This window comes from Hippopotamus amphibius, chromosome 7 (genome assembly GCF_030028045.1).
Source record: "Hippopotamus amphibius kiboko isolate mHipAmp2 chromosome 7, mHipAmp2.hap2, whole genome shotgun sequence".
Classification (NCBI taxonomy): domain Eukaryota; kingdom Metazoa; phylum Chordata; class Mammalia; order Artiodactyla; family Hippopotamidae; genus Hippopotamus; species Hippopotamus amphibius.
This window is the reverse complement of record NC_080192.1, coordinates 84770665-84913707: the sequence shown is the minus strand read 5'-3', so window position 1 is coordinate 84913707 and position 143043 is coordinate 84770665. Positions and strand designations below refer to the sequence as shown.

General features: G+C 44.5%; 3 protein-coding genes and 3 long non-coding RNA genes across 13 annotated transcripts in view; 1 reads left to right on the top strand and 5 right to left on the bottom strand.

Moving 5' to 3' along the window:
• LOC130856380 (uncharacterized) overlaps positions 1 to 1903 on the bottom strand; it is a 9731-nt gene extending 7828 nt beyond the window's left edge. The window contains exons 1-2 of the long non-coding RNA XR_009054565.1: positions 1832 to 1903; positions 1249 to 1460 (exon numbers count right to left, since the gene is read on the bottom strand). This is a non-coding gene — a long non-coding RNA (uncharacterized LOC130856380). The remainder of the gene's footprint in view (positions 1 to 1248; positions 1461 to 1831) is intronic.
• Positions 1904 to 28659: 26756 nt separating this feature from the next.
• Positions 28660 to 36075, bottom strand: LOC130856506 (uncharacterized). Its single transcript, XR_009054599.1, has 3 exons — positions 36026 to 36075; positions 33444 to 33591; positions 28660 to 28795 (listed from the first exon to the last, which is right to left on the bottom strand). It is a non-coding gene; the product is annotated as an uncharacterized LOC130856506 (long non-coding RNA).
• An 8892-nt stretch (positions 36076 to 44967) lies between these two features.
• Positions 44968 to 45417, bottom strand: LOC130857650 (heat shock transcription factor, X-linked member 3-like). Its single transcript, XM_057743374.1, has one exon. The coding sequence runs from the start codon at positions 45415 to 45417 to the stop codon at positions 44968 to 44970; it is 450 nt and encodes a 149-aa protein (XP_057599357.1).
• A 21370-nt stretch (positions 45418 to 66787) lies between these two features.
• On the bottom strand, positions 66788 to 71246 carry SOWAHC (sosondowah ankyrin repeat domain family member C). The gene has a single exon (XM_057743693.1). The coding sequence runs from the start codon at positions 70575 to 70577 to the stop codon at positions 69411 to 69413; it is 1167 nt and encodes a 388-aa protein (XP_057599676.1). The 5' UTR covers positions 70578 to 71246; the 3' UTR covers positions 66788 to 69410.
• Positions 71247 to 71407: 161 nt separating this feature from the next.
• On the top strand, positions 71408 to 130797 carry SEPTIN10 (septin 10). Of its 3 annotated transcripts, XM_057743691.1 has the most exons (12): positions 71408 to 71623; positions 73250 to 73328; positions 90860 to 90928; positions 92014 to 92134; positions 92559 to 92754; positions 104953 to 105139; positions 108257 to 108418; positions 110405 to 110501; positions 111621 to 111789; positions 117062 to 117194; positions 127815 to 128002; positions 128460 to 129828. In XM_057743691.1, exons 3-12 carry the CDS (start codon positions 90875 to 90877, stop codon positions 128578 to 128580), a joined length of 1428 nt encoding a protein of 475 aa, XP_057599674.1. In that variant the 5' UTR covers positions 71408 to 71623; positions 73250 to 73328; positions 90860 to 90874; the 3' UTR covers positions 128581 to 129828. The 3 variants fall into 3 exon arrangements, with proteins under 3 accessions (XP_057599674.1, XP_057599673.1, XP_057599675.1); XM_057743690.1 differs by lacking the exon at positions 73250 to 73328 and having other exon boundaries at positions 128460 to 129827; XM_057743692.1 differs by lacking the exons at positions 73250 to 73328; positions 128460 to 129828 and adding an exon at positions 129845 to 130797 and having other exon boundaries at positions 71414 to 71623.
• LOC130857851 (uncharacterized) lies at positions 86170 to 141367 on the bottom strand. Of its 6 annotated transcripts, XR_009054876.1 has the most exons (7): positions 141207 to 141367; positions 131417 to 131572; positions 111893 to 112017; positions 106766 to 106870; positions 106245 to 106678; positions 91029 to 91286; positions 86170 to 86979 (listed from the first exon to the last, which is right to left on the bottom strand). It is a non-coding gene; the product is annotated as an uncharacterized LOC130857851 (long non-coding RNA). The 6 variants fall into 6 exon arrangements; XR_009054874.1 differs by lacking the exon at positions 86170 to 86979 and having other exon boundaries at positions 90775 to 91286; XR_009054878.1 differs by lacking the exon at positions 86170 to 86979 and having other exon boundaries at positions 90775 to 91286; positions 106245 to 106506.
• Between the last annotated feature and the right edge of the window lie 1676 nt (positions 141368 to 143043).

Here is a 143043-nt window from a genome sequence, read left to right as displayed (position 1 = left end):
CAACTTCATTGTCACTGAATTCAGAGGCTCTCCAGAGGCACAAGCAGGACCCGAAGGGTCACCTGTATGCAGCAAAGTGCCTGCTGAGATTACATGAAATAATACTTCTGACTGTGCTTTTCTTTCCACAGGACATTCATCCAAGGGTCATAAAGCCATTCATTGCTGTAACAAACAAATTGTCACACTATTCTTTCAGAAGAAAGGAGGGGGAAGGCCATCTTTATTTGCGGGGGCAGTATTTAGACTAAGAGGAAGGACATTGGCCAGATGGCAGGAGTCTCCTGGGCTGTCCTGTCTGTCACTGACACACACAGAACCCGTGGGTAAGACTCCTAGGCTTGGATTACAATTCTTCATTCACAACGTAATCATCTTCCCAGTCCTTTCCTCATGAGGATGTTCAGGAATGGTAGCAATTTGAATAGGGTGCTATTTCAGTACAGTCCACACAGTGCTTGGCCTCGGAAGTACTTCAGGGCAAGTCCTGGCAATTCTCCTGAAACAATCAGACCTTCTCTCTCATCCTACAGTCATCACTTCCCCATTTCTGTTCCTCAACCCAATCATAATTCCTTCCTGACATCTCAAGACTGGATGAGAGGCTTTCCAAAACATACAGCTGACAATTAGCATCTCTGCATTCTTTTCTGCCTCTTGGAGAGAAGTCCTGTCACTTACAAACTGTGAAAAGATTGAAGCCTGAAAACCACTTTGAACTTCTCGGAGAATAACAATTTTTGGTTTTGAATTATAATCAGAACACCCACTGAGCAAATGCATGTTTCTTGGCGGTGAGCACACTAGATTGTGGATTGAGGCAGAGTGGGAAACGAAGCAGCCAAGAGCAGGCAAAGTGGGAAGGGTTGAGGGGTCAAGGAAGGAACAGACAGAAGTGAAAGGGAAGGAGGGCGACTCTCAGAGCTGATGGCTCCTTCAGGCAAGGACGTCCTGCGCACGTGCTCAAATTTCATGGACCATCCTCCCTGCTCTCTGCGCAGTGCTTTGCCGTCTTTTGCCTCTGGTTTAAAATACCTCAGAAGGGACTTCCCTGGTGGTCCAGTGGCTGAGACTCCAAGCTCCCAATGCAGGAGGCCCAGGTTTGATCCCTGGTTGGGGAACTAGATCCCACATGCCACAACTAAAGATCCCGTGTGCTGCAACTAAGACCCGGCACAGGCAAGTAAATAAATAGATACTTTTTTAAAAGAATAGCATTAAAAATTAATTAATTAAAAAATAAAATACCTTGGAAGAGTCGAAGCCTTGTACCTGCAGAAGGACAATCAGGAGAGTGATTCTACAGGCTGGGGAAAAATTCTCTCCCTCCTTTCCTGGGCCTGTCACTCACCAGCACTGGGCCAGGCACCCCAAGGACAGAGGCTGTCCTTGGTTTCTCCGGGTCTCTATCTGCTTCTGTGTTCTAGGGATTGGCCAAATGTGACCGATTATCCCACTTTCTAAGCAAAACAATCACAGTCAGGAAGGAATTTCCTTGATGAAACTGTTAGAATATTCCCTCCGTGGCCTCAGTCTATTATTCATCAACCCCCTACAACCCAGTCATTTTCCTCTGGACGGCAAAAGTGAGCCTCTGCCTATCCTGAGAGCCACCAGCGGAGTCACGGCCCCACCGAGTCCCAGCAGCTGGTGTGACTGCAGAGTCAAGTGGGTTTTTTTGGCTGGGAGAGGCAGGCAGGGCTCCTCACTCCAGACCATGATCCCTCCTCCCTTAAGCCCCAGCTCCAAGCCTCAGATTCTGTGGACGGCACCTGGCCCCAGCGAAGCTCGCCCATCTACCCTGGGTCACCATGTCTCTCCACAGCCACACCTGCTCTGAGCTTTCAGTGCACGTGAGGGCGAGTCCTCCCACACCTGGTCCTCTCATTTCCTGCAGTTCTCCTCCTCCAGCGACCTACTCGAAACAGGAGCCTGAATGTTTCCAAATTTCATGGTCAGTTCTGAGTGCTCACCTCTCGGCAGCATGTGACCCAGGTGATCACACCCGGTTCCTCGGTGCATCTTCCTCCAGTGGCCTCCCTGACAGAGCACCCGTCTTCCTGGGCTGGCCTGGGGCTTCTCAGGCCCATCCTTCTTTCCTCCTGGGCAGTCTCCTCGGCTCTCACGTCTTGACATACCACCACCCACATGCTGGCCACTCCCAAGTACGTCCAGCTCAGTTTTTCCTCCAAACTTGTGTATCCAGCAGCTTACCTGACACCTCTGCTTGAAGAGCTGAAGGCAGTGTCCCCAGAGTTAAACTCCTAATTGAGCCCTCCTCCCCAAACCTGCTCCATCTCAGTCCAGGCCAGTGCCGTCCTTCCTTCACTTAGGGCATAATTTCTCTTCTTTTCACACTTCACATCAGCTTGGGCAGCCTCTGCGTTCACGATGTATCTGGACTGTGTTTCTCACCAGCTCCACAGCCCCTGCTCTGGTCCCAGCACCACTCTCCTCACCAGCAAAACGCAGCCCTGTGTCTCTTCTCAGCCCAGCAACTAGCGTGTCCGCCACGTCCTCCTCTGCTCTGAACCACCCAGGGGTCACATCGCTCTCAGAGGAGGAGCCAAACACCCTGTCTTTTAAGGGGACCAAGGATTTGTTTACATCAGGCATGGTAAGACACACAGACATGGGAATGACCATCATGAATGAAGGTTTTATGTTGACAGATTCTGAGACAGGCGGCACGCCACGAAGCCCTCGTGGGGAAGCTCCAGGGCCAGTCCGGAGGCTCCCTCTGCGGGAAAATGTGGTCAAAGGCCTGTACTGCGGTTTCCACAGGAAAGTACAGGTCAGGCTGGTAATGGTGTAGGGACTGGCTGGTTTGAATAACTGAATAAGCTGCCCCTAGTTTTCTGGCTCCTGGCTCTGGGGTGAGCAGGGCAGGGAGCAGTGGCCTGGACTGTGAAAGCCTATTGACGAGGGGCTGGAGTGGACTCTGGATGGGGTGGTTTGCATATTTACTGTCTCTGGGAATTAGCTGACCTGGGAGGAGCCGTCCCTCCAGGATCAGCAAGGCCCCACGATGCCAAAGCATGGAAAATGCAGAATAAAGAAGACACGATTAATACCTGTGGTGCCTCCATGAGCTGTGCCCTCCCCGGCTTCCTGGCCTCCTCTCCTACTGGCTGTGCCTCAGCCTCCTGGAGTGGTCCCGCCTCCAGGCCGAGCCTGGCAGGACAGCTCCTCCCCAGCTCCCTGCAGCTCTCTCTCCGGCCTTCTCGTGCTCTTTGCTCAGATGACACCTTCTCAGTGGGGTCTGCTCTGCCCACCAGTGGTTTAAACTTGCACCCCCACCCTGTGCTCCCAGCCCACTACTCTGCTCTGCTTTTTTCTTTTCTAGCACTTAACACCCTCTAATATGCCACATGATTTACTCGTTTTAATGTTTACTGTGTTTCTGTCTCCTTTGACTACCCTGGGAAGACCTGACGTATCCAGGTGCCTGAGCAGTGCACGGCACACAGTTGGCCCTAAACCAACAGGTTCTGGATGAATGACGATAGTTAAAGGGCCTTGAATGACAGACAGAGGCCCTGTGCTGCAGCTCTGGAGGCAAATTCATTCAGGGAGCCACTTCGCAGCTTTGGAGAAACCCAGGTTCTGACTTAGGGAAGAAGAAAGGGCAAAGAGTCAGCACAGGGAGAGGGACCCCACTCCTCCTGAGTTGTAGGTTTTTCTCCCAGGTGGCCAGTAGCCTGCAGCTGAGCCAAAACAAGCGCAAACTCAGGGACTTTCCCACGAGGAGGGTAGCTTCTATCGTGTGTCTCTCAGTTCTGCTGTTGCATTTGCTTTTCATTGAGATGTAATTCACATGCCATAAAGTTCACCCTTCTAACATGTGCAGTTCAGTGGGTTTTGGTCTACGCCCAGAGTTGTGCATCCACCCCCAGGAAGACACTGCACACCCCTTCACTGGAACCCCCAGCTTCCCCTCCTCCCCACACCCCCAGCCTCAGGCAACCAGAATCTCTCTCTGTCCCTGTGGATTTGACTGTTCTGGACACTCGTGGAGGTGGGGCCATTGTGCTGGCTTTGCTCTGTGGCCACATTTTACCAGCACCTGATCCAGAAGAGAAAGGTCACTTTCCCTGGGCAGTAAGCCTGCAGGAGGTGAATTTGGGCTTGAGAGGCAGAAATTGAAAACTGATCACAAACTGTCCAGGATGCTTGGGGTTGGGGGTGGATTTGTAAGTAAGCAAGGGCGCCTGTGCCTGCAGCGCAGAAAGCCAGACCGTGATGGCAGGAGTTTGCAGCAAGGATTTATTAGCAGGGCATAAACAAAGAAGTGGGAGGCATGCCTCAGATCCACTCCGGCTTGGTCTTTGAGTTGGGGGATGTTTTAAAGGGAAGGAACAAAGAGGCTTGGATTAAAAATCATCTTGTGACATTTCTCTGACATTTCCTTTTTTAAAAACAATATTTATTTCTTTATTTGGTTGCACCGGGTCTTAGTGGCTGCAGGCAGGCTCCTTTGTTGCAGCTAAGAAGTTGTGGCATGTGGAATCTAGTCGCCTGACCAGGGATCGAACCCGGGCCCCCTGCATTGGGAGTGAAGAGTCTTAGCCACTGGACCACCAGGGAAGTCCCAGCAGTTTTCATTAGTACCATTGCTGTGGACAATCTTATCAACAACAGCAATCTTAGTCACCTGACCTTGGTTGATTAGTGTTCAGTGAGCACAGGATTGAGGTCAGAGAGGACAAGAAAGGGAATAAAGTTATGGACAGAGAGATTAATCATAAACACAGTAAGGGAACTCAGTTTCAGAAATAAGGGTCTTGCAAATGGTACAAATCAACTGGTTTGCAAGGCAGAAACAGACACAGATGTAGAGAACAAACATATGGACACCAAGTAGGGAAAGCGGCAGGGGGTGTGGGGGATGAATTGGGAGACTGAAACTGACATATATACATTACTAATAAGAAAAAATATATATCAAATTGTACACTTTAAATATATGCAGCTTATTGTATGTCAAAAAATAAATAAATAAAACAAGACTCCCCCCACAAAAAAAAAGAAAGAAAGAAAGAAAGAAGGCTCTTGCCCCCATCTCCACCCTCCTCCCACCAAGGGGAACTTAGATAGCTGAGGAAGCTCTGAGTCCCACTTCTGGGGCTGGCAGAACTTGCAAACTGCTCCACAAGGCTTGCTCCAGACCTGAAATGGCCCCTGCCTGAGGCTCAGTAGCCTGCCAAGTGTTAGGTCAACTGAGCATTTCTGCTTTGGTCCAGCTCAGAGCAGAGCCTGGAAACTGGCCCCACCAGGCCCGGTCCTGCAGGAGCAGCTCAGCTAATTTATGCCATAGGCAGTGATTGATCACAGGACCGTGCCCCCTGGGTGGCTCTGCCCCAGGTTCCTGTGTTTAGGTTGAAACCATCCTTGTTAGGTGTTATGTTAGGGAAATTTCTCTCCCAATCATCAAGAGCTGACTGTAGCTGGTTCTGTTGCTGGCAAGTAGGTCTGTTTTTCTTTAAACACATCTGCTGGGCTTCTGGCAGAACTGTTGTAAACACTTTAGCCCTGAATTCTGCTGAAAAAAGACCCCAGGCCTTTGCTTGGTTGTCTGTGAAGAATCTGCCTCAGAGCAGAACAGAGCTGATTACTCAGAACATTGTAAAACCTGCAGAACCAGATGCTGCCTGCCCTGGGGAGGTACCCCACTCTGGTGTGACGGTCAGGCAGAGGTGGAAGCCAGGGCTGGGCCGGGGAGGCACAGTCACAAAGGCACTGTTCAGAACCCGCTGGTCACTGCGTGTGCAGGAAGGAGGAAGGTGGTGACGGGAGGAGAGCCAGGCGGGGCTGGCACAGCTCCCCCCGCGGTGGCTCAGGGTGCAGTCACCACGTGCCCTGCTGATGGCGAGCAGTACACTGAGGAGGCGGCCGGGCTCCGGGGGGCTCAGTCCCTCACTCGCTGTGGAACCCTGAGCTCCTCACCAGCCGCAAGTGATGCTGAGGTTCTGTCACCTGTGCCAGGAACCCCCTCAGCTCCATTAACAGTTTTATCATCAGCATGTTTCTCCCCCTCATTAGACTAATAACTCCTGGAGACCGGGAACCAGATGGCCTTCATCTTTGCACCCCAATATGCACCTGATGCAGATTAGGAAACCTTGTAAATGCTGATTAAATTGAATGAAATTTTAGGTAAGGGAGAGAGGGTACAGATGCTAATTTGGGGAGTTCAGCTGTCACTTTTTCTTGGGAAAACATTTGTTGTTCAGAGACACTTGGCTGTGGAATAACTCTTACAAAAGAGCAATTTTTATAAGTTAAGTATAGATGATCCAGCCCATATGGATCACATTTCCCTGTAAGGACAGGAACATACTTTTAGAAACAGAGCAGAGATGAGGGGGGTGGGGGAGAGGGCTTTTCAGAAGGAAGGAATTTTAGAGTTTATTGAACCCGAGTGCAGGAGAGGGAAGAGGCAACGTCGCTGAGTCCAGGGTGTGGCTGGATTTTGTCACTGCTAATGAGAAGCAGGTTTGAAAATACGCTACGGCTACCTAAAAATCTCTCCACAGATGATTTCCTGATGATCTTTCCCCTCTCCCATACCTACGGACCCCAGTGCTAGCACTGCAAGATAAAGGTGAACAGCTGACCTTTAAGTTCTAACCTGTAGTTTTGTCCTAAATGGATTTGGAAAGAAATGTTAGAGATAGACAGAGACACCGTTCTCCAAGAAATGGAACCAGGGCTCCATGGAGAAGGCACTGAATCCAAGGATGGAGCAAGGAAGAGACCAGGGGATCCTAAACAGCTTGTGCTGCCAAAAGGTGAGGAAGTGCTGAGACGTCCGATGGGTACGCTGACTGCAAGGAATCCTGCAGGGACAATGTGAGCCGCCAAGTAAATAATGAAAACTCTGGATTGTAACCCCAGTAAAAGAAGCATTCCAGAGTCCACGCCAATATAAACAAACAACCAGACAAGTAACTTAACAGCATGCGTTGAGCCTGGCCTGGCCAGGCACTCAGGCTGCACTCCTGGGCAGGGGAGGAGGCTGCATTTAAAGGATAATTAGCTGCTGTAAAACACTGAGGCGCCTGTGAGCAACACTATTCACACAGGCAGAGTTCAGATACAAGCTCTTTCCTGCTCAAACCAGCAGGTTTAGGATTAGAAATGAAGCTGACCTTACCTGCACCACATGTGCGTGCGTTTACATTTAAGCACTGAAGCCAGTTTGCTTAAAGTAAGATTTGAGCTCGATGCTACTATGGTTTCTCCTAAAAAGCCATCAGCCTCCTCACAACTGTCCAGAGGTCACTGGTTCAGGGCCTTGACTCGCTTCAGCAAAAAGCCAGGGCCCCTGGAATCCTTCTCAAAGGAAGGATTCCAGGGGCCTAACACTGCAAAGGCCCCGAGATGGACACCCAATGACCACGGAACTGAGCAAAACTGATGAAACCATCCAAAAAAAAGTACTGAGATGTGAAGGCCAGAGGCTGGAAGACATAGAAATTCCAAAATTCACAAAATTAACCATGAATCCCTCTAAACAATTACTCTTCTGTGATATTTTTTCAGGAATTTTAAAACCCCAAATTTCCCCTCATGGTTCAGGCTTTTCCCCCAAACTTGATCTGCTCGCCCACGTTCCCTGTCCCACCCCCACTGGCCAGCGCCCGTCACCACTCTCCTGTCCTCCTCCCTCCATCACTGTCCCTTCCTGGCCCTGGAAACCGTTTCCCCTGTTTTGTGACCCTGATGTGACCTTTCCCACAAACAGACAGCTGTTTCAAAGAACCCGGAACCCAACAACCAGGCGCCCAGCCTGACAAGCCTCTGGGACCGATCGACGTGTGGCTGCTGATCTAGGGGGGGCGGGGGGCTTTCCCACCAGCTGGCCAGCCTGTCACAGCCCCCCAGGGGCTTTCAGCTGCCCCACACTCACAGTCCAAGCAGAGCGCTATGCACAAAACAAGGGCTCGGTAAGATTAAAAATCATGCCCGGGGACTCCGCCGGTTGCACAGTGGTTAGGACTCCGAGCTCCCAATGCAGGGGGCCCAGGTTTGATCCCTGGCCGAGAACTATATCCCACAAGCATGCCGTAACTAAGAGTGAGCATGCCACAACTAAGGAGCACGCCTGCCATAACTAAGACCCAGTGCAACCAAATAAATAAATATTTTTTTAAAAACCTAATTATTGTAAAAAAAAAAACCAATCATGCCCGGTTTCTGAGGGTGTGGGGGACATACTACATGTAACTTGGTGTGAGCTCCACAGAGGCAATTCAGCAATAATTGCCAAAATTGGAAATATACACATCCTAAGACCCAGTAGTTCTCTTCAGTGATTACCTTAGAGTTTTACTGCTGCAAGTACAAAAATATGTTTTAAAATCCTGTTCATTGTAATGTCATCTGTCCTACAAGTTCACCAGTGGTTACCCGGTTGAGTAGATCACATGCCCTCTGCACGTGGGATAGTACGAAGCTGTTAAAAAGAAATCGGCAGGACAAGGTGCACTGATACAGAAATGCGACAGGACATCTGGTAAGTGACAAAAGCAACGTGCAGAGCTGAGAGCACAGCGTAGTGCCATCTGTGTGAAAAACACATGTTCACAGAAGCCCATAAACATAGAATGTTTCTTGTAGGATTCCCAAGAAGCTTAGCCGTGGTTGCCTAAGGTAATTAGATGGAAGGAAAGACCAAAGAGAGAAGAAAATTTGCTTTCCTCTTTTTCCCCCAAAAGAGAACTAATTCTCTTTATAATTTTATAATTTTGTTATAATTATAGCAAATTTGTTATATATGTTATAATGTAACTTTATAATTTTGTTCATGTGTATATTTACCTAGTCCAAAAAATCTTAAAAATATGTATAGTAATGTCTCTAATAAACGTTGGGGAAGTGAAAGGTTACTGAATTTAACCCCCTGTGGGCCTGGCACTTACTCCCTAAGAGACACAGAGAAGAACACGAAGTGGTCTCTACTCAGAGCAAAACAGGCAGTGTGGCCCCCAGAGGGTCCCCCAGGGGTCAGGACGTGGACAGGAGTCAGAGGGCCCTGCGGATGGCCCGGCCGCCTCAGCAGTATGCCTGCCAGCTGCGTTCTGCCCTGGAAGCCGTGTATTTATTGCTCAATCCTCCAGCATTTGGGAGGACGGTCACTGACTGGAAGGCTCAAGGCCCACAGCCTAACAAGACACAGAGGTGACCAGGTCCATGTTCTGGAAGCAATGTTGACTCTGCAGGTCAGGCTGCGCCACTCCAAGTCATGACATAGCAGAGGGAGGGGCTGCCTGGCCTCGGGCGCGTGAGTCAGTGTCTGACCTTCCCTGTGGCCCCAGTTCTGGGCCCCCAAGTCCTCTCTTGCCACCCCCTGCCCACAGCACCACCTATGGCCCTGCAGGCTGTCCTCCCCCCCACCCCTCCCTCGTCCAGTCCCTGCACCTGTCACCCACCCCCCATCCTGCCTCCTCAGGAAGGTGCTTCCTCCTCCAGCTCCCCCCAGCTCAGGGGCTTTGTTCTGAGGGTCACACAGCTTGACTTCTAACCGCTCCTGGTACCCTTCTCCATTTCAGGTCTCTTTCCCTAACGAGCTATAAGCTCTCTGGGAGCAGGGATGATGTTATTCCACATTTTAGCAGATCCCACTGAGGACTTTTCAAATAGTCGAATGACTTAATCTCCCCTTCCTAATCATCACCATCCGAAAGTCAGACTGGGCCATCCTCACCCAGGCTATCCCGTGGGCACCACTAAAGGGAATTGTTAAAGAGAAAGCGTTGATTGCTTCTTATTTAACTAGGAAAATAAAGGAAAGGGTGGTCAGTCCTGGTCACGATCCTTAGAGGCAAGTCTGCTGGGAACCAGCCCCTGAGCCCCAGGTCGACATCCTGCTGATGGTAACGGCCGCCATCCCACTCACACCACACAGGGACGGGGTCCCCCGCCCAGAAGTATGTTTCTGGGACGTTGGTTTTTCCTGTCCCCGAGGTCCCTTTGTGTGTCCCCATCCCTGCTGTCTGCAGGCAGCACATACCCATCCCAGCCTTCAGGGGTCTCAGAGTTAGAAGCGGAGCCCACCTCACTCCCAAGTGAGCAGACCTCAGTGCCCACAGCACCCACGCGTACACAATCCCGCACCAGCCATGCCAGGGTCAGGCTTGGTGCTGGCTCACACCACAGTTGGGCCGTCAGTCCCCTCTGTTTTTTCTTCCTGAAAGCCTGTGCCTCCCCAGTTACAAACAAAGCGCAAACCCCATCTCCCCCATCACCAGCACATGCACGCACACACACACGCACAGATGGAGCACACACACTGGCTCTTCTAACTGATGAGGAAGTGAGCTCATTTTTAACCAGATCCTGCCCCAGGTAGCTCTGTGGCAGCACTCTGTGGACTGCCCACGCATGGGCATAAGCTGGTCTTGCTCAGCCCTGACAGCAGCCCAGGAAAAGAGGCACATGTCCGCCTTCTGTTTTACCCCATCTCTGCTCAGCTTTTGGCTTGAAAGGCTCCGAGGCAGCTTCTGGATCCCCATTCATATCAACTCCCTGACATTCGTGCAGTGGTTCTCCACCCCATCCCAGTACTCAAATTCCCAGTGCCTTTACTTTCCTCCAGACCAATTAAATCAGGATCTCTGGATGCGGAACTCAGAAATTAGTGGAGTTTTTTTTTTTGTTCTGTTTTCTTCACAGCTAGCAAGTGGGTGTGATTTTCAGCCGCTGTAACTGAGAATTACTGCCTGGCGGTAATTAGCTGTGTCAGGTTAGGATGCTCTGGGCTGCGAGAAACAGAAAATCCCGGGTCAACAGTTTAATAGAAAGCAATCTTAGTCCTCTAACAACAAGTCCAAAGGTGGTGCAGTTGCAGGGCTGGTTTAGCTCCTGACGTGATGGCATGACCACCTCTGCGCTGGGACGGTGTCACCTCACCCCAGCTTCTGGCACCACATCCTCACATGGACAGGTCCAGGGGGCTCGGCTGCAATGGGATGGGGCAGGGGCACACTGTCTGGGGTAGGGGCACACTGCCTGGGGTGTGGCCTCCTCACCTCCCTCCTGGGAGTCAACTCTCTGGACTTGTCATGTGCCCTGGATCTTTTCAGTGATGTCATTAACTTATCTGAAACTCACTCATATTTTGATCACTCTGACCTCAGGGAATTCGATCTGGTAATTCTGATTAAGAGCAGACTTCACTGAGCTCCAAGGAGGAGATGAAAAAATGGATTGAAAGATGCAGTTAGTGGATTTAAAGACACAGCTATAGGCCCTTGATTCTGACAGCCATACTAAGCAGCACCATGCAGGTTCTGGCTGGGGACACGAGTGCAGGTTACAAAGTGCAGTTGGTTGCCTGCTGGTTCCTCAAGCCCATCTCCTGCGCCTGTCGCCCTGTCACCCCGTGGAACGGCGTGCCTCCGCGTCAGCTGTACAACAGGATCACCTGAGGTTGAAAACATATGTCCACCTCCAGAGATTTTGACTTAATTGGCCTAAAATGGAGCTTGGACAGTGTTATGGGCCAAATTGTGTCCTCTGAAAATTCATATGTCGAAGTCCTGACCCCCAGGACCTGAGGATGTGACTGTATTTGGAGATGGAGCCTTTAAAGAGGTGACTAAGTTAAATGAGGATTTTTTAGGGTGGAATATAACCCAATAAAACTGGGGTCCTTACAAGAGGAGGCGATTAGGACCCAGACACACAGAGGGAGGACCACTTGAAGACACAGAAAGAGGACGAGGAAGAGAAGCCTCAGAAGGAACCAACCCTGCCTATACCGTGATCTTGGACTTCCAGCCTCCAGAATTATGAGAAAATAAATTTCTGTTTTTAAGCCACCCAATCTGTGGTATTGGGTTGGCCAAAAAGTTCATTTGATTTTTTCCATAACATTACAGAAAAACCCAAACAAAATTTTTGGCCAGCCCAATATTTTGTTACAGGCTCCCAAGCAGACTGATACAGACATAACATTTTTCACTCCCTAGGTGATTCTACCATACAGCCGGGTTGAAAGTCAAGTGTTCAAAATAGTGACTCCTGGGCCCCACCCCATGGTCTGGATTTACCTGACCAGGTGTGGTAACAGCTCATCAGTGTTTTTGAAGGTCTCCAGGTAACCTCACCCTGTAGCTAATCCCAGATTATTTCAAGGCTCAGTTGGGCACAGTCACAGTGACATCAGCATCCCGGAAGGGGAGGGATGGCCACATTCCTGACGTTCCCCCCCACCCCCTCCTTTGGGATTCAGTACAGTTTATTGGGGTGACTGGGGGTTGTTTACACTTTACTTCTTAGCTTGGATTCCTTACATTCCTTTCACTAGAATTGCTTCCTCTTCCTACTTAGATGATATCAATCACTCTGAAAATTAGAATTTTGATTGGGGGAGGAAGAAGAGAGTGTAGAAGTACAAAATAAAAAGAAAACTCACACCTCTCTTCCACCCACCAACTCTCCACAAAGATAAAATAGTTAATTAGCAATGTTACCAATAGGACTTCCTTGGTGGCACAGTGGTTAAGAATCTGCCTGCCAATGCAGGGGACACAGGTTCGATCAATGGTCTGGGAAGATTCCACATGCCTCGGAGCCACTAAGCCCGTAAGCCACAACTACTGAACCCATGTGCCGTATCTACTGAAGCCTGTGCGCCTAGAGCTCCTGCTCCACAACAAGAGAAGCCACCGCGCTGAGAAGCCCACCCCCGCTAGCCACAACTAGAGAAAGCCTGAGCGCAGCAACAAAGACCCAACACAGCCAAAAAAAATGAATCAATAAAACATTGGTTACCAATATTAATAATTCCTTATGTGTCCTCCTAGAAAATGTTTATGTATATACCATCATGACTAGCCTCTAAATGTTTACACAAATGGGATCAAACTGTATATACTCTATTATACTCTACAGATATGTGTATATACACACATTTGTGGCTATTATTTTTAACTTAACAGCACACTGCAGCTGAATTTTTCCCTTTGGCTTTTCCATATTTAAGTTTCTCCCGTTTAAAATGGATCTCACGATCCCCTCGCCTAACTCCATCCAGCACCTCACTTCTCTCTGTTTCCACAGTTTTCGAGTTTCTATTAACCTTCTTTGATTTTCCCGCTTTCCCCTGCCTCCCCAGCTATCCCAGCATCTGCATTTGAGGCTCTCAGGCTTAACTGCTTCTTTCCCGACACTGTGACCAAAACATGTAATTATGGTAACTGTGGGATGAATGCAACAATAGATGAAGAAAAGAAGAAAGGTATCTCGGGGAGCTTTCTAGCTCATTCTTTTTAATAGTTACATGGAATATAGACTATTTAATCATTTCCACGTTGATAAACATTAAGGTTTATGGTTTCTAGCTTTTTTTATTGTTACACCTAGTACTTCAGTAAATACCCTTCTACAAATATTTTGGGTTATGCCATATGGTGACTTGCTCCAGGGGACCTGCGCCAAAGGGTGTGTGTATTTTTAATTTTCATAGATATTACCAAAATGTCCTACAAAAATGTGTTCCAAGTTACTCTCTCCCAAAGGGGTATGAGAATACCTGTCTCCCACACCTTCACAACACTGCAGGTCATCACCTTCTGAGATGCTTCTTAATCTGGCATGTGAAAAATAACGTCCCAGTTGTGATTTGCGTTTCCTTCATTACGATCCTGGTAAGAGTAATGTTTTAATGCTGTGCCTTCATTTGCTGCCTGGGTGGGGCCAAGGCAGGGAGGGTAAAGGAAGACCAGCTTCTGCAAAGGCAGGCACACAGCAAGCTGCCCGCAGAGGCTCAAATGCTCCACTATCCTTTGGATGGAACTGGGAAGACCACCGCCACCAGGAGGATGTCTCGAGTTTCCAGAAAAGGTGGAAAATCTCCCTGGGGGTGGGCAGTGGCCTGCCGGGCACCAAGTCCTCCCAGACATGCTCAGCTCCCCCTCCAGCCTCTGTGCTGAACTTATGCCCACTGTGACATCTTCAGTGGGTTCCAGGGACCCTCCTCAGTCCTCAGGCTGCCCCGAGGGTGGGGGGCTGGCTGACGCCGCTTGCTTCCCGGACAAATTGCTACTCTGAGTTCTCAGGTCAGTGGCAGAACACACACGGATGAGATACACTGGGGGCCACAGGGAAGGTGGCTGACCCTGGGCAAGGCAGCCAGAGATCTGAGAAAGAAAGCCACAAACCAGTGGCTCCTCACCTTCCACGGAGGGAGGGGAGTTCAGGGCTCACTCGGATCTCTGACGAAGTTCTAGAAACAGCCCCCTCCTCCCACCACCATGAGCCCCACAACCCCGCAAGCCCTGAGCAAGCCTGTTTCCTAGAACCCTGGCCTCTGCACGGTGGCAGCCAGGCTGGCAGCTGGTCCAAGGACACGCATGACACTGCCTGGGAGCAACCCTGCTCTTCCGGTTCCTCACTGCCTCGATTTGGGGCAAGTTACAGCTATCTGCCCTGTTTCCCATCTGTAAAAGGGCAATAAGGATAAACCCACACGACAGGTTAGGGGGAGGGGTAAATCCGCTACATAACATGAAACACGACAGTGTGGTCCCCAAAACAGTCAATCAATGTTCCCGTCATCATATGAACCTCTGACTGCTCCTCTTACCGACCTGCCCGGTCTCCTCTGCAGTGACCCCAACAAACACCCTCGGGGTTTTCAACCCTGTCCTGGATGGTGGTCAGATCTAGTGATAACTTATTATCTAGCGAATAAGTACAGAGGGTCTAGCTAAGTCTGAATTTCAGATAAAGTCTAAGAACATCTCATGCATACTTTACTAAAATATTATTCATTGTTCATCTGAAATTCAATTTGAACTGGGCAGCCTGGATTTTCATGTAGTAACTTTACTGCAGGACACATTGGCAGGAACCCCCTTCTCCTTTTCCTCTACAGGAAACTGCAGAATTATTACAATATCTTGGACTACTTTCAAAACGTCATCTCACTATTTACAGTAATGTGTTTATTTTTTTCCAATGTCCTTTGTACCAAAGAATTGTTTCCTAAACTTGTCTGATTGGAGGAAGAGCCTGGGGTCCTGAATCCCACCCCAGACCAACCAAATCAGAGTCTCCAGGAAATGGCCTTAGGAGTGAGTTTTTGGCAAGCTCCTCAGTGATCTTGAGACACAGCACAGGCAGGTCTGAGAAACCCCTGGAAAAAGGCCATTTCTGCTCAGAGAACAAAAGAGATCATTCTCCCTGGGGATGTTTTGCCCCCGCTGGGCTTGAGGTGGATGGAAAGTATGGAGGAGTAAGAGCTCTGTGGACTTCTGACAGCCAAATGAACGAAGACGCCTCCCTGGTGAAGCAGACCACAGCCGTGCAAGCCTCCCTGAGCACACGTCGGAGGACGGTGGGGTCCCTGCGGCCGCTCCGGGGCTCCAGGGCCCCGTATCCCGGCTATGACTCTCCAGGTCGGTCTCTATGAATTCCAGAGTTTCTTTCTTTCTTTCTTTAATATTTATTTATTTATTCGGCTGTGCTAGGTCTTAGCTGCAGCATGCAAACTCTTAATTGCAGTATGCATGTGGGATCTAATTCCCTGACCAGGGATAGAACCCAGGGCTCCTGTATTGGGAGCGTGGAGTCTTAGCCACTGGACCCCTAGGGAAGCCCCTGAATTCCAGAGTCTCTGTGCTTGGTCTTTCAGAATCCTCACAGTGAACAGTCCTTGACTCCCCGCCCTCCCCACCCCAGTTTAATGCCACGCGATTGTTCTCCATCTTTGACACTGATCCCTACCTCTGACCACAGACTGCTTCACAATCCTGCCTTTCTTTTTCAAGTAAACTTTTATGAAATGTAATATAACTTGCGTCAAGTGCATAAGTAAGCACACAACTGAAGTAAGTTATCACAAGGTACAGACACATGGACAGGCAGCACAGAATCAAACACACCCAGGAACCCAGAGACCCTCCTGTCTCTCCTCCCTGTCTTCAGTGCCCCTCGAAGGGACTCCACCTCACCTGTAACATCACAGGCTTGCCTGTCTTCCCTCTCCTGTATCGTGCAAATGGAGCCCCACAGGTGCTTCTCTCCCGACCCGAGAGCTGTGTGGTCCCCACTGTGGGGATGTCCCAGGGCACACGCCCGCTCCACTGTTGACGGACGCCCAGGTTGCTCCTAGTTTGGTTATTACTGATGTTGTTCTTGCACTTGTCTTTTGGTGAACGTACCAAAGGGTGAAGTACGTGACACCCCTCTTATGCTCCTTTGACATAATGACTGTTTGGACCTGAAGGCACTTGAGAAACAGCAGGTGCAGGAAAGTCTCTCTGACCCCTCCTTTCTAGCTAAAAACAAGTCACAAAATTTCCCATGAGAAAGATGCCCTCCCTGTATCGGGAAGAGAAACATTTTTATCACCAGAAACCGGAAGTCCACACCAAAATGGGCCGTAAAAACAAGCCTCCTAAGTCATCCTTGACTCTCGTTGGTTCCCCATGTATTTCCTGGTCACTGTCCCACCGTTTGCCACCCTTAGAAGCTTAAACCTTTTCTTCTGTCTTGTCACTGCTCCACAAATTTGTTTTTGTTAAAAGTGGTATAGAGGGCCAAAAGACAGCTCAGGCCTTACCTGCTTTTTTGGGTCTTATTTTTGTTATGAAGGCTTCCGTGAGCACATACAAATATTAAATAAAATTTGTAGGCTTTTCTCCTGTTAACATGCCCATGTCAGTTTAATTCTTGGGCCCAGTTACAGAACATAACAGGACAGAGGGGAAGGTTTTCCTTCCCTACAGTACCTGTGCCTTTAGAAACAGGATGCTAGATCCCTGGGTGTGTGGCACTCACCTCTGACAGATGGTGTCAAAGGAATTGTACAGTTTATACTGTACAATGCAAGATGTGAAAGTCTCACTTTCTCCACATTTTTACCAAAGCTAGGTGTTATCTCTCTTCTTTCATTTCAGATGGGTATGAAGTCCTACTTCTCTTTCAAATACAATTTTTTGAAAAGTAACCATTTAAAGCAGGAACATCCAGACTGGAACAGGGAAGGTTTGGTAAGAGGTGAGATTCATGTGGCTGAAAACATGAGCATGACGGTAGGGGTGGGGCCTGGCTGAAGGGATCCAGCCAAGTCCAGGTGGCCAGTTAATAATAATGATAAGTGGTCAGTGGGTATTTCTACATGTTCTCTGTGTATTAATACATTTAGTTCTATGACAACTGTGAGAGAGAACCGCTACTATTACTGCCCTCGCTTTGCAGATAAGACACAAAGACAGGACTTCCCTGGTGGTCCAGTGGTTAAGACTCCACACTCCCAATGCAGGGGGGCCCGGGTTCAGTCCCTGGTCAGGGAACTAGATCCCACATGCATGTTGCAACTAAGAGTTTACATGCTGCAACGAAGAATCCGCGTGCCATAACTAAGACTCGGTGCAGCCAAATAAACAAATATTTTTTAAAAAGAAAAAGAGACACAGAGACATTGCTAACCTTCCCCAGGTCACCCAGCTTCAAATGGAGCTGTTGCTGTCCCCCCATCCTACGACATTCTTCTCTCCTGGAGCCAAATTCAGACGGTTTCATCCGCTCACAAGTTGGGGGCAGTGAGGAAGGGCTGTGGCTTGCCTCTTGCCCTGGGGTCAGACGAAGTTTCGAGGCTGACGTCTCCAACTGTCTGGGAACCCTCACACTGATTCTCAAACTGTGAGCTTTGAAAACTGTAAAATCCGCCTTCAGTTCCTGGGCTCCAGGACCCTCTCTTGCTCAATTCTATTTCACTAAGTCAGGAGTGGGGTGTGGTCCCTGGTAACTTTCATACAAGCAGGGTTAGTCTGATTGAGATGGTGTGGGATGGTTAGATTTGGAAATTTCTCTTGGAAGAGTTGTAAACCAAGTAACCAGAAGTTTGCTCCAATCAGCTGACAGAGGCCACCTTTGGGGCCACGCCTCCTCATTGTGGGGTGGTGGGTACAATGAGTGTATGTTTTTTTTTTTTTAATAAATTTATTTATCTATTTTATTTACTTATTGGCTGCGTTGGGTCTTCGCTGTTGCACACGGGCTTTCTCTAGTTGCTGCGAGCGGGGGCTGCTCTTCATTGCGGCGCGCAGGCTCCCCATTGTAGTGGCCCCTCTCGTTGCAGAGCACAGGCCCTAGGCGCATGGGCTTCAGTAGTTGCGGCACATGGGCTCAGCAGTTGTGGCTCATGGGCTCTAGAGCACAGGCTCAATAGTTGTGGCACACGGGCCCAGCTGCTCCGCGGCACGTGGAATCTTCCCAGGGCAGGGCTCGAACCGGTGTCCCCTGCATTGGCAGGCAGATTCTTCACCACTGCACCACCTAGGAAGTCCAAAGCTTTACTTTTTAAAGGCAGACAAACATACAGATGTCACATACACGCGCGTGTGTGTAGATGCCCCACTTTGACAGATATAGCACATACGTCTGGGCATACGTACACGGTCAATCCTGTTATGCTCAGATTCTGTGTTTGGGAATTCACCTGCTCTCTGAAACTAATGTGTAACCCAAAATCATCGCTCACCATGCATTCGTGGGCATTTGTGCACATTCTCAGAGTGGAGAGATGTGTCGCCCATCTGCACGTTCCCAGCTGAGGTCAAACGAGCGGGGCTCTGCTTTCTGTTTCACGTCATGCTGTCAGCAAGTGCCCTTTCCGTGGCCTATTTCGTTTCCACATTTTTCACATTTCATGCTGCTGGAAAGGGCCCCAAGCATGCTGCTGGGGTGCTGTCTGGGGCTTCCTAGGGCAGGAAGGCTGGGATGTGCTGCAGGGAGAAGATGCTCGTGTGGGATGAGCCTCATTCAGGCCCGAGTTATAGGGCTGTTGCTGAGAGTTGTGTTAATGAATCAACAATGTATTTTAAATAAGGCACCTGTAAACAGAAGCACACAAAACAAGGTTATGTGTTGATTCATTAATGAAAGTGCTGTGTCACAGGACCTACTCTTATAATTCCCTTGGGGCAACAAGCCAGTTTACAGAACAGACTGTGCAGCCGACCAGACCAAGTGTGGGGGCACCTCTGCCTTTGTGGCTCCCGAGTCAGCACAGGGCAGGCCCTTGGCAGCTGCTGGCTGAGAGCCGAGTGGTGACAGGCTCCAGGTTTGTTCACTGGCTGTGCTCGTACTGTGCGCTGGGTCCATCTGTGGGTCCTGCTCTCAGGGGGTTGCGGCTCTGGAGCTCTGCAGCCTGGGTCCAGGCTCCCTTGGGAGCCAGAAGGAAAGAGGAAAAGGAAAAAACAACTGTGCACTGTGTCTCCAACACCAGGGAAATCTGGTCATTCCTTATGACTGTTTGACTTGTGTGCAGTTTTCAATGCAAATCTTCAAGGAACTTAAGTTTGTAGGAAAGTTCTGGATGTTTTCTTCCCGGGCTGAGTAAGCACATCCAGAAAGCATTTCTGTCCCGGTCCAAGCCAGACCACGTGAGCACTCGGTTCAACTCCAGGCCAGCAGCACACACGCCACAGCTGACGGGATTTGTCCCTCAGGGAGCAGAAGACAGTCTGTGGGCCCCTGGATGGCCTCCGATGACCTCTGACCCAGTTAACCCTCTGATGAAGTAGATTCTTGGGTGTGAATATCTGAGATCCTCAATATTTTTCACCCTCGGTGTCATTTAAAAATTGTGTATTTTGAGCTGAGACAAAAGGAAAGATCTTGCCCATTTTTAAGTGAGATCAAAGACCTAGTCTTGCCATAAGAATCATTTGGTCCATACGTTCTGAATGACAGGAGAGGGAGGCAATGTTGCTAAGCAACACTGCACATCCCCCCAAAGCCCCTCATCCCCAGCAGCACACTCCTGCTCAGCAGGACCCCCGGGGCACATCCCCTTGATGGGTCTCTCCTCTGGTCAGCCATTCTGTCTCTCAACAGCTAAACTTATTGAGTGCTCACGAATCCCCTTGCCAGGTTCTGGGGATGCATGGATCAAAAGAGGAGAGTCCAGCCTGGTTTTAGAGGGAGACACAGAAACGGATGGTTATGTGATAGTGTGGCAGTTGCTCTCATAAGGAAATAAACCACTTTATCTAAACAGTTGACACCAGAGTTCTCCACTGGGAGGAAGCCGACTTTATCTGGGAAAATGACTTGGTAAACTTCTGGGTCAGGATTTGACACACGAGGGCATGGAGGCTGCAGGTGGAAGAGTCCGGGGTGGGAGGGAGTCCCTGGAAATGAGGAGAAGGAACGGGAGGGAGGACAGGGAGCCCAGTTGCAAAAATTCTGGCTGAGGCCCACGTCAAGAGCCATGAGGATTTAAGTGCTTTGCTTTTAAAAGCACTTCCTGTGACCCATATACTTTCAGTAAACTTTCTGCTGATCCTGGCAGAATCTGGTTCACTCTTACTATGAAGGGGTGATCGGAGAGGACGGGACTTGACTCTTATGCGCTGACATCAGGGAGGAGGTAAAAGATGAGCCACGCCACGCCACGCCACGGAGAGAAAGAGCAGACCCTGGGGCCAAGGCTGGAAACCAGCTCAAGCTTGACCTTGAGACCACAAACCCCCTCCGCCAAATTCAGAGAAATCTTGGGCCGGGCATAGGTGCAGTCTGAAAGCTGGGTGACAGGACCTGAGTGTCTCATTCAGGTCTTGGGGGTGGTGAGGCCCTGGGGACACCAGGCCATCTTACAACAGAGGTGAGGGATGAGGCAGGGAGGGTGCCCCAAGGGGCCACCTCCCAGGAGAACTCCTGACAGAGGAGCCCAGGTGCTGATGAGAAGGGAGTGAGCAAAGTCGTCCTCAAATCGGGGTGTTTTCCTTGGAAAATGGAGAATATGTCATAAAGTGATGGGGTCCCATTTAGTGAGGAGCAGAGCAGAAGTGGAAAAACTCAGAGATGACATCCTAGCTTCTGAAAGACAGCTACCTCTTCCTCTCAGATTCAGCTCTCACGGAGAAGATGATAGAGAGACAGATGCCAAAGAAAGGCCCACCGCGTCTCTGTAAGCACGAACCTGCAGATGCCCAGAGGGCAGCCTCTGCTGTGGGCTCGCAGGAGAATCAACCGCCGTGCAAAGACAGAGAGAGCCGCCCAGGATCCCCCCTGCCTTCCTAAGGCAGGGTGTGCACATGCTCGTGTTGGTAAAAGCTTGCCTGCTCCCTTATTTTAGGAGGAAAAATGCTTCCTTCTCTTTCCATAGAACAGCTCACGACCCCTCCTTCAGCTGGAATTTCCTGAGCCTGTCATGTCCTGTCAGCGCTCTGGCTTCTGCTCTGACAAAGGTAATTTCAGGGCTTAGGGCAAACCCGGTGCTTCCTCCCAGCTGTGCTGAATAGGTAGAAAATGTGCCCGATGATGTTTCAGGGCCCGCGCTCCGGGCAGCGGGTGTGCCCAATGCGCCTGCACAGGCCTGCCTGGGGAGCCCCTGCTTCTCTGCGAGAACCACAGTTAACCTGCACTCAGCAGAGTTACTCCTGAGTCAGGGGGGCAGAAGGGCAGGGGAGAGTGTGTCCAAAAGTGCGTCCAGTAGGGAGGTGGTGCTGAGAAAGGCCACCCTTCAAAGGGCCTTGAGATTCTGAGGAAGAGCCTGGCCCCATGTTCAGCCAGGCACCCAGGGTCAGGCAGGCGGGAGGAGGAAGGCGGAGGGTGGGCTGGGGTTGGGGGGTGGGGACCAGGGAAGGAAGGGTGATGGAGTGTGATCTGGCCATGGTCCCTCCAGCCTGTCCGAGGTCCTCCAGGGCCCTCTGCACACAAAGCAGGACTGTGGTGGTTGTTATGATGGAGGAACCTCCTCGTTTGTAAATGTTTGTGGGAGGAGACACAGATGTAATCCTCCTCCTGGACCCCTGTGGTCTCCCTGCCCCACCCAGATGCCTGTGTTCCCTCAGGAACCAAACAGTCCACTCCCAGTGACATGTAAGGGCTGCTGTCTGGAGCCTGAGGGGTGCCTGAGAGCCAGCAATCTGCCCGGGACGGTTTTACCACACCACCTTCAAACAGGGCTGCCGTGGAGCCACTGGGTGGGGCCGCGGGCTCGTGGTGTTACCAGCACACTGGCAGGCAGCTCCCTGTGCTGCTGAGCAGATGCTGCAGGAGGCACGTGGGGCCATGACTTTGCCACCTTGTCCTCCAAGTTGGAAGGCGGCAGACATTCTCCAACATCAGAGGAAATCGGCATCTGAAGGCGCTTAAAAATATCGCTGAAAATGAAGTGTAGCCAACCAAGAGATGAATCAAAATAGAACACTAAGGGAGGGAGAAGCCATGGTAAAAAGGCTGGCAAAGAGGATGACTCCACATAAACAAAGAATGAGGACTGTTCCACCGTAGAAAGTGTGGTTTCGGAATAAAATGTAAACCTCCACAGCATAAAGCTGGCAAACTCAGGGGGCTGGGAGAGAGAAGGAAAGGAAATGTCAGAAGTTAATTTCCTTATTCAAATCAAAGCGTTAGTAGATACTATCCAAAATTAAAATACATTTTAAAATAACTGCTGGGACTTCCCTGGTGGTCCAGTGGTTAAGACTCTGCGCTTCCAGTACAGGGGGCATGGGTTCGATCCCTGATCAGGGAACTAAGATCTCGCATGCTGTGTAGTGTGGCCAAAACAAACAAAAATAATCTCAGCCTATTAATGCCTTTCATAAACGCTTTTCTCAATTTTAGCAGCTTTATTTTAGAAACTAGTATTTTTTATGGTGAGGAAACATTTACCTGAAATTCAGCAATTCCTTCCATTTAACTTGTTTTTTTCTGTTAAATTCAAGTATGGTGACTCAGTATTTATTGTTTAAAATAGGATGTTTGTGCTTACTGTGAAGTAAAGATTGACACAATAAAAAGCTGTCCTGGGGCAGCGTTAAGAGAATGAACAGTATTTCACACAGAGCATGAGGAGATACCTGCAACATAACCTTAAAATGTTAATAAAAAACAGGCAGGGACTTCCCTGGTGGCCCAGTGGGTAAGATTCCAACCTCCCAATGCAGGGGGCCCGGGTTCGATCCCTGGTCAGGGAACTAGATTCCACATGTGTGCCACAACTAAAACCCAGTGCAGCCAAAGTAAATAAATAAATATTTTTTAAAAGGAAAAAGAAAGAAAGAAACAGGCAGATAACCCAGCAGAAAAACTGAGCAAAAGACTCGGACAGGCACTACACCAAACTAATACCCCGAACAGGCAGTAAATGCACGGAAAGGTGCTCAACCTTGTTAGCCTTCAGTGAAACGCAAATTAAAACCACATGAGCTACTACTTTACTCCTAAAATCTATAAACAATAAATGCTAGAGAGGGTGTGGAGAAAAGGGAACCCTCTTGCACTGTTGATGGGAATGTAAATTGATACAGCCACTATGGAGAACAGTATGGAGGTTCTTAAAAAACTAAAAATAGAATTACCATGTGACCCAGCAATCTCACTACCGGGCATATAACCAGATAATACAAAAAGACACATGCACCCCAATGTTCATTGCAGCACTATTTACAATAGCCAGGACATGGAAGTAACCTAATGTCCATCAACAGATGAATAGATAAAGATGTGGTACATATATAAATGGAATATTAGCCATAAAAAGGAATGAAATTGGGACATTTATAGAGACATGGATGGACCTAGAGACTGTCATACAGAGTGAAGTAAGTCAGAAAGAGAAAAACAAATATCGTATAGTAATGCATATATACAGAATCTAGAAAATTGTACAGATTAACCAGTTTGCAAGGCAGAAATAGAGACACAGATGTAGAGAACAAACATATGGACACCAAGTGGGGAAAGTTGGGGGGGGGGTTGGGGTGGGATGAATTGGGATTGCCATATATACGTTACTAATAAGAAAAAAAAATCAAATTGTACACTTTAAATATATGCAGTTTATTGTATGTCAATTATATCACAATAAAAAAAAGAAAAAGAATTTTTCAAAAAATGCATGGAAAGGAGCTCAACCTTGTTAGCCTTCAGCGAAACACAAATTAAAGCCACATGAGCTACTACTTTACACCCAAAATAGCCAAAATGAAGCAAGGACACCAAGCCATGTCGAGTGCAGAACAGGCTGGAAGTCCTGCACTGTCTATAAAGGTAAACTGATGCCACTGCCTTGGAAAACTGGCCTTTTCTGATTAAAGTGGAGCCCACACGCTCCGTGACCCAATAATTTCATTCCTGGGAGCATCTAACAGAAGTGCATACGCACAGGCCAAAACATGGACAGGAATATCTAGAGCAGCATTATTCATAACAGTTCCAAACATAAATACCCAAGTGTCCACTGACAACTGAATGATTTGTGAAATACAAGGGAATACTAGACAGTCATGAAAACCAGTGACAGAGACATACAGTGATGTTGATGAATGCACAAGCATAATTTTGACCCAAAGAAGCCAGACACAAAATAACACCAAATGAATGATTCCTTTTACAAAAAGTTAAAAAGAGGGACTTGCCTGGCTGTCCAGTGGTTAGGACTCTGTGCTTTCACTACAGGAGGCATGGGTTCAAACCCTGGAGAGGGAACTAAGATTCTGCCTGCTATGCGGTGTGGCCAAAAAAAAAAAAGTTAAAAAGAAAAGGCAAAACTAAGCTATGGTGATATAATACTTGGGGAAGGAGGGAACAGTGGTACTTGGGGGAAGGAGGGAACAGTGGTACTTGGGGAAGGAGGGAACAGTGATTAGGAGGACTCTTACAGGGAAGCAGGAGTGCAGCTTTGCGGATGCTGATTCTACATATTTCTTGACCTAAGCAGAGGTTACACAGACATATTCATTTTGTGATAATTCACTTACAGGTTTGACTTTTTTCCCTTTTCTGTATGGATGCCATATTTAAAAACACTTCAAAATAAAATTAAAAATTACAAGTAGAATTGTGGTATCTCATTTTGTATAATTAATTTTATCTATAAGTATTCACTGAGAGATTTGTGTGAGAATATTCACTACATATTCATAAAGGTCTTTCTGGGTGGGGGATTTGGGGCGATTTTAAATTTTGTACTATTGCTTGAATTTCTAAATTCACGCATCATTTCTATAGAAATATCATGATGGCATTTTGCTACAAGCAGAGATCTTGCCCAATAAGAAGGATGTGTGAAACCCAAGGTGTATCAGAAGAGGAATAAATGTAACAAGGCCTGCCCAGCACCAGGACAGGATGGTCTGCTCTCGGGAAGCGTCTGAGCAGAAGAGAGTAAAGGCTCGACTTTGGGGACTTTTTCACCTTGTGCTCCTCCCAGCTCTTAGTCAACGTGTCTGGGTCCATGACTGTCCTTCAGGTCAGCTGCTGCCCAAGGACCCTGGGGAGGTATCTCAGTGTCACAAGAGCCTTCTCCCCAAAGCCAACTGGAAATGGTTCCTGGACGAGCCTGGTCTCTTTGCCACCATGTGGATTCATAAACGTCATCACAGAGGCTGTTCCCTTTACTCTGGACGTTCTATCAAGCATTCCAACTTTTGTCTCAAGTGTTCCTGGCCTACATTTGTGGCTCATTTCACTTTTGTTGGTGTAGTTATGCAATTTCTGCAGACATTTCAAGCCATAATTCCATTTTTTTTTCCTCCCAAGAGAAATGTGAGTTTTAGCACCGCCTTTAGTGATGTATTTGGTCAGTAGCGTATTTTAAATAACGTTCTCCTTTCAGTATTTAACAGCGAGGCAGTTTGTGTATATGCAAGAGTGCCACTCAACACTGGGTCTAAACTAGAACAGGGACTTCCCTAGTGGTACAGTGGATAAGACCCTGTGTTCCCAAGGGAGGGGGCCCAGGTTCAACCCCTGGTCAGGGAACAAGATCCCACATGCATGCTGCAACTAAGAGTTTGCATGCCACAACTAAAGAGCCCACAAGCCGCAGCGAAGGAGCCAGCAAGTCACAACTAAGGAGCCCGCCTGCCGCAACTAAGACCTGGTGCAACCAAAGAAATAAATATTAAATAAATAAACTAGAATGGAACTCCACAGGGAAAGAGATGTTTTTATCTGTCTTGTTGATTTCCCCCATACCCAGGACAAGAACTGGGGCCCACTAGATGCTGAATGAATGGATGAATGAAACACCGCCCTGCCTTCAGGCTTCTCCACTAGTGGAGGAGACCGACATGCACTTAAGTAAAGAGACACAAGGTAAGGGATCCATGCAAAGTGCTGTGAGATCCCAGAAAAGGGGAAAAAATAGGTATTTGAGGGTCAGGAAGGGTTTTGAGCTGGGCTCTCATGAATGAATGGGATTTTGATAGAGGAAGCCACTTCAGGTAAAGGGAGGAGCCCAGACCAAGGGGTACAGTACAGGTTCAAGGGAAGGAGATGTATCTGGTGTGGGACGGTCCCATGGGAGGAGGGCCCGCGGAGTGTGAAGGGTTTTGAACCAAGTTCTAAGACATTTAGGTAGATTCCATAGGTGGCAGGTGGGAACCACAGAAGGCCTGTGACCAGAAGAGTGATGTGTTAATATCTGCATTTGGATACAGGCTCTGGGGCAGTCTGGAGGCTCTGTCTGAAAAGCAGAGACTGGAGGCCGGGAGGCCGTCAGGAACTTTTGCAGTAGTTCATGGAGAAGGATACGCACCTAAACCCGAGCGTCGGCAGTGGGCGTGGAAAGAGGACAACTCTGAAAAGTACAGGCCAATACAGAACACACTGAACTCAAGAGGTTTACTGTGGGAAACACCTGTGAAAGGCAAAGGTGGGAGAGCCTTGGACAAAGCAGAGGTGATCCTGTTTCTGAGAGAAAAGGAAGGACTGGGCAGAGTCACATTCAGCACAGGTCTGAGGAGGTTCCGCCAGGAGGATGGGGGGTCCTCCAGCCGAAGAAGGAACGGCTGGGCCGCTCAGCCACAGGTGGGAAGTGTGGGCTCACTGCAAACACAGAGATGGACCCAGGAGGGGTCCACGGCCGCCGGGGCCTCAGTAAATCACGCTCCCAAAGAGGAGATACAAGCTGTGGTTTTCATGGCCACAACTCCATGTGACTTCATAGTGGGCACCAGAGAGGAAGGAAGGTATCAGAAGGAGCAGGATTTACTGGGGACATTAGCGAGTTTGACCTCGGACAGGTTTAGTCCTCATCCTAGGGGGCATCTGCGGGACGTATCCAGAAGACAGTGGAAAAGCGTGGTGATGGGAGCTGCCCACTAACCTGCGTCCTGCCCCCCAGCCCAGGGGCTCACCACCCGCCTGCAAGCCCAGGCTTCCCTGCGGTCAGGGCAGCCCTGTAACTGAGCAGGAGGCAGAAGTGTGTGCCACCTTCACTGCTCGTGCTCCCTCACTCCCTTCCCCTCCACCAGGATGTGGACAGCACAAGCATGAAGCTACACGTTAAAGGTGGTAGAGCCTCCATCAACCTGGGTCTCCGGATGACTGCATGGAACAGAGCCATCTGCCCGCCCAGCGAGACTGGGGCTGTTTCCCTGCTGTGCTCAGGCCAGTCCCTGTTTTTCATAAATCCATGTATTTCAGCAGATAAGCCAGCCCTAAGTAGCCTCATGAACCCTAACTGGTGCACAGAGGTCCAAGGAAGAGGCCAAAGATGCAGCTGAAGGAGCAGACTGGAGGACTCAGGAAGAGGCTAGAAGGAGAGGATGGACATGGTTTCCCGGGTTCTCTGCATCCAGGGTTGGTGGATGGCGAGGAGGCAGGGAAGGAGGAGGAGGCCTTGGCCCAGATGTCAGGAGGCGGAGCTGCAGTGCTGCCGCTCTCTCAGAAGAGGAAATGGGGCTCTGAGAGCTTGGTGGAATGTCGTTTAGGGCAGAACCAGAACCCGCACTCTGCTTTTCAGGCCCTTGACAGCCTGGCCAGCCGGCCCCCCACCCTTGGCCGCCTGGCTCCGGGGACGGCTTGCTCCTCCCTGGAGGCTCAGCCCTTCCTGCCTTTCATTTCCTGGGACCAGTCCTGACCCAAGACAAGAGCTAAGCCCCTGCTACTCACCCGTGCCCTCACCTTGCACCCCAGTTCAACCATCTGTCTACCTGCTTGTGCCTGAGATTCAGCCCACCTTCAGGCCCCCATTCATAACTGGGCTGTGCTCGGGACCCCAGCCCCAAGTGCCCTGTCCAGCTGGTCCACCCAGAATATCAGTGCCCCCCCCCCCCAACTGATTGGCTGTTGTCCTCCTAGGTACCGAGGACAGGCAGACCCCTCGTTCAGGTGTCCTGACCCCTCTGCCCGCCTTGTGTTAGAGTCCACCCCCCCCAACCCGCCCCGCTCCTTGTCTGGAGCCCTGCTGATTCCTTTTTTAACCCTGAGCCCTGGGTTTGCACATTTTGTCTGCCAGACCAAACACTCAGTACCTGCTGCTGGGGCTGTGCCCCTCCCCCACACCAGGCTGCCTTCGTCCCTCTCCCGGCCCCTCCCTCTGTCCATCCAGCCAGCGGCAAGCCTCTGACCATACTCACAGCTGTCCAAGGATAAATCAGAAGACAAGCCTCCGATACTGGCCAACATTCACTTCTGAAATGGTGCCAAGGCCACTGGTGGCTGTTACCTGAGCTTATTTGATTTTATCAAATTTCCTTCTTGGTGTCATCACTCAGTCTCTGAACAGCTTTACCATGATCCTTTCACTGTGACTCAACAGTGTTCTAAAAGAATCTTAGCACTAGATATCATGGTGTCTGTTTAAATAAGGAGAGAATGTTGTAATTCTGATTTATATTTGTTAGAAGTGAAATCATTTTATTCAGGAAAAAAGTGAGAATCAGCATATTTAACATGAATTCTGATTTGTGCTAATTTCAAAGTTATAAACTGGGGTAAGACTTCCACGTCAACTGACTAATGACAAAGAGCTAATCATGCCTTTGGAGATCTCAGTCAACCTGGACTTCCTTTTGAGAGTAGATTCTTCCTCTCCCTAGATAAGATGACATTCTGTTATTAATAGTCACACACACCAGACATGAAGTTATAACCAATCTAAAAGTTTATTTCAAGTTGGACACCACTCTGCATTCGTGTATGATGATTTTTCTATGGAAATATAGGGAAAGAATATGGGTGTGTCCCTGTTCTGCTTAACAAACAGCTGTTTGGGGACTTCCCTGGTGGGGCAGTGGTTACGACTCCACGCTCCCAGTGCAGGGGGCCTGGGTTCAATCCCTTGTCAGGGAAATAGATTCCACATGCCGCAACTAGGAGTTCTCATGCTGCAACTAAAGATTCCACATGCCACAACTAAAAGATCCCAAACATGGCAACAAAGATCCCGTGTGCCTCAACTAAGACCCAGCGCAGCCAAATAAATAAAATAAATATTTTTTAAAAAACCAAACCTCTGTCTGGCATTTGGGATGCAGGGGTGCCTTCATGGCCCCTAGAGCTGGCCATCAACCATCACCAGGTAGATAAGGTCTAGGTTTGGGCCGTTCACAAAAGCAGAGTATCCAGAGGGTGTTTCTAATTTAGCTGAAATGACTTCATCACTCAAATCATATCATGAATTTTCTGGGCCCCAATTTTGAAATAATTGGACAAAAGATGATCAACCTCAGCCTATAGTTAATTTTACCATCTGCCTTTTTATTTCTCCATTGGGGATCTTGACTCCTATGAATCTTCCTACTTTTCTAAATTCTTTCCATTTTCTTAACAGAATCAGAGACTATGTTTTATCTCTTTCCATCCCCTTCAGGGCTTATTCTTCATTCACTAAAATCTGAGCTGAAGAAAACCCAGAAGACTCACATAAAATTAATTAATGCCAGAGGACAAATTAACTTTACAATTGCTAACTAATTATCATATGAGATATACTTCAGAAATGATTGTAGGGACTTCCCTGGCGGTCCAGCGGTTAAGAATCTGCCCTCCAATGCAGGGGACATGGGTTCAGTCCCTGGTTGGGGAACTAAGTTCCCACATGCCGTGGGGCAACTAAGCCTGAGCCGCAACTACTAAGCACGTGGACCACAACTAGAGAGAAGCCTGTGGGCTGAAACGAAGATCCTGCATGCCTCAACTAAGACCTGACACAGCCAAAAATATAAATAAATAAATTTTTTTTAAAAGAAATGATTGTGAATGTTAAGCACCTGAACAAATGAAGCTGGGCTTCCTTTGGGATTTTAGTTTTAAGAAAAGAAGTTGAAAATTAAAGGAAAGAAAGTGGCCCTAATGGCCAGTGGACGCTTTGCTTGTGCTGCAACTGCTCCCCAAGAGGCTCTCTGCTCCGCCTGCTAGGGAAAAGGGAGGTTGGACGCTGCCCCGACCAGAGGCTAGGCAGGTGTGTAAACACGTGTACAAGGTGAGAAGGATGACCTCTGGAGGCCAGCGACCCCACAGGACTTAGAAGAGCCGTGGGTATCATCTGAGCTACTTTGAAGAGTGGGCTGGCAAGTGGACATGGGTAGGTCAGGAAGGGCATTCCAAACAGAATTATTCACTTTACAGTTGAGGAAACTGAGGTGCACAGAGGTTAAGCCACCCAAGGCCATGAATTTGAACCCTCAGCTATCTGACTCTGAAAACAATTTTTTTTTTACAGTCTAGCCGGGCTTTCACACAGATTCCCTCATTTAATACTCACAATGATGCATTAGGGTATTCTTTTCTCCCCAGACCAAGACCATGCAAACAGTTCAAGTGAGAGGCGGGGTTTTGTTTTGCTGGTTTTGCTTTTGCTTGCTTGTTTCCATTTTAAATTAAGGCTCCAGGGGCCCCTCAGGGAACCCATGCATACAGCGAGAGGGTGCTGGCACCCAGTGAAGCCCTCTCTGTCTCCCCAGCCTCCGCCTCCACTCCTCTCATCCTACGAATGCATCACCTCTGCTTCTTCATCACCCCAAACGTTCCCAATCCTAGGAGCTGCCAGGCCTCACTCATCCTAATTCTCAAATGAGAGTCTTGACCTTATCTGGGCAGATCCCTTCATGGCCAGCCATTCATAAGCTGCTGCTCTGGCATCCAGCCAGCTCCAAAGAACTAAGGCTGGAAGCACTGGGAGTCTGGATGTATGGCTCCCGGCCACTCAGAGGAGTGTGGTGGGACAGAAATGACACAGCTCCACTGTACAATTGAGAGCCTCCTAGAGAGGTCACACAGCTAGACTGTCATCAAGGACAAATGCTGCATGTACCCCATCGCCACGCCACAAACCTGTCTGCTCGGGCTCAGGTGCATTCCCTTCCCTGGTGGGTTCCTGGCTGATCCCAGAAGGGGTCCCAGGAATTCTGAGACTCAGGAATTCTGTGACTGCTTACCAATTTGAGTTTGAAATGACTTAAATTTTCATCTGTGCTGACTCGAGGTAGAAAGCCAGTGGAAAGCAAGACTTTGGAACATGAAGTAGCTACTAGATAGTTATGGTAGTAATGATGGTGAGGGTAGTGAATGTGGTAGTAATGGTGGTGATGGTAGTGAATGTGGCAGTAATGGTGGTGATGGTAGTGAATGTGGCAGTAATGGTGGTGATGGTAGTGAATGTGGTAGTAATGGTGGTTAGGGTAATGAATGTGGTAGTAATGGTGGTTAGGGTAGTGAATGTGGTAGTAATGGTGGTGAGGGTAGTGAATGTGGTAGTAATGGTGGTTAGGGTAATGAATGTGGTAGTAATGGTGGTGATGGTAGTGAATGTGGTAGTAATGGTGGTGAGGGTAGTGAATGTGGTAGTAATGGTGGTTAGGGTAGTGAATGTGGTAGTAATGGTGGTTAGGGTAGTGAATGTGGTAGTAATTGTGGTTAGGGTAGTGATGGTCCATCCTAGGTCTGTTCCCAGAAAGCTTGTGAACCAAAACAATGAAGGGTTTTGCTAAGTTTATACCCACAAGCACCTGAGATGGAAAGAAATATTGAACTGTATAATGGGTACTGTTATTCAAGATCCTAGACTTTGTGTTCTGGCTCTAACAATCTGGTTGGTTGGTTGACTGAAATATGGGCCCAACAGTGGTCTATGTCTAACAAGACAGGCCAGAACTTCTCTGGGATAATGTCAAAGAAGGAATCCAAAGATCTAGAAATATGAGAAAGTTGAAAGGAAATTATTTTGTGCAGCCCACCTCCTCACCACCTGTCTCCCAGGAGGACCTGGAGACTCCCCTTTATTAAGGCTCTGAGAAATACCTTGGTGAGAAGAGGACCAGCAGCCTTGAAAAGCCTCATGGGAGTGACAGGGGGAGGCTCTGTGCTGAAATGGGCTTTCTGATCAGTGGGAATGGTGGGGTCCTGCAGCAATGGGTCCAACAGAAAAATGTGTGCAACTACTGTGATGTGCAAAAGAGGCAAGGACTGAACTACAGAGATCACAGTTACCTATGAAATGGAAGGTCACTCTACTAAGGTTACTTCATCCACACGTGCAGGAAAGTTCTAGGTCAGCAGAAGCATAACTGAGTGACCACAGAAGGAAGTTATTTCTCTTTCCATTCCCAGACCTTTGTCAGCTAACAGGAGCCCCAACCCCTGATGAAGATGAGGCCAGGTCCCCTTAGGAAGTAATCTTCAGTACTGTCAGAAGTATAATAATCTATGATTCTTCCTCCAAGCCCTCCCCAAAGTGACCTAAGGTCAGTTACCAGGTGACTGTGCACCTGGGAAAGGAAGCAACCAGACTTTTGAGGGCTGAGTAAGCACTGAAATAAGTCAACATTAACCTCTGGAAAGCCAAAACACCTCCATGTTCTACCATCCAGAACAAATCAACTTCATTCTACCAATAACTGCAATCCATGCTTTTGAGAAACAGATGCAGGTTTCCTCTTGGACTCATCTAGAGACTGGGAAGTTGACCAGGGGACACCAGAGCAGCCAGCATTCAAGCTGCCATCATGAACTGGGTGCTGTCTGAGCCACCACGCCACACGCTGTGCACACACAGCAGGAACCCATCATCAAGTGGAAATGACTGACTTCTGATGCATGAGAGCCCCTTGGTCAGGGTAAGGTTTTGCAGGATACGTGATGGTAACTAGAACATTCTTTGAGTCCAAGAATAGTGGGTTAGCAGCAGCACTGCAGGCAGGGAAAGCAAGTCCACAGCCAGAATAGCTGTCAATTGTAGTGAGGACAAATGGCCTCCCCGACCATGGCAGAAAGGGGTCTAATGCAATCAACCTACTATGTAGCTGGCCTGTCACCACCCCTTTTGGGAAAGAAACGTAGGCTCTGCCACCAGCAGGCTGGGCACTCAGCAGCGGCAGTAGCCAGACCAGCCTTGGGGAGGGATGTGCATATGCACAGCTGTCATCCCTGCTGCTACGACCACTTTGTACGGGGTGGGGCGGGGGAGGGGGGCAGGAATGAGCAAGCGGGGGGGGGGGGGCGGCGGGGGCCGGGAGCTGACATTCACACATTAATATCATCTTGTGCACTGACTTCTGGAAGCCTCCTCCGCGGTGGATGCTGTTGGACGCTCTCACACAGAACATAGACATCATCGTGCTCCGCCCACTCTGAGAGGTCGGCCCTCATTCCCAGCCTCCTTGTCACAGATCTTTTCTGTTCTGAGTCCCCAACCTACCAGCCAAACCATGAGCCACTGTCTACAAACCTGTGCAGATCCTTACCTCTGGCTCTCTCTCTGGCTGGGCAAGGTGCTCACGGTTCCGTCCACTGGGAAGATCTCTCTCCACAGTCCTCCAGGGCGGGCCTGGACAGGGCCTGAGTGCAGCCACGGTCCCTTCCATGCTGGTCCAGCAGGCTGGGCAGATGCATCTATAAATGAGACCCAAGCTTTTATGTCCTCTCATATGGTCACAAAGAGCTTTCACGAGGGTTTGAGTTTGGGGTGAGGGAGGGAGGGCAGTGCAGCAGGAGGAGTTGTAATGGGACCTAACCTCCTGGACCTGCCTGCGCCCAATCTTACAAATGGTCGGTTACGGAACCAGCTGGGAAGCAAGGCTGGGTGCCGCCCCGAATGCTTTGCACCAAGGAGGGTATATGTGCTGTTTCTTCCACAGCAGGACTTACAGGTCCCAGGATCAGGGCTGGAAATGACAGGAACCCACTCACCATCACCTAGTAACTGATTTCCAACCTTGAAAACTGGGTCTGGAGGCCTAGAGTTCTCGGTTGTCAAGGGAGGGATGTTTCGCCAGAGGCTGCAACAGATGCAACTGACTTGCACGCTGAGACCTGGCTACTTGGGGGTCCTCACACCACTGACCCACCAGGCAGACAGAAAAGGGGATGTGCTGAGCTGGCTTTCCATGAGGACAGGGGGTTGACCCTAGATTGTGAGGACAAGAGAGGACCAGCTGGGGCGCCCAGGGGTGTAGTGGGCCCCTCTTAGTACTTAAATGTCCCAAAGTAAAATCTAAGGGAAAACTACAGGCAGGACCACAGAAGCCTCAGACTACTCAGAAGTAAATGTTTCCGCCATCTCACCAGCTAGAGAATGTCACCATACGATGGCAAAGGGAACTTAGCATGGGGGGTGAAAAACACAAATGTACCCATATCAACCCAATGACAGTTACAGAAATGAGAACTGTAGCACTTTTAAAGCTTAAAATATAATGAATAAAAATTTTAACACCTCAATAAGTTTTTACATTACATATACATGCATACCTATATCTCCACTTTACCTGTTGCCTATTATGTAGATGAGGAAAATGAGTGGTACTTAACCCATGTAGTTCTTAGACCTCCTTTGAAGCCACATCTGGATCTGCCAGAGGGGTCTGTGCATCACTAGAGACCCTGGACTTTGAGATGGACCCAGAGATGGCTGGGACTTTGTGTCTCTCCACTTGGCGGGAGAGGGTACATCAAGGAGAGCCATGTACCCTGGTGGCTGGACCTATGACATCATCGAATGGGAGTTAAATACAGGTGGACGTACAAGAATAGATACTGAGCCACAAAGGAGTGCCAGTTACTTGCCGGCTGCTTCCAGTTAGGATTGCCCAATGGGAGGCACTGGTAGGAAGAGGAGAGAAGCAGGGCCCTCTCCCCCTCCTCCCTGCTCCCAGCATCTCTGGCTGTGTCTTGTCTGTGCTGCAGCTCTGGCTGGGCAGCTCTCCCCCAGGACCCCAGCTCTACCAGGCAGCCCCTGTGGCTCCAGCCCACATGGTGGCCCTTGTTCTTGGACACCTGGATTCACCCCCTCTCACTGTCCTTTCTGCCCTTCCTGCACTTGCTAATGTCTGGGACACCTTGCATTCCACCATATTCTGTGGGCTTTCTCACACATTGCTCTGAATTTCCCAGATTAAACTCTCGTTGATCTGTGCTATTTAGGCTGTTTCCTGAGCCTAGCTGCTGCCACGTATGCTGTCACATCACTAGAATATACTATGAATTTCCATTATCTCCCTGACTTCTGCTTTCCACAAAATCCAAACAAGCACAAATGTTTGTAAAGCAGTGGGAGACCCAAAGCCACACACAACTGCAAGAACATCCAGAACTGAGATTGTTCCAGAAAGCCTCAGGGTCACCGCAGCCTCGCCCTAAGGAAAGAACATAACTGTCTTGCAACAAACGGTTGCATCCTAGAATTGTCATGTCATCATATCAGTGTGACACGTTGTGCGGGCAGGGTCACGGCCCCCGTGGGCTGTCACGGCTCCCCAAGTTCATCTCTGCCCAAGTAGCCACTCCTTTCCTTAAACACACAAGGGGGGAATTTGGGTTCTGGAATTCAGCTCTTAGAAAAATGGAATATAAAAAACTTGGAATTTTAAAAAAGACAAATGAATTATATGCTTAACCAAAAAACTTCTTCATTTTAGATAAGTGTAAAATTCACAATACTTTTAAACACTGAATCCCCGTGATGTATTTCAAGCACTATTTCAGGAACCCTCGATCAACAGGACTCTTCCTCTGAGGCAAGGAGATGGTTAAATTACTCCTTTCTAAGCCATCTCCATGTTTTCTGTTCCTAGCTTAAAAGAAGGTTGCTTTTTCTGCACCCCCCATTTTTTTTCAGCAGTGCCCCATGGCAGCATGAGGGATCTTAGTTCCCCTACCAGGGTTCAAACCCAGGCCCAAGGCAGTGAAAGCACCGAGTCCTAACCACTGGACCGCCAGGGAACTCCCACCCCCACCCCTTTCTTTGAATGCTTAGGTAGCTGTGTTTATTCTCTAGTTCTCAACAAAAACTGTAAGATTTTCATTTTGGGGAAACACTGTATCTTACCTTGTTTGCAGGGTGAAGGTAGCAGTTAAGCATGGTTCTAAGTGAAGCAGTAGAAGCCAATTAGCTCTAAGTAGGGTAGAGGCCAAGGTGACCTGGCCTGGTTACTCCACTCTTAGGTCACGTGTGCGCTGATGAGGAGTTAGGTGTGTCTACCCCACCCCATACCTGCTGAATGCACATGCAACAAGGTTCTCAGGCAATGCACACTCATGTTGAATATAGAGAAGCACTGCACTGTGGTGTAGGGGTTCCCACTAAAGCCATAAAACGGTCAGAATGGTTGTGCTAAGTGCAAAGACTGGAGGTCTGAACCTGCTGGCTGTCCCTGGCAGGTCCCACAGGACCCCCAACATACCTGGGGTCTATTTCGAGCCTAGGGTCTCCTCTCCTCCCCAACCCTGCCAGCACAAGGTGTACCTGTGGCCTCAGAAATGTGAGGTGACACCCACTGTCCTAGTTCACTCACCAAATATGCATCGAGGACGTTTTGAGTCTATGTAATAGAAATCGGAACTTCCCTGGTGGTCCAGTGGTTAAGACTCTGCATTCCCACTGCAGGGGCTGCAGGTTTGATCACTGGTCAGGGAACTAAGATCCCGCATGTCATGTGGCATGGCCAAAAAAAAAACCAAAAAGCAAAACCAAAAAAAACAAAAACGAAAAAGAAATCCACTTACACGAGCTGAAAGGGGGGAAAAGGACTTGATCATAAGGACAGGCATGTAGATCACAAAACCCAAGGCAGCCTCATCTGGAAATTCCCAGGACCTAGGAAGTTGTTCCAAGTCTGCATGTCTTCTGTCTCTGTTTACCTGACTAGCCCCAGCTGTTCCCTCGCCTCCCCACCAGCCTCACCTAGAAGGTCTTCTTTCAGATATAAACTTGGGGGGACCTGGATTTATTTTAATAAGGCACGGTCTGGCTTACTAGGCAGCTTTACATAGAGAAGGAAATCTCAGGCTGAAAGGGTGAATTTCAGGCACTACCCACAGACCTTGGCTGGGTGCCCACTTGGCCAATTCACTGACTACCCGCTGCTCTAGGAGAGGAGCTGAAATTACCGACTAAACTGGTGAGGATTTGCAGCGTGAGCCCCACCTCCTTCCTCCAATCCACCTCTAAAGTTCTTTACCTTGGAAGGTTGACCCTACACTCCTGGCAGCCAAGGCTCAGAGACAGTGGTTCGGGAATTAAATTCACAGCCCGTGCAGGCATGCACTATGGAGGACTTCGCCAACAGACTGAACCCTGCTGCTGGCATTTTCACTGACATTTGCGGTCCTCTGGCTTGTGAATGTGGCATTGTCCTGCAGGGCCACACAGTTGGGAAGCAAACAAAAGCTGCTCAAGTCAGCACTGCATCGCTCTCCCTGGGCGGGGCCCAGCAGGAGCAAAGAACCAGGGAAAAGTTCCCAAGTCGACAGTTGGATCAGAGTGGTTTCTGTTGACTTCTTCTTCTGTTTGTTTTAAGTGACAGGCTTGGGGTTTGGCAACGCATGGCATCCTGTGATCTGGAAATCAAATACTGACAAGCAGCCAGAGAAGCAGGCAGGAAACAAGTCCAGGTTTGGATGACAGCATCACGTATTTGGAAAGCAGAGGGCTGGCCGCAGGCTTACATTCCACCCCGGCCTGCGTCCAGGCAGCACTGCTGTGACTTCCCAGCAACAGAGTTCCCCATGTCGGTGTGGGTAAAGAGACACCAGGCAACACACAGCTCCTGTGGTTTGAATGTAGTTACGGCAGAAGCCTGATTTTCTTTTTTGCCTCAGATGTCTTAGTATTCATTTTAGAGAGTCTGGAAAATTTTAGCTCTAACACAAACTACTTTTCTTTAACCATACTCTCTCTCCGAGTGAGCTTATCCGATCCCCTATTGGCTGATGACTTCTAAATGTGTACCCCCTCTGACTTCCAGGGCTGCATGTCCCACTAGGGACCAAGATTTCTAATCCCATCTCAGACTTAGTGTGGCCACAACTGAACTTCGGAGCTCTGCCTACCTCTTTGATCTCTCAGTTTTCTTTAGCAAGTTCATGGCCATCCTCCAGCCGCCACAGCCACAAACCAAGGAATCATAATTGATTCCCCATGGACTGAAAAAGATGCACAACCTAAATGTTGGGAATTGTTTTATTTGTAGGACTTCTGAGGACTTAAGCCTGGGAATGCTGCCTCTCAGATAGCTCTGAGGGATGGCTCTGTAGAAGCTGGGGTGGGGGGTGAACGTGGGGGTGGGGGGATGGAGCAAGGATATACAGGAGTTTTTGCAACAAAAACCAGGTAGTCAGAACATCAAAAGATTGCTGTTAATGAATTTAGTGCTTCTCTATGTGTGGGAAGATGTAAGAGTCTGGGCTCACTGAAATCATTCCTTTGACGTACACCTTAACTGTCTGGGGCCAGTATCCTGCTGTTCTCCATCCTGAGTCCCCTCCAGGTGCACAGTCAGGACAGCTGCAGTGGCTGGTGGTTTGACGGCCACAACATCCTTTGTTTCCTGATATGGCAGGCGAGCCTCTTCAACCTCACCCCTTTTCTAATACCACTAGAAAACAGCTCTCTGCTTCCCCCCAAACATACCCTGAATTCATCAATTCTCACCGTCTCACTGATAGAACCAGAGTACAAGGCATCTCTTGTGAAAGCTTCCCTCCCCGCCTCTGTTTTATTTTTACTGTTTTTCTTATGCTTTAAAAAACGTTTTTATTACAGGAAATTTTAAACATATAAAAAGCAGAGAGAATAATATAATAAACCTCCTCATACCTACCATCCAGCCTCAAAAAGTTAACATTTTGCACGTTATTTTTATATTTTTCCCCCACAAACACTGGTACTTTGTTTTGTTTCAGAATATTTTAAAGCAAATCTCTTATATCCTGCCTTTTCTTCCTATAAATACTGTAGTATGCATCTGTAACCAATAAGAAATTTTTAAGAAACATACCCGCTATACTATCATACGTCACAAAATTAACAGTTTCTTTTGTATTGTATATTGTCTTAAAAACCTATTTTTACAATTGCTCTGGTGAAATTACGGTTCAAACAAATTCCACATAGTATGTTTGGCTAACCTGTCCCTTAAGTCTCTTTTGTAACCATCCTTCCCCTCCCTTTTTACGCCATTAGTTTTGGGAGGACTTGGTCATTTGTCCTGTGAGGTTTTCCACATTCTGGACTGACTGACGACATCCTCGTGGTGTCATTTAAATGGTTTCACTGTCTCTGCCATTTCCTATAAGGAGCAGTTAGTGCTACAGGCTTGACGAGATTGGGTTCCATTTTTCACAGCAGAATATACATAAGTTGTGCTGAAAGCCTCCCAGTGCCTCACTCCGGGGGGTATAGTGTCTATTGCTCCACTTTTAGTTGAAACTATGGTTGATCTGTGGGTTCGAGTGTCTTAATTTTAAATGGTCTAAAATTCAGAACTCCAAATTAATGAAATGGTGCTCTAATTTTACAGATTCTATGGGAATTCTATTTGGGATTCCAAGCCTAGCGTCAGCCCAGGAGGTGGGATGGTTTGAAGATAGGGATGAGGTTGAGACTTGGAGATGAGGATCTGAAAACCACAGGCCACCTGTCTCCCTGCTGGGATCACATACTGAGAGGATGTTGTCCTAAGGGGGCCAAGTCCAGCCCGCGCCTCCCCCTAAGCAGCCCCTGGCTCTATGCTGCCCTCCTGCAACAGGGCCTCTGATGGGAAGGGGTTGTGCCAGGCGTCACACTGACTTTTACTTTCTACTTTAAAGAGAAAATGCCAGCTGCTTTGCAGCATGCACAAGGACTGAAAAACCTGGGTCTCACAAGAGTAGACCAGTCATCTCTTGAATATTTTAGGAAAATGATGAAACGACCTTTTGAGTTCTGAGAGTTTAAGAAAAAATTACCAAAAGAGTGTTAGTCAGTGAGAAGGTGAGGGTGGGGAGCTGGTAGTCCTACGTTTAGGAGGAGGCAGTACCAGAGCAAGTACTTTCAGCCTTCATGTCTTCTTGACCATCAGCCCTCATCCACCCACTGCAGGCTGCACCCCAAAGAAGATAGGTCAATGGGACTCCCTAAGGACCACCTTATTATGAGGGATATCCTGTGTGTACTAAGAGGGAGGGACAGGGAGGAAAGGAAGCAAATAGACTGGACTTCGAGGCTATCACCTACCGAGAACATGTTAAGATCTTACGCACAACTGGTCTAAAGTCAAACTACAGCCTATGACTTGCATTCTAAGCCCTGCAGTGGGACATGTGAGTTAACCTTTGCATGTGCTACCTTATTAAATTCCCATAACAAGCCTATGAGATGGTAGGTATTATTCATCTTTGTTTTGCTGATAAGAAAACTGAGGCACCCTAGAGGTCCCTATAGCATTTCTCACTAAAAAAAAAAAAACTAGGCTGCCTTAGAGAAATGTCCGATTCCAGGTATGGGAAAGACAGGGTACAAAGGAACTTGAAAGATATTGTCATATTAGGAAAAAAGAGTTGTGTCAAAATTGACTTAGCCAATTTGAGAGGCAACCAAACGTCAGAAAGACATTCTGTGGAGTTGGCTTATAATAAGAAAATTAGAGCATAAAAAATTATTGCAGAGGGCAGAAGCCCAGTACATGTGTTAAAAATCAGAGCTCACCATGATGTCTGTGTACAGATCACTGGTCACCTCTGGAAGATGCTGGGAAAACATTCTGTTGTTTAGACAACCTGCAAATAAAGGGAAAACCCAGGCATGTACTCTCCTTTTCCTATATGAACTGTACCTCAGGGTAACAGATAGTTGATGAGAAGAAGTTTCCCTTTACAGAAGCAGAGCAGCTAACAACTGAAGAAGGAATGATACAATAAGAAGGTCAACATTTTGAACCTCTAATGAAATAACAGATCCGGGCTCCATATGCGCTGCGTACAAACAACGGCTATCATGGGTCTGCTGATCAAAGTGTTCTTGGCGACATGGAGCCTGAGGGTGACCCAGCCTTAGATAGGACACCAATTTTCAGGAAATAAGGAGACAGAAGACCATGCTAAATGACACCATGGGGATGTAGTTCGCAAAATCTAGACTGTAGGAGCTTGAAAGGAAAACTGGCCCAGTTTCCTTAGCATAAAAAAAAAGTGTTGATGGGTAACTGGTAGAATCTATCAATTAAAAGAGACTTAATAACTGAAACTAATTTTTAAAAAAACTATTTAGAAATATGAGAAAATTGGAGAAATGTGAGCACTCTGAGTATTTGATGATATTAAGAAATTATTGCCAGTATTTTAGGTGTAATAACAATATTGTGGGACCTCTCTGGTGGTGCAGTGGTTAACACTTTGCCTTCCAATGCAGTCATTTCAGGTTCAATCCCTGGTCGGGAAGCTAAGATCCCATATGCCTCCTGGCCAAAAAATCAAAACATTAAAAAAAAAAAAAAGAAGCAATATTGTAACAAACTCAATAAAGACTTTGTCATTTAAAAAAACAGTATTGTGATTATGTGTGTGTGCACATGTACACAAACACATTGTTTTAACCTTGAGTTTTATTAAGAATTTAAAAATCTGAACATTTCATAGAGGACCAAGAATTTCCAACTTACACAAGTCCACATGCTTCTCGTTCACACACATGGTGATGTGCAACCTAGCAGCACAGTAAGTTCTATTATTTTCACTATCTGTAGAATACTGGCAAATTTATATTACAAAATTACCAGATGCATTTTTAGACATTTCACAAATGCTTATGAATGCTTTTTTTGATGTCTGGGTTTGCTTCAAAATAACATGATATGGGGAAAGTGGGTAGGAAAATAGATGAGAGAAGAGTTGACCAAAACATTGATAACTGTGGAACTTGGTTTGTGGGGACACTGGGGTTCATATACTTTTCCCTATTTTTGACATTTTCCAAAATGAAAAGTTAACACCAACACAAAAACCACCCAGAGCCAACCATTTCCTACAAGCTGATGTCTTTTTAAAATATATACATTTATTTATTTACTTATTTATTTTGGTTGCGCCAGGTCTTAGTTGCAGCATGCATGTGGGTTCTAGTTCCCCTACCAGGGATCGAACCTGGGCCCCCTGCATTGGGTGCACAGAGTTTTACCCAATGGACCACAAGGGAAGTCCCTGCAAGCCGATGTCTTAGTTCTCAGGATACACAATCTTTTGACAACAGTTTCCATCTCCCACCTTATCTTCTACTTCTGGGTAGTAGACACTTTCTGCTCATTTTGTCTCCCCAGACGAGAAGTGGACTGCAGACTTGGAGTATATGACTCCTATTGTCCTGCTGCTGGACCAGCCCTCCGTCACAACCTCCAGGCATGATTCCTGGCTCTGTCTCCTTTGATGCCTCCCATTTTGTGATTTCCCTTCTCAACACAACACATCCTTAAACATAGTATTTCACCTTCAGCACCGATACTGTTACTTAACTTTCTGTGTGCCTGTGACTGTCTTCCTTACTTGGGTTATAAGTCCCTGAGACCAAAAGCCTTGTCTTGTACTTACTTGTACACACGTAAGACTTAGCACTATGGTCCACAGCACATGATTAATAAATGTGGTTTAGGGCTTCCCTGGTGGTCCAGTGGTTAAGACTCCACGCTCCCAATGCAGGGGCCCTGGGTTCAATCCCTAGTCAGGGAACTAGATCCTGCATGCTCCAACTAAGAGCTGGTGCAGCCTAATAAATAAATAAATAAATAAATAAATATTAAAAAATAGTAATAGATATGGTTTAGTTAAGTGGCTATAATCACTCAATTAGATGCTGGAGGTAGAGCTTTGAAAGAAAAAAAATGATGTCTGAAAGCAAAATTAGGAAAAAGGAAAGCTAGAAGTGAGGCAGTCTTCCCAGAAGAAAGAACAAGTACCTGATGACAGCCTCCGAGACACTTGGGGCTCAGAGTGGGAAGACGGCTTACGACCTTAGCAGGTATATCAGCAGATTCCCCCCGCACTCTAACTGAAGTGTCATTCAGTGCATACACAAGGAGCTCTTATTTCCTGCTTACAGCCAAATGCTCCTGCCTGCCCCAAATGTTTGGCTGCCAAAGAGCAGCTGAAATATAGCTGAAAATTTTGGCTGAAATACCCTGAATCACTCATTAAGTGGCCATTACCCAATTCCTTTTATTAATCCGAATTCCTTTTTTAAAATGTATTTCAAATAGCCAAAGGAAAAGAAAGAAATGTTATTTAAGAAACGGAAAGTCTGACTCTGCCACTTACATGACGGCTCTCCCTTTGTTCCCAAATCTATACTTTTTAGTGTGATAAATACATATAACATAGAATTTACCATTTTAGCCATTTTTTAGGTGAACAATTCAGTGGCATTAAGTACATTCCACTGTTGAGCAACTGTCACCACCACCCATCTCCAGAACTTTTTCATCTTGCAAAACTGAAACTCTTGTCTCCATTAAACACTAGCTCCCCAGTCTCCCCTCCCCCAATCCCTGGCCCCACCATCCTACTTTCTCTCTCTGTGACTGACTTCTCTAGGGACCTCACATCAGTGGAATCACACAGTATTTGTCCTTTTGTATCTGGCTTATTTCACTTAGCATGATGTCTTCAAGATTAATCCATGTTGTGGCCTGTGTCAGAATTTAGGCCGAATAATACTGTAACATGGAAGAGCAAATCTGACTGCATGTTTGATCTGTTTCTTTTACTTTAACCTTTGTTTCCCAGTTGCTTTTGTTAGGATACTGTCTATACATAATGGGCTGCCTCCGGGATCCCTGCCTCTCCGCCTGAATGTTGAACCAAAGTCCTTTGTTCAGGGAAGCATCCTGACCCCGCACACTTGTGGATGGCTGCAGGAAAGAAGAAATTAACACATCTCCTCCCAGAGGCTGCCCGTCCCAGGGGACATTTGCAAAATTTATGGCATTTTTACTTTACTTCCCCACCTCCTCCCCCTCTCTGTGTTATAAAACAAACTTGTATCCAAACCCTGATAACATGGTTCTTTAGAGACACTAATGTGCCATCTTCTCGGTCTGCTGGCTTTCTCAATCAAGTCATATTCCTTGCCTCAGCACCTCATCTCCGATTTATTGGTCAGCCGTGAGGCGAGCAGAGTGAGCTTGGAGTCGGTAACAACATTCCACTGCATATACAGACCACGTCCTGTTTATCCATTCATCCACTGATACCGCTTGGGCTGCTTCCACTTTTTGACTATTGTGACTAATGCTGCTATAAACACTGGTGTGCAAATACCTGTTCAAGTTCCTACTTTCAACTCTCCTGGGTTCGGAAGTCATTATTTCCAGTTATATACTGTACTTCTCAGTCATCCCGAGTGTTTCCTTTCTTCCCCATCTTATTTTTAAGGTAATTCTATACGATTTAGCTTCTGTTTGCCAGCATCGGGGGACGACGGGGGAAGGCCAGGGACGGGCCTCGTGCAGGTGGGAGAGGCCCACGGGCCCAGAATCGGGGCGCGGCCTGTCCTGGCAGGTGACCTTGCCCTGTTGTAAAGTGTCCCTTGGCCCTGGAAGCGTGTGTGTTAGATGCGCTGCCCGGCCACGTCTCGTCCAAAGACGGGCTCCTAAACACAGCTCTGAGGGCAAAGCGGCAAGGCCTGGTGTTCACTTTGTGGAAACCTTTTACTTGTCTGTGGGGTTTGGGGTCATTTGTTAGCATGGTTTCTAGTTGTTGTTACCTCTGAGGGTGCTGGGCTTCCCCCCAGGCGTTGGACGGAATGGCCTGTCTCTGCTGAGCCAGAGGGCAGTGCTCATGCATCCCTGGGGGGGCGGGGAGGGGCGGTAGAGGAAGGGAGGCGGGGCCGGGGAGGGCCTACTTTCCGGCAGGCCTCCATATGACGCCCCTGGATCGTGAGCAGGAGACGCTCAGTTGCTGATCAGAAAGTTCTGGCATCATAGGGGGACCAGGAGGAAGACCCTTCTGCTTCAGGACGCCTGACTAATGGAAGGTGACAGCCCCGAGGTTCAGCTGGCAGATGAAAGTCTTCAAGCTGTCGGTTTCGAAGATCCTGTCTGCTCCCATCCGGTGAAGAATCTCCCTCTGGAAGAGACCTGCTTCGATGATCACCGTGTCTCCCGCGTTGTTCCAGCACACAGAGGTGAAGGCCTCGTCCTCCACTATCATCCACAGCTTTCTTGGGAAGGAGAGCCCAAGGATATCGTTGTTTCCTTCCTGCTTGGCCGCACCTTGGTCTGGGCCCTGTGCTGGTGCGGCGTCCTCAGAGCCGGGCCCCGGGCCCTCGGCCAGGTCCCTGTGCTTCTCCAAAATCTCCCCTGAATCCACATGTGGATCCAGGGATGAATGAGAGGGGTCCCCTGTTGCGGGCTCTGCCTCAGCCGATGGGGCCAGCGTGGCTGCACATGCCTCATCGCTACTCTCACTAGCCATGGAGGCAGTCTAGGTCAGGAGCCTTCGCTACCCGAGACCGGATCGCTGAAAGCTCAGGGCAGAAATGCCTCGGACCAGAGTGGGGAGGCCCAATATGTAGTGTTCGCAGGATTCCGGAATCTCGGTAGCTGGGCAGCCAGCCACTGAGGTCGCCGTCGTCTTTATGTGTCACGTGATGTCAGAAAGGTGGTCTGGAGAGGAGCCTGGCCAAGTGTGGGGGAGGGGCCAGGGTCCCCAGCCTCTCTCCTTCCTGAAAGGATCGGAAAATATGGTTTAGGTTCCCGGAGAAGACTCCCATCTGGTGCCAGGCACCTGATTTCAAGGGGTCAGGCCCTGGACGCGTCCAGAAGCCTGATCCTATCTCCACTCCCCTCCCTAGAGACGGGGGTGGGGGGTGGGGGGGTTGGTCTGTTCCTGGCTTCCGATTTCCTCCAGGGTCAAGGCCCTTGCGAGTCGTACTTTGGCTGCCACCAAGATCGCAGGGCTCAGATGGACCCCTGGCGACTGCCCTCCCAGAAGATGGGGGTTCCTAGTGGGCTGGTTGGCCTTGCCTGAGTTGGGGTCCCCCCCACCCTGGGTTTGGTCTCTTCCGGCTCTTCCTGCCAGTTGGGCCGTCCCGCTCAGATGGGCTCAGACAAAGAGTCCTGTTTTCCTGCTCCCCAGGTCAAGCTGTCCCCAGAGTGGGGCCGTGCCCGACCTCACACACAACTTGAGCGTTCCCCAAGCACCTCTGACACAGCCCTCCACACGACGCTGCGTGGGAGGGCACAGCCGCGTCCTCCACTGAGCTCTGAGCCTCCTTTTGAGCTCTGCCCACCCCCAGACCTCATCCCTCTCCAGATCACGGTGGGATTGACTTCAGTGTCCGTTTCTTCCCATAGAAACTCTTCTCGTGGCCCAAGAGCGCTGCCTTTTAGAACACCTGCGTGTGTCCTTTTCCCGTGGCCTTTCCAGACCCTCGGATTCAGCCTCCCTGGAGGCTGCCTCTAAAGCCCTGTTTCCTCTCCTCAGTGGGGTGGTTTGGCTTCTGCTCCCCGAGATCCTGGCCTCCCACGTCCAACTGAGGTCTCTGTGTGTCCTTGCCCTGGGAGGGGCTTGATGTGGGGCTTCAGCGTATGGCCTGTTCTGGTGAAAGCGAGCGTTTTCCTGGTCGCCTCCCAGGCTGGCCCTGCTCTGCTTCCCCACGCCCGCCCCCTGTGCCCCCGCCCACCACTGGGGCCCTGTCCTGCCCTTACCTTGCCAGCAGGTTCACTGAATGATTGTTTCTGGTCTCAGGTTAGACACTTTCAAGGGGCCTGCTTTACACAGACTCACTCCCACTGAAATGTCCTGCTTGCTGAGCTCGATGGGACCAGAGGAAGCCCCTGTCCACGTGTATTTGAAAACAGATGAGGATCTGGGTGTGGGACAGGCTGAAACCCGAATGCGAGTCATCCGTCCTCACCGCAGGCGGGAGGACAGCAGGTTTGGGGATGCCTGTTCTCTGGCTGTTCTGGGCATCTTTGTTCTGCATAGTCACTGTGTAGGGGACAGAGGGGCACCTTGGAAAGGCCCATCTGCGAGAATCCTAGGTCCCTGTCCTCTGCCACTAAGCAGGCTCACTTGCCCTCTCTGAGGGCCGCTGCCTTGTTGCTGGAAGGGGAGAGCGAAGAGGGTGTGGAAGGGGATCTCCCGAGGTGCCTTGCAGCCTAAGGACTGGCGTCCTGGAAGGAGCTCCCAGGCCTGGATTCGGGCTTGCTCCCTGGTCTTTGTGCCTCTGAACAGGTTTACAAAGCATTCCTTCCGGTCAGTTCCTCTGGTGCGGACTCGACCTTGTTGGAGGCTGCAAATTTCTGTGGAGGCCACTGGTGGCTCCTCAGAAGGGACCCGGAGGCCGAGGCCTCCGTGGGTGGGCCTGGCTGTGTGGCCTCGCCTGCCGCCCCCTCCCTCAGGCCCTCCCTCGCCCCCTGGCTCCCACGGGAGCCGCCTCCTTCCTGGTGCCCCTCCCTCCCGGGTGCCACGTGGGCCCGGCAGTGGGTTTGCGTTTCACCGAGGGCTCTTTCGCAGCCATGGCTCGGGACCCTTCAGTGGCACAGACACAAGCCCTCGTGAGGTCCAAGGTCTGCCTTTCCCAGCCTTGCTCTCTGGCCCCTGCACTTGGCTTCCCCGCCCTGGTGCCCCCAGCCTGGAGGCCCTCCCACCGATCCCCTCCTCCACTCCACCGATCCCCTCCTCCCCTCCTTCGATGCCGCTGGGGAGACCTGGAGTCTCTGGGTGTCCGCCAGTGGTAGCTGCCCTCCAGTATGTGAGGAGGCTCCTAGAGGGGCCTGTTCGCAGTAGGTACTGGGGACTCACACTCAGTCCCATCAGTCTCAGTGCCGCCCCACCCCGCCCAAGGCTCAGCCATGAGAAGCTGAGCAGGCCCGCTTCCAGTTGGACAGGAGGGCCCCAGGGCAGGAGCAGGGATGGGGCGCTGTCCCGCGGGAAGCTGCCGGGACTGGACAGAAAGGCCGGCACCTGGCAGAGGCGCCTCTCGACACCGCAGACACGCCACACGCTGTCTGATTGTCCTTTTGTCGCCTTCCTCTCTTGGGCCTGCTTTTTGTCACCTGAAAGGCATCGCGTAGCACTGAGAAGAGAAACGAATGGCCAGTCAGGAGGTCGCCCAAGGGCTGGGGTGGGCGGAACGGGGCGGACTCTAGTCCCCGCCCCATCACTAAGAGCACGGGACCCTGGGAAGACTCCCCAGCCCGTGGCCTCAGGTTCTGCACCTGTGAAGCGGGTGGCTGTGAGCAGCCCTGTCTCGTAGGGCTGCAGGGACGCGCGTCAGGTCCGTGAAGCACCTCGCAGGGCCTGGCGTCTGTGGGAACGTTGATGATTAGCAGTTATTTCTCCTATGGTTTGGCCCCAGACCCTTGCCCTCTCCCCTCTAGCAGTTGGTTGCGTGGTTTCTTCTCCAGGTCATGTCAGAGAATATGCAGCTCAACAGGATGTGAAATAGCTAATGAGCAAAACAGGATGTTTCATAAATAAAATGAAAATTTCCCAATTAAAAAAAAAAAAGATTTAGCTTCAATTTATAGCCTTGGCAAACCCCATAGAGAAGTAACTACCTCTAAGTGTCAGAAGATTCTCAGGTTGCTCTGGAAGGAGGAGCCCGGAGGGTGTGGATGGGCGCATGGCCGTCTGAGTCAGTCCTTCCTGCCACACCTAGGCCTGATTTAGAAAAACAGATGCTTCAGTCTACAGGCTTGAGGACTTGGAATGACTGTTCAGTAAACAGCAGTCGTACAGGATAGAAACAGAGCCTAGGCATCTGAAGCTCCCATCTAGAAAGGACCGAATGTGATGCAGGCACAGAAGCAGCAGGAAGCCGGCATCGGGAGTTGGGGTGGGGACAGACTGCAGAGACAAGCCCTGCGTGGACCGCAGCAAGTCATCAGCTCTGCCCTGGCTGGAGTTTACCTGCTTTTGGGAAAGGGATCCTGGTAATACATGCTGCTGTTCAGAGCTGTTGTGAGGAAAGGTTAAACATCAGAGGAGACTCGGGGTTTGAAAACACAAGGAATCATGTAATCCCTCAGTATTCCTGTGAACCCTCCATTATGCTTAATACACTCTTTCAAAAAAAAAAAAAAAATTGAAAGCAGGAAAAAAGAAGATTCCCAGTCCTTTAAAAGCAGAAAGTTCCTTGGATTCTCCTTCCCTCTTAACTTCATATTGTTAGAAAACATGCCTTTTGTAAAAGGCAGGTCAGAGCTTCTAGATTACAACCAATTTCCTCACACGGTTTCCAAAGTCACATCACTGTTTCACTGAAGCCTGCAGAAGACTCTGGAGAAATGTCTGGTTATTTTCTTAGGACAGATTTGGCCTAATGCTTAAATCCATCACTGAGTACTAATACTCTTTCAATTCAGAAGGTAGAGAACAAATGCACTTGACAAAATCTGAATGAATCCCTGCAAAGGAAGAGATGCTGCAGATGAAACCACTTTGATGTGAAAGGTCTATGTGACAAGAGAAGCATCCTAAGCGTTAGGTAATAAGCTCCTTTTTCCAAGAATATTGGAGAGAAAACCCAGGGACACTCTGCTAGATTGCTCCGTGTCTACCAGGAAGGGGTTTGGCCAGTAGCATCAGCTGCTAGGTCCAGGCTCTGTCTGAAACATGGCCAGAGCACCACTGGAGGTAGGAAAAAGTCTCCAACCTCTATTTATTTCAAGAAACATCATCTCAGAGGGTTGGCAGAAGAAACAGGGAGTCTTACAAGAAGATCATCTCAGCAGTGCAACTTCCTAGACATTTGAACTGCTTGTTAACAGTTTTAGTAGTTGTTTTTTTTTTTTTAAATAATGTTTCCTTTATTTATTTATTGGCTGCATTGAGTTTTCATTGCTGCGAGCAGGCTTTCTCTAGTTGCAGTGTGTGGGGGCTACTCCTTGTTGTGGTGCATGGGCTTCTCACTGCGGTAGCTTCTCTTGTTGTGGCACACCAGGCCTTAGGTGCTCGCAGCATGTGGGATCTTCCCAGACCACGGCTCAAACCCGTGTCCCCTGCATTGGCAGGTGGATTCTTAACCACTGTGCCACCAGAGAAGCCCAGTTTTAGTAGTTTTTAAAAGTTTTGTGTTTTTTAGGAGAACCAGTCCTAGAAGCTGAGACCATAAACGAGCCATTAAAAGAACCTAAAAGACAGTGATAGTGTATAACCATCAATCTTGCTAAGAACTTAATGATTCTTAAGTTCAACTACTGTTAACAAGCCCTGCTGTGGACCCCAGTGAGTACTCAGCTCTACCCCGGCTCGAGTTTACCTGCTCTGGGGAAAGGCATCCTGAAATACTACTACTAAAAAGAAAAGATAATTATGCAATGTGATAGAGGTGCTAATCATTGCTATGATGTATAAATGTATCAAAGCAGTATGTTGTGCACCTTAAATTTATACAATGCTATATGTCAAATATATTTCAATTAAAAAATAAAAAGTTTTTAAAAAGAATCTAAATGAGAATCAAATAAAGGAAGCCCAGTTGCTGAGATTCCATTAAAACAATTTTTTTTTATTACTGTGCAAACCTTCTACATGGGGACTCAGGAATTGATTTAATTAACACATTTGTGAAAGCTAAGTCTAACTGGACTGCCTTTTAAAGGAGTCAATGGAAGAGGTTGCACAGAAGGCCCAGTCCTGTCACTGTTACCTTTGGCAGGTGGCTCAGCCCCACTCTGAAGGCACCTTCAAAAGCAGGTTCAGTAAACACAGTAACAAAACACACAGTCCAGGGACTTCCCTGGTGGCGCAGTAGTTAAGAATCTGCCTTCCAATGCAGGGGACACGGTTGGATCCCTGGGCTGGGAAGATCCTACATGCCTCGGAGCAACTAAGCTTCTGTGCCACAACTACTGAAGCCCGAGCACCTAGAGCCTGTGCTCCACAACAAGAGAAGCCGCCACACTGAGAAGCCCGAGCACTGCAACAAAGAGAAGCCCCCACTCACCACAACTAGAGAAAGCCCGTGCACAGCAACGAAGATTAACGCAGCCAATAAATAAATGTATATAAAAAAATAGTAACAGTAATTAAAAACAAAACACATAGTCCAAATGCATGACATGCACACCTGATGGGAAATTTGGAACTTGAGTTTCCTTTTATGGGACATAAAAAAGGAAGTTTCAGGGAAAATTAAATCTCACATTTTCAGAGAGCAATGCAGTGTCTTTCCCTTTAAACGGACTTAACCTCCTTCTAGTGAGTACTACCAATACTTGAAATGTTTATCTTAACTCTTGAATAATAGTTTTCTTCTGTTACCTTTTAAAAAAACTGTAAGTTGCAATAAGAGCACAAAGAATTTCCATATATCTTTTATCCTGATTCTTCAAATGTTAACATTTTGCCACATCAGCCCTGTCTCTTGCTTTTTTCCCTGAATCATTTGAGAGTAAGTTGCAGGCATGATGCTCTTGAGTCCAGACAGTTAGTGTGTATTTCTCAGAAGCAAGGATAGTCTCTTACATAACCACAGAACAAAGACCAAAACCAGGAAATTAGTATCACACAACACTATTATAATCTACAGGCCTTATTTGGATTTGGCCAATTAGCTTAATAATGTCCTTTGTAGCAAAAGAAAAGCCTGGCACCTGTGCTGCATTCACTGGCTGTCGTATTTCTTGAGTCTCCTTTAATCTGGAACAGCTCTCAGTTTTTGTCTTTTATAATCTTGACAGTTTTGAAGACTACACGTCCGGTATGTTGTAAAAAGTCCCTCCATTTGGGTTGGTCAGCTGTTTCCTAACTACTCCATTCAGGTCATGCACTTTTGGCAGAGATTTCATAGAAGTCATGTGTTTTTCTGGTGCATCATATCAGGAGGCCTATTATGTCGATGAATAACAATTGTTAACAGAAAAACTATCTTGGTATGCCCTTCTCAGTGAAATAAAAAACTGGAGGAATTGTAAACTACCATCGGATTCATAATAACTGTAGTATGATTCTGTGTTTATGTATCACTTTCCAGTCGTAGGGAAGGCAGAGAGTGGGTCTCATACACGTTTACAACTTTCACCAGTGAAGGGCGTGACCTCTCAGTTGGCACCCACCGAGAGAATGAGAACCATCCATCTCTCCATTTGATTTCCACTCGGTCTTTCCCCATCTCTGTTTCTTCCTCAGCTCAGATAGGGTTGGACAGTCCAGTCTGGACTCAGCTCCCTCTCAGGACATGCCGTGTGGCTCCACTGGTGAGCAGTGGGTAAAACATCCTCACCCACCACTTAACAAGGTCGGACCACTGAAAAATAAATGATTAAAATACAAGGGACCTCCCTGGCGGTCCAGTGGTTGAGACTTCAGCTTCCAGTGCAGGGGGTGCGGGTTTGATCCCTAGTCAGGGAGCTGGGATCCCACATGCCTCGGCGCCAAGGGACCAAGGCATAAAACAGAAGCAGAATTGTAACAAATTCAATACATTCTTTAAAAATGGTCCAAATCAAAAATAAAAAAATCTTTAAAATACAATATGCCAAATAGTTATCTCGCTTCTGCTAAACACTGAAGTTGTGTAAAGTGGATTACAGAACTAGATCACAAATATTCAAAAACTGTTCTTTTTGCAATTTACAGAAAAAGTTAAGACAAAACATCATTAGTTTCAAGATTCTCCACAAACTGGAAATGACATTTAGGCTCTTGCCATAGCCTGTGTGTAAGTGGTCACTGGCAGATGACAAAATAAGTAAACATGTCAGCAATGCAATATTTAATGAGAAAGACATGAGCATGATTGTTTACCAGTGTGAAATAAAATTCATATTTTATGGCAACACAAGAAAAATTTAAACATAAAAAATTCTTCTCTGCCCTTTGGCTTCCTCTCTCCCCCACTGTACACTGTGTATCTGCAGTAGGCATCACCAAACCTCCCCCATCTGCAGAAATACTGGCTTAACCATAAAGGACAACATTCTCCCAGCACCAACAAGACAACTCTTTAAAGATAACATTCTTCCTTGATCTTGTAAGGGGTCACATGACCCACCACGACTACACTTAGATCTGGATTATATCAACGGTTAATGGTACATCATTTGAAGGGAATTCCCTGGCGATCCAGTGGTTAGGACTCTGTGCTTTCACTGCAGGGGCCTGGGTTCAGTCCCTGGTCAGGAAGATCCCAAAAGCCTCGCAGTGCAATCAAATAAAATAAAATAACATAAAATAAAATTAAATAAATAAATAATGTTATTTGACATACAGCCCTCAGTCTCAAAAAACTTGACTGTGCCTTGATTTCTAATGGGTAAAAGAGTTCTCAGAGCTTTCTGAAATGTTCTTCCCGGGTTATAATCCTCAAATTTGGCTTGAATAAAATTTTCTACTTCTTTCCTAGATCGACTGATTAATTTTTCATCAACACCAGTTTTTTACTTCTTCACGGATGCTCATTTGTGGTTGTGACTTCCTATTATTTACAAATAACTAATATTATACTATCATCACCCACCTTCTGGCACTTATTGCTGCTATCAAAAGATTAGCTCTCAACCTAATAGTCCATTTTCTGGAGATAATACTTCTTTTCTCTCTGGTTTGTTTTATTGTCTTCTCTTTGTTTCGTGTTCATCAGTTTAAGTGTGCCTCTAGGCCTGGGTTTTTGTGGTTTGTTGGACTTTCTGGGCAACGACTGGTGTTTTTCATCAGTTGAGAAAAATTCCCAGCCATCACTCCTTTAAATATTCCTTCTTCTTCTTTTTCCCTATTCTCCCTACTGATACCCTAAACGCATGTATCTTTGATGTCATCCTATCCTTTACGTGTCTTAGCTTCTTTTTAACACTAAAATAAAATCTTTCTCCCTGAGCTATATATTCTAGAAAAGTTCTTTAAATGTGTCTTCCAGTTAACTTTTTCCCTCTTCTGAGATGTCTAATCTGGCGTAAGGCTGTCCCTTAAGTTTATTTTTTGTTTTAAATTTCAATTATTATACAGTTTATTCATGAAAGTTTCATTTAATTATTTCCCAAGTGAGCTTATTCCACTTACAGTCTCTTGTTACTTGCTCACGTTTTTGTCCTGAGTATTCAGAAAGGGACATAAGAAAATCCATGCCCTGAAGAAGCTCACCATGGGTCGGGTTGGCCAAAACGTTCGTTCGGTTAGAGAATATGTTCAGTAAAGTTCTTGGTGAAAATGCAAATGGTAGGAAAATAGGCAGGTAGAAAAACTAAGGCACAACATCATGGGGGAAACGCAACAATACACGTAGAGAACACACAATATATAATGTAGACAACTCAGCAAAAGCTTCCTGGAAAAAAATGACAAACTGCAATCAAAACCACCAGTTAATCCATATTTCTCTTGTTCAATGGTGTTCATGTGGTATAGCTGCTGCACAAACTAGATTCTTAAGAGAATTAAATAGAATCAACTCTCAGCTACAAGAAAAGCACATGTCCGCTGACTGAAAATCCACCAGTGGGTGAGAGTCTGGGAAGCGAGCTGTCTCTTAGGCTGAGTCCTACGTCCATTTTCTGTGCTATTAGGTATCATCCGTTTGCCCCCACACTCATTCTCTAGCCAAGTTTCCTTTTTAACTTTGCCTTCAGCTCCGACCGCCACTGAGAACTGCTGCAGGAGGGGAACGAGGGCTGGATGGCGGTGACCGTGTCCTTCCTGGGGGGCAGGCCTGAGGGTGGGGACAGCTTCCCTGGGCGCCTCAACCTTCCCTGCTGCTTCCTTTCCTCCTGTCTATTCTTTTAAAAATTGTACTTCATTCAAAAGTCTTTTCTAAAATTTCGGCTGAAGGTGCCTTCTGTCTCCTGCCAGGACCCTGCCTGACACAGTTCCCCGAACCCGGTTTCCACAGAGCAGGAGCACAATAAAGGGGAACAGCAATAAGTTTGCAGCAACTTGTTAAGATTTTGAAGCCAAAAGGAACTGGAAAAGAAAGAAATCCAAAATGGCAACTGTGTTCTTCACCTTGGACAGCAAGGACTGAAGAGAGAACGTGACACCTGTTTCCCCCCACCTGGCTGCAGCGGGACTCCAGCACCAGCCACAGGGCCCCACGGTCAGGGCGGGGTCCTCCCCAGGCTGCCCCACTACAGACAAGACTCAGGGGGTCCCAAAGCCACACACAGCTGGTGTTCCTGTGACCCCCTCAGCTTTGACAGGTCTCTAGAACAACTCACAGAACTCAGGAAAGCGCCAGGCTGAGGAGGGCAGTTTATTTTAAAGGACACACTGCAATCAAAACCACCAGTTAATCCATTTTAAAGGCAAGATCAGGGAGGGACCCAGAGGCAGAGTCTCTGTGCCCTCTCCTCTTTCCTGCGCACCAAATGGCAAGCCTGGCTGTCTGTCTAGAATTTTTACTGGGCTTTCATTATGTGGGCTTGGTTGAGTAAATCATTGGTCACATGACCGAACCTAATCTCCAGCCCCAGTCCCCCCTGCAAAGGTCAGGGGCTTCAAGGTCCAAAGCTTCTAATCACTGGGTTGGTCTTTCTGGTGATCAGCTCCCACCCAGAACCTCCTTAGGGACCCACCAGGTGTCACTCCATTAGCATAACAAAGACACTCTATCAGGAAATTTCCAGGGATTTTAGAGGTTCATGCTCCTGGCATGAACCCAGGACAAAGACCAGAAACTATCTTCATTATGCAAAAATGGCCAGAGATGCCTTAATGAACTTGTAGCTTCTCTCCTGAGCACTTGATTTTCAGATATCATATTAGCAGTGGTGGGACTTAGGACACAAGTAAACATACATCTAGGGTTCCCCAAATTAAGGATTTGGCAAGTTCTGACAAATGTTGTCATTAAACTTATGAATGGATATCTATATACTTTGCTCACTTTCTAAAAAGATTTGGGACTACAAATGACTTCTTTTCAAACTACTTCATGATAAGAAAGTATAATTCACCCAAACCACAGAAAATAATCTAAGTGGAGGCAACAGTTTTGAGCTGAGCCTCTGAAGGCTTAGGTCCAAGTCTTAGCTCTGCGGCAACGTGACTGTCCCTTGTCCCTGCTGTTTCCTGTGTGGCACCAAGAACTGGACGAGATGGTACCTGCCATCCTATGACCACCAGGAGTCAACAGTTCACACAACCTACTGAGAACTAGCACTCCCTGGGTATTTTCAATATATATATTTCAAGTGTTTAATCTTGGAAACTTTCCATCCCTATCCATCCTTAGCTGTTGCCCCACAAGTCTTCCTGATCCTCCAGATGGAAATGATCTCATCTTCTTGAGAAATAAAATATTGCCTGCCATATCAGTAAACAAAGGATGTCACAGTCATTAGCAATTGCAGCCACTTCTGACAGTGAGCTGGTGAGCCCTGAGGGAACTCAGGCAGGAAAGAACACCTGCCATCTAGCAGCCATCAGACTGCAGCCACTCCCCACAGTGAGCCCTGAGGAAACTCAAGATGTGAAAATGCAGGATACTGGCCCGATAGCTGAGGTGCACATCAAAGGAATGATTTCAGTGAGCCCACACTCTTGCATCTTCCCATTCAAGCACAGAGAAAAGCAGTAAATTCCTTCACTTGAGGTGTCTGGTTTTCTTTAATTAACAATAATCTTTTGATGTTCAGACTACCTGCCATCTGTTGCAAAACTCCTCTATATCCTGGCTTCCCCTCTCACCTCCTCAGAGCAGTTCTCTCAGGGTTACTTGAGATGCTGCCTCCAAAGCTTGAAGTCCTAAGAATATCTGCCACGAATAAAACAGATTGCTCAACTTTTAGGCTGTGTGGTTTTTTCAGTCGACATTCTAAACCTCAGCATCGCCTTGTCTGTATAAGCCACACAGATGTTTTTCTTATTCGTCCCCGCACTGCAGCTATTTGGGGACGTGTTCTGTTTCACTTCTGACTGGGTCTCTTAAGGGCAGAGCCTAGGACATTGGATTACTGTTTCCTTGGCGGGGGAAGCACACTGCTGCTCTCCTTGTGTGAGCTCAGATGTCTTTTAGTGAATAAATAACAGCAAAAATATATGTATACACATATACACTTATACAAATATTTTCATACTTGACCCTCAAATTAGTACCAAATGAGATTGAGATTTTAAAATAGTCTTAATTTAGTAAATATTTATAAACCTAATTTTTATATTAAGGTAGAGATTTATCACTTTTGAAGCTTGTGGAAATAAGGCCCGGGAAAATAAAAAATCAATATATTTTATTTTTTAAAAACTACTTTAGGGCAAGTAATGTTTGTATTTGCTAGGGGCTATTCAGTAGGATTTATATTTGGTCGGACACATAATTCAGTGACTGTCAACTTGCATGCCAAGAACACAAGATTCCTCTACAGGGAAAGGAATAACGATCTCACTTAAAATTTTTTCTTAAGGTTTAAAAATATCTACTGTTTCAAAGTAGATTAAATGTACTACCTGAGCTGTGCTTCTCTGCAAAGGTAGCATGTCGTCATGCTGGTGAAATGCCTGAGACAGAAAAAGGTGTAAAACAAGCAGACAGACTTTGCTGTACAGCAGAGATTGGCACAACACTGTATGTCAACTATACTTCAATTTAAAAAAAAAAGAGAAAAAAGAGAAAAAAATAGAAAATATATTCCATGTAATTTAAAATAATTAGCACATACAAAAAAAAAAGCAGACAGCTTTGGGGAAAAAAGGATGAGTTTAGCAGAGAGTATGAGAATATGAATGAGGACATAAGTGAGGGAGGCTTACACCTGTAAACTGATGTGGCCACATGGGAGAAAATAGGAAACACCCGTTTTTAGTGGTTCGTGATCAGCTGCCTGTGACGCAAACCAGGAGAGGGGACCCACTGTTGTCCCCCGGGCTGCACGAGTGTTAGGGGACAGCTGCAGGCCAGGCTTCGAGGACCCTCCCATTAAACCACCAAACAGAGGACCCTGGGGCCACCCCGTGGAAGGTGGAGGACCAGGAAGTCGGCCCCCTCCACGGCCGCACCAGGGGCAGCGTCGCACATGGCACAGCCACCAGCAAAGTGCTCGCAGCAGCACAACCCCCAAGGCCCCAAACAAAACTGCTCATCAACAAGAGAAGAAACTGTTACAGTCACACAACTGCACAGCAAGGAGAGTAAACAATTACCACCATGAGCGAGAACATGGACAAATCTTACAAACACTGTTGAGCAAAAAAGTCAGACACAAGGAGTATACGGTATATAATTCCACTTATAAAACATACAAAACACTCAAAATGAATCTATGGCATTAGAGTCACGAGTCGTGAGGAAGGCAGTGACTGGAAGGGGTGTGAGTGGGTTTTCTAGGGCTGGTGTCACTGTGTGTCTCATTCTGTGTGCCTGTTACACAGCTGTGAAAAGTCATCATTACATATATAGAACTGTGTGCTTTCTGTGTGTATTTTCTACATTTCCATACAGAAGTTTGGGTTTTTGCCTCAGCTGTGGATCCAGGCCCTCACTGCCCCAGCCCCATCCACACTGGGGAAGGATGCCAGCACACAGCTCTAGCATCCCAAGGCTAAGGACCATGCCAAGGCTCGGCTCCCAGAGGACCCCCAGGGCCAGCCTACCTGCAGATGACAGCAGTGTACCCCGCACCTCACTCTGATCTTCCTAACCTTCGAGCAGCAGTTGGGAAGCCAGTCTAAGTAAAACTTCCAGATTTGCAGGTCTGAAAGTTGTAACTGTGAATTGGAGAGATGTAAGGCTCCGACAGGGCTGGAATAGAGTTGTGTGACCCGCCTGCAGACCAGCTCACTCCCCATCCATCCCCTGGTGCTCCTGCCACGGCCTCTTCCCGTGCAATCTCGCAGAGTCTCAGGTACAGTTACACTTTGTCACTTAGATTTTATTGTGAATGAGTTCAGATAAGTGACACAGTGAGGGAGAACGGAATAGCCATGACACAGAAGACCAGAAAATGTCTGTCTTGTTCTTTTTTCCCTTGTGCAATATTCCAAACATACAGAAAAACACAGTAAATGTCTACCCGTCACCCGGCTTTATCATATTTAAACATCTTGCTACGTTTGATTCAGACTTTTTTAAAGAAACAAAACACAGATACAGTTAAGTTTCTCCACCTTGTTCTCCTTTTCCCTAGAGGTAATGATCAGATTAAATTTGGTATACATCACCCTATGCCTTTTTATGATTTTAGAAGAGGAAAACAGCCTGATTTGGTGAGAAAAGAGGGAAAAGGAACTCCTGCTTTAATTCCACTTGCTATGTGTTTAGTACTTTATTTAGTATTTTAAACCATTCTCACAATATATCATTTGAATCTCAGAACCACTAAGTGTGATGGTCTGTACATATGGATTTATCACCTCCAATTTATAGATGAACTGCTGAAACTCAAAATACATAGCTACCTAAGTCTAAATGGCAAGTAAATGGAAGATCAATTTTCCAGTTGCAAAGAAACAGTGGTCACTTTCAAGGAGAAAATAACCTGTTTTGCATGAGTCAATTATATCTAAGTAAGTATTTTAAAATACTAAAGTCAATACTAATTGGGGGTGAGATCAACATGAACTGATGAAAAATCTGAATTATGAGATGTTACAAGTGCAATTCATTTCTCTTTAGCAAACTCAAACTAGGCTGACAATGTCTGCTTCAGCATTGGTCCCAGGGTTAGTGAACACTGAGAGTGACCTGCAGCTAGGTTTCTGGAGCATGAGAACAAGCATCTATATCACAGAAGTTTCTAATTAAATTGACCTCAAGGTTTAGCCTGCCCAATTTTCCACTGGGGTTAGGAATTCCCTCTCCAATATCCTGCACTAGTGGCAGAATTAGCCTCCAATGAAAGGCACATGGCGGTGGTTTAAAGTCGCCCCCCGCCCCCCCACATTTCCCTTAAATACTCCTCTATTCTGTTCATTTGCATCACAATTAGGTAAGGGCTTAATTTCAACATAGCCGACACCTGAATAAAGAGATTCTGGTGCACAAGCCAGGGACAGCAGGAGGTGCGTGGAAACTGCCACACGCAGAAGGGTCATGCAGTCCAGAGTCTATTATCCCAGCCAGGGAGAAAGGAGGAGCCCACCTCCAGGAACACCCCCAGATGGCTTACAGGTGGTTTCAGTGTGCAGTGGGCAAGTGGGCTGAACACATGCATCCACCATGGTCCAGAATGCTGTCAGAATAATAAAAGCAACTGATTCTGTGAGACACATTTTCTTAAGATATAATATGCATCATGTTGTTGTCCTGCTCAAAACACCCTCCAGGGCGTATGGGTAAACTTCTTGAGGCACATTCAGAACATCCGAAGATGCCCCTACCTGTTCCCACACGCTTCTCTCTCACTAACCCTCCCTGAAGCATGCCCAGGGGAGGTTACCGCAGAACAGTTCTATACCATGGCGTTGTTCTCTTCTTAGCCTCAGACCCCATCCATGCTCCTATGGTCTCTTTTGAACACTTTGACTCAAGCAGCTGCCAGAGCACGGGTGCAGACCCTCCCCCCTGGAGCCTGCAGACTAACGGGACGCCAAGCCCTGTGTGCCAAGCTCTGTGCCACAACGGTGCACAGAGGCAACCGTTGTATTTCTGTAGAACTAAATGAGCACAAAGATGACAAAGGAGGAGACCACCATCCAGCCCTCCCTGGGACCCTGGTGAGCACCTCTATGCTGTCTCGGGCTCTCCTGGGTCCTCTCTCCCTTCTCCTTTCTCCTCTCCACCCCAATCTTACCAATCTTGCTATGGAATATTTTTAGGAGACCGATTTTGTTTCGAAAGTGGTTTTCCAGCTTCTTGACAAAGTAATGCACGGGTTTCTGGTGGTGATTAAGGTTTAACGAGTTACCTCTCCTGGAAGGAACTTTCCCAAGAACAGGAACCGGGTAAGACCTTGCGGAAGATAATCAGGGTGGGGTGGATTTTACATGAACAACATCACGCCACACATACACCAGACTCACCTAGCAGCTCTCCACCAGCGCTACTCAACAAAGGTCTGAGAAAAAGAAGCTCCAGCATCCCCCTCTTGGAGATCCGAAAGCTGTGGGTCAAGTATAGACGGCAGCGACGGGGGTGGGGGTGGAGGTGGCCAGAAGAGCCGTACATTCCTCCGTCTTTAAAGAGCTCCTGAGAGGAAGTACATTCAGGATGGCTGCGCGAGACGAAGACCTCTGCTCTTGAGGACAGACAAGGGGCCAGAAAACCACGGCTCCGGGGAGCCAGGGGCGCACAGGGCCAGGGGAGCGCGGCGGGACCTGTCACCTCGTCAGGGTTGGTGACGGAGGCAGGGAGGGGGCAGCGACGGGAAAGCGACCCCATCACCTGCGCAGCTCGGAGAAGGACGCCGGGCCTGGAAAGAGCCTGGTGCGTGCGGCGAAAGGCTGGAGCTGAGCCCGGAGAGCGGACGCGGGTGGCGGCGGCGGAAGCCCTGGGGGCTGCGTGCGGACGCCTCCCGCTGCACCGGCGCCCCGGGGCGGGAAGCCCAATACCAGCTTTTTCTCATTTCTTCAAAATCTGCATTAAGTATAGCTCAGCAAAAACTGGAAAAATCATTTTAAATCAAGGAGAGAGGCCAGCCTGAATTGAAGTCAAATACCCAAAAGTATAGAAGGAACCGTTAGCTGCAGTTATGCTGGGGAGAAATGAGTAGTTTTTACTTTTCACCCTATCTGCTTCTAACTATCCATGAGCAGTCATGTTTTAAAATATAAAAATAGTAAATAAATTAAAGCAAGGCATTTTTAGTCATTTGAAGTCCATGCGTAGTTGATTGGGCATCAAACTTGTAGCAAGTGACATTTTTTAAGAGTAGTTTGCAAACAATGAACAAATATTCTTAAAGATTCTGTTCTTAAAGACATTCAACCATTGCCCTTCGTAGTAGAGCAAAGGTAAGCTTTTGCTGATTCCAAAATTCAGAATTAGTGGGTTACAAATTTATAAATTTATGGTAAGGAAAGTGGATGCCGTGTTGCTGGTTTTCCTCCAGGTCCACCTGTAATCCCAGGATTATAAAGGAGGGGCCCTCCCACTAAAGCTCAAGTGCTCAGACAAGTGGGTGAAGGTTGGGGGAGAGAAAAGAAAGGCATATAACGACACCCTATAGATTTTAGCAACTCCACCATTCTGAGCTAAGGAGATGGAAAAGACCAAACACCCCCAAAATCCAGTTCTATTCTTATTCCTGTGCGGAAACAATATTAGGTGCACAAGTCAAATCTGTTCCTCCCATTAGCTCTTATTTGTGGTTTGTCTGTCTCTTCTTCCACAGGGACTGTACCTTCTCTGCACCACTGGATGGTAGCACTCCCTCCTGTGCTCCCAGAGAAGTGGCACAGCTAGTGGTTCCCGCGTGGCCTGGGGCCCAGCTGTCTGAGTTCAAGGCCAGGCTCTGCTGCCAATTCACTTTGTGAATTTGGGCAAGGAGCCAGTTTCTGCCATGGACTCATCAATGAAACGGAGATGCTAATGTCCTAATGTCGGGGAGTGGGCGCGGTGGGGAGGTTGAGGAGGTGGGAGAATTAAAGAGCTTACTTCTTATAAAGTGCTTAAAACCTTGCCTGGAGTACGCAGCCTGCCTCCTGAGAGAATTAACGGTAAAGAACACCATCCGCCAGGTTTCAGTCCCCTCAGTGCAGACTCAGCGTGCAGCAGAGCATTGAGCTGCTCACTGCAACCAAGCAACTGCCTCATGAATGCAAGCGCGTCATGGACTGAACGTTTGTGCCCCCCAGAATTCATGTTGAAACCCTGATCCCAAGCTGATGGTGTGAGGAGGTGGGGCCTTTTGGAGGCTGTTGACTAAAAAAATGCACAATGTAAGAGTTGCAAGTTAAGTTTTATTTGGGGCAAAATGAGGACTGCAGCCTGGGAGACAGCATTTAAGATAACTCTGAGAAACTGCTCAGAGGAGGCAAGGTGGGGGATGGGGAGCCAGGTTATACAGAAGTTTTGTAACAAAGGGCTGGTAGTCTAAAGGTCGAAAGATTGTTGTTAATTAAAGAATACCAGATTCCCAAGTTAAGGAATTTAGCGCTCTTCTCTGTATGAGAAGATGGGAGTGTCTGGGCTCACTGAAATCATTCCTTTGATATGCACCTCAGCTATCTGGGGCCGGTATCCAGTGTTTTCACATCCTCAGTTTCCTCAGGGCTCACTGGCTCACTTGGAGGGCTGCAATTGCTGATGACTGTGACATCCTTTGTTTAAATATTCCATTTATCAAGGGCTTCATCTCATGACAGGATCAGTGCCCTTACCAGAGACTCCACAGAGACCCTCTGCCCTGACACCAGGAGGACACAGGGAACAGACGGCCATCTGTTAACCAGGAAGCAGGCCCTCACTGGACAGCTAATTTGCTGGGGTCTTGATCTTGCACTCCCAGCCTCCACAACTGCGAGAAACAGGTTTCTGTTGTTTTCATGCCACCTAGTCTATGGGATTCTGTTTCAGCAGCCCAAACGGACTAAGACAAAACTTAAAGATTGCATCGATATTGGAAACTTCTGGACAAATCTCAAGGATTCTCAATTATATTTCTAGAGTATTTAGCTCAACGTTTCTTAGAGACCCAGAAGAATATTCTAACAGGCACTTCCGGGTTCTTTGATCAAAACAGATTAAAGTTTGGTTTAAAAAAAACAACTTATATGATCCTACTTGACTATTTAACTTCATTCTAAGTCAGCCAAACTTGGGCCGAAACTTTGGTCAGAGTGGATGGTCTAGAGCAATGTTTCTCAATAGAGCATCAATCACAGGGGTGCTTTAAAATGATCTGTTTTACCTCTTCAGGTCTTCATGTAACCCCTGACCAATTCTTTCCAAAGGCTGAGGGTTCTACCTTATGCTACAGTCTATGGCATGTTTAAAATGATTATTAGAAAGTTCTAATAGAACTATCTATTAGATTATCAGATTATCTCTAAGCTGAACCAAACTTCATCTCCCTATTCTCTTGCTTTTTGCGGTTTCGCAGAATAAGTAGTCATTGTTATGCCTGATAATACTTACAATATTTAAAGCCAGCTAAAGCCGATTCTCCTAGGGATTGTGTACTTGAATAAACTTGTAAAGCAAAACTTCTTATAATCAACTCTACTGTTGAAAATCTCTTAAATTGCTTCCAAAGTAAAATCCTAATAAAGACTATTTTACCTCCAGGATTGCAATAGCTTGTTCTTTGGGCTGGGCTGCAAATGAAGTGGTTGGCTGGTAGTGGAGCCACACTGCAGGAAAAATTCTTACCTTTATTCAGTTGGAATGAATGCATATTGTTGAAATTATCCATGTAATGCAACATTATGAAAAATTTCCTTAGCGTTTTTCATGAAAACAAAACTTATTGTGTACCTTCCACATGCCAGGCATTGCGCCAGCGGGCGCACTTGTCACACATTCCCTGATAAATATGGAATAGCAGACACTTTCTTAGCTGAACGGGGAAGTCACTTTCTGAGACAACGGACATTTGAAGAGAAGATTGAGGAGAAAAAAGTTTGGTAACATGAAAGCAGTATTCTTCAGAGGAAAAAAATCCGATAGTGATGCAAACAATTCTGCTACTATATCTTGAAAAACAGGTTTACAAAGGGTCACCTTCCAGCCCTCTAATTGTGACTATTCGACTCATCATTGAAGGAACAATGGCTTGCAGCAAATTCCCAGAGTACTTTTAGGATTAATTTACAAGAAACTCTAAATAATACCATGTATTTAGCAAACCAAAAAATACTCTTTCACTAGAAAAAATTACAAAGATATCTTCATGGGGACTCCTCAGTGAGTCGTTTTAAGATATATAATTCTGGACTTCCTAGGTGGTGCAGAGGGTAAGAATCCGCCTGCCAATGCAGGGGATATGGGTTCGAGCCCTGCCCCAGGAAGATACCACATGCCACGGAGCATCTAAGCCCGTGCTCCACAACTATTGAGCCTGTGCGCTCCAGAGCCTGTGAGCCACAGCTATTGAGCCCATGTGCCGCAACTACTGAAGCCCACACGCCTAGAGCCCGTGCTCTGCAGCAAGAAAGGCCACCGCAATGAGAAGCCCACACACCACAACTAGAGAAAGCCCGTGTGCAGCAACGAGGACCCAACACAGCCAATAAAATAAATAAATAAATTTATTTTAAAAAAAGATATATACTTCTAAGGAAAAAAGTCATTCTAGAAACAGAAACTAGACTTCTCTTGTTTTATGCATTGTCATAAATTAACAGCAACAACAAAAAGCCCCAGCAGCAATCACAGCAGGATCTTCCTAAGAGGGAGCAATGATGGACAGTGACAACCAGGATTCACATGTCTTCTGCCACTGCCGAGCTCCGTTAAACAAAGATCAAAGGCAACGTTGATGAGGAAATTAATTCATTAATGTCCAATGCTTGATGGATATTGAAGAAAATGGAAAAAGGCATTCCCATCTTCCTTAAGCTCCAGGCTGGGTAGGGAGGGTTTATGGTAGCTGGTGTGTGCATGAGCCATAGGCTTTTGGGGTTTTTTAAAATTAATTCTTATTGGAGTGTAGCTGATTTACAATGTTGTGTTAGTTTCTGCTGTACAGCAAAGTGAATCAGATATATATATATATAGGTCATTACAGAGTATTGAGTAGAGTTCTCTGTGCTATACAGCAGATTATTATTAATATATTTTATTTATAATAGTGTGTATATGTCAATCCCAATCTCCCAATTTATCCCCCCACATCCACTTTGGTAACCATAAGTTTATCTCCTACATCTGTGATTCTGTTTTGTAAATAAGTTCACTTGTACCATTTTTTAGATTCCACATACAAGCAATATCATGTTTGTCTCTCTTATTTTCTTCACTCAGTATGACAATCTCTAGGTCCATCCATGTCATTGCAAATGTCATTATTTCATTCTTTTTATGGCTGAGTAATATTCCATTGTATATATGTACCACATCTTCTTTATCCATTCCTCTGTCGATGGACATTTAGGTTGCTTCCATGTCTTGGCTATTGTGAATAGTGCTGCTATGAACATTGTGCTGCATGTATCTTTCCAAATTAGTTTTCTTCAGATATATGCCCAGGAGTGGGATTGCTGGATCATATGGTAGCTCTATTTTTAGTTTTTTAAGGAACCTCCATGCTGTTCTCTATAGTGGTTGTACCAATTTACATTCCCACCAACAGCATAGGAGGGTTCCCTTTTCTCCACAGCCTCTCCAGCAATTATTTGTTTCTAGATTTTTTGATGATGGCCATTCTGACCAGTATGAGGTGATACTTCATTGTAGTTTTGATTTGCATTTCTCTAATAATTAGTGATGCTGGCCATCTTTTCATATGCTCTTTAGCCATCTGCATGTCTTCTTTGGGGAAAAGTCTATTGGGAGCTTCTGCCCATTTTTTTTTTTTTTGTTAGGTTTTTTTTTCTCCATATCTTTATTGGAGTATAATTGCTTTACACTATTGTGCCACTTTCCACCCACTTTTCGATTTTTTTTTTTATATTGAGATACATGAGCCGTTTGTATATTTTGGAGATTAATCCCTTGTCGGTCCCTTCATTTGCAATTTTTTTTAAGGTAGTGGTAGAGGTACTACCCTCTCCCCAAGCTGATTCCTCCACCACTGGTGCCCAACTACAGCACCTATGCCAAAATTTGGCAATTCAAAGTGCAGAAAAGATAATGTTGGGGAGAAGCATTGAGTCTTGAGATCTTATTGTCATTTCTTTGTGACCCTGAATAGCATCAACCTTCATTCCCTTATCTTAAATTAGGGATATGCGGGCAGTGATTTAAGGGATAGAAAAAGGATCAAATAGATGGAAACTTCAAAAAGCATTGTATAAAATATAAAACGGCATACAGGCAAAAAATATATAAGACTATAGGAGATTTAGACAATTCAGAGGAAAAAAATCTAGTGTGAACCTTTTATTCTGACATAACAAACTTTACAAATTTTACATTCTAAACTTCCAAAGTTTCTGTGATTTGAAAAATAAAAGACAAGGCATTGTGGACTCCAAGATTTCAGGCATGAATAAGTGCCATTTTTCAAGTTTTATAAGCTAACTGCACTCTATACACCATAAAAGTGAAGAGACCTGTGAGAAATTCACTAGTTTCCAGTGCACCTGTAAGAAACACATGGACACACCCAGATTTTCTAACCACAGTTTCACCTCAAAGACCTCTGAGAAACTGACATACATGTTTCCATTAATGGTAGGCACAACTCCACAAACAACAAATTACACAAATCACTTCTTTTTACACTCTCAATTTGGAAATTGAAAAATAAGAGGAACAGAGTTAAGTAGATGAAAATGCTGCACTTACTGGTCACAAGTATATCATGACAAGGAATGCTAAAGTAATTCCCCTAGGAATGATTTTTGAAATTTTAAAGTATATTTTATTATAAAAGTTAAAATCTTTAATGTGAAAAGCAAGTTTAGTATTGACTCAATCTCTAAAGACCAAGCAAATTATAGATTTTGTGCAATTAGGCACTAACATTCACAATTAAGAGATTAACACTGACTGTTCAGTAGAACATGGAGGTGGTTCTGTAGTGTTTTTATGGTTCACTTTGGCTTGACCTGTCCTTGAAACCTAAGACTCAGTGAGAAGTTACAATTTATCCTGCACTAGATATAGGCAATGTATGATTCAGAACAAATGACTGCTTTTCACCTTCAAGGAACCTAATTTTAATTTATACAAAATTAGATTGTTTTTCACCCACATGTATGGATAAAAGTGCTTCTAAAACGTATACAGCCCACTTTCATCCTAAAACAAAAGTAAAGGCACACAAACGGACAATGGTTTATATATTTTATGTGAATGTTTTTCATTATTCTTTAAACAAATTTAATTGCCATCTAGAGAGGTGTGACCAACTTGTTACAAATTGCTACAACTTGGGAAATTAAAGATCTAAGAACTCTCTAAACACTGCAATTCTGTGCAATTCATGTATTGGTTCATTCATTCTGCAAGCTGTTAACTCACTCTGTCATCTCTATTAGGTTGCAATACTTATGTTTCAGCAACTATGAGACCAAAAAGACCAAGGGAGAAGGATGTTTTGGAATTAGTCTCCTGCAAGTTGTTTTGAATCTTGTTACAAATGAATTTAATATGCTTGTGAGTTAAATTTAACAATAATTATTAAGATATTCACCCTAACATATTTTAATGAAATGTAAGAAAAGAACCAGTTAAACAAGTCTTTAATTTTAATGACATATATAAAGGGATTCAATACCCAGCAGCATTTAAATATAGAAATAGTCCCATCTATTCTCTTTTCCCTTTTATAAAGTGCTATTTTTAACTGGGTAGATTTACTAACCAGCTTTCCAATAATTTCACTCTGTCTCTAATAGATTCAAGAAAACGTTGAAAAATGGAAAAGATTTAGTACTTTAAAATTTGCAAAACATTGCTACAAACTATTGAGACTACGAATGTATTTCATTAGTAAAATAAAAAGTGTACCTTATGTGAGAATCATTAAGTTGATTTAATAATTACTTCACAGAAGCATCAGCTCACTAACATTTATGTCAATTTTTGCTAATCATCTAACACAGAAACAGTTTCTGTAAGCAATTCAACTCTAAGCACCGTCAAATAGGGTCATGTCAAGTAGAACCAACAGTTATATGATCCCCAGGATAAAAACTCTGACAAATTCAGACGTTTAGAAAAGCAAAACAAGTTAGTGAGAATCAGAACGAGGCAATATTTACTTAAAAGTACCATAGGTTGTTAAAAGCATTTTCTTTAAATAAAAACTTGTGTAGTTATAATGTACCTTAATATTGAGTGTAGTGGTATTAGAGTTAAGAGGAAACCACACAACAGAGAAACTGAAAAGTGAATGTTGCCTGTTTCTTTAGCTCAGTGATTAAAGCTGAAATTGCTTTTGAAAAGTTGAACACTACTTACAAGTAGGGTACCAACAGAATTCCCCATTGTATTCACATTATCCTCTAACTAGTATTTGTGCACTTCAACTCTGACCTGACCTTCATTAGTATCTTAAAAAGCAAATGCAATTAGTAAAAAGATAGGGCAGTATGTAGTTTTGTTCACATGTACAAATACTACCAGTTTCATTGGAATTTGCATTTCCTGTTGCTCTTGGAAGAGTTAACCACTTTTAAAAACAGATACAATAAATTCGCAATACTCCTTACTTTGCATGGCATCCAACAATGTTTACATCAAAGGAACCCTCAATCATCAACTCTGTACCCGATTAGATAAATTTTTAGTACTTAAAAACAGGGACTCCAGGGCAGAAGGATGGCAGGGAGAAAAGAAGCCTAGGTCAAGGTTTGAGGAACTGCTTGGAAAACCTCTGCAGTCATACTGCTAGGGAGAATTCCTCCCCATCCTTTCTAAACCCTCCAAGTAAGAATGCAACATTTAGCTTAAGCCTTTTCTGGTCTCAATTCCTTGTCTGCATCTAGTACCCTAGTCCTGACGACAAACAAGTCTCAGAACTTTCTAAAAGAAATTATTTTTACCCAAATACATTGGACTTGGGTCTCAATTTGAATGAGGATGAGTGGCCTTTAAGAGACCGGTCCTCCTCTTCATCCTCCCCCTCCTCCAGGGGCTGCTCCGGGTCTCTGAAAGAGGGTGTAGTGTGGATGATCTGAGTTCGGAAGCGGATTCTGTTGAGTCTGGGTTTCATCCGCCCACTAGAGCTGCCAGAGGCTTTGCGACTGGGCTCCTTTGCTTTCCCCGCAGCCAATCCCTCGGCCAGGTGATGGTGATGATGGTGGTGGTGGTGGTGGTGATCCCCGCCGTCCTCCAGCGCGTGCGAGAGCCTGCCGGAGATGAGGTTCGAGGGCAGAACCCTCGAGAGCCTCCAGCGCCCTCCCCCACTGCCTGCCGCGCTCTCGACTTCGTCCTCGTCCAGGGCGCCCACCAGGGTCCGGATCTCCTCTGCGGTGCTGGGGCTCAGGTACTGCGAGGCCTTCCTGCCGCTGTAATCGCGCACGTCCACGTCCGCGTCGTAGGCCCCGACCAGCAGCTTCACCACCTCCACGTGCCCGTGCATGGCCGCCAGGTGCAGCGCGGTGTAGCCGCCGCTCGTGCGCGCGTTGATGTTCACCGGCAGCCGGTGCTGGCCGGCGAAGCGCACCAGCAGGGCCAGCAGCTCCTGCCGGCCGTGCTTGGCCGCCCAATGCAGGCAGGTGAAGCCGGTGATGAAGTCGCGCTTCGCCAGCAGGCCGGGCTCGCAGGCCAGCAGCCCCTCCAGGCTGTCCCAGCGGCCGTCGGCGGCCGACAGCATCCACGCGTGCTCCAGCGGGTCCAGCGTCAGCGCGCCCGCGCTCTCCTCCTCGGCCGCCGCGCCGTCGGCGCCTCCGGGGCCGCGCCGCAGCTGCGGGGAGGCGCCTGCCGCCTCCCGAGGCGCGGGGCGGCCGGGCCGCAGCGCGGGGGACACATCCCCCGGCGCCTCGGGCCGCGCGCCTTCCTCCGCGGGGCCGCTGCGGGGCCGCCTCCCCAGGGGCGCGCTCGGGGCGCCGTCCACGGGTTCGCAGGGGACGGCCGCCGCGTCCCCCGGCTCCCTGAGGCGGCCGCGGGCACCGGCGCGCTGCTCGGGCAGCCCGCCCAAGGCGCCCTCGACGGGATGCTGCAGCTTGGGCTGGTCCCGGGCCCCGCACTCCGTCGGACCCTCCATCCGCGGCCGCGCACTTCGCCGATTCCGGACAGACGCGGCCAGCGGCTTCTTAGGTTCCCTGCGCGAGGCTGCGGCCAGACTAGCCGCCACCGCCCCCTTGCCGCGACCGCGGACACGCCCCCACCGGACGGCCCCACCCACTTCCGGCCTTCTAGCAGGCCGCTTTACCACTCCCGCTGGCCCCGCCCCGCCCCGCTCCGCCCCCTTTAAGTCTCCGCGCAAGCCGCAATCTGTGTTCTACCCGGAGAACACGCCCCGGCCCCACCCACTTCCGGCCCGTGCGCCATCCTCAATGGCCGCTCCCGCCTGAGGACACGCCCCTACCCCGCCCATTTCCGGCCCCCGCACCGGCCGCAATCTGCGCGCCAGCTCCCGGCGGTCTGAAAAGCCGTTGCTGCTCTTCCGCGCGTCTTTCACCTCATGTCCCGAGTGTGCTCCATACTCTCCCCGGCACTGACTAGTTGTCCTCTAAAACGTCCGGGCACTCCTGTGACAGGCCCGTTTCACACGCGCGGAGTCTGGGCGCGGTGGCGATACGAGGCCCGCCCCGGCCCCCAGCTCACTGAGGCCTCTGGACCTCTCTTCTTACCTCCCCTCCCCTCCCTCCTAGACCCCTTCCCCCGGCGCCATCCAGCCCGCGCCCCCACGTTACTGAGGCCGCGGGACCCCTCCTCTCAGTTCCCCTCCCCTCCCGACTGGACCCCGCCCCGCTCCACGCCCCCCACGCCACCCCGCCCGGCCTCTTACGTCACTGAGGCCGCAGGACCCCTCCCCTCAGCCCACCTCCCCTCCCGATCGGACCCCGCCCGCGCCACGCCCCCCGCGCCATCCTTCCCGGCCCCTCACGTCACTGAGGCCGCCGAACCCCTGTCTCCGGAACTCCCTCCCTCCCTCCCGGACCCCCGCCCGCCCGCCCCGCCCCGCCCCGTCCCCAGCGCCCCTCAGCCACCGGACGCGGAGCTCCGCAGGCCGCCGCCGCCGCCTCGCTGGCCCTTCGCCCGCCCAGCCCCGCCCGGACCATGGCCTCCGAGGTGGCGCGGCACCTGGTGAGTCCGCCGACCCTACCCCGCCAACCCCCGCCCCGGGACCCCCGCCCTCCTGTCCCATCCCGCTTCCTCGGGCGGCCCCTCTCGGCTCCCGGCTCTCGGCGGCCGGGGCTTCGCGGGGCTTCCCGTCTTCCCCGAAGTTGAGTCTGAAGCTGGGGCAGTTTCTGTAACGGTCCCGAAGGCGCGCGAGCGGGGCCGGTGGCGGGGCGACCCACTGGACTCGGCCTCCCCGACCTTCAGAAGCCCCCCATTTTAACCAGTATTGATCTCCTTCCGATCGGAGCCTCTTTTTCCCCGCCTTGACGCCCTTGTCCGTTAAAAGAACAGATTTGACTGATTTGTTCAGTGTTCTGTACCTTTCAGGTCCCTTTTATACACTGGTCTCATTTCAGAGTAAGCCGTGGGATGGTCACAGTTGTGTTCTCGGCCATACCAAGCTGGTCTTTGCCCTTTTCACTCTCATTCTCTTCTAAGAGTCAGTGGAGTGTTGCAGACGCTACACGGTGTGGAAGGACCACTTGTCTTTTGAAAATTTTGTTTTAACTTCTGATACTGTAAATATCAGTGGTTGTAATTCGTGTGAACAAAAGCTCTTTGGGAGCCCGAGACCACAAAGTTTGAAAAGTGCTGGTCTAGGTAGTCTCCTAGATTAGAAATTTAGCTTGTAGGAACCTAAGAGGTTAGGTGATGTGTCCAAAATCACACAGCCAGTTTCTTTGATGGAGCCTGGAGGAGGATTTTTCTCCTGATTCAGCCCAGGTCTCTGTCCCCTCTGTTCCGTTGTTAGAGAAGTCTCAGCTTTTCAGTCTGGGCTGCCTTGTTACAGTTACTGTGTTTATGTGCACGCGTGGGTGAGGAAAATGTGTTTTAAACTCTTTGGTTCAGAGTGAAGTTTAATATTCAGAATTAAATTTGGGCTGAAGAGAGTTTAATCATTTAATTGATATTGGATTTCTTGTCATTTGCTGTGCTTATTTTGCAATAAGGTTACCTTTAAACTTTTTGAGATAATTGTAAATTCATGTGCAATTGTGAGAAATAACAGAATTCCCCTGTACCCGGTTTTCTTTAATAATATGTTGGAAAACCATAGTAAAGACCACAACCAGGACGTTGACACTGATTCCTTGAAGGCAGAGAACTTTCCACAGAACCCTTCCCTTGTCCTTTTGTAGCCACACCCACTTCATTTCCACTCCACCTCTTCAACCCCTAACAACTATTATAATCTGTTATTTCTACAGTTTTGTCATTTCAAGACTGTTGTATAATGGGATCACCCAGTATGTAACCTTTGGGGATTGGATATTTCTCATTCAGCAACATTCTCTGGAGATTCATTCCGGTTGTTGCAAGTATCATTAGTTTGTTCCCTTTAATTGCTGAGCAGTATTACATGGTGTGGATATACCACACTTTGTTTGAAGGACACCTAGCTTGTCTCCATCTTTGGGCTATTATGAGTAAAGCTGCTTTAAACATTCCTGTATGGTAACATGTATTGTAACATAAGGAAGATGTAAGTCTTCAGTTCTCTGGGATTCACATGGCAGTTGCATGTTTAGTTTCATAAGAAATTGTTAAACTGTTTCCCAGAGTTTATGCATCATTTTCCATTCCCAACAGCAATGTATGTGAGATCCGTTTCTCCACACCCTCACCAGCACTTCGCGTTCCTGTTTTTTTTATTTAGACATTCCGATAGGTATGTAATGATATATTGTGGTTTTAACTTGCATTTTTCTAATGGCTAGTGATGTTAAACATCTTTTCATGTGCTTGTTTGCCATCTGTATATTCTCTTCATTGACATGTCTTCATTTCTTTTGTCCATTTGCTAATTGAATTTTTTTTTACTGCTGATTTTAGAGGTTTTTAAAATATAGTTCTAGATATCAGTCCTTGATATGTGGTTTGCAGATTTTTTTCTCATTCCTTGTGTGTTTTTTTTCATCCTCTTAATCTTCTGCAGAGCAAACATTTTTAGTTTTGATAAAATCCATTTTATCAGTTTTTCCTCCCATGAATTGTACTTTTGTGTCAAGTCTAAGAATCCATTGCCTAACCCAGAATACCAAAGCCCATGACACATTTTGAGTTAATTTTTGTATAAGGTATAAGAGTAGGTCACGGGTCATTTTTGGCTTATGGGTGCTTCAGCATTTGTTGAAAAGGCTGTCTATCCTCTATTGAATTGCTTTTGCAATTTTGTCAAAAATCAGTTGAGCGTGTTTGTGTGGATCTCTGTAGTATGCAGTCTTGATTCCTGTAGCTGTATAAGTAAGTCTGGAAATAGAGTAGACTGATTCCTCTCATTTTATTCTTATATTTCAAAAAATTTTTGGCTATCCTAGTTTCTTTGCCTTTCATTATAAACTTTAGAATAGTCTTGTCTACCTACAAAGAATTTTGCTGGGATTTTGATAGCTATTGCATTCAGTCTATATATTAACTTAGGGAGAGGGAGTTTTAAACTTATAAATTTAAATTCCTTAATAGTTATTTGGCTATTCATGTTATTTCACATTGGGTGAGTTGTGATGGTGTGTGCTTTTGTGATCCATTTCTTCCAAGTTGTCAAATTTATGTGTATAGAGTTGTTCATAATATTCTATTATCCTTTTGATTTCTTCAGTCTGTAGTGATAGTCCTTGTTTCATTCCTCATATTAGTAATTTGCACCTCCCGCCTTTCTTTGTCAGTCTTGCTAGAAGTTTGTCAATTTCATTGATCTTTTCAAAGAACTGTTTCTGTTTCATTGGTTTTTCTCTATTATTTTTCTATTTTCAATAAACTAATTACTGATCTCATCTTTATTTCCTTTGCCTGCTTTTGGTTTATTTTGCTCTTCTTTTTCTAAGTTCTTGAGGGGAGATCTTAGATCACTGATTTGAGACTTTTCCTCCTTTCTCACATATGCATATGGTGTTAATGAATTTCCCTCTCAGGCTTTAGCTGTGTCCCACAGATTTTGGTATGTTATATTTTCATTTTCATTCTACCTTTATTTTTTAAAGAGCTCTGTGTTAAATCTCACTTGAAACTTGTCAGGTTTCAGACCGTTTTTTTTCCCCATAGAAGAGGACATTGAGACTCAAAGATATGTTGTACAACACAGGGAGTATAGCCAGTATTTTGTAATAAGTATAAATGGAAACTAACCTTTAAAAATTGTATTGAAAAGACTCGGGGCTTCCCGGGTGGTGCAGTGGTTAAGAATCTGCCTGCCAATGCAGGGACATGAGTTCGATCCCTGGACCTGGAAGATCCCACATGCCACAGAGCAACTAAGCCTGAGGGCCTAGAGCCCATGCTGTGCAACAAGAGAAGCCACCGCAATGAGAAACCCTTGCACTGCAAGGAAGAGTAGGCCCTGCTCGCCACAACTAGAGAAAGCCCTCACGCAGCAACAAAGACCCAGTGCAGCCAAAAATAAAATTTTAAAAATGAATAAATAATAAATCTTAAAAAAAAAAAAGACTCAGGGAGGTTTAGTGTATGCTTAAGGAATTACAGCTAGTGATGATGATGAGGTCTGCTTTTGGCCATATTGTGTCTGCCACTCTCTCCAGCATGTCCTCCATTAGTAATTGCATAATTTTATGATTCAAGATATCTTGACTGTATAGTTATTTATTACTGACTGTGATAGTGGATCTTGTAATGACATTGACTACGTTCTCCTGTCTCCTGAGAAACACGCTCATAATTTTCCACTTCTTCAGACTATCCTTACCGAAGCTTTTAAATAGTCTCCAGATCTTTTCAACTTCTGCCTTTGTCATTTCCTGTTTCAGATGCAATGATTCTGAACTCTTATGTTTATTTTTTGGTTATCGTTGAGTGAGGATAATTTTTGTATCTTAGAAGCTTCCCTCATTTGTTTTACTGTCTTGATGTTGTGACTTTTGATTCTTCTCTTTTATGTCCTGGAGTTAATTACCACCTCAGTGCCGTGTGTTTCTGAGCTGGAGAGACATCCCTTCCCACTGGTCCAGGACCTGTAAGATCATGAAAGACCAAAGTTCCTGTCCCGTCTTCTCTGAAGCTTTCCCAGAGTGCTTTAACCCATGGCAGTCTGTCAAACTGCTTGTTTGCCTCTAGCCATGTGCTTCCTTGCAATACCTCCTAACATGTTTTATATTGTTACTTAACTTTCCACATCAATTAAATTTTAGTGAACCTTGCATTTCCCCCACCCCCTCAATTAAATGATCAGTATTCAGGAAAAGCAACCTGTAATATTCTTTGTATCCTCCATAGCCGTGATTTATACATCTTTGAGGACAGGTGTTGATTATTTTTTATATGGGAAATATGTTCACCTTGAATCATTTTATTGTTGAATGTTACACACATAGGTTATAAATTCTTACATGCAGCCAGGAGATGTTAGTCTGCATTTTTGTTCTAACAAGGCTCCATCTTCCTCCAAGCCTTTGAGGTTTTCCTAAGCTGATTTTGATCCTAACATAGTACCAGACTATAACTGTTTGTATTGATTATTTATTTATTTATTTATTTAGGTGTGTGGGAAAGGATGAAGAGTGTGTTTTAAAATTTTAAATTTTACTATAGAATAAATTTCCTCCTCTCAAGAATATTTATTTTTAACCATACTAAATCTAATTTTCTCTGCTTAAAATTTTAAGTATTCCTAGTATCAGATACCTGAGTCTCAAAGCTTTTTCAGTGAGAACTTTAATTTTTACACTTTATTTTGATCATATCTGGGAGGAAGTTTGATTTAGATGATGCTTTATTTTAAAATTTTATTGAACACCTTTTACGATTTGTGACTACCACTGATTTGAAGCTCACAGAAATAAGAAGCTCTCAGTCTCAATAACATAACTGCAAGATTAAAAACTACCATTTTAAATACCTTTAAAACCAATCATGATGTAGTATGCTTACAATTTTTTATTAGTACTTTTAGTAAATATGCATATTTTGCTCGAGTATTCTTCCTGTCTTTGAAATTTTGTATTTAGCAGTTACACTTATTTTAAATTAACTACTTTCTTTGTATTTCTCAAAAAGTCTGGAGATTTCTTCATTGAGGATTTAGCTGAAGCGGTTTAGATACAATAGAACTCAAAGTTCATGACATTATGTGATTCGTTCCAGAACTAGTCATTGTAAAGGTGAACTTTTGTGTGCTAATCTAAAAGTTGTCCAGAATTGTGTTTTCGTGGCCTGCTTTTCCTTGTTTGTTTGTGTTGGTTAATTTAAATGGTGTCACACAGATGCACATGCTCCCTTTTGGCTGTATTCAGACTTTCCTGTCAGACAAATGAAGGTGTGTAGTTTTAGTTTCACTAGGTTAGAGAAGCTATGAGTCCTGGGTTTTCTGGAGCAGTGCCAGGTGTCTTTCCAAGTACAGGATACTTTTAGACCATGTGTTTGGAGCATCTGTTTTGAGAAACATGGTGACCATATTCTCTCAGAAGCCATGATTGACTATATTGGGAATTCTAGAATTTTCAGATTTCTTTTAGTCTGCTTTTTCCGACACTAGAAAATTTTAAATTATGAAATAAATAAATTGTTGGGGCAATTTTAAAAAAATGAACCGGGTTTTGAGACTACAAAAGGAAGGTAGAGTCAAACAGAGCATGTGAAAGATTTTTGAAATGCAGCCTTTGGGAGAAATGAAGCAGAGGAAAATGAACCTAGGTGTCAGACTTTCATTCCCATTTCTTTGTGTTGCAAGGGAAGATGCTTGGAGACTCCAGAGGACGTGGCACCTGTGCCATATGAACACAGAGGGCTGAGGCTGTGGATCCTCTGTTAGGGGAGAGGGATAAATATACACCCTCTCAGCTGTGTTCCACTTAAGACCATCCCGAATCTTTTTCTGTTTAAACAATCCTAAATACTCTGACATCTAGGCCTAAGACAACTGACAGATGGAAATGTAAGCATATGGCAGTTTAGTAGAGGTTGCATGGTAATCATTTAGTTCACAAAGGATGTATTTCAGAAATGCTTATTACCAGAAGTAGAAATTATATAGGAGGAATTGGGTTGTTCTCTGGGAGGTCAGACCTGAGTAATATAACTGAGGTAGGAATTAAAATTATGCCATATATTTGAAAAAATAAAATATGCATCATGAGAAGTAAAAGGAGTTAAGGTTGGGGAAAAGGAGAAGAGGTAATTTATGTTTGAGATTTGGGTGTGGGAGGGACCAGGAGGACGGGCTGGCCCTGCAGGTTCTTGCCAGGTATGATGGGTTCCCCAGCCCCTCGAAGCTAGTTTCAGGCAGCCTAGCATCACATAACCATAGGGCTTACCAAAGATAAGGTGGGAAAGCTGTGGGATGTCTTCTCTGGAGAACTGGATCAAGGTTATCCTACCCTCTACTTGGACCATGTTTGTGGAGACAGTGAGGACTCCTTTGCTCTCATTAGACAGTGTGGTAAGTGTAGAGAGAGGTCATAAGTAGTGAAATGCTAGATAGAGAGTATACTGATGGATACTATAAATGTTTTGTGAGTGGTCTCTACTCCAGCTTTTTCATGGACAAATACAAGTTATGTTTAGCCGAGTGTATACTCTTTAAGTGGAATATTACTTTGAGTTATTAATTAAGACAGGATTGCTTGAATGATTTTCAAAAATTACAAGATGTCCTTGTATAAAGGAGCTTTGTTTTAAGATGAGTTAACTGGGGATGTCCTGTATGTGTAGGTGGGAAATTATCCTCATTGGCAAATTGGTAGCTAGTATGCTCAATCTGCAGGGCAGCGACTCAGGGCTTCAGAAACAAAGGCATTGAGTTGTCTTCACCGTCTTCTCTTGTGAAAGTATAACTAGCTTAGGGAAGGTTAGTCAGAGGTCACTTTCCTAACACCTGGTGAGGTCTCGGGAACAGAGAAAGGAGTTTGATTAGAAGTGAACACAAGTTGGCAGTTGATTTAGGACCAACCTGGGTGAAGAGACTGGAGTGCAGGACAGTGTGGAGAGGGCTACAGAGGAAGGTGTGAAAATTCTGCATGCAAATGTCGCTTGTTTCAGGGTTTATCTAGAGCAGTAATTCTCTACTATTTTTCATTATTGACCTTTCTGGAGAAAAATGAAATTTAAGTCAAATTAATTAATAACATTTAATTAGTCATTAAATTAATGGATCCAACTAATTAAGTTTTCCCTAATGAGAGGAATTCAGTACTAAAAAATACATTTTTTTAGATAGGGTTGTTTGAGCTTTGAAGGTCCACAAACCACTGATTTTTTTTTTGTTTTGGTCCCCCAGGAACCAATTTCTACCACCTTTGTGGTGGGGGGGGATACCCCCATTGAGAATGCATGATCTAGAGTTAGTCTTTCTAGGAATAGGGCAACAAATGTGCTTTGTCTGCTGCTGGATGTGAAAACTTAGTCTAAGACTGTAAATAGTCTATACATTATGGGTTAAATAAGGCATTTGTGAATCTACTCAGGACCTTAACTGTAATGCTGTTTCTATGGAAACTGTATTCTAAATCCAAGAAGCTTACTAAAAGGAACTTTTGTAAAATGCAACCTATATGTGAGATTGTGATTTGTACTAGCTTTAAATTACATAAAGAGTGAAGCCTTTTTGTAGAGCTCAATTTTAAGCTGGTGGTGCAGTGGTTAAGAATCCGCCTGCCAATGCAGGGGACACGGGTTTGTGCACTGGTCCAGGAAGATCCCACATGCCTCAGAGCAACTAGGCCCATGCGTCACAACTACTGAGCCTGCACTCTAGAGCCCACGAGCCACAACTACTGAACCCATGTGCCACAACTACTGAAGCACCTGCTCTCCGCAACTAGAGAAAGCCCGTGCATAGCAACAAAAACCCAGCGCAGCCAAAAATAATAAATTAATTAAAAAAAAGGAAGAGATGGCCATTGATCAGCAGAGAAGTAATATTTTAGGCAGGAACAAGATTCATCATCTCAGACTCAACCTCTATACTCAAACTATCACGAGATGCCTTTCAGTGGTATTTGCCAGTCATGAAAAAATAGCTTTAAAATTTAATGTGTATTTTTTGAAAACTAAAGGAAACTTTAACCATTATTTTCACCTTCTTTAGATATATCTTTACTTTTTTAGTGGTCTAGTAATCTCTAAAGATCTTTACAAACATTGAAGTACTCAAGGTATATTTTTGTATGGGACACCACTGGGGTAGCTGAATGCTCCCTGTGCTACTGTGCATTCACGTGGGCAAGTGCTTGACTTGCATATTACATGCCACGCCCCCCTCCCCCTGACCCAGTGAGCCTAGTGCTGTTATCTCTGTTTTGGGGAGTAAGAGTTAACTTTATCAGAATTTCTTGAATAGGCTGTCTCTTGTTTTGCTCCTGTTGTGCTGGTACCTCTTTGCCCCATGCCCTGGCACATGGCTCTGGCAGCTGCTTAGTGCTCTAGACCTTGTATCTCTTGCCACCATAGGCAGTTAATTCCAGAGGCTTCTTAAGCCATACATTTACACTGATGTCATGTTAACCCTTCTCTCTTGTGATCTGGGTCATTGAGACAATTTCTAGGGACTTTCTGTTTTGGGAAAAGATAGGCTGCTTGTCATATAGTAACAGAGATTCTGTTGTGTGAAAAAATTATAATTTACAGTTTCCACATGACTCTGAGAGCCAAAAGAACCTAATACTGAATTATAAGTTGAACAGTTGGAGAAAATATTTTAATCTCATTTTGTATTTGCATACTTTGCTATATATTTTCTTTTTTATTGCTTCTCACAAATAATCACACATGTATCATCTTAATCATTTAGTTTGTCTTCTTGTTAGCTACTGCTTTCCAATGTATTGATTACTTACTTTTAGTTAGAAAATTGTTATATCTTTTCACTTTTTTATTAAGCTATAATTTATGCACAGTAAAGTTTACTTTTTTAGTATAAAGTTTCATGAGTTCTGATGAATGCATACAGTTGTGTAACCACAACCACAATAAAAAATGTAGAACCTTCCATCATCTTCCACCCCACATTCCTTGGCTTCCTGTAGTCCTCCTCCTCGTCTCTGACAGTCACTGGTCACTTTTCTGCCCTTATTGCTTTGCCTTTACCAGAGCATCATACATGCAGGATCCTCATAGCCTTTGAGCTGGCTTCTTTAGCTAAGAGCAGTGCCTGTGAGGTTCATCCATCATGTTGTTCATGTTCCTCTCGCCAAGTAGTATTCCATTGTGTGGATAAGCCACAGTTTACTCTGCTTATCCAGTTTCCAGTTGAAGAACATCTGGACTGTTCCCAGTTTTTAATTAAGTTACTGTATACATACATTTACACACAGGTTTTTATTTGAATATTAGTTTTTATTTTACTTGGGTTAATATCTAGGAGTAGGATTGCTGAATATGGTGTGTTTCAACCTTAGAAACTGCCAGACTGTTTTCTAAAGCGTTTGTGCCAAAATTTGCATTCCCACTAACAATGGCTCTGCATCCTTGCCAGACAGTTTTTTTTAAAGTCATTCTGATAGGTAGGTAGTGATATCTTGTGTTTTAATTTGCATCTATCTAATGACTAATGATGTTAGACCTCTTATCATGTGCTTATTTGCCATCCCTGTATCCTTGGTGAAGCATCTGTTCCAATCTTTTCCCGTTTTTTTTAAATTGAGTTACTGTCTTTTGAGTTGTACAAGGTTTAAAAAATATATAGATATTTCTGACATAAGTCCTTTATGAGATAAACGATTTACAAATCTTTTAAACAAGCATGTGTCTTGTTTTTTCATTCTCTTAACAATGTGTTTTGAAGAGCAGAAGTTTTTTAGTTTATTAGATTCATCATTTTTTTTTTGCTGCGGATCATGCTTTTGGTATTGTAGCTGAGAAATCTTTGCCTAACCTAAGGCCACAAAGATTTTATACTTTTTCTTCTAGAAATTTTAGGCCTGCAATCCATTTTGGGGTAATTTTTGTATGTGGCGCGAGATTTTTTTTTTTTTTTTTTTTTTGATTGTGGTAGCCCAGTTCTTCTGGCTGAAGCCTGTACTCTCCATTGAGCTGACTTGCACATTGTTGAGACTCTGCCCCACTGCTCCCTGATTGCTCTGGGTTACGCCCCCTCTGCCCCTCGTGGCATTTACCACACTTTGCCTTCTTCAGACCCTCACACCTGCCTGGAGAGGAGGAGCCTCTGTGGGGACCAGGGCAAAGGGGGCTGGCAGGGGCTGTGTGTGGAAGCTTCCTGTCGTCCATGGACACCCTCGAAGTGCAGAGCCCCAAGGGGAGGTAGCCGTCTCTCACCCTGGAATGGTGCAGGCTTTGATTCTCCCAGGCTGGCTACTGTGTGGCTCACCCCTCAGCGTCGAGCTGCCTGTGAAACGTCGCCTGCCTCGGGGCTTGATGGGCTTCCAGCGCTTGATCTGTGTGATCACAGGCGATTTCAGTCTCCCACTTCCTCTCCTTCACCCTACTTTAGCCTCGCCTTCTAGCGGGGAAAACCTTGATCTTGTGGTCAACAAGGGCTCCCCTGTGATCTCAGTTTCAGAATTCCACTCTGACCACACACCCCTCTTCCCGTTCACTCCATCAGGTGCTCCCAGTCTCCCAGTCCCACAGTTCTCTGATCCCACTGCCTTTCCCTTCCCCACACCTCCTCTGCGCCCTCTTGTCCCTTCACGCCCGGCTTTGAGTACGTCTTTGTAACGTGCAAGTCTTGGCTGCCTCTCTGCCTTCATTGTTCTCCCCGGCAAACCCAAGGAAGCCGGACTCCACTCCTGCATCCTCACAGCTGAATGCGATGGAGAAGTGTCGTGCTGAGTCTCCCTTCATGTCATGACCACTCGGCTCAGGAGGCCTTGATGCTGTTGACAGACTGTACCACATGTTCCTTGTTCATTCACTGTCTCATCCTTCTAGGTCGAGGGCTGGCAAACATTTTCTTTAAAGTGTCAAATAGTAAATGTTTTCAGCTTGGCAAGTCATGTGGTCTCTGTCACAACTACATAACTCTACATTGTTTCCTGAAAGCAGCCACACACAGTTGGTCAAGGAATGGGAGTGGTACTCGCTCTCTTCCAAATGCTTTCCTCCAGGACTCCACACTTTTCTCTCACCCTCTTTGGCTGTTCCCTCTCAGTCACCTGGACTGGTTGCAACCAGTGCCCCAAACTTTGTGTGAGAGCCCCCCACCCAGGGCTCAGTTCTGGGATCCCTTCTCTCTTCTAAGTACCTTCACTCCCTGGGTGATTGACCTTGTCTTACAGCGTTGAGTACTCGCCGTGTCTGGATGACGTCACAGTTGTTACCTCCAGTCCAGGTATCTCTGCTTTCTCCACTTGTGTACCCAGCTACCTACTCAGGACCTTCACGTGAGTGTCCACTAGGCATCTCCAGTTCCAAAGAGAACCAGTCTTCCCTAACCCCCCTCCTTCTACAGTCTTCCCAGTTCCAGGAAAGGAAGCTCTCTCCTCCCCGTTGCTCAGCCCCAGGACTTTGGAAGCATTCTCCACATCGCTCCACATTCCACACTGAGCCTTCAGCAAGTTCTATTTGCTCTACCTTCGAGGTAGATCCAGAGTGTGTCAACATCTTTCCTCTTCCATCCCTAAAAGATTGTCATGATCGCTTTCCTGGATTAATGCAGCAGCCTTGTACTTTGTCCCCAGGCTCCCGCCTTGCCATTCTTCAGTCTCCTCTCAACATAGTAGCTGTAATGAAATCTTTTACTACAAAGACAGCTCACATCCCTATATGCTGAAAGCCCTTCAAAGCCAAGTTCTTTCAGTAGGCCACAGGAAACCTGCATGGTCTGGCACCACTCTGCCTCTCCCTCCCTCCGCTCCTTAGCCTCCTTGCTGTTTCTCGAACCTAAGAGCACACACACCTGTCTCAGGATCTTTGCAGGTGTCCATTCCCTCTGCCAGGAATGCTCTTCCTCCAGGTACCCCTTCACCTGCTCTGCTGCCTTTGCTCCTTACTGTCTTTACTGAACTGTCACCTTCCCTAACCACCCTGTTCAAAATGGTACCCTCACCCATGCCTCCTCCCCATCTCCTATCCCCATCCCCTTTCCTGCCTTATTTCTCTGTATTGAATTTATTATTCTCTATTATCACATCATAGCATATGCTTTACTTTGATTTTTGCCTTTCTTCCCCTAATTGGAATGGAAGCTCCATGATGACTGTTTTTTTTTTTTTTTCTATTTTATTAAGTTATTCAGCCCCCATGCCTAGGACAGTTCCTGGAATATAGTAGGCACTCAGTTCATATCTGTTGAATAAATGCATTTTTATAGATATTTGAGGAAGACATATTTTTTTCTACATTAGTCTGTTAAATTCACATAAGTGATAATATTAATGGATAGCAAGAAGAAAAGGAGGACTTCCCTGGTGGCGCAGTGGTTAAGAATCTGCCTGCCAGTGCAGGGGATTCAGGTTCGATCCCTAGCCCTAGATGCCAGAAATGCCACATGCCTCGGAGCAACTAAGCCCTTGTACCACAACTACTGAGCCTGTGCTCTAGAGCCCCCAAGCCACAACTACTGAGCCCGTGTGCTGCAGCTACTGAAGCCCATGCGCCTAGAGCCTGTGCTCTGCAACAAGAGAAGCCACCGCACTGAGAAGCCCACGTACCGCTCACTACAGCTAGAGAAAGCCCGCGCACAGCAACAGAGACCCAATGTAGACAAAAATAAAAAAATTAAAATTAAAAAAAAGAAAAGGAAATATTTATTCTCCTCCCTCAAGAATCAGACTCTATATATGCTTGCTCATATGTATAAATAATTTTTACTTGTAACCATGGTGTCAATAAAGTCTTATGTTCTTTTTCTGCCAGTTAATATCACATATAATTTCTCTTAATTTTCATTGCTCTTCTAATTTTTTATAGCCAGTATTTCAGTATAGACTTAGTTTATGCAACTTTATCCTTCCTTTTGAAGATTTATCTTTTTCTGACTTGCAAAAATGGGATAACAACTTCTAAGCTGTTACTAGGAATATAGTATTACTATATTCTGTCTGAAAAGTAAACCTGACTGGCTTAGTGAGTTGGGCTGGGTATTTTAGTGTGGAAGAATACAAGTCTTATGGAATCAATGGACACTTTAAGAGAAATGGGAATTACCAGTGTATTTGTTTTTAATAACCCTGTAAAAATTACCTTAGATTTATTGTACACTTGACTAAAGATTCCCGTGATTAGGAGTGGAAGCACCTTGAGAGATCTGGGGGCCCATAGGAACCTTAGTCTCAAATTTTCTTTCCTGCTCAGCAGCACGGCCCATCAGTTTACCTTAGTCTAAAAGGCATGGAGGTGCTACTGGCTGCACTGGGAAGCAGAGGAAATGTCCCGCCCCACTGCCTTCTCCAGTCTCCCCCCCTGCTGCTGTCCTCCTTTCACTTAAACTGAGGCCTCCTTAGGTTACACTGCACTTACTGCAGCTTCCAGCCATGCCAGGGGTGTGCCCATGCTTTTGCACACATTGACTCCTTTTCTTCCTTTTCTGCTTTGCTAGGAAAATTCCTATTTTTCCTTCAAGGCTCAGCTCAAGCCTTTTTTTGGCAGTGCCTTCTCTGACCATGTAGGGGTCATTACACCATGAGCCACTGCTGTGTCCTGTCCATAGTTATATGCATGTCTCCCACCTATGCTCAAATTCAAATTGCAAAGATATGATATATTTACCTTTGAGCCTCAATGCCTGGGGTCCTGAAAATGTAGGCCTTTTAGTAAATACTGTGTATATTTGTAGCATAAATGAAAAGCAATGTATATTGATAGACTTCACACTTGTTCTTCAGTATTCTTTTCTTCCCCAGATGTTCCTTGTTAATTTTCAGTCCTTTTAACTAGTTCTTCTGTCTTCCCCTTTCCTAAATAATTGACTTCTCAAATTTGATTGGCTTGTTTATCACCTAGCCTGCCTGGGGCACGCTTCCTCTCCCAGCTGTTGGAACCATCTACTTTTCATTTCAGTAAGCCTTCCCACATCGACTAGGAGCAGTTGTGTTATGTCTCTCCTTAATCCATCTTGTCTGTACTTGCAGTTTTCCATAACTCATCCTTCATTCTCCATCACATCACATACTTTTTCCGCATTGTTTTCTCACAGGTATTCAGTCATACAATCGGAGTTGAAAGTGATCTTAGAAGATCAGAGTAGGAATTGGCTCCAGTTTTTCCAGGTCAGCAGCTGAATCCTTCCCGGGCAGCCCATCCCATCTTGTTAGGCAGCTCAAGACCCTCAGGAGTTTCTCCTTGTTGTGTCAGGTTGTCCTCTCTAGTTCATTCCTGGGTCCTGGTTTTTTCCTTAGGATACTCATCTCCATGAGACAGCCTATAGATGTCTGAATATGTTTTGCTGATGGTGCAATAGGCCAACAACATTGAGGAAAAGTCAGATTTCCTTAACTTAAACAGAACTAGAAAGTAATCTTTAGAAGGCTTAAAAACTTATGTGTAAGACATGAAGCCATAAGAGAACTTGTAAAAAATTTAGATTCACTTTTTAAAAAACTTGGAGTGTGGAAAGGTTTTCTAAGTTTTACATTTAAGGAAGAACCCATAGCAGAAAAGACTAATAGATTGAGCTCTATGGAAATTGAGAAGATCAGTGACAAATCAGGAAAGGACATTTGTAATACATAGGACAAGCATAGAGTTATATTCAACAGGTCTCGTTAATAAGAGAGAAAAGAATGCCGTGATAGGCAAATGGGAAAACATGAACTGGTGATGAATGAAAATATACCATGTACTTTTTAGGCCAGTAACCTGAAAAAAAGTGTTCAAAATACCGGAAATCAAATTAAGATTTCAGTTTTTGCCTAACAGATTGATACTTAAAAATTAACACCCTGTATTGATGACTATATAATGAAATGATATTTTATTTTTATAGTGATTGTGGAAATGTGAGGAGTTTGGTAATATGTTTATACCTCTGACCAGTAATTACTTCCTAGGGACTTCTTGTGAGGAAACTTACCAGATAGGTGTGCATGGTGATCGATGGTTGTACAGGTGTGTGTGGGGGTCCTCGAGGAAGAGCCAGGAGTGTTAGAGATTGCTTGGGGTGGGAGGCTAAGTGTCATGCCCCAGAGGAGAAAGGGTAGGAAGCAGAATCCACAGAGAGGGCCTCAGAGGTCATGCAATCCGCCAGAGTCTGAACCAGTGCAGTGCCTGCCAGGGCAGAAGGGCGCAGGTCCTCACACCCCCACTGTGCTCAGGCCTTGACCAGGGCTGCCTGGGAAGGAGTGGTTGGGGGTCCAGTCCTAAAGGCTCTGCAGCTGGAGGCTGTCAGCTCACTGCATTCTGTGTAGCCAGAGGGCAGCTCTTGTTGGCGGGACATCTGAGGGCCACACCTTTTGGCTGCCACAGAGGGATGTTCACTGCAGTGTTATTAAAGTGACACAATTAGAAATGGTATTTTTTTCCCTGTAATAAACATAAAATACTCCTTTTCTAGTTAAATGGGGAAAATTTCAAAATAAGATTGCATTTGTATTTTAAGCAGCTACATACACATTACTGTAAGGGTTTTTTTGAGCTTAAAATCCCTAACTCTTTTTCCTATGAATTACTATCGAGTATTTTTCCATCTTGATACTCTTTTGAGGCTGCATTTTAGACTTTTAGTTATCCTTTAACTTCTGTGTTTATTGGAGATGATGGTAAAACTGAAGTGATATTTTGATGGAAGTTGGCCTACCCTAAGCTGCCCTCGACCAAGACTGTCCTGGGAAGACAGGAGTCCAGCTTGTTGCTTCTCCTGACAGTGCCCAATCTGATTGCTTCAATTTGATTCTTTCTTTTTTCCCTGATTGTAATTGGTATCCACTGCTAGAATCATCTTCTGTATAATTTGAATAAGGTAATTTTACTACTTATTTTTAGGAAAATTTTAGATTAGCATATTAACTTTATTTTAAAGTTTACCTAAGCTGAAGATTTAATAAAATGATTTTAAATAATGCACTTGTGGAATCTTTCAAAATATTGTTTTAAGCCAAAGAACCCTGACTTCTTGAAACCCATAAATTAGGCCTAGATAACTATCTTGACCTCTCTGCTCTTCATTCTTTTTTTTTGTCTAAAGAACTCCAAGAAATACCAGAGGACAGTTTGAAAACTTTGGTTCTATTTCATCGATTAGCTTTACAAAGATAAAAACTGTGGGAAAGTGAAGTTAAAATGAAGCTATTGTAACCCAAGTCATAATTCCATTCCTCCAAAGCTCACTGTTACACTACAGGCTATGAGGCAGTTACAGGACTGTTTCCAGGAGGGTCAGAGAGTTATCAGGAAATCTGGGGTCCTGTTGTGAAAGAATCACGAATGTTTTCCCATAACTGACCTGTAGGTAAAAGGTCACCTACCACCTGTCTCCAAGGGACCCCTGGACAGATCGTGTGCCACCTCTGTTATGTTGCACATACTCCCCAAACTGCTATTTTGAAGAAGGTAGAGAACCTGATCTTCCCCAGAATGTTCTGACATTTTTTTTTTCTGTGATTCATTATATGCTACAACTTGTAAAAAAATGTTAGGCTTTGCCAGGAGTTAAAAGTACTCTATAAATTTTTTCCTTCTAGGATGTAGGTGTATAGATTTAAATACGTGTATTTGTGTATGTATTATGTATGCTTACATTTAAAATAAAAGCTACTGACTGCCATCAAGTGTAGACGGTGATTTTGTTAGGCTCCCTTGTGCCTTGGAATGAGATTTGATTGGCTGTTATGACTTATGTTTCTCCAAGGTAAGTTCATAAGATCAAGGGCCGTGTCTTTTCCTCCTGAGACCCATTTCCCGGCACCGGATTGGTACATAGTAAGGAGGTAGTCAGTGGTGGAGCAGACTGGAATTCCACTTCCAGAGTTTTTTTAAATTTAGGGTTTGCCACTAGAGGGACTAGGTCAACTCTTCTCCCCTTGTTATTTTACCTTCAATAATGTCTTCTTAATTTATTAAGAACTGTTTTCATTCTAAAAAATGTTTTGGAAATTTGACTAGTCAGGTAGTACCAGTGGAAAATATTAAAAACAACTACTTATAATACTTTTATGTGACTCATTTGTACTTCCTGATCAAAACATTTGTCCACTGAGATTTTAAGTAGGCTTTTTTGGCAGGTGTTCAGAAACACAGGAAATGAATAAACAAAAGTGGATATTTGATATGAACTTACTTAAATGACAGAAGTATAACCTTGGTTTCAGTTAAAGTTTAAAGTTTAATAATAAAGGAGTACAAAGCCTATCTCATTTTTTCTAAGCAAATTTTACATATCAATGAAACTGCTTCCTAAACAGCATTTCACAGAAATTTGCATATGCTATCCATCATATTAAAAACCCAAAACTACTTTCCTACTGTAGTTTTTTAAAGATTAATTTTCATTAGAGTTCTATAGTTGATAAAATTCAGTTAGACGTGCGGCACTCACTCCCATCCCGACGGTGGACGGACAGATGGACGCGCGGAGGCTCTGCTCTGCTGGGTTTCCCTCCCCGGCCTGCGTGGGCCCCTGAGCCGGAACTCGTGTCCTGACAGCAGGTCCCACCCTAGGCAGATACTCCAGGCCTCAGCTGCAGCCCATCTGCCCCTGCTCTGCTTCTCGCCTCTTCATAACTTTGCAGCAAGAGATGATGACCCTCTGTTTCCAGCAAACTCTTTTAGTCACCGTTCACTTCATCCAGATAAGAAATTCTGCCTCCCTTCCGGGACTTAGGGATTTTTTCCCCCTTAAATGCCACCTCGCCTGATGCTGGCCGTCCCCTGGCCCAGTGCAGTGCCATTGTCCTTCCTCTTTCTGCACGTTGCCATGACCACTGCTCTTTTCCCAGTGCTCTCACTCTGTGCTGGCTCAGAGGGAGGATGTGCCTACCCACCCATGTGACACTGTGACAGACGCTGGGGAAGTCAGGGAGGTGTGTGTATACTTAAAACCATACTAGGCCAGTTCTGGTGGACTTCGTATCATTATGTGCTTTTCACTTTTTTAATGGTAAAAACACAATCAGTGCCTGTGTGTTCACCCTGAGCCTTGGCTGTTCTCTTATACATATGGGGCCTCTTCCCACTGGCCAGAGCCACCTGCTGGCCCAGTGCGCTCAGTTTGCTGCTCAGGGTTTGGACTCACTTTGTTTTAAGTCCCAGGGCCAATCCGCAAAAGCTTACATTACCCAGAAAGTACGAGAGGAAGGAGGTTGTTAGCGTTCTGTAGGATGCAGTCCCAGTGTGTCTCGTGTGTTTGTGTGAGGGTGTGTTCACAGTCCCAGTAGGGGGGGAGCTTTACCCCAGTGTGGGTAAAGCTGTTCACTGCAGCATAGTTTGTTGTAGTTAAAAGCACTGCATCTGCATATTGTGTAGTTTACAGAACAGAGCACTGTCTTGCAGAGGGAGTGAGGCAGCTCACATTCTGCTGAAACACCCGATGCAGAGCACGGGTTTTGTCCCGTATCTGTGAGCCAGAGACTGCATGTTCACACCACGTGCATCCTCCACCCCCAGGAGGCAGCCTCTGGGGAGAGAACTGCCCAGGTTCCAGGGAATTGGGAGAAAGGGAACTTACTTATTCTGCTCTGTGTTCTCATTGGCACTGTTTGCTTTTTTTCTTACTATATCCACATTACTGTTACTTTTTAAAAAGGCCCATTTTCTCTGTGCCTTGTGCTGCACTCCAGAGTAGGATGGCAGTGCCCTTGAGGCAGCGTTGCTTGGAAATTCCCACAGCTTCTCTGGTACCGTCCTCCCCACTCCCTGCAGACAGGTGACTGAGTACTTGATCTACACTGGTACAGTAGAACAAACACCAGCTTTGCAGTCAGATTAGACCTGTGCCTACAGTTTAGTGGCTTGTATGGTTTAGGGTGAGTTACTTAACCTTTCAGAATCCTAATTTTCTCATGCAGGCTGTGGGAGTGGTAATATGTGTAGTTCAGATCTATCATGAGGATCAAATAAGAGCGCATACTTCATGAGCTGGCCTGGTGATAGGTATGTGATAGGGGTTCTATACATGATAATTTTTACATTTTTATGTGTGTGGGTGTAAGTGCAATAATGTGTTTCATGTGTTGACTATCACATATTACTTACCTGTGCAGATATCCTTCTAGCAAGAAAACCACAGTTTTAAACATAAGTCACTTGTGTAGACTACAAGTCAAATGCTGGTGATAATGACAATATTGGAATTCCTTTTTAATGTAAATATATTACTTAGATACAGGTTTTTGGGGAAGTAATATCTGTTTTCTTTTTCAGCTCTTTCAGTCTCACATGGCAACAAAAACAGCTTACATGGCCCCACAAGTGTCTGACAATGAAGAGAAAGTGAGTATATTTTTTAAGCAGACTCATGGATGCACTCTGGATGCCTCTGTGGTTTCAGAATAACTACTGAGAGACCTGGCAGACTTTTGTTGGTACTCACCTTGAATACGAATTAACTGTTGTGTCGATCCAAGTGAAAAATCAGTGATGAACTGAATCATTGTTGAGTGTCCACAGCGTCTCGACCCTGTCTGACATTAAGCAGATGTAGGTTTCAGTTCTGCCATGGCAGTCATGGGGAGCAGGTGTCCTCGCAGACCTTGGTGATGACAGGGTGGGATGCCACGGGATGGTCCTTTCAGAGCCTTCCTGAATGTGGGGTCAGACCTTAATGCTTCCAAGGGCCTTCTGAGTGTGCCTATACAGGAGGGATGGGTTTTGGTAATTTGTATTAAAAGTAATATTTAAAAAGAGGGAGTAAATTTAATTTGATGAACGAGGTGAGTTGTCAGATTTTTTAAAAAAAATATTTATTTATTGGACTTCCCCTGTGGCACAGTGGTTAAGAATCTGGTCCGGGAAGATCCCACCTGCCATGGAGCAACTAAGCCCATGCACCACAACTACTGAGCCTACGCACCACAACTACTGAAGCCTGCGCACCTAGAGCCCATGCTCCGCAACAGGAGAGGCCACTACAATGAGAAGCCCACACACCACAACGAAGAGTAGTCCCTGCTTGCCACAACTAGAGAAAACCCGTGCACAGCTATGAAGACCCAATGCACCCCAAGAAAAAAAAAATTTTTTTTTTATCATAAACATGTTTCATGACTTTTACACACTCCATTTTATGAATGATTATGCCACAGTTTACTTGGGTATTTTCCTGTTTTGGGAAATCGAATATTTTAATGTTATAAATAGTGCTGGACTCTCATCATAGGAGGATAATAGGAAATATGTGTTTTGAGGGTGTGGACACAGGTTTCTCACAAATTTAACCAGTTGTATCTTGGGGGAGTTATAATGATCAAAAAGTCTTTAGTTTTTTTGATAAATCGTGTTTATCCTTTCTAATGTGCCTATATCCTGCTTTAGTAAAACTTTAAAAAACTGTTGCTGTTGTTTTTGTTTTCTTTCAGCAAAAAAAAGAAAACACTCGTTCTTTAACCATGTCTGGCCATGTTGGTTTTGAGAGTCTGCCTGATCAGCTGGTCAACAGATCTATTCAGCAAGGCTTCTGCTTTAATATTCTCTGTGTGGGTAAGTGCCAAGCCCCCTAGATTGTTCCTTCCTGCTCCTGTGCTCACTTCCTTCTTGTCATGAGCAGCATGGTGCCCATGTTAGCAACTTGAGATCATGGTTGCAGACTTTTTTTTTCAGTTATTTAAATTCTATCAGTTTTGTTTTTCTTAGTTGTACTGCTTTAAACTTTTTGTTTGTTTTTTAAACATTTCAGTGCTTTCTTCAGAGTTCTGAGTAACTTAGCACACGTGACTCATTTTTATGCTCTGCTGGTGACTCAGTGGACCAGCCTTAGCATGTCTTGAATAATTCTTTCAGGGACAGTCCAGCCTTTGAAATATCTGAAATATTTCGGATCCTGGAAACCACTGTAAGAGTTTACTGTTGTGTTTTTCTTCTTCTGTCCTGTGCACCTGTGAAGATGTACCTGCATTTCTTTCAGGGGAGACTGGAATTGGAAAATCAACGCTGATTGACACCTTGTTTAATACTAATTTTGAAGACCATGAATCCTCACATTTTTACCCACATGTTAGACTTAAAGCACAGACATATGAACTCCAGGAAAGTAACGTTCGATTGAAGTTGACCATAGTGAATACAGTGGGATTTGGTGACCAAGTAAACAAAGAAGAGAGGTACATGCTTTCCTCTTGTAATAAAACAGGTTTTTCTTATTTCAGGACATCTGCCTTCTTGCCCTGTGTGCTATAATTTGATTTTCAACTGTGGAAACCCATGACTTTCTTCCCAGACTTACTTTTTTAAATAATTAAGCAATATTTTGTTCTTCTTAACAAATTGACATTTTTCTATCAGTTGTCTAATTTCTTTAGAGTAATTTGAAGCACATTTTTAAAATGTGTATTTCAGCCAAAATAGTTTTAATTATTTCCTGATATGATAATTCAGTATATATTAAATGATTTTTACTAATTTTCAGGCAGGACTTGTCTTGTTGAGGAAAAACAAAAGAAAACAAGACATACATGGCAAATATATAATTGCCAAATCCATGGTGCATTAATTTTTTTGTGAAATTCTAACTAAATTAGCCAGGTACAATTATTTAAGCACTGCAGGAAACGTTTGTTAATGAAATTTTTATTTATATTTTATATAAGGTCACTACTTCTTGTCATTATTTCTCCTTTGGTATTATAAAGATTATAGATCCTATATGAAATTTAAACTATAAAAGGAGGAAATAGACTGGGGCAAAGCAATGACTTTGTCCTTTTTCCTTTTTATATATTTTCATTATTAGAGGTAGTTTCCTAGGTCCTAAAAGTTTGCTTTAGAGGGAAAATATGTTGCATAATTGACTCTATGTGTTAGCCTGTTTAGCACATTTGTGTGTTCTGCTTTAGATTTCAAAAAGTAATTTTTGTGGGTTTTCTGCAGAAGGAGATTAGTGGAAAAGGCAAAGGCCTGTGACACATTGCTTTTTTAAATAATTTTCTGTATAGAAATCATATACAGCTTTACTTGAATTTATTCCTACATATTTGGTATTTTTGATGATCTCATAAATGATATCTTTTACAAATATTTCATTTTCTATTTGGCGTGTGGAAATATTTTATCTTGCATATATAACACCTTCTATGAATTCTCTGATTAATTCCAATAACTCATCTCTAAATTTGTTTAGTTTTTCTATGTATGTAATAGTATAATCTGCAAATAATGGCACATTCTTCCTTTCTAGTTCTTTTGTTCCTTCCTTTTAAATAAGCTTTATTGATGTATAATTTATGTAGAATAAATAAAATGCATTGGTTTTTTTAAGTGTACAATTTAATTTTCACAAACATGTAGTTTTTTATCCACTACCATGATGGTTATAGGAAATGTCCACAGCCTTGGGTCCTTTGCTCATGTGCCCTGCAGGTCAGTTTTTCCCCGGGGGCAAGGGGACGCTCTGCAGCTCCCGTGGGCCAGTGCTTTCTCCTGGAGCATGCCTTCTCCCCACTCCCTCTTCCCTGAGCACCTGTCTGTCCTCCTCACTCAGTGGGTCTGCCAGGCTTCGTGCCTCTTGTGCTGTGCTCCAGACACTTGTCTCCAGGCAGTAGGCTGGGGAGATCACAGACTTCCCAGTGATCATTCACTTCCCTCCCAGTGATCACAGTTTTTCACTGCCTGTTGTCCTGTGTCTGAAACCCCCTTTTCATATATTTTGTCCAGGTTGGGGCAGGGAGGCGGGGAGGGGGATGTGGTTTATTTCCAGTGGCCGTTCCTCCAGCATGGCTGAAGACAGTGGTCTTTATTTCCTTTCTTTTACTTTAATACCTGACTGCACTGCTGAGACTGACAGATTCCTCTGGAGTCGGTGGAGATAGTGGGCATCTCTGCCTTGCCCTGACTCCAGAGGGAAAGCTTTCTTTTTCCCCTGTGTTATGCTTTCTTTTTTTCAGTTAGAATAAGGAAGTTATTTTGTATTACTAGTAGGAGTTTTTTTTAAATCAAGAATAGATATTATCAGATTTTTTTTTTATTTTTTTTGCATTCTGGAGAAGATTGTAATTTCTCTCCTTTAATCTTTAATAAGATGAATTACAGTAACTGCCTTTAGTTGGTAAATTAACCTTGCAATCTTGGGTACCATTTGGTATTCTTTTTATCTTCTGCTGTATCTGATTTTTTTTCCTTTTAGTATTTTTGCATCTTATGTCTATAAGTGAGGTTTTCAACCTGTACTTTCTCTTATACTATCCTTTAAAAAAAATCAAGGTTATATTACCCTTCAAAAATGAGCTTGGGTAGTTTTTCCACTGTTTTCTGGAAAAATTTGTGTAAGATTAGAGTTATTTTTCCCTGGAATGATTGGTGGAACTTGCCAGTAAAACCATCTGGGCCTGAGGTTTTCTGAGAAGATTTTGAGTTACTAATTAATTTTGTTTAATGATCATATAGGACAATCTGGTGTTTTTTGAGACAGTTTTGAAAAGTCACAATTTTCCAGGAATCTATTTCATCCAAATTCCCAAATATATTTACTTAAAGATGTTGATAATATTCTCCTGATATATGTTTACCATCTTCATCATCTGTAATGAAATCTGCATCTCCTTTCCTGGTACTGGTTATTTATGCTTGTTTCGTTTCTCCTGGGTCAGTCTCGACAAGGTGTGGTAAGTTTATTTGGTCTTCTCAAATTTTGGCTTTGTTGATCCTCTCAATTTTATACTTCTTGTTTTTCCTATTTTATTAATTTCTGCTCTTGTATCTATAATTACCTTTCTTTGGATTTTGATCTAATTTGCTCTTAATTTCTCATTGATTTTCAGCCTTATGTAGTTAAGATTATAAATTACTTTCTAAGTATGGCTTTACCCAAACTTACCCTCTAAGTATGGCTGCATCCCATAAGTTTTGGTATGTAGTATTTCCAGTTTCCCTTAATTTTTAGTTTCTACTTTTATTTAACCCTGAAGAATAGACACTTTTATCACTATGTAGTGACCTTTTCTCCTTTTGTGAGGCTTCTGTGTTGTCAGACCGCACTTTCTTGTGGAGGTGTGTTCTTCTGTTCCCTTACTCCAGCCTCTGGGCACTGTTGTGCTTTAGATGTGCTTCTGGTCAAGCATGTGGTTTTCTTTTTTAAAATCTACTGTGACAGTGTTTATCTTTTAATTGTGCACTTAGTCCATTCATCAATAATGTAGTTACTAATGTTTTAGGTTTAAATTTACCATTTTTTGTGTGTTTTCTGTCCGTCCTGCGAGTTCCATGTTTCTTTCTCCTTTCTTGCTTTATTTCTGTTCTTGTAGTTGATACCCTAGAAATTACAAAACGTAATCTCTAACCTCGTCAAGGTTTAAGGTTAATATTTGTGCTTGTCCTCGATGATACAAATAAACAATAAAATGGAATTTTGAACAGTTAAACTCTGTTAACCTCCCCCTACTCCCACTGACTTATCCTGTCATGTTTTCTCTCTTTTTTCCTTAACAACACAAGACATTATTATTATCATTTTATGTGGCCAGTATTTACTACCCTCTTAACCAAGAATTTTTGTTTTACTCTCATACTAGAAATTTTAGTTGGGTATACAATTCTGGGTGGGCAATTATTTTCTTTTCTCCCATTGAAGATACCATTACACTGTCTCCTGGCTTCTGTTTTACTGCTGAGAAGGCAGCTGTCAGCCTGTCTTCCCCTTAAGAGTATCCTCATTTTCCTCCACTGCTTTTAAGATCTTTGTTTTTGTTGTTGTCCAGTTTTATCATGATAGGTCTGCATTTTTATTTCTTTATAATTTATCCTGCTTGTGATTTGTTTGACTTCTTGAGTCTGAATAGTGTCATCAGTTCTTTTAAAAAATCTGAGACATCGTCTCTTCAAATACTACTTCACCCCCTTTCCTTCTGAAACTTTCATAAAATATATGTTAGCCCTTCTCATTATGTCTTCCATGTCTATTAATCTCTATTCCATAGTTTTATCTTTTTTTTTCCTCTCTGCTGTTTCCTGGATAATTAGTTTTGATTGATTTATCCTCCAGTATACTAATTCTCTCTTAAGCTGTGTCTAATATGCTTTTAAACTAATCCATGAGTTTTTCATTCTGGTTATTATAGTTTTCAAATCTGTACATTCTGTGTGGTTCACATTCATATCTGTAGGATCACTTTTTGTTACTTTACTATTCCCAGCACGTATATTCAAGTTCGCCTTTTTTTCTGTTTCTTTTGTCTCTTTTATGTAACTATATCTTATTATCCCAGTTCATTGAAAATTTGCAGTTATTGTACTAATGTTTGTTTTTTTCCTTTAGTTCTCATTCATTGTGCTTTTTTTCCCCCATATGCTTGGTTGGTTTTTATTATAGTTCTCATGGTCTTTGAAAAATTATTTGCAGAGATACTTTGAACAGATTTAGATTTGCTTATATTAGGTCCCTCTAGGTATTTTTTTTTTGTATTTTTTACTTTTTACAATAAACTGTATATATTTAGAGTGTACAATTTGGTATCCCAATCTCCCAATTCATTCCCCGCTGTCCCCACTTGCTGTCCATATGTTTGTTCTCTACATCTGTGTCTCTATTTCTGCCTTGCAAACGGGTTGATTTGTACCATTTTTCTATATTCCTCATATATGTGTTAATATACGATATTTGTTTTTCTCTTTCTGACTCACTTCACTCTGTATGACAGTCTCTAGGTCCATCCATGTCTCCACAAATGTCCCAGTTTCATTGCTTTTTACAGCTGAGTAATATTCCATTGTATATATGTACCACATCTTCTTTATCCATTCATCTGTTGATGGACATTTAGGTTGCTTCCATGTCCTGGCAGTTGTAAATACTGCCGCAGTGAACATTGGAGTGCATGTGTCTTTTTGAATTATGGTGTTCTCTGGGTATATGCCCAGCAGTGGGATTGCTGGGTTATATGGTAGTTCTATTTTTAGTTTTGCAAGGAACCTCCATACTGTTCTCCATAGTGGCTGTATCAATTTACATTCCAACCAGCAGTGCAAGAGCGTTCTCTTTTCCCCACACCCTCTCCAGCATTTACTGTTTGTAGATTTTCTGATAATGCCCATTCTAACCGGTGTGAGGTGATACCTCATTGTAGTTTTGATTTGCATTTCTCTAATAATTAGTGATGTTGAGCAGCTTTTCATGTGCCTCTTGGCCATCCGTATGTCTTCTTTGGAGAAATGCCTATTTAGGTCTTCTGCCCATTTTTTGATTGGGTTGTTTGTTTTTCTGATATTGAGCTGGATAAACTTTATATATTTTGGAGAGTAATCCTTTGTCTGTTGATTCGTTTGCAAATATTTTCTCCCATTCTGAGGGTTGTCTTTTCGTCTTGCTTATCGTTTCCTTTGCTGTGCAGAAGCTTTGAAGTTTCATTAGGTCCCACTTATTTATTTTTGTTTTTATTTCCATTATTCTAGGGGGTGGATCAAAAAAGATCTTGCTGTTATTTACGTTGAAGAGTATTCTTCCTATGTTTTCCTCTAGGAGGTTTATAGTGTCTGGCCTTACATTTAGGTCTTTAATCCATTTTGAGTTGATTTTTGTGTATGGTGTTAGGAAGTGTTCTAATTTCATTCTTTTACATGTACCTGTCCAGTTTTCCCAGCACCACTTATTGAAGAGGCTACCTTTTCTCCACTGTATATCCTTGCCTACTTTGTCATAGATTAGTTAACTGTAGTTTATCTCTGGGCTTTCTATCCTGTTCCATTGATCTGTTATTTCTGTTTTTGTGCCAGCACCATACTGTCTTGATCACTGTAGCCTTGTAGTATAGCCTGAAGTCAGGAAGCCTGATTCCACCAACTCTGTCTTTCCTTCTCTAGATTCCTCTGGCTGTTCGGGGTCTTTTGTGTTTCCATACAAATCGTAAAATTTCTTGTTCTAGTTCTGTGAAAAATGCCATTGGTAATTTGATCGGGATTGCATTGAATCTGTAAATTGCTTTGGGGAGTATAGTCATTTTCACACTGTTGATTCTTCCAATCCAAGAACATGGTATGTCCCTCCATCTGTTTGTGTCGTCTTTGATTTCTTTCATGAGTGTCTTATAGTTTTCTGAGTACAGGTCTTTTACCTCCTTGGTTACGTTTATTCCTAGGCATTTTATTCTTTTTGTTGCAATGGTGAATGGGATTGTTTCCTTAATTTCTCTTTCTTATCTTTCATTATTAGTGTATAGAAATGCAAGAGATTTCTGTGTGTTAATTTTGTATCCTGCAACTTTTCCAAATTCATTGATTAGCTCAAGTAGTTTTCTGGTGGCATCTTTAGGATTTTCTATGTATAGTATCATGTCATCTGCAAACAGTGACAGTTTTACTTCTTCCTTTCCAGTTTGGATTCCTTTTATTTCTTTTTGTTCTCTAATTGCTGTGGCAAGGACTTCCAAAACTATGTTGAATAGTCGTGGTGAGAGTGGACATCCTTCTCTTGTTCCTGATCTTAGAGGGAATGCTTCCAGTTTTTCACCATTGAGAATGATGTTTTCTGTGGGTTTCTCATCTATGGCCTTTATTATGTTGAGGTAGGTTCCCTCTATGCCCACCTTCTGGAGAGTTTTTATCATAAATGGATGTTGAATTTTGTCAAAAGCTTTTTCTGCATCTATTGAGATGATCATGTGCTTTTTATCCTTCAATTGTTAATATGGTGTATCACATTGATTGATTTGCATATATTGAAGAATCCTTGCATTCCAGGGATAAATCCCACTTGATCATGGTGTACGATCCTTTTAATGTGTTGTTGGATTCTGTTGGCTAGTATTTTGTTGAGGATTTTTGCATCTAAATTCATCAGTGATATTGGTCTATAGTTTTCTTTTTTTGTAGTATCTTTGTCTGGTTTTGGTATCAGGGTAATGGTGGCTTCATAAAATGAGTTTGGGAGTGTTCCTTCCTCTGCAGTTTTTTGGAAGAGTTTGAGAAGGATGGATGCTAGCTCTGGTCTAAATGTTTGATAAAATTCACCTGTGAATCCATCTGGTCCTGGACTTTTGTTTGTTGGGAGATTTTTAATCACAGTCTCAATTTCAGTGCTTGTGATTGGTCTGTTCATATTTTCTGTGTCTTCCTGATTCAGTCTTGGAAGTTATACCTTTCTAAGAATCTGTCCATTTCATCCAAGTTGTCCATTTTATTGGCATATAGTTGCTTGTAGTAATCTCTTATGGTGCTTTTTATTTCTGTGGTGTCCATTGTAACTTCTCCTGTTTCATTTCTAATTTTATTAATTTGAGTCCTCTCCCTCTTTTTTTGATGAGTTTTGCTAGAGTTTTATCGATTTCATTTATCTTCTCAAAGAACCAGCTTTTAGTTTTATTGATTTTTGCTATTTTCTTTATTTCTATTTCATTTATTTCTGTTCTGATCTTTATGATTTCTCTCCGTCTACTGAGTTCAAATTTTGTTTGCTCTTCTTTCTCTAGTTTCTTTAGGTGTAAGGTTAGATTGTTTATTTGGGATTTTTCTTGTTTCTTGAGGTAGGATTGTATCACTATAAACTTCGCTCTTAGAACTGCCTTTGCTGCATCCCATAGGTTTTGGATCGTTGTGTTTTCATTGTGATTTGTCTCTAGGTATTTTTTGATTTCCTCTTTGATTTCTTCCGTGATCTCTTGGTTATTTAGTAGCATATTGTTTAGCCTCCATGTGTTTGTGTTTTTTCAAGTTTTTTTCCAGTAATTGATTTCTAATCTCATAGCATTGTGGTCAGAAAAGATGCTTGATATGATTTCAATTTTCTTGAATTTACCAAGGCTTGATTTATGACTCAAAATGTGATCTATCCTGGAGAATGTTCCTTGTGCACTTGAGAAGAATGTGTAATCTGCTGCTTTTGGATGTAATGTCCTATAGATATCTATTAAATCAAGCTGATTTATTGTGTCATTTAAAGCTTGTGTTTCCTTATTAATTTTCTGTGTGGATGCTCTGTCCATTGGTGTAAGTGGGGTGTTAAAGTCCCCCACTATGATTGTGTTACTGTCGATTTCCTCTTTCATAGTTGTTAGCATTTGCCTTATGTACTGAGGTGCTCCTATATTGGGTGCATATATATTTATAATTGTTATCTCTTCTTCTTGGATTGATCCCTCAATCTTTATGTAATGTCCTTTCTTGTCTCTTGTAACATTTTTTATTTTAAAGTCTATTTTATCTGATATGAGTATTGCTACTCCAGCTTTCTTTTGATTTCCATTTGCATGGAATATCTTTTTCCATCCCCTCACTTTCAGTCTGTATGTGTCCCTAGGTCTGAAGTGAGTCTCTTGTAGACAGCATATATATGGGTCTTGTTTTTGTATCCATTCCACCAGTCTGTGTCTTTTGGTTGGTGCATTTAGTCCATTTACATTCAAGGTAATTATCGATATATATGTTCCTATTACCATTTTCTTAATTGTTTTGTTGTTGTTTCTGTAGGTCCTTTTCTTCTCTTATGTTTCCTGCTTAGAGAAGTTCCTTTCGCATTTGTTGTAAGGCTGGTTTGGTGGTGCTGAATTCTCTTAGCTGTTGCTTGTCTATAAAGCTTTTGATTTCTCTGTCGAATCTGAATGAGATCCTTGCTGGGTAGAGTATTCTTGGTTGTAGGTTCTTCCCTTTCATCACTTGAAATATATTGTGCCACACCCTTCTGGCTTGCAGAGTTTCTACTGAGAAATCAGCTATTAACCTTATGGGAGTTCCCTTGTATGTTATTTGTCATTTTCCCCTTGTTGCTTTTAATAACTTTTCTCTGTCTTTAATTTTTGTCAATTTGCCTACTATATGTCTTGGTGTGTTTCTCCTTGGGTTTATCCTGCCTGGGACTCTCTGCGCTTCCTGGACTTGGGTAGCTGTTTCCTTTCCCATGTTAGGGAAGTTTTCGACTATAATCTCTTCCAATATTTTCTTGAGTCCTTTCTCTCTCTCTTCTCCTTCTGGGACCCCTATAATGCGAATGTTGGTGCGTTTAACGTTGTCCCAGAGGTCTCTTAGGCTGTCTTCAGTTATTTTCATTCCTTTTTCTTTATTCTTTTCTGCATTAGTGATTATCACCATTCTGCCTTCCAGGTCACTTATTGGCCCTTCTGCCTCAGTTAATCTGCTGTTGGTTCCTTCTAGTGTATTTTTCATTTCAGTTATTGTGTTGCATATCTCTGTTTGTTTGTTAATTCTTCTAGGTCTTTGGTAAACTTTTCGATCTTTGCATCCAGTCTTTTTTTCAAAGGCCTGGATCATCTTCACCATCATTATTCTGAATTCTTTTTCTGGAAGCGTGCCTATCTCCTCTTCTTTTAGTTGTTTTTCTGGTGTTTTATCTTGTCCCTTCATCTATAAAGTCTTTTGCCTTTTCATTTTCTCTGTCTTTCTGTGGCTGTGTTTTTCAGTTCCACAAGATGAAATACTGGTGATACTGCTTGATTCTGCTCTCTTGTGGAGGAAGCTATCTAGGAGGCTTGTGGGTGCTTCCTGATGGGAGGGACTGATGGTGGGTTAGGCTGGGTGGGCGGAGCTCAGTAAAACTTTAATCTGATTTGGTGGGTGGAGCTCAGTGACACTTTAATCTGCTTATTTGCCAATGGGTGGGGCTGTGTTCCCACCCTGATGGTCGTTTGGCCTGAGGCAACCCAGCACTGGAGCTTACAGGCTCTTTGGTGGGGCTAATGGTGGACTGTGGGAGGGCTCACACCAATGAGCACTTCCCAGAACCCCTGCTGCCAGTGCCCATCTCCTCAGTGAGCCACAGCTGCCCCCCATCCTTGCAGGCAACCCTCCAACACCAGCAGGTAGGTCAGGTTCAGTCTCCTATGGGGTCACTGTTCCTTCTTCCTGGGTCCTGGTGAGCACACTTTTCTTTGTGCCCTCCAAGAGTGGATTCTCTGTTTCCCCCAGTCCTGTGGAGGTCCTGCAATCAAATCCCACTGGCTTTCAAAGTCTGATTCTCTGGGGATTCCTCCTTCCGTTGCTGGACCCCCAGGTTAGGAAGCCTGATGTGGGGCTCAGAACCCTCAGGACTTCTGCAATATAACTGTTCTCCAGCTTGTGAGTCACCCACCCAGCATTTATGGGATTTGATTTTAATGCGATTGCGCCCCTCCTACTGTCTCATTGCGGCTTCTCCTTTGTCTCTGGATGTGGGGTGTTTTTTTTGGTGAGTTCCAGTGTCTTTCTGTCGCTGACGGTTCAGCAGTTATTTGTAGTTCTGGTGCTCTTGCAAGAGGGAGTGAGTGCAGGTCCTCCTACTCCACCATCTTGATTCTTCCCCCTCTGGGTATTAATACTCAGGATCCTAGTTTCATGGTTCTAGGTTCTCAGAATCAGAGGCCACGTGAACCTGGGCCATGGATGTGTGCAAGGGCTTACCCCATGGCCACAAGTTCTCGAGGCAGGTTTTTCCCTCTCCATTTATTTTTCCAAATTCATTTAGTGCCAGGGCAATCTTCCCTCAGATCCTTGGGGAGAGGGGACGAACTGTGGGTTTAGTTCTAGCTCATTCCCACAGTGAAGGTATAGAATATTAAGACCTCAGCTCAGTGTTGGGAGGCCTACCTATGTAGGCCTGGACTTTGCTTTCTTCCTTCTTGTCCTGTGAATCCTTCGGGAGCAAAGCCCAGGAACCACACTGACAAATTGGCCTGAGGATGAAACTAGCACTGATCCTTTTAGTGCAGGGGCTGGTACACCTTTTCTGTAAAGGCCAGAGAGTAAATATCTCAAACTCTGCAGTACATGTAGCTGCTGTCCAAACTACCCTGCTTGTAGCAAAAAAGCAGCCTCAGACTATGAATGACAAAGGAATGTGGCTGCATTTGGCCCATTTACCAAGCCTGCTCTGGTCCTCTGCTCACCTCCCTGTTTCTGTTCTCTTCAGTTTTGACCTGTTTAATTCCTTACCCTTTATGAGTACTTTGAAAAAGGAGGTGATTTGTATATTTTAAGCCAGTGTCCTTCATTTCATTGAGGACTGAATCTGCAATGTACTGGAAATGGAAGCCTCGAGCAAATTACTGTGGAAGAATTTATAATGATATTTATTTAACAAAAAAATGTTTATGGTTTTCATTTATGACACGCATTATGCAAAGCATTCAGATAGAGGAATGTTTACAGCTATTTATAACTGATCTATTTTAAGTCATTAATAGAAGCTTCTTTGGAAATTCTGTGTTAAATGTGTACTTACAGATTAATTTTTACTGTTGTATTATTTTGGGGATGGAATCATGTTGGGTCACATTTGGATCAGTTTCCCAAGGATGATGTCCTGATAGCACATCTGTTATGTTGAAGGTGCGCTGCTATTGTGGAGAGCACAGAATATAAGGCCCTGTTTCTGTCCCCAACTGCATGCAGTCTGCCTGGGGACAACAGGGATTCTGTGAGTTTGAAAGGAGGTGATGATCCTCGCGGACTAGCAGGGCCAAGCATTCCACTGAATGCACGTTTATTAGTATCTCAGTTACTGCACAGTTGGGGGCTACAGAGATAAGTGTAAAGTTGTCCAGGGAATTTGATAGAGGATCTGTTTGCTGCTTTTTTCACTTGGGAACCCAATTTGCCTGATGAGAATAGTTGAGAGTAGAAAGATGAGGTTCACAGGCGATGATTTAGCATACCAAAATGAAGTGGACCATTCACAGACTGTTCTTAAAACAGGGTTAGCACAGTGCTCTGCAGTGCACTGTGCTATGCTCTGCATCTTGAAGGATGAATAGCCTGAAACAGCTGTGGGGGCAGCCATGTCAGGCAGGAGCAGAGATCTGGGCAAGGACCCAGCATGTCGGCCTTGGTGGGCCTCTCCTTGCTTGTATGTAAATGAGAATACAGTCATGCCTGCATCACCAGTTAGATACTTCCATGTAGGCATGCCCTTCCTCCTTACTATGTTAGTGCTTTCCTCTCCTCACGAATCTTATTTCAGAAGCAGGAAGTCATGGAATTTGACTTAAATATCTTCTAAGTTGTTGATACTCATGCCTTTTCTCAGTAGAATAATACGCCATGTCCAGTGTGGTTGCAATTAGATGCTTACCCTCCTTTAGCAGCCTGGCAAATATGGGAAGCTGTGCCAGAAGGGCTCCAGCGTGTTGAATGAGTGTGAGAAGGAATTAGTGTACATTCAGTGTCATTTCTATAAAATGTCTTAAAGCACAGGTTGTTCTGATGGTTTCACAGTATTGTCTTTGTACCTGCATGTCTGCATGCAGGTGCAAAGACAGTACTGAAGTTATCTATTTAGCACAGACATCAGCTTTTCACTGGTGAAAATAGAGATTTCAAACTTTAGATTTATGCAAATACCTTATTAAGATATGGCTATATTGTATTAAATATTTAAATAATTTTACCAGCTACCAACCAATCATTGACTACATTGACGCTCAGTTTGAGGCCTATCTCCAAGAAGAGCTGAAGATCAAGCGCTCTCTCTTTAACTACCATGACTCCCGCATCCACGTGTGCCTCTACTTCATCTCCCCAACAGGCCACTCTCTGAAGACACTGGATCTCTTGACCATGAAAAACCTGGACAGCAAGGTGGGTTTGGAGAAGGACCAACCATTGTGCTTCAGTATTTAGTTTGAACTATTAAAAATATCTTTATGATATGTACATATGTCATTAACTTGTATTCTGTGCATTTTTAAAGCATTCAGTAATTTTCAACTTCAGGGTATTTTCCAGAGAAATTCAGTTGGGGAGATGAGAAGCAAAGAAAAAGCATTAACATAAAATTTTAGTGCTTTTTTAGTGATTAAATTGCATGCTAGAATATGGGTATTCATTTTCATTTAACTATATAATATATTTGACACTAATTTTACTTTATGACACTATTAAGTGAGAAGAAGTTCACTGATGAAGATTAAGGTCTAAAGTCTTATCATATATTATGGTAAATTATATTTTAATTTGAACTGTATCCAGAAAACCCATTTTTGAATTTCTGAGCCAGTGAGCTGTATGTAAATTCAGAGAGCTATAAAAAACAGTATCCACAAATTAACTCACTTCAGATGTTTTTATTTGTTTAAAAGATAGTTAAAGACTACTATCTTAAAGTCTCCAAGGTTCTCCTGTGACCTATGATGGTGTGAGGAATGCAGCTCTGTTACCTGGATGAGCACTTTGTGAGCTCGGACTGGGAAAGCAAGGGCACGTGTAGAAGTTGGGGTGGGGGGGAACATGTGGGCCACAGGTGCAGCCTCGGTGCACAGACCGACTGGCTTCTGACCAACACCACAGTCCCTGACTGTGACAGGCCTGGAGGAAGCTTCACAAGCTGTGAGAGTCTGTTCACCTGATCGGATGTTCTAACCATTTAGCCAGTTGTTTTTGCAGTTGAGTCTGACATGTGGAAATCTGTACTTATTAAAGGGATGTAGACACAAGAATGTACCGCTTTGTCTCAGGGAGACAGAACAACAGGCTGTGTGATTTGTCTGGTGTTGTTTTCAGTGCTGGTTTTGCCACTTAATCACCCTATTCTTGGCAAGTTTCTACCCCTCCAAGCTTCAGTTTCCTTGCCTCTCAAATCACAACCAGGAGAGTATCTACCTCAAAGGGAGGTGTGAGGCTGGATTAAGTCAATAGTGCGTCTTGTTCTTAAAAGATGACTCCACTGTTCCACATGGAGAGTTACCTTCTATGCAGGTAGTGACATGTCCCCATCCGTCTGCATTCAGTCTGTGTCATGTCCTCCAGCCCACTGATGGTGATGTGCATGGCTGGGAACACGAGGTGCTCCATGCCTGTGGTTACTCACAGCAGGTCCCCCACATGCGTGCCCACTGCTAGGGCCACTGTCGCAGCCTGGTCAGCCCTTGTGGTTCTTAGGATCCTGGGGCACACCTCAGCAACAAACATCAGGGGAGTGTGAGGAGCAAGGGTTGTTCCCGCAGGTCCTGAGGGTACACAGCACACCCAAGGCCACACGGAGGGGTGGTGGCAGGGAAGTGGGGAGGGAGGGATCGCAAACCTGGGCTTGGCTTTTATCAGGGTCGGAGGGTGGGGCATTTGGGATTCACAGGTTCCCTCTGTGTTGGTACCTTTAAAGCACTAGGGTGGGAACTGCACCTGGGAAGGAAGAGGAAGGTGGCTCCAGGCTCGGCCATCTAGGCTTTCTTAAAGGGGGTCCTCTGGGTAGGCTGCCCAGTTCCTTACCTGATGGTAGCCAGTAGCTGTGTCTGCAGCTGCAGTGTGTTTATTCGAATGGATGCCTTTGAAATAGATGCCTCAGCAGTCAAAGGTCAGTGTCAGGAGCTTACACTACAATAAAAAGCTTAATGTCAGGTATATACACTGGCCTGCTTCTGCTATTAATAGTGGAATCAATTAGAAGTTATTAACTTGGCATAATTTACTGAACATCTAAGTATCAATATATGATATTGAAATTGAGAACTTGGCATCAAATTTTTACTTACTTTGACTAATTTATCTTGAAAGCTGTTTACCCACAATTGCTGGAAAGTTTACTTCATGGATAGCTGGAAAAATCTTTATCTCCTTTGGAACATATTTAAGACTAATAAATCCAAGTATACACAGTAAATCAGTGTGAAATTGGAGAAGAAAAAGACACTTAGAATAGAAAAAGAATTATAATATTTAGTTTTCACTTTCATTCTGAAAATTACATTGATAGCTCATTCTCTTGACACACAACTACTTAGCCTGAAGTTTTTCACTAAAAACAAACTAATAAATAACTCTAAACCAAAAAACCTACAAACCCCTGAATCTGTGGAGACATCACTCTTTGGTGGGGACAGTAATTGTACAGAACTAGCGCTGCAGGTTAGTCGGTCTTCATGACCCCACATCTCTCCCTCTCTGGCCAATGATAGGACTCTTAAATAATGCTGAGGAAGTTATTCCCTTGAGTCGTGAATGTTTTTACTTGGTATTCGTAAAATTTCCTTCTTTCGACGTCTGGGTAAGAGTCTGACAGTGGGGTGCATATGAGGTGAATTCATTGGGAAAAGGTACCTGCTTAAATGAGAGGCAGAAGGAGGCCCTTGGTCTTTTCCTTGGGTCTGCTGAGATCAGTCACCCTAATTACTTAGTGCTTAGATTATTAAGAAATAAAAAATTTTTAGTGAATTATGCAGCTGATTTCCACTCACGGCTTACATTTTACTTACTTTGTGTATGATGGAATTGTAAGAGACTGAGAGAAGAAAATGTGAGATTTCTAAATGTAAATTCAGATGAAAGATGAACTTTATAAGAGCTCTGTTTTTTAAAAGCAGTTCTTGAAGGGGTCAGCATTTGTACGAGTGGTTGTACAGGGGTATCTGGTAAAAATGAAGCCAGTGATTCTATGTTAGGACTCAGCCAGCTTTTCCTGTGAAGGGCTAGGTAGTAAATATTTCAGGCTTCGCAGGTCATGGGTCTCTGATGTAACTACCCACTTCTGCTATTATAGAATGAAAGTGGCCATAGGAAATATGTAGTGTGTAATGAATGGGCCTAGCTGTGTTCCAGTAACTCTTTATTTATGTAAACAGGCAGTGAGTAGACTGTAGTTTTCCCATTCTTTGTTCTAGGTCAAGGAAATCTGTCAGAGATTGAGTGGTTTTGAATGTAAAAACTTCAGGATTAAAAATAAATCCTCAGTCATGAGATTTTGTTTTTCTTTATTCTTAATAGGTGAACATTATACCAGTGATTGCCAAAGCAGATGCAATTTCTAAAACTGAATTACAGAAGTTTAAGATCAAGCTCATGAGTGAATTGGTCAGCAATGGTGTTCAGATATACCAGTTCCCAACAGATGATGAAACTATTGCTAAAATCAATGCTTCAATGAATGTAAGCTCTTAATTGAATATTAATTCTGTTGTACATATGAAAAAAGTAATTTATAAGTAACATTGCTATTAATGTACTTTCACTTCTGTCTTCCAAAACAAGGTGAATTTTGAAAAAATCCAGTATGAGAAAATGTTTTATTTTCTAGAGTTGGAAAAGTATAATGAGAATACATTTTTGAGCATTTTTCTTTGAGCATTTTGAGCATTTTCCTCCCTACTTTCACCTAAATGAAGTGATACATTTGTGAGACTTGGATTCGCCTTTTATGGAACCATAGTTAATTGCCTTAGAAAGATTCCTTTCTGTTCTGTCTTTAAGAACATGAGAAGACGTTACAGCCTCCTTCAGAATGCTTTACAATCTTAAAATCTTTAAGGAGAGCTTTCAAATCTGGTATTTAAGCTCGTTCTTCCTTACAGGGTCACAGGTACATGTGAAATATTCACATAACTTTTATATTTTAATATAGAATATATTGTAGTATATTTTAGTTATATATAACTTAATATGACTGAGGATGAATAAGTCCTTTGTGTTATATCAGGCTACCAAGATTCTTAAATACTTGGTTATATTATGACAGAGCGTGGGTTTTGGAGTCAGGCAGACTTAACCATATGACCTTGTGGGAGTTATTAACCTCCCTGAGACTGTTAACTTACCTATAAAATTGGGTTAATAATACCGGTCTTAATGGTTATTGTGAGCATACAGCTTTGTTCACTGCCTGACACAGTGACATTCAGTACCTGTTCATTCCATTTCTCACCTTTTACTTTTCTGATTTTTTCATACTTTGTTCATATTTAAGATACTTTATATAAAAAGTTGACTAACGTAAAGGAAGGGGTATTAATTCCTATGTGTTAAATTGTCTTTATATCTAATTTTGTTTTTGGGGGTTTTTAAAAAAATAAATTTTATTTATTTATTTATTTATGGCTGCATTGGATCTTCATTGCTGCATGCGGGCTTTCTCTAGTTGTGGTGAGCAGGGGCTACTCTTCGTTGTGGTGCGTGAGCTTCTTGTTGCAGTGGCTTCTCTTGTTGCGGAGCACAGACTCTAGGCACACAGGCTTAATAGTTGTGGCTCGTGGGCTCTAGAGCACAGGCTCAGTAGTTGTGGCACATGGGCTTAGTTGCTCCTCGGCATGTGGGATCTTCCTGGACCAGGGCTCGATCCCATGTCCCCTGCATTGGCAGGAGGATTCTTAACCACTGCGCCACCAGGGAAGCCCTCTAATTTTATTTTTTGTGCCCACCTGGAATAAGTTTTCAGAGGGGTGTAATTAAGAGACTAAATATTATCAATTATTAACTATTAAGCATAATACGTTTACATTAGACTTTTCCCCTAAATTAATCTTCAGCTTCAGACAGGACAATCTATTCACTGCCACCGAATCCATCTCTTGTATCTTTGCTCAAAATCTTCTCCTTACTATGCTATTTCTTCCTATGCTGTTTGATCCATCTCCAGTTTGGGTTGTGTCTTCCTGCCCACAGAGATCTCTCACCTCTCTAAATTTCTATAATATTTGTATTTAGCATTAGTTTGGGACTTAAATATTTTACATGAGTGTGTGTGTGTGTATGTGTATATATATATATACACACACACTAAATATAGATATATACTTTAGTTATATGGTGTGTGTATGTGTGTGTGTGATTTCCTCAACATTACCTTTGTCTTTTAGGGCCAAGATAATAATAAGGGAAATGACACCTGTGCTAAAATTCTTCCTGTTTTTGTATTCTTATAGCAAAATAAGAATACGTGTGGGGCATGCGCAGTAAATAATTTTCTTTACAGGGCCTGAAGATGACTCTGTAAGAAAAGTTGGCATATATTCACAGGGCATGTTTTAAAAGCTGAGGCACAGCAGATCATTTGACTTTAACACATTTGTTATTTAGTGAATTTTCTCTTCTCTGTTTTCACTGGTACGAGATGTGACTGATGTCCTGGCTCCTTTCCAGGGACACCTGCCGTTTGCTGTGGTAGGAAGTATGGATGAGGTCAAAGTTGGAAATAAGATGGTCAAAGCTCGCCAGTACCCTTGGGGCATCGTACAAGGTAAAGGAGATAAGCAAGGATAAGTGTGCTGCCTGACAGCCTGAAAGTTGCACTTAATGCATCTTGGAAGTGGTGCTTATTTTGGGTCGTGATTGGCTGTCAGAAAGGTTGGCTGTGTTCTGTTTTAGCCACGTCTGTACAGGCCAGGCCAAGCCTCCCTACTTCCTGCATTGGACCATGTTACCTGCCCAGGTACGTCAGTACATTCAGAAGGTGGGAAGCACTGGTTGGGTACTTTAAATGAAATTTGAGTGTAAATAGTTTTGTTTAAACATGGTACATAAACCAATTAGTAGTTAATTCTGGGACACAGTAAACCACCTTGTATATTTATATATTTTTACTCATCAAAGTATTGCCAACTATTTCCCAAACAAACCAGTCAGCCAACTAAAAACTTTTAGCATTTATCTAACTTTATAATGAGTAAGTAATTACTGCTGTCTGGCTCATTCACTCATGACGCCAACTAATGGAGAACGGATTACCCCTGCTGGTATTGGTTTCCCAGTGCTGCTCTTTTAAACTGACAAATTTTGTAATTAGTGGAAAATACTGACAAAACTTAATGTTTTTAATGTATAGAAAATATAAAGGTAATAATTGTAGTTAAAATTATTGGTCACAGTGACATATCTGACTCCGGATCACAAATGTGGCGTTGTGTGACAAGAATTTGATGATTACAGCAGGCACTAATGGTGTTCTCGAGTGTACAGAATTTACCACCTTGAAGTTTTAGTTTACCTACTCTTTTCAGGCAGTACGTGAAATGTCCTGAGGATGGTTTGTAAACTAACAAAATATCAGTGAAATGATTGGAGCATATGGTATGGAATGGAATGTACTTCTTTCCTATTTCCTGTTTATCCTTGGCTACTAAATTTAAGCAAACCTCCTGGTCTGGTAATCAACACTGCCTATAATTCGGTGTATGTAATACAAGAATTGCTTCCTTGGTTACTTGTATGAAACAACCGTAGCTGTTAATCAGACTGATTATGATTAGTTCACTGTTTGTTATTTCAAATGTGTTTTCATTTACTCATCCATTCAACAAATACTAATTGTGTGTCAGGATTAAAAATTGGTGTTGCTGTTTTCTGTTTTCCTGGCTAGTGGAAAATGAAAACCACTGCGACTTTGTCAAGCTCCGGGAGATGCTCATTTGCACAAACATGGAGGATCTGCGAGACCAGACCCACGCAAGGCACTATGAGCTGTACCGGCGCCGCAAACTGGAGGAGATGGGCTTCACAGACATGGGCCCAGAAAACAAGCCACTCAGGTAAGCAGCCAAGGGGAGGTGGGGAGGATGGGCCTCTTTGTCTGTCCAGGATGATGGAGCATCCCCACACCATGAGGTAGAACTACTTGATGTGATTACTTACTGTGCTTTCTGTGCTGCTCGAATCACTGGAGGCCTTCTTGCTCTCAGAGGTCTCTAAGTCCTCATCTGACTCAGAGTTAAGTAGAAGGAAGAACACAGGGCAGGAGCCCAGGATTTTAGTACCTGCTGAAATGAGTAACCAAAGGAAAAAGCTCTCATTATTTGGTTTTATTTTTGTATTTATATGAAAAAGATGAAAGTATATTTATTATTATTTTAAAAAGTTGGAATATGAATTAAATACACTTCCAAGTGGTTGTTTTTTATCTTGATGAAAGTTTTGGAATGACTAAACCTAGGAAAATATCTTGTAAAGGAAACATGAAAGTTCTTATGGGAAGTCAGAGATCAGACTTAAAATATTACCATAAAGTTACAGGAATCGTAACTTGCTCAGTGGTTAGAGCATGAAGCATTGTTATAAACTTGCTTGGTAACTTTTTTTAAAATTAATTAATTAAATTTATTTGTTGACTGCATTGGGTCTTGGTTACTGCACACGGGCTTTCTCTAGTTGCTGCAAGCAGGGGCTACTCTTCATTGTGGTGCGAGGGCTCATTGTAGTGGCTTCTCTTGTTGTGGAGCACGGGCTCTACATGCGTGGGCTTCAATAGTTGTGGCTCACAGGCTCTAGGGCACAGGCTCAATAGTTGTGGTGCACAAGCTTAGTTGCTCCATGGCATGTGGAATCTTCCCAGAGCAGGGCTCAAACCCGTGTCCCCTGCATTGGCAGGAGGATTCTTAACCACTGCACCACCTAGGAAGTCCACTTGGTAACTTTTTATGCTGCTACATTCCCGAGATGGTTTTTTGTTTTTGTTTTTTGATTAAAATATGTAAACGTGGAATTCTAATCCTTAACATACTAAATCAGACTTGTTTTGATGTCACATTCCGAAACGATTTTGCTCAGGACCAACGCTGTTTTAAATCTATAATGGGACCAAGAGTTCCTCTGCATTTCATTACTGACGTTGTAGCCATTCCCTGGTGTCCATGTCTGCACCAGAGCACACACCACAGGAGGTGGGGGAGCAGTGGGTCCAGCTGCCACTGCATGTGACCTTCGGGAAGGTTTAGTAATAGATGAGGTTCAACTTTTAAATTTTTCCATTCTACTAGATTAATGAGTGTTTTAGCTCTGGTTGCGTAATAAAATTAAGAATTCTGTGTACTTCACTTTCCTCACCAATTTCGGGCATGCTCTCCTTCTGGTTATGGGCTCTTTCTGGTAAACCGATGATTTTCTCTGCTGAAGAGAAATCATCTAGCGTTGGCTTCCCTAGTGTTTCCCAGGAGGCTTCACTTTTCATTCTTTCAACTCTGAGGGTGGTGAGGGGTCTTCGTGCACATGAAGGAGACGTGGATCCTGAGAGAGAGCAGGTGGGGCAGCCTTGCGTGCTCAAGAGAGGGATTCAGGTGACCGGGGGATCAGTCAATCAGTCACCTCTGGGTGATTCAGAAATGCAGGTTCAGAACTTTCGGGTATGGAGCCTAAGAATCGCATTTAAATGAAAATCCCCATTCAGCCCTTCTGCAGACACTTCCTGCTGGTCACTGGGTAAACGTGCACTGTGGGATACACAAAGACCTGCCCTGGGAGGGCTTCAGGGTGATGCAGGGAGGAAGATGCTCTTGCCCTTTGTGGTGAGCAGAGGCTGGGGGAGTGAGGAGGCTGCTGTGGGTGTCCCAGCACGAGCAGACAGGGGTTTGGGCTGGGGTGGCAGTGGTGGAGGTGGTCAGAAGCTTGGTTAGAACGTGGGACTGGAAGGTGAAGCTGACAGGATTCTGATGGTCTGGATGTGGATATAAAGGAAGGAGAACCCAGGGTGGCTCTGGTTGCTATTCCTGAGAAATCGGGCAGATGGTGCAACGTTTATTGTTATAAGCAAGGCTGGGAAAGGGGTAGCTTTTGTGGCTGATAACTGAGAAGTTTGGGACATACTCCATTTGATATTAAATATTCAGGTGAAGAGTTTGGGGAGCATCTATCTGCCCACTGGACAGGTGAAGAATGGAAAACTGGGAAAGGAGGCCAGGTTATAGAGGGGACATGAGCAGTGGCTGCAGGTTGCTTGCAGACAGCAAGCCAGAAGGATGTGCACTCCGGTTCAGTGTGAGGGGGGGCCCTGCCCAGTTTGCCAGGACCGGTGGTCCTCTGCCCTTCCTAGGCCTGCAGTGCTGATGAGATGGGATTCTTTGGGTCAGGTGCAGCAAAATCTCTCTTCTCTTGGTGCTTTCTCATTTGTGAATAAATTATTTGATAAAATGTCTATAGTTTTTTATAGCCTGAGGTCTTAGGAAGATTTCACTAGTGTGGTTTCAAGAACTTGTATTCTGTTTTCTTGGGATTCTTCCCATTTAATTTGGGGTGTGTACAACAGTAGTCACTGTAATTTGGTTGGCATGTAAAATCTGTCCCTCAGTATTGTATCTATCAATAAAGAGCAGTTCCATGAGCCTGCCAGGCCGCCCTCTTCTCTTTGTGGTCCAGCCTTCCTCCCTGCATCCCTGCAGAGTCTCCGGCTCCAACTCACTGAATGGTCGTGCCGAACCATGGTTCGTGTCCTGGTCTACCCACACCGATCTTGTGCTTTTCATGAGATCCAGGGGATGGTGTTATGTGTACCTTTGTAGACTTAATTAACTGATGTTTAAACTACATGAAACATGCCTTTATAAACCTCAAATCCCCAAGTTATTTTAGATGAATATTACCAATCTCGTTTACCATCATTGAAGTGCTCTGGGCCCTAGAGTTTGGAAGGGAGATTTGTGTGGTGTTTTAGAGTTTCTTAAGTGTTTGGCATAATTTTGTGTCTCATAAACTTTGTGTCTTTCTGCATTTGGTCTGCAGTGGAAGTGGGGAAGCTCAGCAGGCCTGTGAGAGCTGCACCTGGAGCTCAGGGAGGTCCTGAGTGAGGCATGTGGTGGCTTTCCTGATGGAGATGAGCACCCAAGGATGCATTTTCTTCCTCTTTGGTTTTCAGCTTGCCTTAAACCAGTGATGTTTGCAGCTTAGGCTAGGATGCTGTATTAAATATCACGGCAGCAAGGGAGCTATTTTTCATTCTCAAATCCATGGCAGTTGGCAGTGGTTGTATTAGTTTCACAACACTAACTGTGTAAACCATTCCTTGCAGATCTTCTCAGAGTTTCGTAACCACTTTTTGAAAGACAGTGCAGGTGTCTTAACTTGCAGTTGGCTCTGTGAATTCACCTGTCACAGTAGGTGTGCATGGATGGACAGAGAACCCGCAGGAGCAATGTTTCCTCTTTCCCTTTTGCTGAGGCATCGCTGTAGGATGGGTGTATGGTGGTTAGGAGTGTGGGCTTTGGAGCACATATGATCAGGTTCCAACCCCAGCTTTGTACTCGCTAACTCTGTCGCTCTGTGCAGATTACTTTACCTCTCTAAGCATTAGTTTTCTTACCTGTAGGACAGCATTAGTGCTTGTTTTTCATGGCACTGCAGGAATTAGAGTCCAGACCAGTCCCTGCCAGTACCAGCTATTCTGTAAGTGTCTGGTCTTTTCTCTTTGCCAGGTGGCTTGGTTTTCCTCCTAAACAACTCAAGTGCTTGTGTAAATAAATTAATGATTTGACATGATTTAAATACATTATTTAAAATTAGTTTGTTACTAAAGCCTATCAGTCCAGTGTAGTACCAGTGAAATGTGGGTGAAGGTGGCCTGATCGATTTAGAAGCTTCTTTAAAATAAGACCAAAACAAACACAGGAAAACAAAAAACCACATAAAAAGTAAAATGCCTCCCTGAGATTAGAGGCATGTATGTGGTTATCTAGGGCATTTTGTACATTTATAAACTTTGCTCTTAAAGACAATGTGCAGGATTGTTCCTCCTTGGAATACATGCTCTGAGTACCACACACTCATGCTCAGCTGTAAGAGCTTTTGTATAACATTTCTTACTCTGTTTTTCCTTAAATGTATACAGTTCTAGCCGTAAAAGATTTATTTCTCCAGTTATAATATATAAGAATAGTAAAATTCCTGAATTTCATCACATTTTAAATCTATTTAGCTATATTTTTATAAGCAGTAGAAACTTCTATCTGTGACACAGCTGGAACGTGAATCTGTGTTCCCTGTTAAGCCTTGAGGATATTCTCTGGGAGAGCTGAAATGGAAGGGCCCAGCGTTTCTGGATATAAGAAGGTCTGTGGTTCCTCTAAGATGCCACAAGTAAGAGAGGCACTGCCCGGGAGTGGAGTTCTGGGACAGTCCCTGCTCTGTTTGGTTAAACTGGCTGTACTTCCCTGCAGTTTTTGTCATTAAATGAACATTTATGAAGAAACTAAAATGTCTAGAGAGCTCTGCTGGATAGCTGGGTAACAAAGATGCTGAGCTATTAGAAGAGGGAGGCAGGTGGGGTGTAAATGCTCAGGAAGAAGTATAAACAAAGAGCCATGGAAATGCCTGAAGGAACAGTGGATTCCATCTGGGAGACTGGAGAAGGCTTGCTGGAGGGACAGGACTGGTGGGTAGAGTGAGGGTGGGGAAGTGGGCAGTAGCTGGAACATGAGACATGTGGCATGTTTTAGGAACAGGGAATAGGTTAATGTGGCTGAAACCTTAGGGGGGTTGGGTCTGTTTGGCCAGACTGTGAAGTTTCTGAAGTGCTATTATCCTGTAGATAACTAATGCAGGTGAAAAAGAACAAGTGATCTCTGTTTTTGGTGGAAACCTCTTAGGAGTGACAGGAAGCACAAAATGAAAGAAAGGAACTGAAAGCCTAGAGCCCAATTAGGAGATTATTGCAATAGTGAAGGCAGAAAAGCACAAAGATCAAGTTGGGCTGAACACGGTGTCTGCAGAAATCAAAACAAGACTGGATTGAAATGATGTCGGGGTCCAGGCTAAATTCCAAGACCCTGGTGAGCAGATGTGGTGATGAGCGGAGGGGAGAAGTCAACAGAGGTGAAAGGAGGAATTTTTCTGGGGTGAAACAAGCACTTCTGGGAGTGCTGGCAAAACAGGGACCCACAGACAGACCTGTGCTCCCTGGAGGAAGTGGGCTTGCCCTGTCTGGGACTCCCTGGAGGCATATGTGCTGTGATGGTCATGGGGTCTAACCTGGATGTTTGAGTGCTTGCAAGTTTGTTACGTCATCTTGCTAACATGAGAGTACCACGAATAACTTTTCAGTCTTCAGGAGACCTACGAAGCCAAGAGACATGAATTTTATGGTGAACGTCAGAGGAAGGAGGAAGAAATGAAGCAGTTGTTTGTGCAGCGCGTGAAGGAGAAAGAAGCTGTACTGAAAGAAGCTGAAAGAGAGGCAAGTGTGCTGGTTTGCTGTGATGTGCATTTATTTGGGATGTCTGTTAACATGGGGATTTATCTCAAGAACTTAGAGATGCTTTTGAAGACTAGTTCTTTAAAAAGTAGGTTTTTTTTTTTTTTTTGCAATAGTAGATCTACTTTATTTTTTTCTAAGCTCTTCATTGGAATACAATTGCTTTACACTGTTGTGCCAGTTTTTGCTGTACAACAAAGTGAATCAGCTGTATTTATACATATATCCCCTTTATCCCCTCCCTCCTGTGACGCCCTCCCACCCTCCCTATCCCAGCCAAGTCATTACCCATCATCGAGTTGATCTCCCTGTGTTATGTAGCAGCTTCCCACTAGCTATTCTATATTTGGTAGTGTATATATGTCAATGCTACTCTCTCATGTCATCCCAGCTTCCCCTTTGCCCCCCACCCCCACCCCCCGTGTCCTCAAGTCCTTTCTCTACATCTGCATCTTTATTCTTGCCCTGTCACTGGGTTCATCAGTACCATTTTTTTAGATTCCATATATATGAGTTATCATACGGTATTTGTTTTTCTCTTTCTGGCTTATTTTGCTCTGTATGACAGACTCTAGGTCCATCCACCTCACTACAAATAACTCAGTTTCATTCCTTTTTATGGCTAATATTCCATTGTATATAAGTGCCACATCTTCTTTATCCATTCATCTGTTGATAGGCACTTAGGTTGCTTCTGTGTCCTGGCTATTGTAAATAGTGCTACAGTGAACATTGTGGTACATGTTTCTTTTTGGATTATGGTTTTCTCAGGGTGTATGCCCAGTAGTGGGATTGCTGGGTCATATGGTAGTTCCATTTTTAGTTTTCTAAGGAAACTCTGTACTGTTTTCCATAGCAGCTGTACCAATTTACCTTCCCACTAACAGTGCAGGAGGGTTCCCTTTTCTCCACACCCTCTCCAGCATTTATTGTTTCTAGATGTTTTGATGATGGCCATTCTGACTGGTGTGAGGTGATATCTCATTGTGGCTTTGCCTTGCATTTCTCTAATGATTAGTGATGTTGAGCATCTTTTCATGTGTTTGTTAGCCATCTGCATGTCTTCTTTGGAGAAATGTCTATTTATGTCTTCCACCCATTTATGGATTGGATTATTTGCTTTTTGTTATTAAGCTGCATGAGCTGCTTGTATATTTTGGAGATTAACCCTTTCTCAGTTACTTCGTTGGCAGATATTTTCTCCCATTCTGAGGGCTGTTGTCTTATCTTGCTTATGGTTTCTTTTGCTGTGCAAAACCTTTTAAGTTTCATTAGGTCCCATTTGTTTATTTTTTATTTTATTTCCATTATTCTAGGAGGTGGGTGAAAAAGGATCTTGCTTTGATTTATGTTACAGAATGTTCTGCCTATGTTTTCCTCTAAGAGTTTTATAGTGTCTGGAGTTACATGTAGGTCTTTAATCCATTTTGAGTTTATTTTTATGTATGGTTTTAGGAAGTGTTCTAATTTCATTCTTTTACATGAAGCTGTCTGATTTTCTCAGCACCACTTATTGAAGAGGCTGCCTTTTCTCCATTCTATATCCTTGCCTCCTTTGACATAGATTAGTTGACCATAGTTTATCTCTGGGCTTTCTATCCTGTTCCGTTGACCTATATTTCTGTTTTTGTGCCAGTACCATACTGTCTTGGTCACTGTAGCCTTGTAGTCTAGTTTGAAGTCAAGGAGTCTCATTTCCCCAGCTCTGTCTTTCCTTCTCAAGGTTGCTCTGGCTATTCAGGGTCTTTTGCGTTTCCATACAAATCATAAAATTTCTTGTTCTAGTTCTGTGAAAAATGCCATTGGTAATTTGATAGGGATTGCGCTGAATCTGTAAATTGCTTTGGGTAGTATAGTCATTTTCACAATGTTGAGTCTTCCAATCCAAGAACGTGGTATGCCCCTCCATCTGTTTGTATCGTCTTTAATTTCTTTCATCAGTGTCTTATAGTTTTCTGCATACAGGTCTTTTGCCTGCTTAGGCAGGTTTATTCCTAGGCATTTTATTCTTTTTGTTGCAGTGGTAAATGGGAGTGTTTCCTTAATTTCACTTTCTGCTCTTTCATTGTTAGTGTATAGGAATGCAAGAGATTTCTGTGCATTAATTTTGTATCCTGCTACATTACTAAATTCATTGATTAGTGCTAGCAGTTTTCTGGTAGCATCTTTAGGGTTTTCTATGTATAATATCATGTCATCTGCAAAGAGTGACAATTTTACTTACTCTTTTCCAATTGGGATTCCTTTTATTTCATTTCCTTCTCTGATTGCTGTAGCTAACACTTCCAAAACTTTGTTGAATAATAGTGGTGAGAGTGGGCACCCTTGTCTTGCTCCTGTTCTTAGAGGGAATGCTTTCAGTTTTTCACCATTTAGAATGATGTTGGCTCTTGGTTTGTCTTATATGGCTTTTATTATGTTGAGGTAACTTCCTTCTATGCCCATTTTATGGAGAGTTTTTATCATAAATGGATGTTGAATTTTGTCAAAAGCTTTTTCTGCATCTATTGAGATTATCATATGGTTTTATCCTTCAGTTTGTTAATATGATGTATCACATTGATTGATTTGTTTATACTGCAGAATCCTTGCATTCCATGGATAAACCCCACTTAATCATGGTGTATGATCTTTTTAATGTGCGGTTGGATTCTGTTGGTTAGTATTTTGTTGAGGATTTTTGCATCTATATTCATCAGTGATATTGGCCTGTAATTTTCTTTTTGTGTGACATCTTTGAATGGTTTTGGTATCAGGGTGATGGTGGCCTTGTAGAATGAGTTTGGGAGTGTTCCTCCTTCTGCTATATTTTGGAAGAGTTTGAGGATAGGTGTTTGCTCTTCTCTAAATGTTTGATAGAATTCACCTGTGAAGCCATCTGGCCCTGGGCTTTTGTTTGTTGGGAGATTTTTAATCACAGTCTCAATTTCAGTGTTTGTGATTGGTCTGTTCATATTTTCCATTTCTTCCTGGTTCAGTATTAGAAGATTGTATTTTTCTAAGAATTTATCCATTTCTTCCAGGTTATCCAATTTATTGGCATATAGTTGCTTGTAGTAGTCTCTCATGATCTTTTGTATTTCTGCAGTGTCAGTTGTTACTTCCTTTTCATTTCTAATTCTATTGATTTGCGTCTTCTCCCTTTTTTTGCCTGATGAGTCTCGCTAATGGTTTATCAATTTTGTTTATCTTCGCAAAGAACCAGCTTTTAGTTTCATTGATCTTTGCTATTGTTTCCTTCATTTCTTTTTCATTTATTTCTGATCTGATCTTTATGATTTCCTTCCTTCTGCTCACTTTGGGGATTTTTGGTTTTCTTTCTCTAATTATTTCATGTGTAAGGTTAGGTTGTTTATTCAAGATTTTTCTTGTTTCTTGAGGTAGGATTGTATTGCTATAAACTTCCCTTTTAGAACTGGTTTTGCTGCATCTCATAGGGTTTGGGTTGTTGTGTTTGCATTGTCATTTGTTTCTAGGTATTTTTTGATTTCCTCTTTGATTTCTTCAGTGATTTCTTGGTTGTTTAATAACATATTGTTTAGCCTCCATGTGTTTGTATTTTTTACAGTTTTTTTTCCTGTAATTGATACCTAGTCTCATGGTGTTGTGGTCAGAGAAGATGCTTGATACGATTTTAGTTTTCTTGAATTTCCCGAGGCTTCATTTGTGACCCAAGGTGTGATCTATCCTGGAGAATGTTCCATGTACACTTGAGAAGAAAGTGTATTCTGTAGTTTTTGGATGGAATGTCCTATAAATATCAATTAAGTCGAGATGGTCTAATGTGTCATTTAAAGCTTGTTTCCTTATTTATTTTCTGTTTGGATGATCTGCCCATTGGTGTAAGTGGGGTGTTAAAGTCTCCTACTATTATTGTATTACTGTCAATTTCCCCTTTTATGGCTGTTAGCATTTGCCTTATGTATTGAGGTGCTCCTGTGTTGGGTGCATAGATATTTACAACTGTTATATCTTCTTCTTGGATTGATCCCTTGATCCTTATGTAGTGTCCTCCCTTGTCTCTTGTAACAGTCTTTACTTTAAAATCTAATGTGTCCGATATGAGTATTGCTATCCAGCTTTCTTTTCACTTCCATTTGCATGGAGTATCTTTTTTCCATCCCCTTACTTTCAGTCTGTATGTGTCCCTAGGTCTGAAGTGGGTTTCTTGCAGACAGCATATATAATGGTCTTGTTTTTGTATCCGTTCAGCCAGTCTGTGTCTTTTGGTTGGAGCATTTAATCCATTTACATTTAAGGTAATTATTGACATGTATGTTCCTATTACCATTTTCTTAATTGTTTTGGGTTTGTTTTTGTAGGTCTTTTCCTTCTCTTGTGTTTCCTACTTAGAGAAGTTCCTTTAGCACTTGTTGTAAGGCTGGTTTGGTGGTGCTGAATTCTCTTAAGTTTTGCTTGTCTGGAAAGCTTTTGATTTCTCCGCCCAATCTGAATGAGATTCTGGCTGGGTAGATATTCTTGGCTGTAGGTTTTTCTCTTTCAAGACTTTAAGTGTATCCTCCCACTCCCTTCTGGCCTGCAGAGTTTCTGCAGAGAGATCAGCTGTTATCCTTATGGGTTTTCCCTTATATGTTATTTGTTGCTTTTCTCTTGCTGCTTTTAATATTTTTTGTGTTTAATTTTCATTAGTTTTATTAACATGTACCTCAGTGTGTTTCTCCTTGGGTTTATTCTGTATGGGACTCTCTGCACTTCTTGGACTTGATTAACTATTTCCTTTCCTATGTTGGGGAAGTTTTCCACTATAACCTCTTCAAATATTTTCTCAGACCCTTTCTTTTATTCTTCTTCTAGGATGCCTATGATTTGAATGTTGGTGTGCTTAATGTTGTCCCTGAGGTCTCTGAGATTGTCTTCCTTTCTTTTTATTCTTTTTTCTTTTTCCTGCTCTGTGGCAGTTATTTCCCTCATTCTATCTTCCAAGTCACTCATTTTTCTGCCTCAGCAATTCTGCTGTTTATACCATCTAGAGTATTTTTAATTTCAGTTATTGTGTTGTTCATTACTCTTTGCTCTTTAGTTCTTCTATGTCCTTATTAAATATTTCTTGTATTTTCTCTATTTTGTTATCGAGATTTTGGATCATCTTTACTATCATTACTCTGAATTCTTTTTCAGGCAATTTGCCTATTTCCTTTTCATTTATTTGGTCTTGTGAGTTTTTAGCTTGCTCCTTTGCCTGCAAGGTGTTTGTTTTCTCATTTTGTCTAACTTATAGTATTTGCTGTCTCCTTTCCCTGTGCTGCTTAGTAGTAATTCCTCATTTCCGTTCTCTTCCCCATGTGGTGGGGTTGGTCCAGTGTCTTGAGTGGGCTTCCTAATGGGAGAGTCTGGTACCTGCTTTCTGGTATGTGGATCTGAGTCTTTTCCCTCTGATGAGCAGGGCTGTGTCAGGTGGTGTGTTTTAGGGTATCTGTGAGCTTAATGTGCCTTTAGGTAGTCTGTGTGCTGATGGGTGGGTTTGTGTTCCTGTCTTGTTGTTGTTTGGTGTGAGGTACCCAGCACTGGCAGTTCCAGGCAGCCAGGCGAAGCCGGGTCTTAGACTCTGATAGAGGCCTCTGTGTGAGTTCTCTGAGGTTAACCTTCCCTGTGGCTTCTCTAGTGCTTCTACCGGTTTTTGATTCTTTCATGTAATTAGGTGGCTTAGTTGAGAACAGGATGCCACTAACTGCCAAGTCTGGATCTGGGAGAGCAGACAGAGGCTCCTCTCAGTATATGTTGTTCATCGTTCCACTTAGCAAACTCTTGCTGGACAGGGTGAGAAATCATGCACTGGGTGTTGAACCAAATAGGAGTTGTACAAGGAGCATCAATTGCTATGGTTTCTTGATAGCTTCAGCTGCTGTCCATCTGCTCAGGCTGCCTGCTGCCATTCCAAGCTGTTCCTCCTCCATGCCCCAGTAGATATACTTTAAAAGAAATGCTGAAGGAAGTTCATGCACTGTACTGTTAAGTCTTCACACCAGGGCCTGGATGATGGAGGGGTGACCAAAGTCTCCTCAAACTGAGTCCCCTGATGTCCTCTCGGACCAGGGTCCAGAGGGAGAGAAGAAGCGCACCACTACCAAGTACGAGATCCCATGGGTAGTGCCGCCACCTGACCTGTACAGGACTTTTAAGGAAAGCTACTTTGCTTAACTAACTCCTAGGAGCTACTCTAGAGCCCCAGGACAACAATTGTAGCTATTGTGTTTTAACGCAGTCTTTGGATGCAGGCTTTACAAAAAAATCACAGGCTGAAAAGAAAAACTTTTGCCTTTTTTGAACAAAGTGTCTTCCATTAGAAGTGGTTTATTGAGGGCTTGTAAAGGACTGAGTTACTAAGAAGTGTTTTAAATATCTTAACCAGGAGCAGAAATGTTCTAGCAGTGGCTTGATAAAGCATTTTTTGAGAGTTTTGAGAGTTGTTGGGATTGTTGTTTGTCAGGAACTGGGCAATTTTGAAAGCTGTTAGGTAGCCTTTTGAGTTTGAGGTCAGGCTTCTTGGAGGAAGTGGGTGGTCCAGGTGGCCTTTGGGTGGCTTTGGCACAAAACCATCTGCAGTGAGTTTTGTTTGCTTCTGGTTCTTCAAGGGTCAATTTTAGTTTTACTTGGATTAAGGTACTTGCTGTAGACTTAACTACAGTGGCTGCTTTTAAGTAAATGGCCACATTTAAGATTAGCATCAAAAAGGATGAGCTGTAAAAAGGAATTTCTAAGAGAAGACAGAAATGTTAATACAAATGAACATGCTAATTTGAGTTCCTGAAGAATTATTTGTAAAGTAATTTAATTTTACAAATTTATTATTTTAAGTACCTTTATAGTACTTGTTATTTAAATAAACCCTATAGTAAGTGGTTTTGTAAAAATAATAATCTAATATATGTTGTTTATAATTTGAATTTTGATCTTTATTTTGAAAAAGTTCAAACAATGGAAAAGTCAGAGTACAGGGTACCTGTATCCCTCCCCACACCTAGATTGACATTTTGCCATCTTTACTGTGTGTTTCTCTGGTTATCTGAAAGCTGGTTGTAGACATCATGACATTTTTGTCAAAGGCACATCATGCATCTCTGAAGCTCAGGTGCATTTTCCTCTATAACTATAGTAGCAGTATTACACCTAAGAAAAGTAATAGCAATGCCATAGTCTCTTCTAAATCCCCAGTCCATAATCAAATTTCCCCTATCATCCCAAGATTATCTTTTAGTGTTCCTTTTTGTTTGGTGATTTTTTGTTTTTGAACCAGGATTCAGTCTTAGGTATCATACTGCATTTGGGTGTTCTGTTTTGTTTAGTCTTTTATTCGAGAACAGTCCCTAGTTTGGAGTTATTTTCAAATACAAATATTGAAGGAGTTGTGATGAGTAGGAAATAGGGTGCTGATTTTTCTTTTGATTAATAGATGCTTCTCTTGTAAGAGTTCTCTCCCATACATCACGGTTCTCAGTTTCTCCAGTGAGGAGAGAAGTTGTAGAAGTGATTTATAGTTGAATTTTAATTTTTAAAACCCCAAATAAGAGTATTTTGCTTAAAACGTGTATTGTTTAAAAAGGAAACTGAAAATTCAGGGTGACCAAATGGTTGAAAGAAAAAAGAAGTATTATTTGTCAGTAGGTGCTTTGTAGATTTTTATTTTTATGATTCAGGTGCTGTTTTGTGTTAAAAATATTGTATTAAACTAATGATGAAGGTAGTTTAAACCAAAATTGTCACAAGAGTTCTAAACTTTTCATTATATACGTTTAGAAGCAGATTACTAGCCTGTTTTATTAATATTACAATATTAATAAATTCCCTCATTTAAGTTTCATCCTGCAAAGCTGGTACCATCCACACATTAGAGTTGGGTCTGGTGCAGAAGGGTGTCTGGGGGTCATCATCACTCAAGTTAGCGATGATTCACTCAAGAACCATCAGTTGAAGGGTGAAGGAGGGGCATATAATTTATCATCAGTGTTAGTGTGGTTTTAGAAGGAAAGGAGGCTTCTTAGTAATTACACTGGACAATAGATAGGGGTAAACCAGGTCTCTACTGGGCAAACCGGGACATTTAAAGCTAGTTATATCAATAAGATACTGGCAGGTAACCCAAAATATTATTTAAGTCTGTATTAGATGACCTTGTTATTAAAATATCCTTGCCAATATGGTTGTAAACAAACATGTCAGTTCACATTTTGTATGAATTTGGGTGATTTTCATGTATAGTACAGACTTGGCTGAAAATGCAATGAACATCGGGTAACTAGAGTAGGGAGATGCACAGGGCAGATGTCATGTCAAGATAGCGTTTAAGTGATATCTTTTCTACACCTTTGTTAACATCAGTCTGGATGTACAGCCCTTCCCCCACCACAAGAAAAAGTGCACTTTGTATTTATCCCTCAAGTGAAGTGCATAACCATTGTGAAAATGTTACTGCTTCCCTAATTTATACATGTCTATTTCTTGGTTAATTGTTTACTTAATATTTATGCCTCTCCTGTTTCCAAAAGCATTCTAGATAATTTTCAGTAAACAAGTACAGCTGCACTAGAACCCGGACCTGGAAGTCAAGGGCGGACAAGCAGCACATTTTGCACTCAGAGGGGTTGCCACAGTGTGGGGTGCTTGTCAGCCAGTACAGAGCTCAGGTCAAAGACACTGACTAGTTTGGCAAGAGAGGATTCACTTTTAAAATGGATACTTTAAAAAAGGATCACTGAACAACAGCATGTATAATGTCCTTAGAAACTGGTTTACAAGAGACAGCAGTATACCACATGGCCATAGAGGTTTCAGAGCATCAGTGAGTAGTTTCCACAGCACAGAAGGTCTTTTCGAGGACTTGAAAATGTGTCTGATTTAAAGACCTTATAAGTGAATAGCGGGCCGTGAGCGAGCACTTTCTGTATGTGGGGCAGAATGTTGCCGCCAAAAGCCGTGAACTCCACAGAATGGAGTTCATTCCCCCTTTCTCTTTCTAAGACATTTTTCTCATTATAGTTTTCCCGGAATTTTTAATATGAGTACTCTGTAACCCTTCAGGATATTTAAGAATATAAAGTGTGCACTCTCCATTTAAGTATCAGAGATATAGCTAGCTCTGGTCAGATAATGTAAATCTGCCCTATGGCCTCTCTTTACTCCCCCACCCAAAATCCACGGGGTGCACGCATGCTCAGAGAGCTGCCACTCTGTGTATCTATACCACCGATTTATTTATGTATCTTTGTATACAGGCAGGAACCATTTACATAAGCAAATACTGATCCCTCTGGAAATGACAGACATCCTTAGGAATAAGAATCCTCGGACCTTACTTACTGTTTCAACCCTATTCTGTCTCTGTCTAAACTCTTCTGTCAGGGTTGCTGGCTCACTAGACAGCCTGCTCTGTATCTGGAACATCAAATTTTTATCAGGAGGCAGCATAGCTTTCTGCTGTCTCTGCCCTCAGCCTTTGATTTTTAGCAAAGTATTTCCTCAGTGATCATATGCCATCTTTTCTGGAAACCAAGTCCTACTTTTTGTATAAATGTTACATTGCTGCACAGAACTGAAAATACAAATTGAAAGTTTATCTAACCAGACCAGAGAATCAAAAAAAAAAAGTTACCTTTTTGCTGTAGATTCTAGGTATTGTGCTTTTGTTCTTGGCACACAGCTGATTCGTAAGGAACCTGCTAAAGACCCTAGTTTTTTTTTTCAGATAAACAGTTAAACCAGGGAAATCTCATGTTGTACTGTTATAAATTTTGGCAAAACTCATTTTAATGACTGTACTGAGTATATTTAGCATAAGTGAATTTTAAAATGGGCTCTCTCAGAGACACAGGTGTTTTTTCCCAATTATGGTGTAAACCCTACTACAGCGAGTGCAGCTGACCCTTGAACCACCTGGGTTTGAGCTGCATGGGCCCATTTACACAGGGATGCTTTCCCTCACTAAGTCCACCGGACTGCACCATCCACGCCTGGTGGAATCTGCAGATGTGGAGCTGACCGTGACACACTCACATCTTCAACCAGCGGGGACTGGTGCCATAACCCCTGCATGGTTCAAAGTTCAACTGTATTTTTATGTATAAAACTTGTCTAAATTCACGACTTTTTGATTTAGTTTAGGTTTCAAGAAGGTGAATGGCTATGGAAAAACATAATGGATTTTTAAGGTCCTTGAGTTAAATTGACACTTGCTTTCCAGACAGGTTCACCAGTGTAATCAATAGCTATTTCACTACCACATAGTAAATTTATTTGGAAAATAAAGACTTTTTTCCTTCTTTTTGATAACTTGCTTCTGTAATTTGTCCTTCACTTTTATTAAGAATGGATTTTAGAAACTTTATTTGAAGAGGCTTTGTGGGGAAAATGTAGAGCAAGAAAGGAAAAAGTCTAAGAGGTCAGATGTTTAAAAAACTGAAGTTTGTTCATGAGGCTGTTTTTGTGTTTTGTTCATGCATTTTTTGCATGGGAGCTCATTTAAAATTAACGTTTAGAGCAATTCCACATGTCGCTGTGCAGGCAGCGTGAGCAGGGCTGTGACCGGGAGGTGCCCAGGCGTGTGCTGCCACACAGTGTCCTCAGCAGGAACTGCACTTCTCTTCACAGCTCCAGGCCAAGTTTGAGCACCTTAAGAGAGTCCACCAAGAGGAGAAGCTGAGGCTTGAGGAGAAGAGAAGACTTTTGGAAGAAGAAATCATCGCTTTCTCTAAGAAGAAAGCTACCTCTGAGATATACCAGAACCAGTCCTTTATGACCCCAGGTGGCAACATCAGGAAGGACAAGGACCGAAAGAAGTAAGCACCCTGCCCCCCCATCTGTCTGTCTCACTGCCTCCATCTTCACGGTGCTTCACCCTCTGTTCCCTACTCCTGTCTGCCTCCTGTAGCTAAAATGCCAGCTCCTTGAGAGCAGAGACCTGGTCTCTTCTGTGCTGATTCCCAAGCAGCTAGAAGGGCACCTGGCACGTGCTCCATGCTCTGTGAATATTGGAGTCAATGTTTGAAGTGAATGAACAAACATAACAAAAATTTGCCATAGCGTGTAAGGGCCAGCGACCTGGGGACCTTGGCTGCTTCAGGGCACGTCTAGTAACTGCTGACACGCCATTAGTTATGTCACATTTCATGCCTGACAGAAGCTGTATACTTTGTTGGGGAATCATAGACATAATACTTGATTAAAAAAAAAATAGGTTTACTTTTTTAAAACAAATTCTGATAATGATTTTTTGAGAATTTTTATTTTAATAAGGGAACCAGGCTGTCGATTGGAACTCCTGTGCTTTGATGTCAGAGCTTATGAAACGAGTGGTGGACGTAAAGATGCAGAGGAAGGTAGAGAGGGCCCCCGTGCATCGGGGCGGCCTTGGTAGCAGGTGGAGGATGGTCCCAAAGCTTGTAGGTCTGGGGTATGTGTTAAAGTCAATGTAACCAAGTCTTAGAAAATAAGGTTTTTTCCCTTCTTTGTATTTTTTCACTTTATTTCTCCCACTTGAATGTCCTCATCACTTTGCCTGTTTGCTCACTCTGTTCAGCACCCCCCCCACCCCACCCCCGACCCAGCGTGGGCGGCTCAGGTCCTCCCCAGCCGCATAGGGCAGCCCTCAGGCTTCTTTTATGTCCATATCGTATTTCAAACTGATATTTTCAGAGTATTATATATCACATTCAAAAAGTTAGGAAAACATAACATTGCCCATGATAGCTTTCCATTTTTGAACTATGAAGAAGTAAATCCACAGGGTTTGGGGTGGATTTAATTGGCCTGTGGATCTTATGGTTTTGGAGAAGAAGGAATTCTCATGCATGACCTTTTCACACAAGCTCTTCCAGGGAGTGGATCTCTGTTTTGTCTGTTGATGTCCCCACCCCCAGAGCCTGGAAAGGGCAGTTATTTGTGGAAAAAAATGAATACGCTGTATTTCAAAAGATAAACCACCCTTGTTATCTGTGGGAGGGCCCAGGATGCCCCAAGGACACCAAATCCACAGATGCTCAAGACCCTCATATAAAATGGCACAGTTTTTGCAAAGAGCCTAGGCACATTTCCCTGTACACTTTAAATCATCTACAGATTACTTGTAACACCTAATACAATGTAAATAGAATGTAAATGCTAGGTATATAGTTGCCAGCAAGCGGCAAATTCAAGTTTTGTTTTTTGGAACTTTCTGGAATTTTTTCCAAAATATTATATATTTTCAGTCCTCAGTTGGTTGAATCCTCAGATCTGGAAGCCTCGGACCCAGAGGGCCAACTGTATACGTATAATTTATGACTTCTTTTCAACGTGCCTCGAATTACAAAGCTAAGGGGCCTTTTACCTTCTTATCGTCTCCACTTAGTCCAGTGTTAACTAGATTTGGACTCCCTGACTTTATTCCATATGCAAGAAAACCATTTACAGTCACCTTCTGAAAGTAAGGTATGGGCCCACAGTTTGAGAGCTCAGAAAAATTTACTCTCAAGAAATTTTGGTGTTTGTTTTTTCTTTTCTTTTCCAGAGTCCCATGGCTAAATATCCTATTAAATACTAGATGTATATCTGTTCTTTCTGTAAAAGCTTTGTAAAACAAGTGATTTTGTAAAACATGGTTTTCTATTGTACCAATCAAAAGGTTTTTTTTCTCTTTCCAGCTCCAATTTTATGTAAAACAAAAGTTCCAGATCACAGAAGGTCATCACAAGCAAAGTTATTAAAATGTTAGAAGTATGCATTGATTTTCTTGCTGTTTTTATTTGCTGTATCACTTATGTTGTATCACTTTATTCTGTATCTGGTAAATGGCCACAGTTCAAGTGTGAGGTCAATACATAAGCCAGATGGGATGATGTTATTTTTTCATTGTTAGAAGTTTAAGTTGTTGGTTTGTGATGAACTGAGGTCATTTCTCCTGCTGCCCAGTGTTTGTTGTCACTCTGCTGTGACACGAGTGTCTGTGCCTTTGAAAGTACAGGACTTGTTTATATTCTGGCTCTGATTGCATATATATTCCAAGATGAACCTTTCACGTACATACTAAAGGTAAACTTTTGGGAATATGTTTTAAATTGTATTATGTACCTGAAACTCCAACACTCAATAGTTTTATAGACCCTTTAAGTTTTTGACACAATTATCCAATTGGTAACATGATCCTAAGCTTTTGTATCAAATTATATAATATGTGCTTCAGTGTTGTGGTCCATGTGTTGTGATGAAACAGTCTGTTTAAAGCAGAAACACTCAGGTAAATAAGCCCTTTTCTAGTGATAAGTACCTTTGGAACTGGGTGTCCTCACACTGTTTGCATCAGTCTCTATTACATACTTGTTTAAAACTGTCTTCCAGAGAAAATAAATAATAAAGTTGAATCATCTTACTAAAAATATTTCTTAAGAAAATAACTATGAACATCTGAATATTAAAGATAAAAATTTAGATAATTCCTATCATAAAGGATATTTGAATTCAGTGCCTTAGTATTTGCAGAACAATTTAATGGCTTCTAACTTTTTCTTAACAGCTATAAGTTTTCATTTTTTGTACTTGAATATTCTAAATGAAACTGATATTTACTCTTAACAAATAAAATGTATCTACATATTTACTAAACTGTGTTTAAATTACTTTAACTTTTCTTTTTTGCAAACTGTGATCTTAAACATTTTATCAGGACTAATTATATGTTTGAATTACTTTAAGACACAGGTATATTACCAGTACTTTTCAGACAACAGAAGGTTTTACTTAGCCCACATCAGATTCTGAGCAGTGTATTTTTTCATGAATTTGTGTAAGTTGCAAATAAAACCTTTCATTTTGTAGTACAGCTTATCTGGACCAACACTTTAAATTCCATTTTTGCATTTTAGAACTTTAGTAAAGTAAGTTATAAGTAAGTATCACAGAAAAAGCTCTGCACTTTCTTCTCAGGATCAGTAATGCCCAGCCTCTGGAAGGTGGGAGCAGGAGAGGCGGTGAGTCCCTGAGGGCAGGTAGCCTGGCCCCCCGAGCCTGGCCAGTGCTGCAGCGCTGAGCCTTAGCCCAGGAACGACGCCGCAAGCTCAGTAATGTGATGTGACTGGTGGTTGTTTGCAGCATATTATATCAAACTGTGTACAAACAGCTATCCTGAACTTTAATAAAGTTACTTTTAAATGCCAGAGTGGTTGTTGGCATGTTAAAAGTTATTCAAGTTCCTAGTTGAAAAGATCACAGAAACCTACCTCAGACTCTGAGCTGAAGAGAAGGGTCGTCATCTTGTGCTGCTAGTGACTCTGCTGTGAGGAACACTCACCACACGTGCACGACTGCAGCGTGAATCTTGGATTCACTTCATGTATCTGGGATTCCATGTAAGATTTTATTTTAGAAGAGTTGAACTGCAAAGGGAAAAAATTTTTTTTAAATTACAGTACAGGCAGACCTCAGAGAGAGTGCAGTCTCCGGTCCAGACCACCCAAAAAATCAAGTATCGAAATGAAGTCAGTCATATGAACTTTGTTTTTCCCGTGCACATAAAAGTTATGTTTATAGTGTGCTGTAGTCTGTCAAGTGTACAACAGCTTATGTCTAAAAAAACAATACGCATACCTTAGTTCATACTTCATTGCTAAAAGATGCTAAGCATTGAGCCTCCAGCAGGTCGTGACAGTTACATTAGGATCACTGATCACAGATCACCACATATATGATGGAGGAGTTTGGAACACTGTGAGAATTACCAAATGTGATACAGAGACACAAAGTGAGCAAATGCTGTTGGAAAATGGCACCAACATACCTGCTCGACGCAGGGCTGCCACAGAGCTTCAGTTTGTAAATAGCACAGTGTCTGCACAGTACAGTGAGGTCTGCCTGGGTAAAGCTCAGTGTCTCCTTATAAAGTTTATTAATTCTCCAAGGTTACAGAGTGAGGTATTACCCACTGATGCTTGAGTTAATAAATTTCCTGGGAACAAAGTAAAGCTAAACATATTTTTTTTTTCCATAAAGCACGTGAAACAGAATTGCGTTTCACTGCCAACCATTAGTCTTTGTACTGAGGACTCTGAATTTCTAAGCTCTTTCACACATTCTATGATTCCAGCTTCCAAGCACTACAGGGATCATTGCAATAGCCCCATTTTGAAGATGAATTCGTTTTAGACCCCATTTGGCCAGGAAATGGGGGCACAAACTGGTGAGGCCCCCATGTAGTGGCCTCTCTGAGAAGGGCTCCTGCCCCAGGCCATGGAGCAGTGGTGGGGGGGGGGGGGGGGGATGGCAACTGGGCCTTGAAGGACTGAAACAGCTTCAGATGAAGGAGGGCCACACAGATACAAGAACAGCAGGCTTCCAAGGAAGCCTGTGCACCTAGGGAAGCAGCTGGGATCAGGGAGATGATCAGGTGAGTTATGGGTGGGGTTTTAGATGGAGGCAGGGAACAGACAAGGAGTTTATAAACCTACTACAGCGAGCTGGAGGAGCCATGGAAAAGTCTGACTCACATGGTCAGACAACTCATCCAGAGCAGAGGGAAAGATACATGGGGGTGGAGGAAGGACCAGGCCAGGGGCAGGCGGACTCGGACTCAAGTCCAGGCCAGTAGTTCCTACCACTGCGTGTACAGGAGAATAACTAGGTCATGTTTAAAAAATACTGATGCAGAAAGGAATATATAGTAAAGGAACCTAAATGAATAATAGTCATGTAAAACCATGAAAATGTCCTTTGGAGCTAGAAATACAAAGGGAGCTAAAATTCAGACTCCAGTGGCACATAAGTTGGGAGAGAGGGGTGCATGGAATGAGGAGGTTCTTGCATTAACTGGGAAGGGGATAAAAGTCTCTGTCAGCCGGGTAATGTGAGACTCAGGAAGAGCCATGTAAGTGTGGGGACGCATGTGCCTTTCAAGCCAGTAAAAGAAAACTTGTCTCATAAATGATAATCCAAAAGGAAACAAGGACATAAAGGCAATAAAACAGGTATGACAGCCAAAATGCATTTAGTAATATGGTAGATTTAGACCCAAATAAATCGTGCTCTTTTTTAAATAAAAGTTTCTTTAAGATCAGCTACATAACTTGACAAGAGAAAGTTAAAGCTTTCTGTCCTGATAGAAAAAGTTACATCACGTATATTCAACCAAAAGCTGATGTGAAAACTACATTTTCTACAAAAGGCAAAAGGCATTGTTAGGGATGAAGATGGCCTTGCTTGGGGGCAGCCTAGCCTCAGAGGCAGGAGGAAACCTCGTGGCTGGTGCAGGTCCCCAGACCTACAGTGTGCAGGGGTTACGTGGCTACAGACAGTTATAAAACACATGCAACTAAACACTCTAACAACATTTTACTATATGTAAATTATACCTCAATAAGCCTGTCATTCTTCCTAAAAAGTAAAAGTTAAGCAAAAACAGGGGAAATGAAAAAAAGAATGTCACTACAGATCCTGGGACATTAAAGTGTCATCGATAAATTAGAAAATACAGAAGTATCCATAAAATAATTTTTAAAATTAATTTACTGATATAAGAAATAGAAAATTTCATAATAAAAGACAATTTGTAATTAAAATCCCCATAAAGTATGGACTGAGAATCCTCTCAGACCTTTTAGGAGGAAAGGCATTCTCTGACAAGCTCTCCCTGGGGTGGTTGGGACACTGCCCTACCCCTGGGATGTCCACGCCCTCAGCCCTGGAGCCTGTGGGTATGTTTCTTCAGCAGGCAGGACACTGTAGAGGCAACGAAGTTACAGCCCTGAGATAGGGGGTGGTCATGGGGGGCCCAGTGGAGGGACACGTGGCCGACAAAGGAGGGTTGGAGAGGCAGCACTGCTGGCTGCGACGCAGAGGAGGCTACAAGCCTTGGAATGTGGGTGCTTCCAGAGGCTGGAAAAGGCAGGACATGGATTCTTCCCTAGAGCCTCCAGAGGAGCACAGCTGTGCCTGACACTTAGATTTCAGCCCAGTTCTGACTACCAACACTGCAAGATAAATAAATTTGTACTGTTTAAAGCCACTACATTTGTGGTAATTTGTTATAGCAGCAACAGAAAACAAATACATTCCCCAAGAATGGATAAAAGAAACATCCCAAACCCATTTCATAAGGCCAATATGGCTTTCATTTCAAAGCCTAATAAAGACATTCTGAGAAAGGCAATTATAATCTAATCTCATACATGAACAAACATGCAAAAATCCTAAACAATTACTAACAAACTGAATCCAGGAATATATATTTAAAAAGACAGTTTCTCATATCCAGGAATGCAATGATGTTTTAACATTAGAAAATTAACTAGTGTAACTCACAGCATAAACATTAAAAGAAAAATCATATGGTCATCTCTACAGAATCATAAAATATTGATAAAATTTACCATCTTTGAGAGATAAAACAACAACAACAACAGAAAAGGTCTCTTAGAATACCGAATAGAAGGAAACTTCCTTAATTTGATAAAGGGTATCTACAAACAGTAACCCAGAGCTGGCATCACACGATGAAAACACTGAAAGCACTCTTAAGGCCGGGAGCCAGGAAGGGTGGCATAATCTCCTTCCATTAGACAGGTCACCAGAGCTGGCAGCCCCCTCAGGAGGCAAAAAATAAAGAGGAGCTGGGCCTCAGTCCTCACAGGTGACACGGCTGTGTCTGCAGAAAGTCCAGGAGAGGCTGCGGCCAGAACACTGGGATCAGGAGTTCACCTGATGACAGAATGGCAGGCTCGTGTGCCTGATGCCCTGTTCTCACCAAAGAATCTCAGCTCCCGAGGTTATGCCTTTGGCTCTGTCCCGCCTGCTCGCTCCAGCCTCAACCACTGCCCTTTGTTAATTAGTTTGTGCGCAGGCTCTGCTGCCACTAGGCCTGTACAACTGTGGTTCGGGGTCAAGGTCCTCTACAAGGCCCACCTGCTCTTGAGTGCCTGCACATGGCCTGGGCCTCAGTGAGGGAGGCCCAAGCAGTCTTTGCTTAAATTCCTGCCTCTGTGGAAACTGTCACTTGTGTGGACAGAGCCACTGCAAGCCGTGGTCGCCCACGAGGTCAAAGCCTTGTGGCCCCAAACCTTCAATTCTCTTGCCCACGTCCCCAGGGAGGAGACAACTGCACAAGTAAACCATTCCAGGGCACTGGCCACCCATGGTGGTGGTTCCAGGTGAGGAGTGGTAACCCAGGAGCCAGGGAGAGGTTGCACACCTGGTTCCACAAAACCTCACCCTGACTCACCTGCTTGGCACCATCCTTGGTGCCATTTCTCCACGTTCATAACCACTGCCCCAACTGTCAGCTTCCTCCCCCTGATTCTGGAGAAACAAGGTGAAAGTGTGGCCACTGGAGGCCGAACGTCCCTTTATTGCTGACAAAGCCTACTCAGTGTGGGAGCCAGAGGGGGTTGTGAGATGAAGCCCAGCACTGGGGGACTGGACTGGCCCCCCCACTCAGGCAGAATTGTACCCAGATGACCAAACATTCAGGTGAAACAGAAACACTTGCTCCAGGATGGTCAAGGGCAAGGTTTACGTCTGGCTGCTCCTTCTGGGGCCGCCCACTCCCAGCGGTTCTTGAAGCTCTTGGGAGCTCTCAGAAGCCCCATGCGCTCCTGTGTGAACTCGAGGAAGCAGGCAGGCAGTGTTGCTGCCCCACCGGACGGGAAAGAACGGTGAGGGCCAGAGAAGAGTGACCTGCGCTCACAGAGGCAGAACAGGTGTCAGCCCGGTCTTAACTGCCTCCTCCTGCAATGCTGGCCACGCCAGGTGGAGGAAACCTGGCGCTTCTGAGTCTTTCTAAGTGAACAGTGAAGCTGTCTGTCCACAACACTTGGATCTGAACTTCTCGCACATTAGCACAGGCTGGTTCACAGAACGAACATCTGCAGGAGGCAGTGAGCTGAGGGCAATGTTTCCTGGGTATCAGGAAATAGCTGATCACGTCCCTCGGCTGAGACAAGAGGAGGAATGCGCTCCAGCCTCCTCACCAACACCAGAGAGTGCTTGCCACAGCCTGGATTCCTATTTATTCCTCTTCATTCCCCGTTTCCCTGTGGAGCTGTTAATTTCAGTGTTACCTCACATAGAAAAAACACTAGCTTTATAAAAAGATACTTGAAGAAGGAAACATCTTCAAGACTTCAGACAGTATGAATGATGGTGTTACCAAGTCCAAGCTCATGCTGCTTGCCACACGACAGGCCAATAAACTGAGACATGAGTTGTTGGAGCAAAAAAGAGTGACTTTATCCAGAAAGCCAGCAGACCAAGAAGATAGTGGGCTTGTGCCCCAAAGAACATCCTGCCTGAGTTAGAATTCCAGCTTCTTTTATACTAAAAGGGGAGGCAGTAAAGCCAAGCACCTCCTGGTTCCCATCAGCCTCTGGAGGTGATGTGTTAATTTCTCCCACCTGCAGTCACTCACGGTGGTGGGGGGGGGGGGGGTGGTGGCTTGGTCAGGAAATTTCCTGGGAGCTAAACAAAGGTATTTTAGCTGAATGCTCATTCCCTGGGAGGCTGAGGTCCCAGAGATGGGCCATTATGTAGAATTTAGGTTTATAGGCAACATTCCTTTAGTGATTAACTTGTACAGAATACAAACATTCTTCCCAATTACAAGAAAAACTAGGTTAAGAATGAGCAAAAACATCTCAAGAACAATGCAAACCAAGAGACAATACCATTTCAAATGCTGAATGAAAAAAGTCAACCTATAATTCCATGCCAATGAAAATATCTTCCAAAAATATAGGCAAAATAAAGATATTAAAACAAACAACAGCTGAAAAACTCCACTGCTAACACACTTGGATTACATGAAATGTTAAAGGAAGTGCTTCAGGCAGAAGGAAAATGACACCTAAAGGATATTCATATGGTAAATACGTAACATAAAAGACTGTTTTTCTGTAGTTTAAAAACTGCTTTAACACCACACCATTATATATAAAATAGATAACCAGAAAGGACCTACTGTATAGCACAGGATATTATACTCAATATTTTGTAATATAAGGAAAAAGAATCTGAAAAAAATAGATATAATTGTATGTATAACTGAATCACTTTGCTGTGCACCTGAAAGTAACACAACACTGTAAATCAACTATAAAAAAATTTCTTTTAAATTGCTTTGGAGAGATAAACAATTGTTTAAAGCAAAATCGAAATAGACTGGGCCTTTGTAGCATGCAAAGAAGTAAAATGTATGCAAACAGTGGCACAAAGGCTGAGGAGGGTAGAATCGGCATATTCAAATCATAAATGCTCACAAAATATGTGAAGAGGCATAACATGTATCTTTAATATCATAATTTAGCTATCAATAACTAAATATACATATGGTAAACTCTAGATCAATAGCAAAATTTTAAAGCAAAGAAGTATGCCTCGAGTCAAAAAAGGAAACAAAACGGAAACATAAAAAATAATAAATTAATCCAAAAGGAGTCAACAAAAGTGGGAGAAAGAAGAAATAATGAATGGGTCAAATAGCAAGATTGTAAATTTAAACTCAATTACATTATTGTGAATGGTCAGAACAATCCAATGTTAACAGGCAGAGACTGTCAGGCTGGATTTTAAAAGTAAGATACAGTTATCTACTGTCTACTAAAACACTGCTTTAAATACAAAGACAGAGTAAAAGGATAGAAAAAACATATTTCATGAGAACATGAATAAGACAAAGGCTAAAACTGCAGCATAACTAAGACAAAGTCAATTCAGAACAAGGAACTGCACCAGAGAGGAAAGAGGTCGCTGGTAAATGATATAAGGGACAATTCACCATGAGAACCTACCAATCTTACATGTGTCTGCACCTAATAACTGAGTCAAAATACATGATGCAAAAAACTGATATAACTAAAAAGAGACCTGCAGGTACCACAGACATTAAAAGGACAAATCCACCATTGTAACCGGAAACTTCAACACTGTTCTCCCAGTAACTGACGGAACAAACTGACAGAAAGTCTACAAAGACACAGAAGACTTAAACAACACTACCAATCAATTTGATCACGCCAACCCACAGCAGCAGGACATTCTTTTCAAGTGCACATACAGCATTCACCAATGTAGAACATTTTTGACCATAAAACCAGCCTCGATAAATTTAACAGGGTTGAAACTGTATGAAGTATGCTCTCTAACCTCAATGGAATTAAACTAGCATCAATAATGCAAAGATATCTAGGAAATTCCTAAATATTCAAAAATTAAATAATACACTTCTAAAAAAACCTACAGCTAAAAAAAGCAAATTTACAAAATATTTTTAACTTAACACAAAAACACACGAAAAAATGTGCATGATGCAGCTGAAGCACGTGGCCATGTTTGGTGCAGGGCCTTCAAAGAGGTAAGGTAAATGAGGTCAGGTGGGTGGGCTTAAATCCAGTAAGTCTGTGTCCTTATGAGAGGAGATCAGGACACAGACACACACAGGGACAACCATGTGAGGACACAGGAAGGAGCCAGCCGACCACACACTGAGGAGAGAGGCCTCAGGAGAAACCAGCCCTGCTGACACCTGATCTCAGACTTCCGGCCTCCAGAACTGTAGGAAATTAAACTTCTATAGTTTAAGCCCCCAGTCTGTGGTCCTTTGTGACAGTGGCCCTCACTCACTAAAGGGTCCCTTCTCCCAGGAATCACTGTTCTATGACGCTTGTGTTCCAATGTCCTGTGTTTTGTCCGGTTTTCTAGTTATGGCAGGTGGAAGGGTAAATCCAATTCTGTCTTTCCATTACGTCCACAAGCAGAAGTCAGAACTGGCCTTTGGTCACTCAGCAATGTCTCCTCCATCTATGACCCAAGGAGAGATGACCATTCTAGAATATCAGGTTGGAAGGCAATCCAGTGGAGATTGCAGAAAACCACAGACAGGTGTAAGAGGAAAAGACTGACTACTGTAATAAGAGCATCCCAGTTACAGTGGCTTAAATAGACAAACGTTTACTTCTCTCTCCCATGGGCAGGCCATCACCGAGGCTTGACTGATCAGAGCCCTCACCTACTCCTCCTTCTCTGCTGTCCTACAATTTGCTCCTGTCTTTCTGGCCAGAGATGGCTTTGACACATCCACGCCCCAGCTTTCAGAAAGTTGGGAAGAAGGAGAGGGTCCCCACTCACGACCTGGCCTAGCCGCAGGGCAGTCTGGGAAATGCATTTAGGGGGAGGAGGAAGGGAAAGCGGTGGCAGTCGGTGCCTCCTTTAGGGGAGACTTTTCTATTAGGAAAGAGAGAAGCAGCCTTCCCAGTGGGACGCAGGAGTGAAGAACCCGGTTCTCCTGTAGCATCACAGCATCTGCGCAGCTCAGGAGGTGGTGGCCAAGACTGTTTCCACTGCCTCAAGGCTGTGAAGTGGCTGCACAGGGAAGCCCTCTGATAGTGGTTTCATGCCTGGCACTAAGAGGAGAAATGAGCAGACTTCAGACACTAGGCCCAAAACCAAATGCTGATGAGTTCTGAGAGCACGGTCTCTGCTGAGTATGACGGGCAGGACTGAGTGTGGTCGCTGAACTGTGTAACCTAACTTTGTGATCTCAATTCTGGATCACGTTTCCAAGTCTACACATCCTGACAAGACCCTCTAGGAATTTATTAGAATGGCAGGCCCCAGACCACTGACAGCTTGTCAGCTGTTACAGAAACACAGCACAGAAGCTCATGTCTGCCTGGGAGACACACAGAGGGCCGTGGATTGTGGGGGCGCCCATGCAAATGGGTTTCTGGACCCCCACTCGTTTCAAGAAGAAGAGCCCTGCTTTCACCTGGTTTATGCACTAGACCTCCAGATAAGGTTTCATTTGAACACAAAGTTCTAGGGTTTTGAAAATATAAAATCTAAAGCACTTTTTACCATTTTACTTGGTTGATGCAACTTGACAGTTTGTATTAATAAACAATTAATACAGGGGGCAGCTGTCTCACCATTAATCCTTCCCCAGGCCCCACAGCTGCATGTGCCCTGAGACAAGCCAGCCACCTCAGCCAGACTCCCGCGGGGCCCTCTCCGTGCACCCACCTTGGCAGTTTTGCCTTTACTTAGGTCACATCCTCCTTTTGGAGGAACCCTGATCACACCCGTTGGTCTAATACAATAAACTGCAGGTTTCTGTATATAAGGTTCTAGTTATTCCGGTTGTGCGTGAATCTCTTCCCTTGAGGGAACTGTGACCTTGATTCTGTTGTTTGTTATATCTACCTGTTCCATCAAGCTTTGGGTAATTGACAGATGTGATATTTATGCCTTGACGCCTTCATCTAAATAACAGAATGCTTTACTGGGCAGAGCCCTGTGGTATGCCACTAGAGACCTCCCTTCGGAGTGACAGTGATTTGACTTGGCCCCAAAGATTCTGAAGCCTTTGATTAAACTCTAGGTCCTTTGATCAGTTCACTGAAAAAAACATAAATCAGCGATGCGGCAGGCGAGCAACTGCGAAGTCACTCCCAGGGTGATTTACGTTTATTAGGGCTCTGATGCATATTTAAGAGGCGTATTAAAGGGCTGAGTTCGGGGGCGCGTACTGGACGTGCCTTGGTGCTAATAACTCTCCGGTGATGCAGGGCCTGCCCCTCTCCCCTTTGTAAGTCAGAGCTCAGGCCACGGTGCCTGAGAAGAGAGAGCGCCCCGCACCCTCCCAGGGCCGCAGCCAAACACGATCCGGCCGAAGGGTGGGAGGCCTCCGCCTCGGAAACCAGCGGCAGGACTGCAGCTTCTAACGCGAATCCCAATCCCAACCGACTACACCGACGCCGCCGCGGGAGGTGCCCCAGACCGGGTTCTCGAAGGTCAGGCCAGGCCGGGGGGGAGGTGGGGGCGCGGGAAGCTCCGAGTCCTCCCTCCCTCTTGCAGCCCCCCCAACCCCAGCTCAGAGGCTGCTCCCCCCCCCTCCCTGGGGCGCCCACCGTCTTGGCCTGACGAGCGCTGACACCCCGGGGTCCCTCTCAGCAGCTCAGAGAGGCAGCGGCTGCTCCGCTTCGGACGTTCATTCCAAACAGCTCATTCGACTTTCAGGTTGAACATTACCTAAGTCAGCTGTTTACGGGATTAAAGAATAAACGGCAGCACCCGTCAAGAGACGCCCCGCCCGCCGCCCCGGTCCGCTTCCACGTCCTTAAGGTTCTCACGCGAAAAGCAGCACGAACAGAGCACAGACCTATGCCCGTCACCTTCACCCTCAGGCTCACTCCTCACACGCCCCCTTTCTCACAAGAACACGCCCCGCTCCTCAGCCGCTCCTCCAACTACCAACGTGGAGCCGCCCCAGACTCGCCCCTCCCGGGCCGGCTCCTCACAGCCGCCTGGCCCCTGAGCGCACAACCTGTGCGTGGACGTGCCGTGCGTGGACGTGCCGTGCGCGTGCGCCCCGTGCGCCGACGTGCCGTGTGCGTGGGCCCTGTGTCCACGCGGCCCTTCCTGGAGCACAGGTGTGCTGGGTCCCCTTCCGGGGCGGCCGCTGCGTCCCCGCGGCTTTGCGGGTAGAGCAGCATCCCGCGTGCGGGTCCCAGTGTCGCATGGAGCGCGTCTCTCTGATTACGAGGGCGGCTGCACATCTTCTCTTACGGGGGCCGTCATGTTTCTTTCTGGGAACCGTCAAGGTTATTTTTCTTATTGAGAGAAAAGGGCAGTCTTGGTGCCAAAAAGCTGAGGGCCTGAGGGGCCTGGAACAGGAGAGTCATTCCCGGGAAAAACAGAGTGAGGAGGGCCATCTCCCAGCCGGAGGTTTCACCCAGGGGGCGGGGTGCTCGGGTTGAGCCCCAGGCGAGCGCAGGGTCAGGTGGCCGAGCCCGTCGTGGTTCTGCCCTCCCCTGCCCGCCCCTCGTGCCCCCTGGACGCCCCCCTCCTAGGCGCGCGCGGGTTCCTCGGTGCGTCTTCAGCCCCCACCACTGCTGTGTGCACCCCCTCCTCGCGGGGCAGGCCTCCTGCCCAGTCCCAGCTGAACCGCTCCCTCGGTGGCCCCTCCGCAGTGAGGTCCCAGTGCTCACCTCCTCCGTGGGGCCTCCTAGTCTGTCCGCCTGCAACCTCTTTCTCAGCAGTTCCTTCTGCTCCTGTGGGGACCTTGCCGGACACTCCGTCAGGAGCCCCCTCCCTCTTTGCCCTCCTCCTGTCTCTGTTGAAGCAGGTTAAGGTCCAGAGGGTTCCCCGGGGTCACTCAGGACCCGCCCGACCTCCGACCTGGGTCAGAGGAGTGTCAGCCTGCGACTTCTCCAGCTTCAGAGTCGGCACTGGGCGCCGAATTCTTTCCACAAGGCGCCTCTCCTGTGCAGCTCTCAGCTCTCCTGCCTCCCTCAAGTCCCTGAGAGGACCCTGTGAGCCCTCAGGGCCCACCCAAGTGACCAGGAGGGTCTCCCCAACTCAGGGTCGGCTGGTTAGCAGCCTGAACCCCTCTTTGTCATGTAACGTGACAGGTTTCGGGTTTGGGATGCTGAGGGCCCCGGTTCTCCATCTGCAGGACGCTTGGCACACAGCCCCTCCCTGCTGCCCTCCCAGTGCCCCTTCTGCTTTGCTAACCTGTTACCTCCTCCCTGCCCAGCGCAGGAGCTCCTCACAGGCCTCCCTGACCCTCCTCTCCCCTTTCTAATCCAGAATTACTGTTCTAAACCGCACACCCTCCCCTGCCCCTTCCAGGTTGAGTCCTGTGGCTGGAGGTCTGGCTCCAGGCTTCCCAGGAGGCCTCAGGACTGCAGACACACAGCCCAAAGAGGCACTCTCATGGGTGATTTCTGGAACAGCCCTTGCTCTGTTGTAGGCTTGGTGGGGAGAAAGTGTGGCCTGAGGGATGGGGCAGGGGTAGGTGGGGGGGAGGCAGGACAGCTCCACTTAATGGCCAACACAGTGTCACCAGTCTGTCCTTGCATATGGA

Excerpts from the sequence above, each read along its gene's own strand:
- LOC130857650 (XM_057743374.1), bottom strand. The coding sequence starts at position 45,417 with ATGGCTAGTGAGAGTAGCGATGAGGCATGTGCAGCCACGCTGGCCCCA.
- SOWAHC (XM_057743693.1), bottom strand. The coding sequence starts at position 70,577 with ATGGAGGGTCCGACGGAGTGCGGGGCCCGGGACCAGCCCAAGCTGCAG.
- SEPTIN10 (XM_057743690.1), top strand. The coding sequence starts at position 71,597 with ATGGCCTCCGAGGTGGCGCGGCACCTG. Across the intron at positions 92,135-92,558 it reads CTTTAATATTCTCTGTGTGG|GGGAGACTGGAATTGGAAAA; the intron begins GTAAGTGCCAAG and ends CATTTCTTTCAG. Across the intron at positions 105,140-108,256 it reads TGAAAAACCTGGACAGCAAG|GTGAACATTATACCAGTGAT; the intron begins GTGGGTTTGGAG and ends TATTCTTAATAG.